Source organism: Bacillus rossius, chromosome 1 (assembly GCF_032445375.1).
Source record: "Bacillus rossius redtenbacheri isolate Brsri chromosome 1, Brsri_v3, whole genome shotgun sequence".
NCBI lineage: Eukaryota > Metazoa > Arthropoda > Insecta > Phasmatodea > Bacillidae > Bacillus > Bacillus rossius.
Genome location: NC_086330.1, coordinates 78,018,529 through 78,140,424, shown reverse-complemented (window position 1 = coordinate 78,140,424; position 121,896 = coordinate 78,018,529). Strand labels below are relative to the sequence as shown.

Genomic DNA, 121,896 nt, shown 5'->3' with positions numbered 1-121,896 from the left:
CGGAGCGTGCGTATACAGTCACTAAGAGAGAGTGTCTGGCCGTGTTGTGGGGTTTGGGAAAGCTGCGTAATCTGTTGTTAGGTAGCTCGGTTGTGGTATTATCAGACCACCATTCGCTTTCGTTCCTTATGTCTTGCAAGTTAATGGGAAGCCGGCTAACACGCTGGTGTTTAGCAATGCAGGAATATCGTCTAGAGATAGTGTATGTGAAGGGAGGGGGGGGGGGGGGGGGGAAACCAAGATGCTGATCTGTTGAGCCGCACCGTGATAGAGGGGGAGGAGATAGTGCTGGAGGAAAAACAACGCACGGGACCAGTGATGGCGGGGATGACCTTGGAGCGAGACGAGATCTTGGTGGCTGAGTTTGGTCAGCTAGGGGAACGGCAGAGAGAGGATCCTGTGTGGGGTGATGTGATCAAGTCATTGGAAACCACCAGTCAGGTGGGAAGTAATGCAAGGGCAGAAAATTTAAAGCAGTGGTATTGTTTATCTGGGGGGTTACTTTTCAGAAAGGAAAAGGCAGGCACAGTGGACTGGAAGTTGTTTTTTCCTGATTGCTGGGTGAAAAGGCTTGTTTGGCATTTGCATCGCAGCAATGGTCATTTTGGGGCCAAGAAAGTTCTGTGGTTAGCAACAAATAGCTACTACTGGGTGAGCATGGAGAAGAGTATTAAGAAGATATTACGGAGTTGTGACATATGCCAGAAGGCCAAGTATCCGAATAGGAGCTGGGAGGGCAGTTGGGTGCCGATTATTCCTGAGGGGCCCGGGGAGCTGATCGCAGTTGATTTGTATGGACCATTACCAAAGGGTCGGGGCGGTGTTCAGTATCTGTTCGTAGTGTTGGATGTGTTCTCAAAGCTGGTCTGTTATCCATTAAAGAAAGCTACCGCAGCTGCGTGTGTTAGCAAGCTGATCAATCAGTATTTCAGTGAGTATGGGGTACCTAAGAGGGTGCTTAGCGATCATGGGACGCAATTTACATCAGACATGTGGAGATGGGAGTGTGCCTGGGCAGGAACAGAAGTAGTTTACAGTTCTGTCCGACATCCCCAAAGCAATCCTAGTGAGAGAGTCATGCGGGAAATAGGGAGATTGCTGCGTACCTACTGCCATGATAGCCATAGTAAGTGGGCTGATGCAGTTCCGCTCATCAACAATCAACAGAGTGCTTAATGAGCAGGTACACAGTGGGACCGGGTTCTCTCCTCGAGAGATTGTGACAGATGAAAGACAACGGGATGAGCTAGCAAGACAATGTGTGTTTCCTGCAGGCGATGAATTGAGTAGAGAAGATAGGGTGAAAGAAGTACGCCTTCGCTTGAAGCATGCAGCGTTAAAGAGGGGTCAGCAGCAAAGTAAACCGTTTCAGAGATTCCAGGTAGGGGACCTAGTACTACTCAGAGTTAGTGAGAAAAGTAACTATTTGCAGAAGGAAACCAAGAAACTTCACCTACTCTATGAGGGACCTTTCAGGCTAAGCAAGGCAGTGGGCCCGAATACTTGGGAACTGGTGGGGGTCAAAAATAATGAAGTGCTGGGTATCTTTAATCAAGGGTTACTGAAGCCTTACTTTTGTGACATGTGATTTGAGGGTGTTAAAGAAAGGGGCCATGACTGGATCTCATGTGGTAGGGGCAACATGGTTGGGTTACAACTAAGAGCCTGTGTAGATAAGTGGTGTTATTATATAGAGGAGAATGAGGAATGTTATTTGTGTTGATCATGCAACTAGTGCAGTGACTGACATGAGCCTGCTGAGAGAGAAAGCCATCTGAATGTTGTGAGAGTCACCCATTAGGATGACTTTATCTGGGGGGTTGTGAGGTGGACTGCAGCTTACCCCCATGCCCTGATAAAATGGCAGTTAAGCCACTTCTTCCAACTTTGATAGCAGTATTGTCTACAGCCAGGGGGCTGTTATTGGCTAGGAACTACTTTCTTGCGCCCTGATCCACCTATTTATTAGTTTGAAACTTTTGCGTGTGAACTAACTTGTAGGACGTCAATAATAGTGGTTGAACATTTTCTGAAATTAGAATTCGTTAGAATAAGTGAGCTTGGTAAACAGTGGTGAAGTCAAATTCCCTCATTTGGAGTGTGGCGGAGGGATACGGAGTGCCGGCGGAAGAGGGGACAGAGGAGGAAGAAGGTCAAGATGGAGGAGGGGCCGCTGTGAGAAAACGTGGGTGTAAGGTGCATAGGGGAGGAGTAAGGAAGCAAGACTGCAAAAGGACTGGATCAACGTGTTGCGAGTTGGTTGAGTGGAAGTGATGCGACAAACTCTTGTGTAGCCATTTTTCGGTAACCACTGAACCGCTGGAAAATCCCTTTGGTTGGGGAGTTGTGCAACAACCAATGGTGCCCGAACAAAGGTGAGTCGGGGGTGGAAAACGTTACACCGGGAGGGGGGGGAGTACAGTGCGCAGCAGATGTGGAACTGGTGAGTCACTGCGCTGTTGCCAGCTCGCTGGTTCCCTACGCGCCGCACGTAAGGATATGGTACGGCTAAAATATTGCAGCCGTGCCGTTAATAGCCGTTTTAATCCATCACATATATTAATCACATTAATAAGGCACACGTAACCACACTCATTTCAGTGTAGCGCGTAATTTTTTTTTAATGTTCTGGCGGGTGCGAGACAGTTACCGGTGGCAATTACAGAAAAGTAAACATGGTCTAAGCCGGGTTGTTTGCAAGCGATCCCGCAGCAATATTCTTTTAAAATAGCTAGTGAAATCCAAATTGATTTTAGATACGTTTTGTGCCTTTTTAGTAATAATTAAGACACAAAATTTGTATTTTTCCTCGCATAATGTCCGCACCCCATTTTTTTGGCCAAAAATGTGGTCAAATTACTGCGGATATTACGCGAGTGATTACGGTATGTGTCCATTGCAGTAGGTAAACATCTTAGACACTGATGTAATTTGGTCTTGGAATGGTCGTTGAAGATTAGCTTTTGATGTCAGTCGCTTAACAGTTCCCCCAATTCCATCACAAGATGATTTGCCATGGCTTGTGGCAAAGAATGACCAAGAAGCTGTGAGCTGAAAATCTTGTGTGTGGTGGCACAAATTGAGCATATTCTTGCAGTTCTTGTACTGAGCAGCACAACCATCACTGAAATAATGTATGTGTTTTACATGAGGCAGGTGTCTTAACATATGTGACTATTTCTGACTGTGTTTTATACACCATGGAAACATCATGATCCAAATCATTTGACAAAAAACAATGACTGCTTGTTTTCAAATTAGCATTGTCTGAATTTTTGTAGTAAATAACTACTGGATGAACTGTACATTGACTATTGGTCCAATGGTATCCTTGTGCTTCATTTTGGATAACGAAGGAAAAATTTTCACTGAAATCTAATAAAGCTATAACTTCTCTTTCACTTATTTTCTCTTTCAGCTGCTTGAGGTAGTCCGATTGTTTCTTTGTGGTATAGGAATGGGGTATGAGGAGTTCAATTTTTTTGTACTAAAATTTCCATAAAGTCTTCTATACTTGTAACGTTGCAAGACCCCTGCCCTCCTAGCTAAATATTTTTCTTATAAACTTCTTTTTTTGTATTATGTAAGTATTAATAAGTCAATGTTATTTGAGTGGTTTTTATGTTATGAAACAGTATTATCAGACATAGATATTAATATATCTTATTTGCACTTGCTGTATGTTTTAAGAATGTGCTTTGTATTTTAAAAGACATTTTTAATCATTACTATTTTTTATGTAATTATACTAATAAGTCGCTGTACTAGATTTTTGCTTGTTTTGGCCTACTTTTTCAAGTTTTTCTAAATAAGTTTAATTTTGTAAAGTAATTTGTATTGTGATTGCTAGTACATAAGTTTCTAGAACAATGGATTTGGTGTGATGGTTAGAAAGAGAGGCATGAGAGGCCTGTAAGTGCGAGGGAGAACGAAACAGTGATTCCCCGCCAACAGAGATAAAAGCTGGGATTCACCACTGGTTGTGGGAACTGTGTGATAACTGCTGTCTCACGGTGTGGGAGGGAGAACGAGAATGGGAAGTCGCTGGTTCTGTGTGTAGAAAACTGTTTTCAATGTGTGTTCTGTTTTCCTATTGGTTTGTGATGTGTAGTGTGATTGTAATGCGATTGGTCGGTGAGGTCATGTGACTTCTCCTCCCTGCGTGGAGGAAACGGTGGCATGACTTCACCAGTCGTCCGTCGATCGCTGCACCAGTAGGTCGCGTTCGGTGGCTTCTCGCCAAAAATGAAGTAAATTGCGGGATAGATAATTAAAGGTTGGGGGTCAGAGCCATGCAGAGTATTAAGCTAACCTATTTTGTTTTTATTTCATTCTGACATTAATTAGAAATTGTGATTACCGTCGGCGTCTGGCTCGTGGCGAATTTCGGTTTCACTGGGTGCGGCACTGTTCGAGGTCGCACTATTTTCGTATACTTACAGTAAGATTTTACTGAAGGACTTAAACTAGGTTTGTTTTTTTTTTCGTTAATTCTCATCACCCGGGCGGCGAGCATTTCTCGACAGACGAATGTATGTGTGGATGTGTGAGCAACCTATTTGGAAAGTGATTGGACTCGTCTGTGCATTCTATTTGAAAAACAAAACAAATATAAAATTGGCGCAACATCTTTTTATTTTTGTATACATATAACGAACAGTTATATACTTGAGGTAAGGGTTTGTAATTGTGTTCCGTCTGTACTGACCCACTGTTGATATTCAATCACATCATCTGGATCACAGTCTAAAGTATGATATAGATGCTGCTTTAGAGTATCTGGCGAAGGACATTGCATTGCTCACATTGTCTTAGCATACAGGCAGGATTTAAAATGTCACATACAAGATACAAAATAAGTGAACTATACTTTTCACCTACACCAAGACAGTGAAGAAGTAATTCAACATTTTGGTGTATAGTGCACACACAGACGGAATGGGTTCCAGAACTTCCAGCTAAAACGCACCATTTAGGACGCAACGTACAAAACTTTGAAAACCCTACCTTGAGAGATGGATATTTTGCCTTAAAAGAACAATACAGCTCATGCAAGTTGCATAGCAAAAGTTTTTTCTGATTGTAAACATTTTTGGATATACTAACTTTATCTTTCATTCCTGGCATTTCCCTGGAAAACTCATCATCTTGATAGAATTCTTGAATGACCTGCAGTTTCTTCAGGTAACTTCTTCCCACCTGTGGGATGAACTAATGCGCAGATTCCTTTTTCCAGTGTAAGTTGTCTTATCATGTGGTACAGCATGCAGTTTTATTGATGACTGTTGCAAATATTCCAAACTTTTGTCAATTGTTTTTTTAAAGTTGGTGAGCAAGTTTTCTCGAAAACGGCTAAACCGATCAGTATCAAATTTTTACACAAGCTTTATAAATATATTTTTGTAATTAATGAAAGGTTTATTTCTCACAGATAAATATTTTTGATTTTATAAAAAATTAAAGGCCTATATTTTTTATCTAAAATCTTAATTTTTATTTAAAAATTCAATTCCTTCCATTAAACACTAGATAATACCTTATATATATATATATATTTATTTATATATTTATATTTTAGATGATCCAATCCAGATATTTCGTGTTCACCGTAAAAAAATTTTTTTAGCACAAAGATTTGTTTGGTAAAAAAATTTTTTTTAGCACACACAGATTTATTACAGCTGCTTTAAAAATCATTGTTATAAAAAATCTCATAAATGTTGAAAGTTATCACTGTATGTATATGATTTTTACACTTATAAATTAAAATATCTTTCAATGAAAAATTATTTTAAAATAACTTATTTTCGGCTTCCTGACTGTGTATAACCCTAAAGGGTTGTATTCATCTACTTCCATAATTAGTCCCGTTTTAACGAGTAGTAAGATTAGGTGTATTAAGTATATTATGGAATAGGAATAATGTTTTTTTATGCTGAGTTATTTTAATTAGGTAATTCCTTACTTACTATTCAAATATTTTTAACAGTTTTTTAATGTAGCTTACCAAACTTAACCATCTACACTATATACTAACCTAATCAGTAATTAAAATAGAAAACAACTGTAAGTATCACAATGCTCTCTTACAGATTGATTTGAAAACATGCCAGGAAGTGAGAATTTTACCTTTTTTTAATTTTAATTTTTTTTTATTCACAAAAGTCCTAACTTAGAAAACTACCATGAAATCACCTCATTATAAAGAAATATATCTATAAAAAAAAACACACCCAAAATAAGCCCATTCAAGTTTGTTATACTGAGGTTTTACAGTATAAACAAAATGTATTTTAAGAGTAAACATAAAGAACAATGTAAAGAAATTTAAGTATTTTTATTTGAACAGTTTGAAAATATTTCAAAGCCTAAATTTTGGTCCCAAGACTCAATATAAATTTTTGTATTATACAGAGCAGATTAGATTCTGCAATTCAACGAACAGTGTGTACCAGCACTACTTTTTAAATGAACATTTTGAGTAACACTGACTAAAATAATTTTAAAAAGACAAACAAAAAAAAAATTATAAAAAGAATTCTACATTTAAATATTTACAGCATCTATAATGCTCAAGGTAAAATGCATTTGGTGACGTCACAGAGGGAACTTGTTACATTATTATTCTTACGGAGAGAAAATTCTGCTAACAAAATTGTGCTGTCATATTCATTACAGCAGAGTTCTACTAAAATGGAACTGCATTCAATTTTTATTCCAATACTACGGCATATCCACATAATTTAAGGAAACACTGCAAGAGTAACCAATGCCAAGTCAAAATTTCATAACACATGCAAAAAAAAATGCAGAATGCAGCAAAAATTTGTACCACCGTTAAGTTTTATTTACAAAGAACAAAATTTTTTTCATGTTAACTAAATCTAAACATAGTAAAGTACAAAAAAAAATTAAAAACATAAAACGATTTATATTATTTTATTTTTAAAAAAAAGTTGTGCAACTCATAGTAAGAATATGAATCAGGAGTTGAAAACTGGAATGTGAATGATGAAGACTGTAGAGATGAGTCGTGAAACAAAAGGGTGAAATGAACTGGTCCAGACACAGTGTCGGGCGGGGAGCCGACATCAGTGTGGAAGCACGTCCCCGCCAACCACAGAAGCACAACCTTGCACGCCGCCTGTCCCCCGCGCACTCGAGCACTCGTGCACTCACAGCTCGTCCTTGCGTGGCAGGTCATCATCTTCGTCCTCCTCCTCCGCCTGCACACACGCAAGCCATCGCTCAGTTGCCTTGCCTTGATGCTTGTACGTCTGTTCATATTTTAAATGAGCCTGCTACACCTTTAATTTAGAGTAACAAATGGACATTTACTAGGCCTGTGTCAATATTTTAATTGTTGACTATGAATAAATAAACTATTCGTATTCGTAATTGTCATATTTTCGACGGCTCATAAATCAATAATCAAAATCTATCTAACACCATGTGATACAGAGCACTTTAATTGCTGTGTACATATAGACCAAACAGATGTTGCAACTCAAAAATATATATAAAAATCGTAAATAATGGTTAAAGATTCCAGATGAAATTAGCATAATTATATTTACCTGGCTGCCATTAACAACAAAAAGTTATGAATAACTAGGGTTTAAATATGTAAATATGAGCTCATTCAATCACTAATTTGGGAATACAGCATTTAAAAAAAAAGGTTCAAAATTTTCATTAAATAGTTTGCAATGGATTTCACAGAATTTTGCAGTTCGTGAAAAGTTTTTGGATCAATATGTAGAGTAGCAGGTTGTGAAAAATAAGACAAATAGGAACTGAAATGAAAGGTCGGTTGGTAAGGTTAAGTTGGTTATGTTAACAGCATAATTAAAAAAACGGTCCATAATTTAAATATTTTAACAAACATTTTCTGTATAATTATTGTCAGTTTAAAAATATTTGTCTAATTTTCCGAAGTTGTTACGTGACGTGAAATTTTTTTTGTGGAATTTTAATTCTCATTCTTACTGTTCAAATTTGATATTTGTATTTGCAAATACCCTGTTTTATCGCATAATCGTTGCACCGATATTTTAGGGCGTCAAAATTTGGATAAAATAACCTCTCACATAAACGTTGCATGATGTTGATAGGCCTGTGCAAATACCAGTTTTTTCATGCGAAGCGAATTGCGAAGCCAAATCGAATAGTAAATAATTTTTTCTGCTGTAATTTTAAATATTGAACTTTGTTACTCTAAAAATTTTTTTAACTACACATATGTAGTTAAACAAGTGAAAACAAAATGCAAGTTACATATTGGTAGGTAATTTTATTAAAATTAGTAATCGATTCAATATACTGACTATTCACAAAACCACATATTGCTACTGAAAGTAAAGTTACAGTAAAACCTTTTTGTTGCGACCCCATTATTGCGACCACCTCTCTATTACAACCCGATTTCAAGGAACCGTGAAATATTGCCGAAAATCCGAAGAAAATCTGACAGAAAATAAGTTTCTTGTGGTGAGTAGCGTGTTACTGCGTTTCTCTTGCCGAGTGCTTTCTGTCGACCGCTTTCAGCGCTTAACAACCCCAATTCCACGTCCCTTTGCCGGCAGGGTGCAGATAAAGGTTTTTGTGGCAACGTGTTTACGTTTAGCTTTTTGCGAGTGTCTAGTGTGGTAGTTAAGGCAAAGCTACCTGCTGGATTTCTCTTGATTTTGATTATTATCGGTTGACAATACACAGCGACCGACTGGATGCACACCCGCCTCGACTTGTTTTAACTGCCGCAGCGATGTTTATTTTGACAGCTCAAGCAATTATCTTTTCCCGTGGGTTGATAGAAAAAGGTCGCTTCACCCAGCATAAAAAAAAAAGGCTACGCCACTTATTCCCCGCGCAGGAAACACACTGGCTGCCGTCTGTCTTCCCCGCATTTATCTTTCTTCTAACATTCCACGTCTCGCCTCTCGCGCGAGTAATAACTAGGGCCACGATTATATGGTGAATCGCAAAATCGCGAAATTTTCCGCGAATTTATATGAAAAATGCGAAAAAAGCAATTTTTAAGAAAAACCGCTAAATAACACCGAAATTACACAATACAAGTCTCTTATATTTTAATGTGAAAAGCTTGATAGTCAAGACTTGCCCGGGTCCTGGTTGATAAGCTGGAAAAATTTCCTGCCTTGCATTTCTACATGCTTCCTCTAATCAGCTTTAGGGTGCCGTCTGGTCAGCATGTGTTAGTGAAGCGGGATGATAAGAGCGACGCTCAATGGTAGTTTTAGCGCGGTAAAACCTCTAAGTGCAAGGCTCTGAACTGGCGCGCAGTCATCTCGTTCCCGTCAGATAACTGTGAAATTTGAGCGGTGACCGTAAAATTATATGGCGGAAAAATAAAGATAAAGGTGTAATGCATTTCCCTCTGATACTTTCAAGAAATTTGTAACGGGTTTTTTACACCTAAAACTTCGAAAACATGCCTTTTAGCCATTTTATCTTAATAGAACCAGTTGGGCATTAACAAATTCTTAAATGCTTTTCGTAAACAGACTCCAGTCGGATATATAGTATAGTTTGGAAATCGCGTAGGTTTTTCGTAGCTGTGCGCAGCACACGACTGTAGTTGCCATGCGTCACGCGCCGAGAATGTTGTCTGGCAGGAAGGGCAAGTATAGTTCATTTGCGGCAAAAATGAATACTTTTACGGCCCTGCTAAATTTTTCCATTAAAGAAATTTTGAAGTTTCAGTGATTTTCCAGCAGAAATAATGTTGTGTAACTAACAAACAAATTGTATCCAAACAATTAACGGTAAATGGCTGTCGCGGGGGCTCTTAAAAATTTTTCATTTTACCAGAAATGGACTATAACAAACCTTGCTTTCGTTGCACGCAGTTTGGGGAAGGGGAGGAAGGATGTTGACAGTTTCACATGCCAAAGGACGTTGAGTGAGGAGGGGGAGAGAGACACGATGGTTTGCATGCCTGGGAGGGATGAACCTTGAAGTCTGGCCAAGGGAAGGAGAGGTAAGCCGTATGACGTCATGCATCCGCCGCCTGTGCTGCCGCCAGCCTGTCTAGACGATATTCCAGCGCTCCCATTTACGTTGCACAAGCTACTGGTGCCGTATTTTTAAAGGAAATATCCCATTAATTTTTTGTTATTCTTACATGAACATTATTGGAAGTATTAAAGCCAACACAAAAATACGCTGTGTGTTAAAATGAACAGATTTTAATGATCTTTCATTTCGTTTTTTTTTTATTTTTTTTTCTTCTGATTTTCACATTTTGGTCAAAATGTCCAATTTTTTGACGATTCTCGAGAATGTATTCGTAAAATCACTGCTTCGTTAAATCCAGGGTTCGTGAAATCGGGGTTCTAGTGTATTTAACTACGGCAAGCAGAAAACGTACATGTAAACTAACCAGTAAAAATAAACTGTCTATTGACATATTTTCTTTAGAGGTGGCCTGTAGGGCGACGGACTTGTCATGAAGGTTGAAGTGGGTTTAAAGCAAAGCCGTCTAGAATTGTGAGTGACACAGCATCCTGCCATTGTACGGCTGGTTTCTTAGCGAGTAGCGGTTTGGGTCTTAGCGAGTAGCGAGTAGCGGTTTGGGAGGGGGGGGGGGGGGGGGTGTTGAAATCAAATTAAAATTTCGGAAAACATCTATTACGACCGTATTCCTGGGAACCGAGAGGGGTTTTTCAGAGAGGTTTGACTGTAGGTTGGAGTAACTAAAACGGGACATTTAGGTTACAGTAATTAAAACTGTATATTTCCGTCAAGTTTGAATTAATAAACTTTTGGTTTGCACAGTAAATGGGCATACATAGATGGCACCATTTTTATTTCAAACAAATTTAGCGTCGCAAAGTAATTTACCTCATAGCGTTTTTAGTTTCACATTACTGGAGTTGCATTTCACAACGTCGTCATTCCCTTTTGTGAAATAATGCCATACTTCACTCTTTCTTCTTTTGGGCGTATTTTCTGAGTTTAAATCAGTCACAATCTCCGGTCCGCTAATTACCAGTATCTTTTCGTGGTTTTTAAAAACTTAACAAGCGCAGACCATTGTGTCAAGAGGCAATATCGATTGTTCCAAAGTAAGGATCGATTGTCTACTCGCGCACGCTATTAGTCGGTAGTGGAATTATTCTAAACCTGCGAAACTTTAAAATGTATTTGAATCGATTCACATTTGCGAAGCTTCGCACAGGCCTAGTTGTTGGTCCCGCTATTAGATTCAGAACGCTTTGTGTAGGTATTTTTTCCGCATAAAACGATGTATTTGAAAGTAGAAATCTAATATTTATTTGGATTTACCACTTACTTATTTAATTAATGGAAATACAAAATTATCTGATGTATAAACTTTCTTTTAAAGACATTTTTTAACGTTGTTCGTCTGCGTCGCTGCGATGTACCGCTTATAAAAATGTAGCCAGCGCTAGTAGGCATCATTCATGTTTGGTTATGTTGCTCCCCGTATAGAGTGTGCACAAGTAGTTAAATATCAATATCTCACTGATTGCATGCAACGCGCGCTCTCTGTCGAGTGCCGAGTTAACTACAATCGATGGCCCGCGCTCTTTCGTGGTGTGTACTACAACAATAGTTTGCATTTGTTCTGGCTTGCATTTTGTTTTAGTGTTGCAATCTATTTTACGAAAAATGTGAATATTTTTTTTAAATTTCGTATTTCCAAATTAGTGATTGATTGAGTTTATATTTACATATTTAAACTCTAGTTATTCACGAGTAGGGATGGGGCGACCGAATCCAATATCCGCCGAATCCGCCGAATCCTAGGGATTCGAAGATTCGGCGGGTCTGATATAGGATTCGTCAAAGGATTCGGTTTTTTACTATTTACGGAAAAAAAATACAGTAAAACTTGCTTACGAGGTCCCGCATAGTAGGTTTTTCCTTATAAAGCGTTTAAATTGCTGAGGTCTCATCATTTACGCCATTAAATGTGTGTGATAAAGATCGTTAAAATTTTTTCTGAAACTTCCTGTCTCAAGTAATGGCGCACGTAAATATGAAGAAAAGACAAATGAACAACAACATACGAAGAAATATGGATGATGTACCATAACTACAGTACAAACCCAATATATATTTTAAGATAATTACCATAATAAGAACAATATTCTTTGTAGAATACCATAATTACTACAGAAGCATGATAGCTACCATATTTGCACAATAGTTACCGTAACAACCGAGATGTATATTTACCGTGATAGTAATGTATTATTTATTTATGACATATTAAATTAAAGAACATTGTTGAAAAAAAAAAAAGGATGTTAAACTTTGATATGTATGGTTGGCACATTTTGCTAAGAAATAATGTGATGTGAAAGAATGCAGTATTACTACGAAAAGTGAAAATGGTACTCGTGGATTTTTAGGTTATGGCAGTCTCTTTCGTTTTTCAGTAATATTTGCCGAAAATTAACAAGCGTACTGTATCGGAAGTCGGCAGAAATGCCGATTCAACTAAATATTGGCAAAATCGGCTTCTTCAATACAGCTCTACATTTAATGACATGAGTAAACATATTTCAGACTTCAGGATATTGAAAAAGACTTTAATTTCCATGTAGGTTAATGTGTGTGTGTTTTTTTTGCAAGTGTAAATTGAATGAAGTAAAATGCTTTTATTTTTATTACTTTCAATTGATTAAACTTTAATGACCAGTTACAGATATTTATGACACTAATTTTGAGGTTAAGCAATTTTACTAAAGCATTCCAGCCAAGCAGGTTGCCAGCGAGAGAAGCTTCTCTTCTGCTGGAAACACTATCTTCAATCGTAGAGCTAATTTAACTCCTGAACGTGCAGAACAAATTATTGTTCTGCATGATAGATTAAAGAACATAATTTAATACTCTGTGACAATCTCTCAGAATTATTGTGCTGAAAAGTGGAAATGTTGAAACAATGTGAATGTACTTCTCAATCAACATGATTTTTGGTGCTAAGTTTGTTGAAGCTCAGTAAGGACTCCAGAAAAATTGACAAGGATGAAATTATTCCAAAGATGTGTTACATTTACACAAACATATACTTGGTTATGTTAGTTGGATGATATCAGTTACTAATGAACCAATGGAAACAGGTAAGATTCAATGGAAAAAAATATTTTTTTTCTAGCAGTGCAAAATGTAAACACACACTGTAAATAGTTACCCAAAATTAATAAGCCCACTTCATTTTAATACTTTATTCAAACATTATACTAAGTTTAAGATAAAAATAATTTACCAAAAGTGTAACTGTACCACAAATGCTCGAGCTCGGCTCGAAGTAAAATTCTTAGGCTCGCAGACCTCTAGCTTATTTATAGAAAAAATCCTAACCGCTAATCTGTACTAAAACGGAAATTTCTCAAGAAAAAATGTTTGTCTTTATATACACTTATACCAGAAATGTACCAAACTACATGTGATAAAGTCAAGGGACTTTTAGTGCAAGCAGAATACATCTCACTTACATTAGATATGTGAACATCATCTGTTAAAAGATTCGGGTTTGGGTTCGAGATTCGGCAATTCCAGTCGAGGATTTGAGTTAGGATTCGGATTCGAGGAAATCAGGATTCGCCCCATCCCTATTCACGAGTTTTTGTTGTTAATGGCAGCTAGGTAAATTGAATTTTAATTCAGCAATATTATAACCACAATTTTTGCTAATTTTATCTTGCATCTTAAACCATTATTTACGTTTATTTATATACTTTTAGAGTCACAACGTCTGTTTCGTAATAGATACGTACAGCAGGTAAGCTACTTCTGAATCACATGATGCTAGATTGATTGTGACTATCAATTTATACGCTGTTGAAACTATGATGATTACTTATTTTCATTCCCATATCAATGAAGTGTCCGTGTTTTGTGGTGTTTTAGTCCACAGTTGTTAATTTTTTATTTTGATTTTTTCCCACTTTGGTACGTGTGACAAAAAAGATACAAATAAGAATTAGTTTTTAAGTTTGAAATAACAAATTTTGATGTTTTGAGTAGTTTGATTTATTTCATTACTGTTTAGTGACATTAGCAGAAAAAAAAAACCTTAATACTTCTTGCATGTTTAAAACATCGCTTACTGTCCATGTTTTTGATTATGAAGTCCCATTAAACATAAAAACGGGTATTTATATACCGCACAAATGACAATCTCACCAGTGAACGTTGGTATATGACAAACTCATGAGGTATACTATGCCAAGTATTCATAAGCAAACGAATATTCGTTATTTCAAACTATTGTTATTCGAGGTCAAATTGAATACAAATAGTTTATTCTTTGTATTTGTATTCGTTAATTTGAATATTTGTACAAGGCTACTTTTCAAGCATTTCAAATACTTTCCCAAACAACTCAAACTTCTCTGACTTCCCAGAATGTGGACACCCTGCTCACAATGGATATGTGTACCAGTAAGTGTGAGCCAGCACAGCACAGCACAGCACAGAACTCACCTCCTCTGGGGGCGCCTGACCGTACTCTCCTCCTGTCTCCAGGAACTTGGACAGCCCCTCGAGCGTGCGCTCCCCGCTGTACTCTATCACCTGTTGCACACCACACACACTGGTCAAGGAGTACAGTACACACAAGCACCAAACAACTGTTTCTCCTCTGCCTTTTTTTTTTGTACTTTGCTACCAAATTTGTTCAAGTCTTTCAAGAACTATTCAGGGACACAGACAAGACATTCCAGGATTCAAGTTTTTACTTTTATATCAATAATTATTACATTAACAATGATATCTTCTCAGTGTTATGTGGATATGAACAGGTCATATGAAAAAAGGATGGTCCTGAATTTAAGTGATAAAAAAATGTACACTTGACTTACAGGGTTTGTCCGGAAAGTAATAGGACTGATTTTCTTCCACCGCGACTGTACTTCGGAGCGTGCGCGCACCGACTGGATTCGGTAGAGGGGGTTTCTAGCTAACGAACAAGCGGCTGGTCAGTTGTCTCCGAGCAGCTGGAGAGTCAGGACAGGCTTTTTCGCGCAACGTGTTTCTGTGAGTGGTGCAAGCCGAAAATGCAGCATTCGTTAGAGCAGAGGTACGCGATTAAATTCTGTGTGAAACTCGGTAAATCTGCGACAGAGACGTTTGATATGATCAAGCAGGCTTACCCAGATGATGCTTTAGCAAGAAGTGGTGTGTTTCGGTGGCACAAGGCTTTTTCGGAGGGCCGGGAAGAGGTCGCAGATGAAGACTGTGCTAGAAGACCTTCGACTTTGACAAACCCCGACAATGTGACTCATGTGCGCAAAGTTTTGAACTCAGACCGTCGACTGAGTATTCATTTAATTGCCCAGATGTTAAATTTACCAAAATCTGTGGTTCATGACATTGTGACGGAGCATTTGAACATGCGCAAGGTGTGCGCGAAGATGGTCCCAAAAGTGCTCACTGACGACCAGAAATTGCGGCAAGCGGAAGTGTGCCAAAAAATTTGAACATGTGTGAAAGTGACCCCCAATTTTTGAATAACGTAATCACAGGTGACGGGTCATGGATCTTTGAGTATGATCCCGAGACAAAGAGGCAATCTTCCGAGTGGCACACGCCGGCGTCTCCTCGCCCAAAAAAGGGAAGAATGAGCAAATCCAAAGTGAAAACGATGCTCATTGTCTTTTTTGACATCAAAGGCATTGTCTACCATGAATGGACAAACCGTCAACGCCAAGTTTTACGTGGAAGTGCTCAAGAGACTCAAACGAAGGGTCAATCGGGTCCGACAAGACATCGCAGCCGACTGGAAGTAGCACCACGACAACGCCCCGGCTCACACCGCCTTTCTTGTGAACAGCTACCTGACCAAGGCCGGCATCCCAACGCTTCCGCAGCCGGCCTACAGCCCAGATGTGTGCCGCCCCCCCCACCCCCCGGACTTCTTTTTGTTTCCTCGCTTGAAAAGGCCGATGAAAGGCGAGCATTTTGAGACGACAGAGGGGATCCAAGCAGCTTGCACCGCGGCTCTCAAGGCTATTCCGGAGAATGCCTTACGTGACGCCTTCAATGCTTGGAAATTGCGGTGGTAGAAGGAGCCTACTTTGAATGTTTTTAAAGAATTGTAACGATTGGCTCAATAAATTTTTTTAAATGACTCAGTCCTATTACTTTCCAAACAAATCCTGTATATGCAGACATTTCACAAATATATCAAAGAAACAAAATGTATACCAAACAAACCCAAATAGAGGTAGTCATTTTTACTAAAAAATAAATAAATAAACTCGCTTACGAAAACAGGGGTTGGCCTGAAATTGCGCTCTAAGAAAAATTATAAAGAACAAAAGCGTGATATGGTATATATACTTGACCATCCATAAAACAGCGTTAAAATAACTTTTTACATTGCCTTACCATATGTCTTGATGACCTTTATTTAATGTATTGCATTAAAATCAATTTACGTACGTGCATATTTTTTCTTCATCAACAAATGGGAGAAAAATGTAAACAGAATATTGGTGAAATTGGTACAGGATATGTTGCATTGTTTATAACTGTTTGCAAGTCTGAAAAAAAAACAAGTACCTACATGGGTTTGTCTGTGTTTGTTTAAGGGACGCACCCTATGAAATATTATTTCTCATGTTGGTGTACTTATTTATACTTCATAATATTATTGTTATAACGTTAACCTCAATTGTATGTTAGACACGTTGTGAAAAACAGAATTTTATGTTTCAGTTTATTGTAGGATTTACAATTATCTATCTGTTCTTTGTGATAGTGTCAAAAAGCATGTCATATCCTGATCTTAGGTTCCAAAACAAGGAATACACCCCTGATAGTAATTACAACCTCTAAGTTGTACACTATGTCAAACAGACCAACAACTTTGCAGTAGCATGCCAATACAGGTTCTGTGAGAATAATATGCCATGCAAAGGATGTAGAAAAACTAGTTGGTGTAAGTGATTCTAATGTAGAAGAAAAATTAATTAATAATTATTTGGGTAGAGGGGACATCTAAAAGTAGGGGCAGTCTCAATTCAGGGTTATATGATATATACCTTAAAAAACATGTATATTTTATCTTAAATTTTACAAAGTTGCAAAGTTATATTCATACATGACACATTTGTAATGTCCAAACTGAGGAGTTGCAAGTTTTGTTAGTTGGTAATATGTAGCCTTATTTTGTTTACATTTTCTTGATGTAGGCAATCGTAGAAGATTGTATTGGTAAAACACGATATTTTTATATAAATAATTTTTTTTTTTTGGAATGAACAAGATAGTCATCATAAAATGTAAGTTCTAAAACACGTCAATAGGCGAACGTGTGTACAAACGTGCGAAATGCATATTTATTTCCGATTGTACCATCTCTGTCTCTTGTTCATTATTTACTGTACTTCATACTCAAATTTTAATTCATAAGTTAGAATCGAACTAATATATTACTTGTAGTTATTGAATAATAATATGGACAGCATGGAAGAAAAGTTAATAATTGATGTGGCAGGCACTCAAAGTCAACAAGTAAATAAGGATAAAGGGAGAAGTTTTGGTGCTAATTTAAATACCGTATTTACTCGTGTATAGTGCGCACCACGATTTTTGCAACAAATTCCAAAGAAAAAATTTATTTTTTTCCCATAAATAAATTTTACTAACATTTTGTGGTACCTGTATGTGTGAAACAAATGATAATTTAAATTGATGTGTAGTGATGCGTCAGGAAAATACTTAAACTCTGCTGTGTAGACGGAAGATTATGAAGCGCTGTATCATCACAACTGGTACGTGGGAGGGAGGGAGGGAGACAGGCAGGAACGGGACGCGGAGGACTAGATGACTCACCGGTAGCAGCTGCGACGTGGAAGCGAAGGAAGTGGGAGGGGGAATGGCGACAACATTCTTTCTCTCTCTTTTATTTTACTAGCTGCGCTGGCTTTCTGTAGAGGGGGAGGTCTAAAAATAAACAAGAGACGTGCAAGCTTGCGCGCACGTGTGTGTGTGTGTGTGTGTGTGTTGTGAGTGTGTGTGTGTGTGTGTGTGAGAGAGAGACCAGGTTGCGTGCGTGGGGGGGGGGGGGGGGTTGTGTGTGTGTGTGTGTGTGTGTGAAAGAGAGGCCTTGTTGCTTGTGCGTATGTGTGGGGGCTGGCCAGAAACGTCACCCATCACCCGGCAGTTAACGACTTCCACTCCTCCTCCCCGCCACACCCCCCCCCCCCCCTTTTTTTTTTTTCGTGTATAGCACGCATCCTTATTTTTTTCCTTTACTTGAGGGGAAAAAAGGGCGCGCGATACACGAGTATATACGGTAAATAATTTTTAAATATGCCAAGAAAACAGTTCACTCGCAGTAAAACGAAGGTACAGCGTTTCATAAAATAATGTGTGCGACTGGTAGAAGACGGAAGATAAGAAAAAAAAATCACAGTAGAAAGCTTTCCGGGGACATAAATATGGCAAATACTTGGAAATTGAGAAGTGCGTAGTACACTATGTTAGGGAGGAACAAAACTAAGAATTTCCAATAACAAGAGAAGTGATCCAGTTAAAAGCTTTTGAAGTGGCAAAAAAATTAATGTTCCACTGCGAAAATTCAAAGATAGTATTGTCTAGTGTCAGCGCATGATGATGCATAATGGTTTTGCACTCAAGAGGCAAATTATTACTTGCTCAATGCTTTCCAAATGACTGTGAGGAACTATTGATTGCATACCAGTGTTTCATATTAAAATAGAAAAAAGAACATGACTATCTCTTCAGCCAAATAGGAAATACTGATGAGAGACTTGTCTACATCACATGTCAACCAACTGCACAGTAAATGAGAAGAGTTCAAGTCTGTTGTCAGTAAAACTACAAATGAAAAATTGAGGGCGACTGTATTTTTTAAGTGTTTCAGCTGATGGTATGAAACTGAGATCATTTGCAATTCTGTAAAAAAATTAGTCCACGGATAAACTGCCTCCACCAAGTTTTATTTGTATGTCAAGAAACCGGCTGGATGACAGTTCTCTGGTAGAATGGCTTTAAGGCTGGAATGTGAGACCTGGAGCAATGCTTCGCAAAAGGGGAATGTTAGTATGGGATTTGTTCAAGGGACATCTAACTGAAGCAGTTAAGAATAAGATTAAGTGGCTTTATATTGTTCTGGTTGTTATTCTGGGAGGAGTGACCATCCATTTTCAAGTATTGGATGTTGTAAATAAGCCCTTCCAAGACAATACAGTAGAACCCTGTTATAATGAATCTGAAGGGAGTAGTTTATATGTTCACTATAGAGGGGAAACTTTATATCTGGGAAAACTTTTATATTGGCAATACATACTCAAAAGCAAAATCTTAACTACACATAGGCCTAAGCCAAGAAAAGAACGAATGAAAATACTCAAAGCAACAGTTTTATGAGCAAATGCAGATATATTTTTAAAGCACTATACATGTACAAACTTTCTTTTAATGGTTTTTCAACATCAGTGTATTTTCCTTTTTTTCAGGCGTTTAATAGGTACTCTGTGACGTATTCGCAGCTTGAGAAAGAAGATTGTTAGCTTGTTTTATATTGTAGTTAATGTGGATGTTTTAATTCCCAGTTCCTTTGCTATTAACACGTGCGGGACAGTTGGGTTCAGTCTACCTTTTCAATAATGTCCAGTTTATCTCGCACATATAATGCCTTACGTTTTTTACCGCGTTTTTCACCCTTTTTTATGTACGTATTTCTTATTGAAGCAAATTTGCAGCTTAATAAAACAAAATTCTTTTTACCGTCAAAAGTAAATAAACGAAAAATAACGAGTCTGGCGCATCAAAGATCACTACGTATCATTTAGTATCGCAGTTGCTAAAGCTGGAACAAAATTTTCTCACTTTCTATGGAAAAATTTAGTCCACAGAGTTCTATCTAGTGGTAGTCTTACGAACCTTACTCGATCAAAATGTCCGAAACGTGAACGATAAAAATGAGACGTAAAAATATTGAATTTACTGCTATAATGTACATATGTATGTGTGTGGCGGTAATTTATTTTTAATTTTGATAACATATTAAATGTACAAGCGTTCGCACATTCTTTAACTATGCAGGGAAAACTATTTTTTATTTTCACCAAACTGATCACCATTTCTGGCTACACGTAGCCTACCAAGGCCACTTGAATACGACTTGTTTATGAAATGAACAGTGGACAATCGAGTAGCGTATTGCGGAGAAAAACTTCAATGTGATCCAGAATAGACGTTTTATGAAAACACTTGTAATTATATGAAAATATTTGAGATAAATGTGCATTATGTCGGCAAAATTTGTTCGTGGTACGCGGGAAAACGTATCAACATTGACGAAAAATGTGCGCTATATCCAATAAATTAATACATAACCTCACATCATTTTTCCGGGACCGAGATGGAAATTCACAATAAACGGGAATTCATTATAGGCGGGTTCACTATAAACGGGTTCTACTGTATTCATCAACTATACACTGAGTGGTGCAGTGAGGCTTGCTCACAGATACCTACAGGTACCATCCAGAAGCCATCAGCTAGCAAAATGATGGAGTGGATTTAACAGCTTGGAGATCCATCAGTTCAAAATCCATCGTGAGAGGATTTAAGAAGTGTACGGAAAATATTTTGTGACAAGTTGAAGCCAGCAAAGAAGTTTCAACCAGCAGAAAGAGAAAGAAGCATGAGCTGCAATGATGGAAAAAACTAGTTACTGATAATGTTAAGTTGTTACAAAGTTTTGAGTTTAACAATTGTATTTAAGGAAACACTTTTGTATTCTGAAGTGTGACCAAAAATTTCCCAAGAAGTACATTACATTATTTGTAAGCAAGTAAATTTTTTTTTGTTTTAAAATCTACTATCCCCCCCCCCCCCCCCAAAAAAAATATTAAACTGAAAAGCAATAGGCCGACTTATATGTGAGTCAGCTTATATTCTGGACATTACAGTATATGGTGTTGATCAGAACCTGAAGCAAAATTGGAAAGGTGCAGAAAGCAGTTCCAGATGGCTGCCAATTGCGAAAAATTGACGTATTTCAAAGCTAAGACGACTCCTACATTTTATCTGCAAAGTATTGGATAGCATATCTAGTAAAACGCAGATGTACGCTTTAGTAAATTGCAATGGACACTATACATCTGCGAATTGTGATTTTTCCTTTCGAATCGAATTCGAATCGAATTTCAAAAAAATTCACGAGTTTCGAATTTTTTTCGAATCGAATTTGAGAATATAAAAAGAAAATTTAAAAAAGCGGGAAAGTGAAAATAAAGGAAAGACCATAAAAAGTATCACAGTTTACCTTATTTAGCATGTTTGACTTTCAAGGATAAAAATATTAATAAAAATATTACAGCATAAGGAAGTTGTAAAAAAAACAAACAAATTTACCGTTTTTATCACTTAAGCATCGCACATTTTATTCTAAAATCAGGTTTGAAAATTAGGGTTGAGACCGTGGGTGCTACTATTATGCAAAAAAAAACAAAAACACATGTAAAGTAATCCATAAAAACAAAACCTATTCCTGGAAAGTAAGTTTATTTAAAAAATAAAAAGTAGACTTTGCGAGAGCACGCCAAATAATTTAAATTGATGAGTGATGCAATAAAACCATTTTATTCAACGTAAAAAAAAAGAAACCCGTAACAAGAACGTGATTTGTAACTATACGCATAACGATCGTTCTTGACAGAGCGCGCGCGTGCATGCAGTCTGCGAGCTATGGATATCGATCTTCGACTACGTGCGCACACTCTATACGGGAATACAGGAATCAACACAACCAAACTGGCGCTGCTTACGTTTTATAAGCGGTATAAAGCGACTCCCGAAACGTTAAAGATGAAGTTTATAACTTTTAAAAACGTCTTTAAAACACGATTTACACATCAGATTACTTTGTAATAGGATTAATTAAGTTAGTATGCAGTTTTATCAGAACGAACGGCGTAAACTGCGTAAAGCAATAGGCGCGTTGTAAACAACGGGAATTTATTGCATTAGATCAAAATAATGAGGTCAAAACGGGACAGAAATAAAATGGTTCAAATAACGGGAAAACGTAAATAACGGTAACGTAAATAAGGGGTTTCGCTTAGAGCTGGGCGGGATCCCGATTTTTCGGGAAATTTCGGGAATGAATTTTTCCCGAAATTATTTGGGAAAGTAATATTTCCCGAAAATGTACATTGATAATTTTTCTGATAAAATCACTGCGTAACCTATCTTTAGGTGTATTCGTAACGGAACATAAGTTTTCTGTGATTACAGTAGAACCTCATTTTTACGTACCTGAGATATACGAATTTGCGTATTTAACGTATTTTTTTACTGGCACCGTCATTTTCCCTATAGTTTTAATGCATTATTTTCCAGTTTAATGCAAAGCATTTCCCGCAATTAATGTTGCATTAGCGCTCCATTTTATAGCTAACCGTGACACAAGTTTAGACGGAACAATAAAAGTAAAGCGAATTGTGTAAACTGTATTTAGTTTACTTTAATACGTGCGTTTGTGGCCACGGCAATTTCTCAGCTTCGTTTGCCATTGTAAACATTTTTTTTGTGCCACTTGCCAAGGTGTACCATACGGCCATGAGTAAAACGTTTGGTGATGTGAACGTTCAAAGTCTTGTAAATATGGCGTCTTCGTGCATGTTCGGTGATGTTCGTTTTAACGAATAAGAAATATTGCGGAAAGACATTGGCGACACTGATGTATATTACATCGAAATGTATTTGAACGTTCATAAATTTGGTGTTTAGGACAAACGACGGTGAAAGCAAAGATAGGCGTTGAGAGAAACTGTGGTGAAATGTTATTTCTAAATATTTACTTATCGTAAAGTTTGTCACCGATGCTGTTCCACACACAAAACCGAGCGCCAGAGATTCAGGTTCCTTTCTCTACAGAACAAGATATTCAATGTATTTTACTCCGGTTTTAAACGCATTGTGATATTATCTGTGTTGGCGAGTATTTTAGTGTGAAGTTTTTTACATAAGGTGTGTGTGTTTACGTACGTGAATTTCATCATGGAAAGTCGCCACACCAAATTAAAAACTCCTATCTGGTCTTTTTACCAAAAAATGCCAGATAATGTGTCTGCACAGTGTAAACAATGCAAAAAGGTTTTAAAAACCAATTTTGGTAGCACATCTGGGTTGCTTCGACATCTGATGCAACATCCAAATTTGAAAAAAGAACTTGAACAGATAGAAGCAACACGGAAAGGCAGAAATATTGGGGAAAAAACTTTAGAACCAACAAAGAAGCAACTTCGCTTAGACGAAGCTTACAAATGGCCTTCAACACATGAAAGGGCCATTTCACTGACGAACTGTATTGGGGAATGGATAGCTGATGCTATGTTGCCATACAGTACAGTGGAAAATCATAAATTTCAAAAAGTCCTTAAAATTGCTCAACCACTTTATTCAGTGTCATCTCGTAACACTTTTTCAAGAAGAGTAATACCTGAACTGTACAACAAAACAAAGGCAAAAATGTCTGAACATATTGCCAATGCAATAAGTTTATCCAAAATTGCTTCTTTATCATTCACTTGTGATTTGTGGACATCTGCTAGCAACGAAGCATTCATGTCGCTGACATGTCATTTTATTGAAGATTTCGACATGAAGAAGTACTGTTTAGGGTGTTACAGCTTTCCTGGTGGACACACTGGTGACGCAATTAGTGAGAAACTAGTAGAGTGCTTCAATGAATGGGACTTAGAAAATGCAGGGGACAAAGTGGACATGTACATTGTGAGTGATAATGGACAAAACCTTAAGTTGGGACTTTCACTATGCAAACTTAAGTTTACGCAGCTGCAGTGCTTTGCACATACACTGCAGCTTGTATTGCAAGATGGTGTTAAAGTAACATGTGAGATCAAAGAGGTACTGAAAAAGTCACGTTCGATTGTTGGACGATACAAACACAGTGCGCGAGCAACTGAACAGTTGCATCGAATTCAAGAAGAACTAGATCTGCCGGTACTAAACTTGATTCAAGACTGTCAGACAAGATGGAATTCAGAGTTTTTAATGCTGAAGAGATTGTTTGACAACAAGATACCTCTTTCTCATCACTTACCAACACTGAACATGGACAATCTGCAGTTGAGTGAATGGAACCTTATTGACTCTTACATTAATATATTGCAACCATTGTATGATGCTACAACCCAACTTTGTGGTGAACGTTCACCATCAGCATCAATGGTCATTCCGGTCATTTTTTCTCTAAAAAATTGTCTGAAGGCCTACATCAACACCAATGCAAAACAGGGATGGGAGTTTGCAAATGAGGTACTTCTGGCTCTCCAAGCACGATTTCCATGCTACGATCGAAAAGAGCCATACTATACTGAAATGTTAGTAGACCCGAGGTTTAAGGCTGTTGTAATTCCAACGGAAGAAAAACTTTTGGCACGTAACCACCTGGATAAAAAAGTAAAAGAAATCACACAGGCAACGGCACAACCAGGTATTGTTTAATTTATTTGTAGGCCTAGTTATTTTATTTATACAAAAGCCACTATAGCATTGTGTAAGAATGTGGTGTTTCTTTTTTTTCAGTAACAACTGCAGGTACCAGTGAGTTGGCACAGAGTTCTACTTCTCTCTGGAGTGTTTTTGACGAACTTGCTGAGAGCGAATCAAGTAACCAGATCATGTCATCAGAAACTGATTGCTATTTCAGTATGCCTGTTATACAAAGAAGTGATGATCCCCTAAAGTGGTGGAGAGAAAAAGGAAAAGATGCATTCCCTAACGTGTGTAAAGTTGCATTGCAGTATTTAGGCATCCCTGCAACAGAAACAGCAAGTGAACGTGTGTTTTCTTCTGCTGGGAACATTGTATCCCACAAGCGTATGTCCCTTTCCTCAGAACATACAGAGGAACTGGTGTTCATACACGAAAATGGAGGCATTTCATAGTATTCTTTATTTTCAAAATATTTATTTTAATACTATGGCTTTTAAAAGTTAAAATGATATGGTTTTGATAGCCCATTTTTGAAATAAATAAATTTGCTTGGATACATATTGCACTTTTAAATAATTCCCGTTCCCGTCCCGTTTCCCGAGGGAAATCATAGCTTCCCGCCCGAATTTTTCCCGAACCAAAATTACCTATCCCATACAGCCCTAGTTTCGCTGTATAATTTTTGTAAGTGAAAGATGTAATCGTCCATTTACATTACTTTAAAACATTTTGTGTTGGTCGGGGGGAGGGGGGGGGATGTCTTATATTAGTGTATCCGGGCCAGATTTTGCAAGTCGAATTATTGTAAAATGAATTCGATTCGAATTGACGAATCGAATATCAAAAAATTCGAACTCAAATTCGGAAATTTCGAATATTCGCAGAACCCTAATGGACATGGGCAGTACCTTATTTTCTTTTGTGTACAGCTTGATGGTGGGAAAGCTGGTTATCTTTGTGTGCTCCAGCTCATTGGCTGTAGCGTCCATCTTGGCAACAAGCACACTCTCGTTGTCCTTGTACGCCTCCCCCAGCTGTCGAACAAACAAATGATGGTTAACATTTAAGAATTTGAATAGATAAGGCTATATACCACAAAAGTTTCAGACAAAACTTTGCAAAGTATTAAAAACTTGTTTAATATATTGGAAAAATTATATTTTGTAAGGTAAAATTTTGAACAAAAATTGATGTAATATATTTTACTGGTTTATTTAATAAAAAACATAATCTGATAATTTACATTTTTTATTTCTAAGGCAATGTAATTGAAGGACAGCATTTTGGTTTGAACAGTTTTGTAAACATATTGTTTATAAAATTAAATTTTAAGAAGTTTGGCTCTTTTCAGCATTTGCAAATACTTTCATGAAATGCCTTGTTGTTAATAGTAACTGTTACATACAAATAGTTTCTCCTGAGAAATAATAATTGTTGTTAGCATTTAATTTTTTTTTTCTGTCAGAATACCTTCAAATGTAATAATACTGTAAGTAGACAATATTTTATGACCTTAGAAGTATCAAGAAAATGTATTATTAAAAAAATATAAAAACTTATGTTTAACGATGGTATACAAAATAAAAAAATATAATTTTAAAAACCCGGGTAGTATGAATCTGGCAACAGTGTATGCCATTTACTCTGCACTGCAATCTATCCGTGAAACAGACTATCGTAATAAAGCAATTCATGAGCAGCAATACATGGTCCAACACAGAGTGGCCGTGTCAACATTCAGCGAGTCCTCGCACCTGGTCGTAGATGGGGGCTAGCTGCTTGCAGTGGCCGCACCACGGTGCATAGAATTCCACCAGCACATCCTTCTTCGGGTCGTTCACCACCTGGTCGAAGTTGGTCGACACCAACACTTTCACTGGCTTCGCATCCCAGTCCTGTGGCAAGTCTTGGGACAGCAGGTGTTGCTGCAGGCACAAAACACCCGGCCTAGCTCTATATTCTGTCATCAACGCTAACTGCCGACATTGAGCACATAACAAGGCTCATAACAAGGTTTATTTAAAAGTAGAATCAGAAGTTAATTTTGAAATGAATTTTCAACAGGAATATGTCTTTAATCTCAGGTTGGGTGTCACTTCGGCTGAGGATTCAACACTGCTTAAATAAAAATCATAAACTATTCAAGCTACAGAAGTAGAGCAAACTTTGCTCATGGTCGTTACGCATGACTCACCAGGTTAACATTTGCAGTAATAACGTAATGAGCATTGGTGGGGAGTGTCAAATTGAAGTTGGTGAGAACTAACTCTGAAAGTATTAGACAGATTTGCTGGATTTAAACTTTTAAGTTGCTCGTGAGTGAGCACTGAGTTGTGCTAGTTGAGTGGAATAACTATAAAGTTACTAACTTTGGTTTTGGAACCATTAATCACAAAATGCCTACGCAAAAACAGGTTATGTTGGAGAAAAGATAGAAAACAAGCAAAATCACACGAGCAAAAACAATTAATGCAGATAAGTGTTGTAGGTGTCAAATTAGGTAAAAAGTAGCCGAGAGAAATGAGCCAATGGCGAAAAATGAGTCCCCGAATGAGGCGCTAAATTTGCGCTCGAGCAAGCCTCAGTCGTTTATCTACCTTGTGAGAAGCGAAGGGAATTACAGAAAATTATTTGGTAATGGACATGAATATATGCTCTCTGATGATTCTGATGTTGATATGGTCAGTTGAGCCAGTGGTTGTGAATGATGGCCCAAGTTTGAAGTGGTCTGGTATCGCAATTTTTCTGGCGTAACCACCTGACCGTCAAAAAGGCAAGACATTTATTGAATTCATGTCAAAAAGTAAAGCCCCATCAATTATGTTAAATTATTTTATTTATTTCATACAAAAAATTCCTGTTCAGCACAATGGAAATTCATGAAACACACCCTTGGTAGATGAAGTCCAAAATACAGCCTACCCAAATTTTTTTTAACCACCTTTACTCTCACTGACAAAGTTTAACATTACATCCAACTTGAGTATTTTTAGTCCTGCCTTTTTTTTTAATGTACAAGTGTGAACCTATTTACCTTTTATTTGCATTCTTCAGAATAGTAAATATAATGTTTAGGTACCAGCTTACCTGCTGGCAATAAAATATCAGTAATGCCTCTACATTAATAACAAAATAATTGTTTTAAATAAGATTTCTTAAAATAATGAGTCAGTACCTGAATTTTCAAGGTTATGTTACTACATGGAAAATAAATGGCGGAGGTGCAAATCTTTGTTTTAAAGAATCGTCTACTGTCCAAGTACGGGTTAAATTCACCATAATCTATAATAAGGCTGTGCAGACTGGTTTTACATCATGAACCTCGTTTCAGGTTTCAATTCTCATAAAAAATGAGGGAATTGGAATCTTAGCGCTAAAATAAATATGAATGAAATTCAAGTGTGTCACACAGTGTTTTATTGCATAATCGTTACCATTAGTTTAGGGCATCAAAATTATGAGCAAAAATTCTCACATAAATGTTGCATGATATTTTTGTTTCCTGCTGTTAAGATTCTGAGCGCTTTGTATAGGTAAGTAAATATAATAGGATAAAGCAACGTACAATAGCAATCAGTATTCAAGTTGCTGTCAGACAATTTAGCAGTTATAATGGGAAAATGCTCGTTTAAGATATACCTGCACAATATGATTTCCTGTTTAATGTGGTCAAATGTTTCGGTCGCACCATTTTCTGAATAAGATATACATTATTTTTTTACATGCAAGATGTTCCTCAAACTTTTTCCTATATAAAACTTAATTTGTATTAAGTATTTTAAAACTAACCTTAAACCTTGGATAGGTATGCAATTCGTTACAGGCATCAAAATCCTGATGGCAAAATTACATTCTAATTTTCTAATTCAGCATTTTTGGCATTTTTATATATTTTTTCTTACAATTCAAATATAATTGTTTTATAACGCCACATGTTTTGCTTGCATTGGTTGGTTTATATTTTAATTGGCCTTAAACGTACGAACGGCCATAAATCGTAATATTCTCACTGGCAAAAAAAAAAGTACCACCAATGCATGAAAAGAACCTATTTTTTTTGCAGTAAAAGTTTGTTTTGTTATTATTTGAAATTTCTTCTTTGTTAGAGCAGAGATCAGTTGGTTAAATGTATGTTACCATGTACTTCAGGAATTCTATTTGAATTAGTGATGTGCGAGATCTCGAACCTCTAGAAAAATTTTGAGAAATACAGTAGAACCCCGATTTAACGAAGTGCTACGGTTACCGAAAATGTTTACTCTAAATCGATGTTTCGTTAAATCCGATTTACCGATTTTCAATTACCCCCGCACTCATAATCGCGTACCTACGTTTCCATATCGTAGACAGGGTCGACGCTGATATCTTGTGCTGCCGTGCTATCTCAGACTTCGTCAACTTTCCATCTTCAACGTTTTTGATCTCGCTCGTACGGCCCCCGGTTCGTACGTACACGTCGGTCGTACATACAGAATTTTAGAATTCGTGAAAAATGAGGCATAAAAAAAAGTTTAAAAATATGTAAAGTGTAAGAAATACGTTAAAGTTTATTAAAATACAGTCGCAACCTGCAGCGTTTTTAACAAAAACGAGCTACATACACATTGTGTCACAGTAAAAAATTAAAAAAAAAAAAAGGCCGCAAAATGATGGAAATTTACCGTCCATAGCGCGCCGCACGAGGAGAAAGGTCATTGTACTCGGTCAGCTGCTGTTACGGTGCGGCGTGGCCGCCGGCTGATTCTCTTTGTTCGCTCAGCTGCGCAGCACTTATAAAAAACGTATTCCAAAAACTAAACACCGCGCACAAAGCTCTTACTGAGAATATAGAGCTGTAGCAAACCGTATGTATTCGGTACTGAGTAACGGGTGCGCCATCTAGTAACGAGTAACGAAACGTTACACACGGCTGCATCTCGTTACTCACATTTTTCGTATGTTTTACGCATGCGCGCGCATATTCGATGAATTTGCGTTACAAAGAACGATGTTTGTTTATTAAGTAAAGTATAATTTGGAAATTCGTCGTCATTTTTTTTTACTGCTTATTAAAGGTATTGTGTGTGTAGATAAAGTTTGAGATTGGAACAGAAACAACGCAAGAAAGTATTGTTTACAAATTAGAAATATGTATGTTTTTGTTTTTTATTATCGCGTATTTTCACGTTTTTTTTGTTATTATCTTAAAAGAGATAATATAAAAAAACCGCATTAATGAGATTTAATTGTTTCTTGGTTAACAAAAACTGTTAATTATCAAATATTGTTAATTGTTTATATTCTACTTATTATTATTTACGCGACGTCATAATGTACGCGTACGCAATACCACTCGATTCATTGGTGCAACATAAAATAGCTTTTTAATGCGGTTTCAGAAGTAACGAGTAACGTAACGATACGATAGTAACGAGTACTAATTGTTATAGTAACGAATACATACGGGTATGCTTTTTTTCGTTACTTTTACACATCTAGAGAATAATGATAATGGCGTATTGGTGTGACGTGGTCACAAGTTGAAAAAACCTGGAGGATGGGAAAGGGAATATTTGGAAACGTGTGATTATTGGCTAGCACTGTTACTATGCGGGCGTATTTGGAAGATAACCATAACATGGAGTCAAGCCAGGAATTGAAGAGGGGGAGGGGGATGCGGACAAAGAAACCCTTCATGACGTCATGTGTCGCGGACAGTCTATCTATCCAGGCGCGCACAATGGCACGCACCTACGCAATTCAGTTACAGCGCCCGGAGTTTTTAAGCAATTTGAACAATTTTTTTAATTTTAGTATTTGGACAGATGATGCAAAGGCACATATTAATGTATAGTACCTCCATTCTATTACTGACACCACAGAGTGTATTTTTTAATAAGATTCCATTACTATTTACTTGCATTTTTTGGAAATCTATATTATTATTTTAATAAATTGGTGATTTTTGTTGGTTCCTGAAAACCTTTACGTTAAATCGCTGTTTTCGTTAAATTCGTGTTCGCAAAATCGGGGTTCTACTGTATTGCATTCTCGAACAGCGAACGAGAAAAATAATTTCTCGAAAAAAAACATGAATTTTTTTTGGTACCGGTAACAACTCAATTTGGTATGGAAACTAAATTTGATATTGATTGTTGTATTCTAATATGTTGAACATTACACACACACTGACATTATTTTAGTTTAAATGTTTTAAAAATACCAAACGCATCTGCCTGTTTGGACGAAAAATGATTTGGCAGAACACAAAGCAAACATGATGCAATCATTAAGAGATATTAAGACTAGCCGATAGTCAACCATACAAAACCATATCAATAATCGAAACTGTGAATAAAAACTGTCATATAAAATTCCAATTTATCCTGAAAGAAAAACTGCCGTATTTAATTTTTAAATTACGTAAGCGTAATACATAATAAAATACGTTCGAACCTATCCTACAAAATTGGTTTTGTTTACATACATGTTATTACGGTCAAGTTATTAAAGTATTACCTTTAATTTAGTCATAATATTTTGTTCGGTAATGTTTAATAGCATACTGAAATGTTGATTACAGCAAAATACAAAATTTACTTTTTAACGAACAAAAGGGAATGGTGGTCATGCTGACCGTGTGCCAGGCCGAGTCTGCTTCGCTGTTCCATTTCTTATTTCATTTCCGATAAAAGACTGGTCAAGTGATTGTTAAATGGACTAGAATGGAAAGGAATGGATTGAACACGCAGAACAATTCATGCCCTTGTATTACGTAAAATTACATGAATGTGTGTGTTCAATCCCGTTGATAAGGCAGAATAAATAGTATGTTCATCCCATTTCCTTTTCCACCTTTGTTTCACTCAGTCTCAGTCGTAAGACGTAACGAGTAATGAATCCCGCCAAAGCCTCCCTCGTATAATTACTTTGTTTTCATTACAGTACCAGAGTTTCCCATTTACGCGAGCTACTCTGCGGGTATGAATAAATAATGTGACGCCTGTAAATGTTATTAGGAATATAAGAATAATTTCCTAATATTGCTTTATGTTCAACTGCGGCATAACCAAGTGGAAAAAAAAGTGTTGCGGAAATATAACAGTTTAACAGAAGTAAACTTTGTTGTCAAATTAAACTTTGATTTTACGGTAAAATGGAAGATGTGGACATATCTGTGTGGCGATAAGTCAATGGGTACGTGTAACATTTGTAGAAAAGTTATCAAAATGAAGTCCGGAAATATATCAGGTCTACTGAGACATCTTTCACAGCACTCTGCCATAAAAAATAAATTTGATGACCTTCAGAAACAAAAATTATCACTGCCTAGATTTTCTAGTGTATCTGGAGAACCTGTGCCCAAACAGCTTAAAATAGAGGAAACATTTAAATGCTCTCCAACTCATGTGAAAGCTACAGCCATCACAAATTCAATTGGGGAATGGCTGGCTGATACCATGTTACCTTATAACACAGTGGAGAACATGTCTTTCATAAAAGTTCTTGGTACTGCACAGCCTCTATACAGAGTACCTAGCAGAACTACGTTTTCACGCAGTGTAGTCCCCGGCTTGTATCTTAAAGTTAAAGAAAATGTGAGCAAACAAGTGGAAGATGCATTGGCAAGTGTAGCTTCCATGTCTTTCACATGTGACTTGTGGACTTCCCTTGCCAATGATGTGTTCATGGCAGTGACATGCCACTTTCCAAAGATTTTACCCTCAAGACTTTTTGACTTGGTTGTTATCACTTTCCGGGAGGTCACACTCTTGCTGCCATTCCAAAGCAAAATATATTCTCTCTGATTCAGAAAAACCTGAAGCTCAAGAAAAGAAATCATCTCTCTGGAATGTGTTCGATGAACTGGCACAACAGGCTGAAAATAATGACAACATGGAAGTGACAGCCTATCTTTCTTTGCCCACTATTCCAAGAGCGGATGACCCCTTAAAGTGGTGGAAAGAGAAGGGCAGTAGTCTTTACCCCGAATTGAGCAAAATTGCAATGCAGTTTCTCGGGATTCCTGCGACTGAGGCAGCCAGTGAACGAGTGTTCTCAGGAGCTGGGAACATTGTGAGCTAGCTGCAGGAGACAACTTCTTGCTATAGAACATGTGCAAGAACTTGTTTTTAATTTTCTCCATGAAAATTAGAAAAGGATGTAAAAATAGTGTGTTTAATAGTGTGTTTAATAATTCAAGGTGTTTTCATCATAATTTGTTATTTTTATTGATACGATTATTGTTATTATTAGTACAGGTTATTTTTATTTCTTCTTAGATGATTTCTTGTTGATACTTATCATCACAATTAACATGTTAGCTACTAGACTTTTACCTAAGTGAGTGAATGTTTATTTATAATTCAGTGTAGGCCTACATAACGTGTGGTGCATGTCAGTTGTGCACAGGCAACTAAATTGTCATTCTATATTTTAAACAACAGTTTTATGTACAGAACAATATATTTTGAAAGTGATATCTACAGTAAACCTTGATTATTTAAAAACTTCTCATTCTCGTCTCGTTTCTTGCGAGAAAAATATTTTCTTCTCGAAAATTTCTCGAGGTCTAAATCTCATTCTCGTACAACCCTAATTCAAATATACAGTAGAATCTTGTTATAAAGTACATCAATAAAGCCTCAACTTTTATACTTAGTAATGAAAGTACTTTATTCTGAAAGTCTATATATTTACCTTTAAAACGTAGTATTTTTTAATTTTTAAAAATAAAGTATTAGGGGATCAAATTTTACATTAGCTTGGAAGCAAATATTTGTAAAACAAGAATAAAAAAAAAATTACTGAACTTAATACAGTAACCTAAATTCTAGATCTTCACATATAAAATTTATATCTGTTGAACACAAAATGACAAATGGGTTCAACTATTTTCCAGATGTGTACATTTATTGGGATAGAATTTCCTTGTTATCTCCTAGACGAAGTCTCTTGCGACCAGCAGCTAAAGATGACTGTTTGTACAGTTTAATTATTTTTTCGCGATCTTTTATTATTTTTGACAGTGTAGTGGGCACCAAACCAAACGACCGTGCCACATTTGCATTTTTCCTGCCTTTGTCAACTTCTTTTAAAATTTCCACTTTTTCCTTCAAAGCGAACTGCTTGCGTTTCTTTTTATCTTTTTGGCCATCCATCCTGATTAAAGTATTCAATCAAAAATATTGTTTGCCTCGTGCCACGTCAAACGTAAACAAACCTCGCATCCATAGATAACCACAGCGCGCGTCATAGAATGGCTGTACCAGGCGATATTCCGACCTTCATGGCAACACAATTAACGTGTGTCGGCCATGTTGTGACACCAAACAGTTCAAAACTTAACCTGCATAAATTAACATTATTGGATTTTCTATTTCGTATATAAGTTAAAATATAATTTTTATTTAATGTTTGTATCTGCTGTACTGCAACTGGGTACATTTCCAGCCCAGATTATGTTAATAATTTATTTTAATTTATATTTCTTCGTCCTGTATATATTTTTATCATTTGAAAACTCTTTGGATTTGTTAATGTATATCTATGTAATTGAAGCTCTATGACTGAAACAAACGTTTTGAGAACTAGCAATTGCAAGGACCCCTATTAGAACAATTGAACTTGTAACAGTAAATTGCTAATTTGACACCTTGTTTATTAATCTAAAATTTTATAACTAAATGTCTTTATTTTAAATGTAACGTAAGATTTTGTATTCCGCGCTATTGTTGCGCACGGGATTGATGTATTTCATTTAAAAGATTTGTAACTATCATTAGTTCTCGGCCAATCAGGAGCCGTATTTTAAATGTGGCACGCATTGTTAAACTACTTAAATTAAGAAGGTTTTAAAAAGGTAATGTAATGGCCTATCAATGAATAGACACGTATCTGACTTCGTCGAAAACTATCTTGAAGGATAGCTATTTAGAAATAGGCATCCGCACAAACGGATGAAAGGAACGGATTGTTTAAGTGTCATTGTACATTAATAGGGCTTTATCCAAAAGTTTAACGATTCTAGGAGTACATAAATACGTGAGTAATATATGACTGTTTGTTACTCCATCTCGTTAATACGAAACACGTATCACGCCCATAACAAATTAATTTTGTCAAGAAAGACATTGAGAAACTTAAATATTGTAATATTAATTACGCGAATTTAATTTGACACTTGTATAACACCCAACCCAACTTTAATTACCCAGTGGTCTGGGAGAGAGAGCATCAAAGCTCTACCGAGACTGAATCTGTGTATACGATATTGGACCCGAACAAAAGAGACATTTGATTGCTAAGTAAATGTGCACATCGTCACTCCAGACATTTTTCCATATATATATATATATATGTTCTGCAGTGACAACAATTATTAAAATTTTGAAAGCAGTAATATTTTTCCTTTTGCTAAAAACCTGAGATAATTCTGACTTTCATTAATAAATTATTAAAATCACCATTGTGTTTTGTAATATTATAATATACCTATTATCAACTGTATCCCTATACACAAGCATATGTGCATGTATATAAATCTGTGTGTCAATACAAGTAGCTGCACATATTAATCTGGCGCCACAAGCACTGAGGCCTTTAGTAGTTGTACACTGTGTTAATTAAAACTTTTAAAACGTGCTCTACAAATAACCAAAAGATGGCGCAGCTAAAAAAGAATTGTCTGAAGAAGGGCGAGACAGTAATTGTTTAGATCGTCTCGTGCACTTAAGTGTTTGATCTATGGAGAAAGAAGAATGGCGTGTTATACTGTACTATGATTCTATGAATCGTTGAGACAGTGTTTGTTTATGTTTAATACTTGTTAACGATTATTGAAAGTGATAAAAATTAATCATAATGTACATTTATATTAAAGAACCCCTGCGCAAACACAGTAACAATTATGTAAAATTTTCCTGATAACTGGAAAAGAATGGTCGTTGTATTGAAAGGTAGGATAGTTTTTAATGTTAAAGTGAAATATTTTTACATTGTTTACATTGGTGTTTTGAGCGGGAATTTAAAATCATACGTTGAAATGAAAGATACTTTACTCTGAAGTACGTTGTAACGGAATTTCACTGTATTATGCTTTAATGAAGACAAAAATTTACAAATTATGGCCAAAAAATATAGAAACTAAGATGGCTTTCCTATCTCTCCACAAATTCATTGTAGACTATACTCTAGAACATACATTTTCCGTGAATTATTACATCGTGAAATGTTCATAACATTGAAAGAATGGGATTTGTTTATCGTTTTCATATGATAAACTTATCGTTAAGAGAGGTAACAAACATTAAAAAAATACCCGTAACCGTAACCATAGTTATCAAAAGTCAGTTCTGGGGCTGATATTTTAAAGGAACAGTAACCAGAACCAAAAAATTGGGGAACTGCACCAGCCTAATCTATAAATAGTTACACAAACAAATCTAATTTGATAATAATACCAGATCACTAATAAGAATTAAACTCTAAAGAGTGCAACATCCAGTTGCTGACAAGTTCCCAATCATGTGGGACTATGCATGTTTAAGTACACATTCATTAAAATGGAAGTCCATTACCCAACTGACACCACTCAAACCCACAGACTAGTCTTGCAACAGTAACTAAAGCTGATGCTATTTTCCCCGCCTATCTACTGCAATTCGCCGGTCTGGCCGAACGAGAAGTCTGCCCTTCCGTTACAATGTAAGTCAGATGATCCAGCCACGAATGAGGAGCAGAGGAATTTTTAGTTATTGATTTACTATTTTGGTTTTGGACTCTTCACAAGATGCACCAGATACAGAGCCCACTTCATGTAGAGTCTTTTTAATTTTTGTTTGCCCTATCAGCTTTATATTTTGTCTATAGTGTACCTGTATTTGTCTCATGCCTATCGCAAAAGTAAACCAGCTTTAATTCTTGAAAGGCATGTTACAAATGAAAAATTAATTAATTTATCATTAGATGGACATACACCATGAAAGTCACGGATATTTCAGATGTGGTCAGCCATGGCTTGCTGTAAGGAGCCTGGAGGGGTTAACACAGAAAACCAAAATCAGGATGGGAGAAGTGGGACTATACTGGATCCTCTTGAATGCTGGTCCAACACGGGACTACTGCACCACCTCGCTGGATTTTATTATTCAGTAATGCAAGTGTTTTAAAGTGGAGGGTCGCACCTTGAGCTTGCCCTTGAGGAAGGTGTGCACGAAGGAGCGGACATTGTCGGCCGAGATCTCGGCGTCATCAGGCTTGTACTTGGCCATGTCCTCCTCGAGCCGGATCAGCCGCATGGCCGGCACCTCCTCCTTCTTCATGCCGAAGAACTCGAGGATGCGCTGGTGGTCCTCTTCGTCCGTGTTGATGGACACAAACAGCACCTGTCACATACACCACGTGCTGCTTTATCACACTGGACAGCTACTTTACATCGCAGGGGAGACCCATCGTTATCAACCGTTCCAATAACAATTTAACTATAAAAAAAGTGTAGTACATAAGTTGAGACTGGAGAATTTTATTAACATGTCTAACTAGTACAGGTAAAAATTTGCTAAACATATGCATGTTTTGGCAACAAAAACAAAATTATATTTCTGCTATTTTTCATATATAATGACACACTTTTATTAGGTGAAGCAGCCACTGTTTTTTGTTATTATTAATATAATTAATATATGTATTAGAATTCTGTGCTGTAAAATCAAGTGGACAAATAAGTCGTCCATTTCCAAAACTCGTTAAGTCCACAATTTTCCGAAATTGAGATTAGTGCGCCATTTTGTAGAGCATAGCAATATGCATCGCTCGAAGAAACAAAACTGCTACAAAAGCCTTTTTTCCCCCCTGAAAAAATTAATTGAAAACTGGATACAGTTCCAAATCCATCAAGTCCATGGCCAAAACAGTATCAAAACTCGTTATGTCCACCAGCACAACAAGCTACAAAACCTGTTAAGTCCAGCTAGTTTTCTGTTCACTTTTCCTACTACAGATTCAAAATATGTTATGTCCAAAATGTATTTACTAGTGATGGGTCGATTCCGATTCCGGAATCGGTCGGTTCCACCGATTCCACTGGAATCGTGGGATTCAGAATACAATGGTTTTGGAATCGACCATGACCGATTCCTGCATTGTTTTTAAGTTTGCAAAATACATAATCTACGCAACGTAAGAAAATATTAAAATGCATGCAAATATAATTTTTAAAACTACATAATACAATCTTTTTTTACGGAACTGATTTACGAATTACGGTGATTAACGTATTTATTTACTTGCACCGCCATTTTCCCTACTGTACAAATGCAGTATCTACTTTCCCACTTTAAGCGAAAGCATTTTTAGGAAATTACGTTGCAGCAGCACTGCATTTAATAGCAAACCTTCAAAAATAATTAGACAAAACCATAAATGTTTAAAGAAAATAATGTAAATGTAAACGGCAAATAATGTAAACGTTAACTATTTGATCATGGCAGCTACATTTGCCATTGTAAACAATCTAATTTTTTTTGGTGCTACCTGCCATGGTAAACCATACGGCCATGAACAAAATCTTTGGTGACGTGAACGTGAACATCTCTACACATTAAACTTTAAAGAATTAAAATGAAATAATTTTTGAATGAAATTTTACCCAAATTCACAGTGGATTATTGCAACCATATTAAAATAAGTTAAAAAGCAACATAACCAAATTGCTTTAAATCGGCGTTCTTGTGCGTGTTAAGCGATGCTCGTTTTACGTTAGATATATTTTGGAAAGGCAGTTGGCAAGTCTGAATTTCCAAACATTGCTGCGGAAACGTTCATAAATTTTTATTACCAAATGGCAAACATAAACAATCTTTTGAAAGTAGTAGTGTTAGTTTAACAGAATTGTTTCCGATAAATTTCTGAAATGAATTAAATGTTAACACGCGATTATTTGAAGAGTTTAAATATTTTGTGTAAGAAAATCTCACCATAAAATGTGAAAATTGCACAGAACTTTCTTACTCAAGAACCGAAAATTTATTTTCTCTTTACGATTGTGAGGAACTGCAAGACTGGATGGATTTATTCTTTTCACCAAGTGAGATAATTAAGTTCTAGATAATATATTAAAACGTAAGCATCTCTGACATTTTATTTTAGTGTGGTGCATATTTGTTTGTCATTTCCATCATAATGAGATAATAAAGTATTATTTTTACATTTCCCTTTTTTATTTTTTTTCCGCCATGGTCCCTTGAAATATGTATAAACGAGGTTATATTGACATTTTATTTGGATCATTATTTAGTTGTGCTTGAAAATAAAATTCTTAACCTAACCGTACAAACCTCTTTTTTTACAATTAATTAATTGAGTTGATAATGTAAGGTATCTAAAGTTTGTTAAGTTATAACATTATTTACAATTTAAGTCATTAGACATCTTTGATTATTGGCAGTGTTTGAACACGTGTTTCGTCTAACTATATGCAAGGTTAAAAGGCCAAATTGTGCTAGAAATACAAGGTAGCGTAACTTGATGGTAATGAACATACTTTTTAACATTATATAAGCTGTATATAATGTTAATTTCTGCACAGAAAATGAAACACAACATAATTACATTTTTAAAATCATAAACAACCTTTTTTTTCTTAGTATATTACTCTGTTGAACATTGTCAGATAAAAATTAAGGAATCGGAATCGGATTCAAAGAATCAACCCTTTAATTTAAGAATCGAAAATGGAATCGGAATCGGTATATTTTAGGAATCGGCCCAACACTAGTATTTACCCACCGAATGTTGGCAGAGATCATCCAGGTTCATTTTTTTGTTGATCGTATAGTAACTGGGTCTTAAAAATTGTTTGTGTTAGTTGGTAAACATGTAAAAATAATTATTGTAGGACATGTAAACAACCTACATAATATTGTTTTTGTTTTGCTCTCTTCTTGGTTATTTTTATGGTGGAATTGGTAGAGTATTGTATTCGTAAATAACAATGCAAAGTGATGAAACACTACGTCCAGCTTTACCTGGGAATGCAAGAAAAAAAGACAAGGAATAAGGAGACATGGAAGAAATCTACAGCACAGAGGATGAGGTTAGAATAAACTCTTCCCCTTCATGGCCTATATTACTGCATTGTTGTTTTTAACTTAACTCGTTCAACAGTTTAATGAAAGTTTTGTTATTATTTTAAGTACACCTGCAAGGTCTTGACGAGGATGCCTACATGCTATCACCAGAGAGGCTCATACAAGTGCAGTGAATTGAGCATGCAAGACGTTCGACGCATGAACCAAAACTTTTATGTACATCCAGACCGTCAACTTCAAAATGAATTCATCTTGAAAAATACTACGTGTGAAACACCACATCGTAAGAGACCCCGTAACAACGTTAAAGGGAAAGAGGTTACAGTTAGAAATTAATGTAACAAACAGCGTGCAGGAGTTGAGCAAAGAGTACAGGTATGTAAAAAGACATTTACAAACATTCTAGGAGTTAGAAGAGACATGGTGCAGAATGTTTGCAAACAATATTTTCATTCAGGCTGTACACCTGTAGAAAAAAGGGGAGGTGACAGAAAAACAGCTAAATTTCAGAACAAGCTAGATGCTTTGAAGGGTTTCATTGAATCTAGTGATAGGTCGATTCCGATTCCGGAATCGATCGGTTCCACCGATTCCAGTATAATCGTGGGATTCAGAATTCAATGGTTTTGGAATCGACCATGACCGATTCCTGCATTGTTTTTAAGTTTGCAAAATACATCTCCTACGCAACGTAAGAAAATATTAAAATGCATGCAAATTTTTAAACTACATAAAACATAATACAATATTTTTTTTACGGAACTGATTTACGAATTACGGTGATTAACGTATTTATTTACTTGCACCGCCATTTTCCCTACAGTACAAATGCAGTATCTACTTTCCCGCTTTAAGCAAAAGCATTTTTCTGAAATTACGTTGCAGCAGCACTGCATTTAATAGTAAACCTTCAAAAATAATTAAGATAATTAGATAGACAAAACCATAAATGTTTAAAGAAAATTATGTAAATGTAAATGGCAAGTAAAATAATGTAAACGTTAACTATTTGATCATGGCAGCTACATTTACCATTGTAAACAACCTAATTTTTTTTGTGCTACCTGCCATGGTAAACCATACGGCCATGAACAAAATCTTTGGTGACGTGAACGTGAAAATTAAGATGTTTCACATCTCTGCACTTTAAACTTTAAAGAATTAAAATGAAATCATTTTTGAATGAGATTTTACCCAAATTCACAGTGGATTACTGCGACCATCTTAAAATAAGTTTAAAAGCAACATAACCAAATTGCTGTAAATCGGAGTTCTTGTGCGTGTTCGGCGATGCTCGTTTTACATTAGATATATTTTGGAAAGGCAGTTGGCTAACCTGAATTTCCAAACATTGCTGCTGAAACGGTTGTAAATTTTTATTACCAAACATAAACAATATTTTGAAAGTACAGCAAAACCCCTTATTTGCACTTTTCATGGGGACAAAGTAAAAAAGTGTAAAAAGCGGGAAAGTGTAAATAAAGGGAAAAGTATAAAAAGGAGTACAGTTTACCTTATTTAGAATTTTTTTCCTTTTGTTTAATAGCACATACTACAATGCAGGTACAAACACACTAACAACAAATTTTACTTTAGTATTTCATCCATTATTAATTTACCACATTTGACAAAAATAAAAAAAAGAATGAAAGCCAAAATGTTTTTCTGATTACTTCCTAAAAATAAATTTGAAATTTTCTTCTGCTTGCTTTTTTGGCTGTTCAAGATTATTTGCCTCTCCAAATTATAAATACAGTTGCAACCGGCAGGGTTTATAACAAATACGGGCTACATACACATTGCTCACAGTAAAAATTTTTTTAAGAAAAGGCCGCAAATTGTTGAATATTTACCGTCAATAGCGCGCCAAACGCGGAGAAAGGTCATTGTACTCGGTCAGCTGCTGTAACGACGCGGCGGCGCATGCGCACTCTATGCTCCGCCCAGACTCATGACTCATGACGCCATCAGCCGCCAACCAATAGATGCGAGCTTAGCGGAAAAAAATATAAGCTCCACCTCCCGTGTACCAATTTTATCCAGTTCTAATACCAGTTTATTGGTATACGCACCAGTTTTCTCGCTGCCGTGACATGTTCAAGTTTACGTTTATCATGATGTCTTGATACCAATAATTAATTATTTACGATCCCCAGAAATAAATGGTTAGTTTAAAAAATATGGCGTCAACTGTACAACACTTCCCAAATTATAAAAGACGTATAAAACAGTTACCAAGACACCGCTCATTTTATCTTGTGAAGTTTATGTCTCGTACCAGTATTTCGGCTAAGTTGTGACATAAATACAGTATCAGAACTTACAAGCAGCCATGTTTGTACATTCATGAGTTTACGTTTTTCCCTCGTGCATTTTAGATTGTCTCCTGCTATAATTACTCGTACTTTTACACGCCTAGGCTTAAATTATTACATGTTTAGAAATAAAAGCAACTTTTCATGTTATAAAATATGTATATTTTGCTATTTAAAATGTTCATTGCCTACTAGCTCCACGGTATTTTCTGGTTGTTTATGGTTGTTACGTGACGTAAATAGCGGGATTGATTCGATTTTTGAGACGTAATTCGCGGGAAAGTATTGTATTGGACTATATGGGAACCAAACGGGACCTGAAGAATATAGTGCAAATAACGGGAAAACGTAAATAACGGTAACGTAAATAAGGGGTTTCGCTGTAGTTGTGTTAGTTTAACAGAATTGTTTCCGATAAATTTCTGAAATGAATTAAATGTTAACACGCAATTATTTGAAGAGTTTAAATATTTTGTGTAAGAAAATCTCACCATAAAATGTGGAAATTTTGAGATGCTAAAACATGCACAGAACTTTCTTACTCAAGAACCGAAAATTTATTTTCTCTTTACGGTTGTGAAGAACTACAAGACTGGATAGATTTATTCTTTTCACCAAGTGAGATAATTAAGTTCTAGGTAATATATTAAAACGTAAGCATCTCTGACATTTTATTTTAGTGTGGTGCATATTTGTTTTGTGTCATTTCCATCATAATGAGATAATAAAGTTTTATTTTTAAATTTCCCTCTTTTTATTTTTTCACCCTGGTCTCTTGAAATATGTATAAACGAGGTTATATTGTCATTTTATTTGTATCGTTATTTAGTTGTGCTTGAAAATAAAATTATTAACCTAACCATACAAACCTCTTTTTTTACAATTAATTAATTGAGTTGATAATGTAAGGTATCTAAAGTTGGTTAAGTTATAACATTATTTACAATTTACGTCATAAGACATCTTTGATTATTGGCAGTGTTTGAACACGTGTTTTGTCTAACTACATGCAAGGTTAAAAGGCCAAATTGTGCTAGAAATTCAAGGTAGCGTAACTTGATGGTAATGAACATACTTTTTAATAGTGGTGCACCGATATGACTTTACCGATTACCGATTCGATTACCGATTATGAGAGCAATAATCGGCAGATACCGATTCAGTTACCGATTATAATGAAGAAATTTTTTTAAGTGTAATAATGCACACAAAAATTTTTATTCCCATGTGAATTTAATAACAAGATTAGGTAAAATTGAGAATACGGTTATAATAACAGTATAAAAATATATAAAATACACTATTAAGTCATTGCAAAGTGTAAATTAAATTAAATTTACTTCTATTTGTACATATTTGTTATTGTAAACAACTTGAACTACAGTCTAATAATTGTAATTTACAATGGGTAAGTTTTTGTTGCGGAAAACTAGCATTATTATCGACTATCACATAAGGTTGCATCAAGAAATTACCGTTTAACAATGTAAACATGCTGCTTTATTTTGTTCACTTGAGTTTATAGAAACAGGTTTCCACACTTCACTTTTTTTTCTCCCTACTCGCCATCTCACTATAATTATATAAAAATGACCAAAAACCAATTCTAGCACATGTGATTTTATATATGTTGACTGAATATATAAAATTATAAATACTTTTTCACTTTTCACGTCACATACAAATAACAAACGGATAATGTTACCAAAGACGCCCATAACGAGTTTGTAAAACGCAGTGATAAAAACTAGAAGGTATCGGGACCACGATTTTTAACCGCTACTACGACTCGAAAACATCAATTGTCATAGAATCCACTGCAACTGTTTGTGGTATTTTGATTGCGTGCCATCTATTTTACGTCTCAGGCTATAGGTAGTGTACAAGGCCACTAAACAAAAGACAGAACAAAAGACGAAACGTAAATAAACGTGTAGGAAAAATTTATTTTTTATTGTTAGAGGCAATGAGATTTATTAAACTTAACGAAATATCTTTAATTATGATATGACGGAGTTAGATGAATTTTGTAATATATACAAATATTACCGTATTTCGTCCTAAAATGTGTAACAAAATAGTACACGGTAAAAACCTACTTTACGCCAGGACGTAAATAATCGGCAAAGTAATCGTTAAGATAATCGCCGATTACGATTAATTGGTAAGTACCCATAATCTCCGATTACGATTCATCGGTATCCGCATCGGTGCACCACTACTTTTTAACATTATATAAGCTGTATATAATGTTAATTTCTGCACAGAAAATGAAAAACAACGCAATTACATTTTTAAAATCATAATCGGAATCGGATTCGAAGAATTGACCCTTCAATTTAAGAATCGAAAATGGAATCGGAATCGGTATATTTTAGGAATCGGCCCAACACTAATTGAATCATTATGTCCAGTTCAGAAACATTACTGCAGATCGAAAAATGTGTATCGCTACTACCTCCCTAGTGATATGTCAATAGCCAAACTTAATGCTATGTACAATGATAAAGTGGTTTAGGACTTACAAGTTAATTACGAGTACTTTCGTACCTTTTTTGAGAACTACAACATTGGGTTCGGTTCCCCATTAACTGATGTGTGTTCATTTTGTTTAATGCACACTGAAACCATAAAAGACACTCACAATTAAGAGGAAAAAGTACAGCTGCAAACAGAATTGAATGTTCACAAAGCTAAAGCGAAGGCCTTGTTTGATATTCTTTGTACTGACGTGGAGGGAACAAAAACCAAATCTTTTGACTGCCAGAAAAACTTGGTTTTACCCAAACTTCCAGATCAGTCGTCATATTATTTGAGGCAGTTGTATTACTACAATTTCAAGGTTTGTGAAGGTTCGTCCATAGATCATCAAACGCAAGAGAACAAATTTTGCTACAAATAGTTGGAAAACGATTTCAATAAAGGTTCTGATCAAATTGCTTCTGCCATATACCATAGGTAGGGCCCCCTGAAAGTGGTAAATAAAATTTTCAGATTTTGTCATTAAAAATTACCAAAAGCGGTGTTAAAATTCACTTTAAAACACAAAAGCGGTGCTAAAATTCACTTAAAAACACAAAAGCGGTGCTAAAAACTAAAAAAAAAAAAAAAGTGCGTGTTTCCGTAAATATATCTAAAATTATTTAAGTTAAATAATTTTACTTGAACCTACTCATTACTGAATACCCTAAACAAATAAGTTACATATATTTATATGACAATACTTTTGATTTAGACACTGATTATTAGTTCATTCCCATAAACTAATCTGGAAAACTATTAATCCCTTTAACAAAATCGAGGACGCACCACAACGCCGAAATTCCAAATTGATCACGACGACAGCTAGAAAACTGCTGTGTACCACAACGCCAAAAGATGTCATTACAGGGCTGCCACAAAGGTTGGGTTAGGTTAGACTAGGTTAGGTTAGGTTAGGCTAGGCTAGGCTAGGCTAGGCTAGGCTAGACTAGGCTAGGTTAGGTAAGGTAATTAAGGTAAGTAAGGTAAGTAAGGTAAGGTTAGGTTTGATTGTGGTATTTCGGCGTTAAGGTACATTTAAGAAACACACACAAATTCATTCAGTTGTTATTTCGGCTTTGTGGTCAATTTTGACATTCGGCGTTATGGTATTTCCGCGTTGTTGTAAGGACCCAACAAAATCTATAAAAACTGTTGGCCAACTAATCATCATCGTCACACCATTCGAAAATTAATGTTTGTTTACATTTTCCCGCTTTTTGGCGCGATTTAAACTGCTTGATACTACGACGCTGTTCCAACTATATGGCAGCGCCCCCGGCTGACGTGATATGGCCACTCACGTAAGGCTGTTACAAACACTGTTTGCCCAATCATCTGCTTGCTTTTGTATTTATCCGGTGTCGTTGTTCCAAGCTGACGTCAGTGCCCCGAGCGGTGTGCGTACGCTTTAAAACTTCGCCTGTTTGTCTTATCTATCCAAACATTATGCCGGAAAGGAAAATAAACGCCGTAGTTTTGCGTATTTTTACAGTATATTTTTGGGTTTAACATTATAACGTGAGCGTGTGTAAGCTTTTGTTTGCTTTAGTGCATTTATGTTTGTTTGGCGGCCATGTTGTGGTGTTTGTTTACCATTGACGAGACAAGTCTTTTAACCAGTATTTAAATTTTGCGTAAAAACACTGCGATTTCGCGTTTTAATACAAAATTTCGTGTAAAAACGCTGTGTTATGGCGATTTTGCGTAAAAACTGTATTTAACTGTGATTTTGCGTTTATCGTCGTTTAATCGCGATCGCGAAAAGAACAGGCCCCTAACCATAGGTTATGCAATGCTGACTTGGAAGGTATCAAAACGGTAAACCTAGTAAGTGACGGTTGCGGGGGACAAAATAAGAACTGCATAATGGTTTTAATGGTATGTACCTGGATGGCAAAATGTGCCCCCCAGAGTGTTAAAAGTGTGAACCTTGTGGGTGGTCACTAATACATTCCTCCCGACAGAATTTTTGGTAGGACTGAAAAACAGGTCAAAGCTAAAGAGAACATTGTCAGTCCACAGGAGTATGTCAAAATTTTTGAGTGTGTTGGGACTGTCTATCACATGGGTACTGATGTAGAAGTATACGACTAGAAAACTTCTGTAATGGGCAAACTCAAGATGGCAACTACTCCTACTGTATCAGGTACAGCCAAGTTGCCTGCAAACTGGCATTTTAAATTTCAACCATGCAAACAGATTATCATTCAGAATTCCAGCACTGGTATCAAAGTCAGAGGAGAAACCACCTACAATGTAAGTATTGGGACTGCAAGAAGCATCTGCACAAAAGGGAATTCATGGAATGAAACCACACCAAGTACAATTGCCAAAGGAGAGGTTATCAAAGCTGCCAAGCTGGAAGATGTCAAAAAACTTCTCCAGGAAGACTATGGGGAGAACTCGGTGATGGATGAAAGGTTATCTTTTTACAAACAGCTTTGTATTAACCAAGAACATTTAATGCAAAAGAGTCATGAAGAAGAGGAGGTTGACAATATTGGGGATCTCCCCAAAGAAGATGATGTTTTGGGCATTTAAGTTGCACATAAATGCAGACACATTTTATTTTGCAGTTATAAATTGAGTGGTTCTGTTGGGTTTGCAAATTGCATGAATATAAAAATAAACACTGTTCTTTGAAACACTGTTTTAATGCTATCCCTGATTTACCAAATTCCGCCATTTTGTTAGACAAAACAGTTACAAAACTCGTTAAGTTCACATTACAGTTCCAAAAGTCGTTAAGTCCAACACATTATATTTATTTGTTAAAAATCTGCTGTTGTGCGATTTTATACAGTAATACCAATACAAAGTACTCAAATAAACAAACGTGTACTAATTTTCCCATTATTTTATCTCTTTTAGGAGAGAAATAAAACGTTTTTTCTAGAGCTGGGCGGGATCCCGATTTTTCGGGAAATTTCGGGAATGAATTTTTCTCGAAATTATTCGGGAAAGTAATATTTCCCGAAAATGTATATTGATAATTTTTCTGATCAAATCACTGCGTAACCTATCTTTAGGTGTCTTCGTAACGGAACATAAGTTTTCTGTGATTACAGTAGAACCTCATTTTTACGTACCTGAGATATACGAATTTGCGTAATTAACGTATTTTTTTACTGGCACCGTCATTTTCCCTATAGTTTTAATGCATTATTTTCCCGTTTAATGCAAAGCATTTCCCGCAATTAATGTTGCATTAGCGCTCCATTTTATAGCTAACCGTGACACAAGTTTAGACGGAACAATAAAAGTAAAGCGAATTGTGTAAACTGTATTTAGTTTACTTTACTACGTGCGTTTGTGGCCACGGCAATCTCTCAGCTTCGTTTGCCATTGTAAACATTTTTTTTGTGCCACTTGCCAAGGTGTACCATACGGCCATGAGTAAAACGTTTGGTGATGTGAACGTTCAAAGTCTTGTAAATATGGCGTCTTCGTGCATGTTCGGTGATGTTCGTTTTAACGAATAAGAAATATTGCGGAAAGACGTTTGCGACACTGATGTATATTACATCGAAATGTATTTGAACGATCATAATTTGGGTGTTTAGGACAAACGACGGTGAAAGCAAAGATAGGCGTTGAGAAAAACTGTGGTGAAATGTTATTTCTAAATATTGACATATCGTAAAGTTTGTCACCGATGCTGTTCCACACACAAAGCCGAGCGCCAGAGATTCAGGTTCCTTTCTCTACAGAACAAGATATTCAATGTATTTTACTCCGGTTTTAAACGCATTGTGATATTATCTGTGTTGGCGAGTATTTTAGTGTGAAGTTTTTTACATAAGGTGTGTGTGTTTACGTACGTGAATTTCATCATGGAAAGTCGCCACACCAAATTAAAAACTCCTATCTGGTCTTTTTACCAAAAAATGCCAGATAATGTGTCTGCACAGGGTAAACAATGCAAAAAGGTTTTAAAAACCAATTTTGGTAGCACATCTGGGTTGCTTTGACATCTGATGCAACATCCAAATTTGAAAAAAGAACTTGAACAGATAGAAGCAACACGGAAAGGCGGAAATATTGGGGAAAAAACTTTAGAACCAACTAAGAAGCAACTTCGCTTAGACGAAGCTTACAAATGGCCTTCAACACATGAAAGGGCCATTTCACTGACGAACTGTATTGGGGAATGGATAGCTGATGCTATGTTGCCATACAGTACAGTGGAAAATCATAAATTTCAAAAAGTCCTTAAAATAGCTCAACCACTTTATTCAGTGCCATCTCGTAACACTTTTTCAAGAAGAGTAATACCTGAACTGTACAACAAAACAAAGGCAAAAATGTCTGAACATATTGCCAATGCAATAAGTTTATCCAAAATTGCTTCTTTATCATTCACTTGTGATTTGTGGACATCTGCTAGCAACGAAGCATTCATGTCGCTGACATGTCATTTTATTGAAGATTTCGACATGAAGAAGTACTGTTTAGGGTGTTACAGCTTTCCTGGTGGACACACTGGTGACGCAATTAGTGAGAAACTAGTAGAGTGCTTCAATGAATGGGACTTAGAAAATGCAGGGGACAAAGTGGACATGTACATTGTGAGTGATAATGGACAAAACCTTAAGTTGGGACTTTCACTATGCAAACTTAAGTTTACGCAGCTGCAGTGCTTTGCACATACACTGCAGCTTGTATTGCAAGATGGTGTTAAAGTAACATGTGAGATCAAAGAGGTACTGAAAAAGTCACGTTCGATTGTTGGACGATACAAACACAGTGCGCGAGCAACTGAACAGTTGCATCGAATTCAAGAAGAACTAGATCTGCCGGTACTAAACTTGATTCAAGACTGTCAGACAAGATGGAATTCAGAGTTTTTAATGCTGAAGAGATTGTTTGACAACAAGATACCTCTTTCTCATCACTTACCAACACTGAACATGGACAATCTGCAGTTGAGTGAATGGAACCTTAGCAAGTGAACGTGTGTTTTCTTCTGCTGGGAACATTGTATCCCACAAGCGTATGTCCCTTTCCTCAGAACATACAGAGGAACTGGTGTTCATACACGAAAATGGAGGCATTTCATAGTATTGTTTATTTTTCAAAATATTTATTTTAATACTATGGCTTTTAAAAGTTAAAATGATATGGTTTTGATAGCCCATTTTTGAAATAAATAAATTTGCTTGGATACATATTGCACTTTTAAATAATTCCCGTTCCCGTCCCGTTTCATGAGGGAAATCATAGCTTCCCGCCTGAATTTTTCCCGAACCAAAATTACCTATCCCGTACAGCCCTAGTTTTTCCTCTTTCCTGAAAAATTTTACTTTATGGACTTAACATGTTTTGGAAATGGACGACTCGAATATTCTTCTTAACTTGACTTCTCATTGCTGCCATGAAACATTACCTGCTCGCGGAACTCCTTGGCGACGCTTCGCGCGTTCTCGAGCAGTGTGTCGAAGTGCCCCTCCTTCTGAGAGAGGAAGAGCAGCAGGTGGCTCTTGATCTCGCCACCGAATATCTTCTGAGCCGTCTCGTGGTTGAACTCCACGACCAGGGGCAGAGATTGCGACAGCACAAATGCCTTGATGTCCTTCTCCGACTGCTCCTTCTCCAAGTCCGCGCGCTTGTCGTCAAACTGCAACATACGTGTGACTCTCAGGTACACGTGAACACCACCAGTTTTCCTAAAGGGAAGATGAGAGTTGCAGGCATGAAGTGTATCAATAGTGACACGGTGAGAACAGATGTGCAAAACTTGAACAAACAGAGAAAGAAAATTACAGATTGTACACCATGTTTGGTTACTAGGGAAAGAAAAACTGTCCTAGAGAGTGAAGAACTAGAGCATACATATAACAGGCCCCAAGGAAAGACTACAATGGAGCAGTCGAGATTATACTATAAAGGAAATTGGAGGCATATTATCGATATAACCAGAAAAAGATAGCAATGGTGAGTTATAACTTTTTATAAATACTGAAACTGGAAATAGTTATTAATATAATCTAATATAGATTTATGTTTTTTTTGTGAAATTAAATTTTTAGAAATACATATGAATATTTAATTAACTAAAACTTAGTTTTTACCATGTATTTGTGTATTAAGTGAACATATTAATTATTTTTAATGTTTTTTTTTTATGTTTAACACTTTTAATTTTATGTATCAAAAGAAAGTACAGTAGAATCTCGTTATAGCGAGCACGGTAATAGCGAGAACACGGCTATAACGAGGTATTTTTGAGGAATTTACGGCGTGAGAGCTTGAAGCGTGCTTTTGTTATTTGTCTGCTTTATCTCCACCCCTCTCGCTCGCCACTAGACATCTTGCCGTTGACGCCTGTCACATTCTTCAGCCGTGCAGTCGCCACCTAAGTGTGTGGCTTTAAAAATAGAATCCCGTCCTTTCTTTATTTTATCAAACTTCCGTTAGTTACAGTAAAACCTTTTTATAACAAAATTGAAGGGATTAAATTTTGGCATGTTTGTTATAAAGGAGTTCTTTATAAAGGGGTCATTTTTTTTATCCAAAATCTCGAAAAAGTTTGTTTTTTGACAAATTTAATAAGGTATCGATAATAGGAATTTTGAAATACAGTAAACGATCCAAGACAAACACAATAGCCTACATACTGTACACATCAATCATAAAAAATAATAACATGGCACAATTGCAAGAGAATAACTTACAATTAGGCCCTAGCAAATAATATCAACATTTCACAATAAAAACAGAAAATTAATTGATTTGATTAATAAGGACAATCGGCACTGACCCATTAATATGTAATTCTGTACAGGTTACTGTACAATGCAGAAAATATACATCTACTTTTCTGAAAAGTAGTCCCGAATTGAAGTTTGCTTACAGCTGCTGATTTTCATTTCTTGTACAACTGCACACTCTACCTGGCGTAGTGATTTCAAGCTTGACTGATTGTTCGAACAATCTGACGTCAAAAGGAATATTTCGAGTACGTCAAGAGCAGAATACACATCTTTTCTTGATGGTCTGGTCACTTCAGCTTCAATCTCTTCACCTTCTTCATCTTGTTCATTATCCTTGCATGTTGGTTGAGTTTCATCTGTGGAAGATGAGCTTGTGATGACTGCACTGTCAACCTCAACAAAATCTTCAAATGTAGCACCTGCTGCATTGTTGGTAACATGCTTCCACTCATCCTCATCAACATGTTCAAGTGTTTCATCATCTATTTCGTTAGGGCTAACTTGAAAGCCTGCTCTCTGGAAGCATTTGGCAATGGAAGTTGCTTCAATGCTGCTCCATGCCATACATATGCGTTGCATTGCCTGTAGTATGTTCCACTTCATGTTTTCTGTATCTTGACATTCCATTTTTCTGATGAGGTACTGCACAAGTTGGCGACGGAAAATCCTCTTTACCTGCGATATCACACCTTGATCCATTGGCTGGAGCTTGCTAGTGGTATTTGGTGGGAAGTAAACCACTTTTACATTTCTCAGTTGTATTCCTTCCACTCTGTGTGCAGAGCAGTTGTCAAGAAACATTAATATTTTCCTGTTCTTACAACCCATTCGTGCATCTACGCTTCCAAGCCACTCACAAAATATAGATGAGGTCATCCATGATTTCTTGTTGAATTTGTAAGGACATGGCAGGTTCTTCACATTTTTAAAGCAGCGGGGTCTTGCAAATTTACCAATGACAAGTGGTGCCAACTTTTCTGTTCCATCTGAATTTGAACACAAAAGAACTGTAAACCTGTCCTTGCTTTTCTTTCCCCCGTGACATGTTTCCCCTTTCAGTGCCAAGGTTTTATCTGGAAGGAGGTTAAAGAACACACCAGCCTCATCTGCATTAAAGATGTTGTTTGGTGCATAACCGGCTGTAATTCCATTGAGTTTTGAAGTCCATGCTTCTTCTACTGCAGGGTCAACAGAGCCTTCTTCGCCAGAAACCTTTAAAGTTGTCAGGCTCCATCGACTTTTAAATCGGTGCAACCATCCATTAGATGCCTGAAAGCCTTCTATCCCCATTCTCAGTGCTTCATACCGTGCCTTCTCCTGCAGAATCGGCCCTGAAATAGGTATGTTTGCTGATCGTGACTCCATCAAAAAATCGAACATTTTCGTATCTAACGCTTCATCTTGGCATGGTCGATATTTCTTTTTATCTGTCCCAAGAAGAACTGCACTGTCTATTTTACTTCTGTTCGAAAGTATAGTCGAGAGAGTTGATGATGGTATTCCATACTTCTTAGCGACGTCAGATTCTTTTTCACCACTATCCACAGCATGCAGAATTTCCATTTTTGTGGCTAGCGAAATTGCATTGCGTTTTCTTTTACCCTCCATCGATCAAAACAAATTAATATTTCACTTCGTTAATTTCGTTGCAGTGTATCGCGCACACAAACATCACACGAATGTAACTAGCGGGCGGTAAAAAAAACTCATAACAGTCAGAGATGTCATACTTAAATGCAGTAATCGTCACCTGGCAAAACAGAGATGAGACTGCAACTGTGGCTATAATCGCTAGTTACTGTCGAGGTTTTTCTAAAATGTATTGTCGCAGCTATGGAATAGGTTTTCATAGATGTTTACTTTTTTCAATAGATGTGGTATGTAGCCTGTACTATGGTTATCTATGAAGCTAAGCCAATATTTACGTTGTGAAGTCGAATGTATACATATTACGCGAAAGCATAATACATACAAGGAAATATGTAGCTTGCAAACACTATATCGTGTTTAAAGTTATTTTAGTTCTCGTCCTATGGTAAAAGTAATTCGTAATAACGGAGTTACGTCATGTGGCGAAGAAAAAATGCTCGTTAATTAGAGGTTAATATACGTAAAAAATAATACAGTTTTGGCGGGACCATATTGCGTGTTCGTAATAAAGAGTTTGTCGTTATAACGGTGTTCGTTAGGTCGGGGTTATACTGTATCTGTACCGTGTAGACAAAGTTTGATATTGGAACAGAAACAACGTAAGAAAGTATTTTTTACAAATTAGAAATATGTATGTTTTTGTTTTTATAATCGCGTATATTTTCACGTTTTTTTTGTTGTTATCTTAAAAGAGATAATATTAAAAAGCCGCTCTAATGAGATTTAATTGTTTCTTGGTTAACAAAAACTATAATTGTTTATATTCTATTTACTATTATTTACGCGACGTCATACTGTACGCGTACGCAATACGACTGGATTCGTTGCTGCAACATAACATAGCAAATTATGCGGTATCAGAAGTAACGAGTAACGTAACGATAGTAACGAGTACAAATTGTTATAGTAACGAATACATACGGGTACGCATTTTTTCGTTACTTTTACACCTCTAGTAGGCACTACCGTATTTATTTCCGAATTGCTAGGACAGTTTTCTTGTAACTTTTGTTTCGGTCAGTTGTTGGGGTATTTGTCCGGGAAAGGGGTGGTGATGGTTTGAGTTTAATCCCAAATTTATTTTCTAAAAAAGTTGACAGGTTTCTTTAAATGAAAAAGTATAGTTTTCCAGCGACTATTTCGTTTGAGGCGTACGTGCGTTGCCGCAGCCGCACTCCTGCTATTTTGTAAGGAATTAAATCGTCGCGCTACACTAGCACCACCTGTTAGCAACATCCCGAACCAACATGGCCGCCAGCAGACAGCCCGCGTCGGCAATAGATAGCAGGTCAATGCTGCGTCGGCCGCGGGCTGAGATGCTATACTTACGTGGCGTGGTAGGGTATTCTGGTTATTTTGACGCAATCGGTGATCGCATCCGTACTTATGGGGTATCGTTTTAAAGAGAATTCACACATCTGCTCACAGAAATTAAGATTTCGTTAATATAACTTGTTATTTTCCAATTATACAGGTTTAAACACAATTTTTATGCTATTTTCGGTTAATTTTTATTTTTTGGGGGCCAAAATTTGTCCAATTCGGTTATAGCGAGGACACGGTTATAGCGAGGATCAAACCCGGAACCGTGACACCTCGCTATAACGGGACTCTAGTGTATGTAAAGTCCAATTAAGAAGAATTTTAATGAGAGAAGGTTTTGAGGTGATTATCTAGGATAAAACCAACATTCAAATGATGAATTTATTTCATCAGTGAGTTCAGAAAAAAAAAACCAAACAATTAACTTCTTTTGTCAAGTTAACACTTCTTGTTGTAATATTGTCAGTCAGAACAGTTGCAAAATAAGCTCTGTTCGAGTTGACTTCTGTGCAGAAGCTCTGTTCGAGTTAATTTCTGTGCAGTGGTGGATGAGAATACTGACAGCAATGCAAAATTGTTCACTTAAACAGTAATAAACTATGGATTAATATACTATCGATATACACACAACACCCAAAACAATTAATTTAACAAGTTCAGAATGTTGGTAGTGTCACATTTTACAAATTGCTTGATTCTGAAACCTGGGTTGTGTTCCCACCCACCTCCTTGAAGAGCACGACCCGCTCCCCCTCCACACCGTGCTCCTTGAAGACCGCGTCCGAGGAAGTGATGGCGAACGGGTAGTCGTCCACCGATCCCGCCACCGCCAGGAAGCTCTTGGCAAAGTCCGAGGCTGGGTCCTGCAACACGTAGGGTCACGCACACCGCTCGGATCATCTCAGAGGCACTGCTTGCTTATCTCCACCCGCACGCCTGGCACATATTTTGGGGTTCCTAAATATTGCAACCATACATTTACATATGTTTCAAGGAACTAACTTTTCCAAATCGGTGCATGTTATGTATTGCAATTTTATTTACTTAATACACACATATTAAAAGTACAAAATTTTGAGGAACTGTGATTGAATAAGTACAAAGATAAACATAAATAAGCCTAGCAAATGTTGCCAGTGTTGAATTTTTTTAATTTACTACTTTTCCTCCAATATTTTTTAATCTTTTTCTTTGAATACTGAATCTTTTGAATACTATAAATTCTGTGGGATTCCAGGATTCTACTGGCCCAGTCCTACTTAAAAATGTGGACACATCATTTTATGATTTTTTACAGATGGGAAGTGACTACAATTTACTTCTGTAGTCCAATTTCCGTAATACAGTAGAACCCCTGTCATACACTTTTCAACGGAGGGCACAAAAATGGTGTATGATGCGGGAAAGTGTATGAAAAGGGAATCTAAATAATACATTTAATTTTCGATCTAGCATACCAGCACAATGTCAGATTAAACTTAAATACATAATGTGTAACCACCAGAAATGTAAAATACAGTCCATAATCAAGTAAAGCTGACATGAGAAACAGTGGCCTTACAAAATGTTATGAAGTCCTTTCTTGGAAGGGGGGAAAAGTCACCAAGCCTAAACTAGAAATAAAAAAATTAGGCTATTGTAAAAAAGAAAATCAGAAATTTTTGCTTGTTTGTTTCATTTTACAAACAACTTTATCCAACAGAACAATTTTCAATAAAATTTTATCTTGAGAAACGTAAAATCCAAAACAATCCGATCGTAAGAAAACAATAACAAACGGGTATATTCAGTTCAAAGATTAATGAACGCACAAAATATGAGATCCGTGCCTTGGTAAAGCGCATGCACCATTTTCATTATCATTGCTAGTTTGCGCCACTAGTCTCACTAGGTGCTGGCCATAGATGTTACTAGCGAAGTGCACAGTCTTCCTGATACTATCCATATCTATGGTGCGATAAAGTTATTTTCTTACGTTCGCAAAGGTAAACAATGAACGTTTTTCAAAATAAAAGCATTAAAATATAGTTTATCCGGAGGAATATAACAAAATTTTGTGAATTTTAGGACTTTTCCGCTTCGTATAAACGTATGAAACGGGAAATTAATGATTTTATAAGTGTATGTTCCGGGAAAGTAAACCATTGTAAATATAGTACTTTAGGCGGGACCAAAATTAATCGGCGTATGACACGGGAAAATGTATGAAACGGGAAAGTATCATCGAGGTTCTACTGTATTTCATGATAACAAAATTAAATTAGAAAAAAAACTAAGAATTCAACATGTTGGGTGAAGATTGGCCATAACCTTTTGACATGGAATGATCCCACCATTTGTTTGGAGTTATTTTTTTAGCATCAAAATCGCTTGGCTGGGATACACATCCAGATCTTACAATGTGAGTTGTGCAAGATGTTTGCAGACACCTTGTGACCAATTTCAGGACATTTTCAAAACCTTTAAACAAAATATTTCAGAATTTCCTTTTATCAATGGGTGATTTTTTAATCTACATACAAATGTACAGATTTATAAGTTAAAAAACTAAACCTTTTCAGAGGTAATTTCCTCAAGTGATCAACTAAAATGACGCGCCAAACCACAAAATGCCAGTTAGCAAAAAGCAGCTGGAAATTAGTTTCTTCAATAATGAGGCTAGTACAATTGCATGATATCCATCTTCCCCGTTCTCTGCCCAAAAAAGTTCTAGTTATAAAATATGTAATTACTCACTCATCATGCATGTTCACATACATTCAGACGACTAGGCAACGCACGACGTGCTCTGTACAACTGTATGAACAACCAACCTTGAAGAAGCCCACAACGACCACCTTCGACGACTTTATGAACTCCTTGGACTCGTCAGCGGAGTTGAGCTCCTTCGCCGGGGGCCCGGTCTTCTTCACCAACCAGTTGACGATCTCATCAGCCGTGCGACCGCCTGTAAGAGAGTCACACACACCCTCACAAGTATTCCCCACAAGCAGCGGGCATTCTCAAACTATGTGCTTTGCAGTCCACTTAACCATAACTTTTGAGAAGAATGCATTTCATCGGAGATTGGAGAACTTCTGATCGCTATAGCAGGCACATAAAAGCTGGTTTACTATACAAAGTTCATTTGATAAGAACCAGCACAACAACCAGTTTATAAGAAGTAAAATCCATTATTGCTTTTAGAATATGTATCACTAAATTAACACAAAAATAGAGGGCTCTGACCATTTCATTAAGTGGATGTGTTAATTTGTAAAATAAAATATTATTTTATAATAAGCCATAAGTTGAAAAAAAAAATTAAGAGCTGATATTTAATTAGAACTGATATCTTCAATATGTTGCACACTAAGTGATTTTTTTGCAGCCCGTGGGCAGTACTTTAGAAATTTTTTTGCCCTAAACCTCCATCTACAGTGGACTGCATATCATCTCTTTATGAGGGCAAATTGTTTAATGAATCAGTAACAAGCACAAGATTACAAAAAATTTTTGTACAGTGATACTCATATTTGCTAGTCATGCATATCAAAATATTAAAAATTTTCAAGATAAGGTTCTTTTTCAAAGGCTTGTTTCATACATGTTTACATTACTATTCTTTACTATTAGGTACAGCAAAATTACTCTAATAAAACCAGCTAGAAAAGCTAATTATCATTAAGAGTGTTAAGAAATTATACATACAAAACATTTGCAACTACGTATATAAATTTTGCTAAATTTAGAGCCTAATATATTAATTTTTATTAAATTTGTGACATGCCTTTCAACAGCTGAGAAGCCTGTAGAACTGTTGTTGGTTTCTATTCAAAGTGCTTATCACAATTATGACCAGAACACAGTAATAGCTAGAATTACTCATACAGTCTTTGTCTGGTAATCAGAGACAGATTGTACTTCCTGGTTCTAATGTTAGTACAAATCAAAACCTTCTATGTGCTCCATATTACACAAACAATAGTAAAAATACATAAATGTTAAGCAATAAAGAATATTGGCCATTATCAGCCTAGTATAGGTAGTATCAGTTTAATGTTTTAAAAAAGATAGGGTTTCACAAACGTTACACAATATTTTAATGCCTCAGATTGTAATGTCAGGGCAGCAAGCATTATAATAAAAATTTCTCAGAACAGTAATGTTTCACTTTAAGTTGTGACCATATTTTGATATTATATTGCTCATTACAAGTTAGTTTATGGACGTATCCGTTTCTTGGACAGACTATAAATGAGGTACAGAAAGTAGTTTCATAGTTTAGAAACTTTTTTTTTTTTCCAATTCAAGACTTCAATATCTTGCATATAATTTCCACACCATACCGTTTTCAAATGAAAATTTTTAGATTATTTTTATAATCTTACACAAAATTTCTCCTTTGCTTATGAAAACTGTTTAACAAAATGATGACAATGACTTAAAAAAATATTAATTTTCATGTTTAATTTTATTTAAGGTATATAACTGATTATTAGAAACAATATTTCGACATGGTTCTAATGTGATAGTACAGATTGCAAATATTTTCAAATGCCATAGTTTGCATCCAGACAGAACTATGCACTAGCTGGCTGTATACAACTAACTATGCCATGGGGCTCCATCTAGTGTGAGTGTTGCCAGACAGTCTCACTGATTTAGTAAATTACAATTGGAGTTGAGGACTTTTCTCCACAGTCTAAACAGGAAACAGCTTGTAATAAGATATTATGCAAGTTCCAACAAGCTAGGCTAGTGTTGAGTTCCCTGATGTATGTATTTATTCATCTGGCCATTAGTGCCGTTTTGTGGGTAGCCCTTTAAAATGGTTTTAAGATTAGATGTTATTTAAACCATCAACCCTTTCAGTCACAGTCATTTTCTAAGATATATTTTTAATTATTGGTTAGTTTCCCATATGTTTGCGGCTCAGAGTAAGCAGAGGAAGCAGTAACACGGGGACGAGGGGCTCACCGCTGTAGTCGATGGGCTGGCCGCCGCGGAAGAACTTGAGGGTGGGGTAGCCCCGGACGGCGTGCTCCTCCGCCAGATCCGTCTCCTCCGTGGCATCCACCTTGGCCAGCTTGATGGCGGAGCCGGCGTCCACCAGGCTCTGGGCCGCCTTGGCGAACTGCGGCTCTAGCGCCTTGCAGTGCCCGCACCACGGCGCATCTGCAACCACCGTGTTGGCCCTCCTGACACCTGCCTTCCTCTGCGTCTAGCTGCAGCTTCACCTTCATTTACCACAAGCCAAGTTGCTCCTGGGAACAATGTTCCTCAAAGCTTTCAAAATAAAATATATTTTGGTAGTTCTACAGCTTCACATCACAAACACAAACAATTCCTTTTTTTTAATTTTAATATTTTATTTTAAAATACAACTGGATATGCAATCTAACGAACAATTACCTAATACCTCAGGTCTCCAGATCTCTTAAAAGCATTCACTTTTCATTGCAAATGTCTAGATTAAGAGAGATGGTAACCTAACTCATTTTTTTTCTCATAAAAATGCAAAGCACAATGCTTCAGTTTTCACCTGAATCTGGTTATGACAGAGGTAGTGAGGACAGCTATAATGCATCAAGAGCATCCACTTAAAAATTGTTGCTTAAGTCCAAATGAAAAATTTGAAAATTAGTAAAAATAATAACCAAAATGTACAGTTTAAAAATAGCCCACAAATCTAACCTTTTTAAAGTTAATAGTGTTTAATATACTTCATCCAAGATTTCAAGATTATTTTAAAAAACCAAAATTTTCTTCTTTACAGTTATTGCAACATATGCCCAAATACTACACTAATTATAATTTATGTACATAATATAATCAACAATACATTAATAAATAGTTCAAATATTATTAAATGAAAACTATCTGGGAAACTTCTAATGGCTTATCCAAAATACAAGCAGGTTAAGACAAGATGAAAGATGATGAAAATAACTGGGCTTAATCTTCCTTACTCTATAGGTAAAGTAACGCTGGAGAGTTGCATAGAAAACCTTAAGAAGACTCGTCGAGATCACTGTGGGTACTGAACGCCACAATTCACAAACTGGTGTGTGCACTGCAGTCTTGCAACATGAGCCTGGGCCCCAGGGTGGGTCCCACAGAGAACATTTTACATTTACAGCTTACAGCAAACACTGTAAAATCAGTACAAAAAATATTCATGATCATGAAAAATACCCCATTTACAAAACAAAAAAAAGGTGTATATATATAGCATTATTAACATAGCCATACACACGACTTATGAAAGAATATAAAATCTAGGCATATACGGCGGTTTAATAAAAATATCCCATATAAATTGCAGTATACCATTATATAGTAGTAAAAATTCAAAATGCTGAGAAGGGCTAACAAATCATAAAAATCAACCAAAAAAAAAAACAACTAAAAACACTACTTTTAAGATTTTTTGAAATCTTTTATTATAAATGTGTTACGGCCTCTGGTAAATAATCAAATAATAACTAAACACTGGTAATGTTAAATCAGCTACACTAATATTACTGTTTGTTTAATTTAAACTTAAATACGAGTTTTATTAATTTAACAGACCAAATCAACTTTTCACTTTAATTACTCTTATTTCCCAGAAGTCACTACTCTACACATTTTCCTTTCCTAATTATGACATTTTCGATTTCTGTAATTCGTCAAAAGTTTTTCCAAAGGGGAAAAAATTACAAAAATGGAATTTTTTAAACTAATGTTCTTTAATCGTCCTGCTAAAGTATTTTATAACTATTAAATGTTGCTAACCTTACTTTAAACAACCTTTTACACCATTAAAAAGTATTTTTAATGTCCAAAAGTTAACATTATTTTAAATATAGTTAAACCAACCAACTGTTCCAACAGTAAACATTTAGCAAACTATCTGAATATCACAATGCAGTTTTACAGACTCATTAATCTGAGAGAAATTTAAAAATAACATTCTCATATTTTTTTTTATAATTTTTTTCTTTTTGCAGAAGCCACACTTATGCAGAAATACCAATGAATTAATTGGTTATCATGTGGTACATGATACTTGTTTTAATTTAGTACGTCAAAATATCCTGGACTTCGAACTTTTAATAAACCTAACAATGAATTATGATCACAAATTGAATACAAAGGAAAAAATTTCCACAAGACCTGACATTATTTGTTTGTATTGTGATATTTTGCATTTTTCTTTGGCCATGATCATTGGATGCACTAAATTAAAACATCAAACATCATGTACCACAGGATTAATGTATACATGATCACTCCATCAGGAGTAAGGAATAAATATGAATACATGATAGGGAACAGTTACCATTTGTTTAATTAAATGAGTTCTGGAATGATATATTTACAATGATAATCTTCTACCATTATAAAACCACTTCAGCCAATCTTAATAGTACCTTACAGAGAAACCACATTCTAAAAATTGATAGACATAAAGAGCCAGTTCAGCATTCACATCTTGTTTACCAATAAATCTCTTGATAACCTTGAAGTTGCATAACTCCCGAACCAACACATGTGTCTGTAATCATCTTTGACGTGTTTCAAAACCAACTCATAATAATTTAGTTCAGAAGCTGTCCTGGAAAAAAAAAATTAATCGAAATTCTGAGCATTGTTGGGAATGCTTCAAATGAAGGGTGTATACTGCTCAAAATGGAAAGGAGGTGCATTATTAGGAATATGACCTTTGTCATGGAGCAGAGGGTACATGGTGCTATACAATAACAATCGCAAAAGAAAAAACTAAATCTATCAAAAAAAATTTTTACAACAAAGTTTGTGAAAACCAGTTTCAAATTTCCAAACTATAGCCAAATACTGTCAAAGGGACAATATGGGAAATTGGCAACCAATACGCGATACAAGTGATGCCAGCGAACCTGGTGGTGTGGAATGTACCTTCATTTTTAAGTGTGTGAAACTAGTTACAGTAGTGGCATCTAGCAGCGTGGATTGTTAAATAGCTTGAAAGCAATGCAATAAGTGTCTCATGCTTCACCACTGCTAATTGGCTAGAGTTTCCCGTATTGTCCTATTATGATATTTGCTACAACAGCTTGCTCCTCGTCAATGAAAATCCACTGATGGCGAATGCTAAGCATGACTCCTTGAGCTAACCTGTTTTCACCAATAATGCTTCTTAGCCAGGTTTTATTATGCAATAACAAAAGGAAAGACATTGTTTATTTAAAAAATAAAAAAAATCCTTAATTTTTGGACATGGTAAAATTACACACCCTTGTTTCTAATGTTTCGTAAGTTTACAAAAAGTACGTAATTCCATTCAATCATCCATCCCTGTCCCTTTTAATTTTTTTTGTGAAAGAAAAACTTTTCTATGAAACATATGACATCAAGAAAGGTGGCCAATAAAAATTAAATGGTTGGAATTAAGTATTTATACGTTCTTTGAATGATTTTTGCAATAGGGAAACTGATTTAAAAGATTTTCTTAGACATGCAACATTTCTTGTTTTAAATATCTGTTATTTGAGTAACCACAAGCATAAACAAGAAATATGAATACACAAACTTTCAGCAAAACAGCTAAAATCAGCAGATTTCAAATGTCAAACACATAGCACAGAAAATTCAGTGGAAACAAAACCAGAAAATAAACACTAACAACAATCTTGTTTTATTTATTTTATTTTAAATATTGTTCAACCCTATTTTGAGGGGGAATGATACAAGTCAAATATAATACATAAAAAATATCATAAGAAACACAAAATATAATATTACATTATACTTAAAATGAAATCATACCATTGATTAGCTGAAACTATAAGAAATAATAATAATAATAATAATAATAATAATAATGTGCACCATATTCTATACAACCACAATAATGTAGCATAAATTTACATTTTGGTTTAAGTCATCCTACAATCTTTAATATACCTATTTGTTTTTATTTTCACAAAATTTTCAATATATTTAAAAGAATAGAAAAACAATTCTTGTGCTAGTCTTTGCAACTCTTTTGCAAAAAATATTTTTTGTTTATATTTTTAACATGTTGTGGTAAACTATTGTACAGACAGATGTCCACGTTACAGATTTTGACATACTGGCTAGTTTTTAACAATATGTATTGTGAATGTGCATTTGTGCCATTTTAAGTGGCTGTCAATTTTAATACCTAAAAATTTTGTGGAATTTTTATTCCTGTATTAGTTGACCTTTCTATGTATTAACAATGGGTCCAGGATACTGATTTTCTGGTTTTCAGTGTGTTCGTGTACTCATCTGTCTTTTTCAATCTTGTGGTTTCTCTATGGCATAAAGTTAATCCAGCAATGGCACATGTCCAAGAATATCTTTTAAATATAGTATTTGTTTTAATATTGATACCAATTAAACAGAAAATGTACTTGTTAGGGTAGTATTGGATTGATTGATATCTTTTACTTGCAATTGGGCTTTCGCTCTGTGGCAAGGGGTCCTGCCCTTTCTCTAACTCCCACTCCCCCCCACCATTCTTACCCCCAGCCAATTCCACTCCCTTCCAGGCCTCATCAGGGAGGCTTGCCTGCCTCTTTCCAATAGCCTCCACTACTTCTGGAATTTCCAGCCGTGATCTCTCCACCCTCCAGCAACTCTCTCCCTTTATCACATTATACTGTCTGGCTAACCTTCCTTTCCATCCTTCTCCTCCCTTTAATGCTTCCCACCCCAAACTCAATCATTTCCATCGGACTATCCATTTCCTGCTCTTGCCCTTTCCTTCTCCACATTCCCAACACCCACCTTGCTGCTCTACGATGCATCTTCACCAGCTCCCTTACCCGTCACTAGGTAGGGGTCCTAGATTTGTTGTGGAAGTTAAGGTGTGGTTGTTTGACAAGTTGTAGTGAACTAAGACATTACATTACAAAAATAAATAAGTGAAATAAATTAGTTTGTATGTGAGTTTGGTGATTGAATACTGAAGAATATAGTAAGATAATGCAAATGGCATGCTATAGAGGGACAAAATGTGAAAGGAATGCTTTCAGAACAGTAAAACTAAAGGAATTAATTTTATTTAAGGTTAAGTAGTAAATGTCACCTTTAAATTTTTATTGGCAATAGCGGTAAAATAGATACTTCGAATGGATAAAAATGTTGGTGGGAGAGGGAAAATTAGACTCAAAAATACTATTTAGTTATTATAAAGACTGATACTATGGAATCTGATACAGTGTTACAGTATGAATGTTTCCCTCCAGTTGGCGCGGTGTGCAGAACATGACGAACTGCATCCCTATGTGGGTAACCCATCAAAGACACAGCCGAACCCTATGAGATGAGCAACCCACATAAAAAGAATGTTTGCATTGTGGATATTTTTCAATCCAGCCATCTGATTGGCCTGCCTTCATACCATCATAACCACCTACAGCAAGCAGGTATAAATATGCCCATACCGGGGCCTCAAAGAGAACAGTGTGCAATAAGACCACAATGAGTGACAAAGGGTCATTCCACCAGATTGCGTGTTGCACATTCCGACTCGCTCCACTGCCGCGAGGCTGTCCAACCCCATGAAGAAAAGTAGGCTACGATATGTAAACAACTGAAAATCAATGAACAGCAGCTTTCTATGAAGTGTCAGCTTGTTCCAGAGTCTGGAGCAGGACCAGTGGCCAAGGTCTTCTACTGAAGCAGAGCAGCACTGCCAGCTTCGGGGACAATTTGCCGAAATTCACAAGTCATCTTGTACATGGGAGAACTGAAGTCAGGACCATAGCCATCCACAAGAGGGCATTACAAGTCCGCCATCACCTCGCCTAGGGAGCTGCAGGGTGGGGTCCAAGGTGGTGACCAAATGCCTGGAAGACAACTCCAGCTGAGAGGTCCTCACCAACTTCCACTGGATGCTGAGACCAAGTTATGTCCTTATTATAGCCATACTTACCTGCTGTGTTACTCCCGGGCACGCTCAAGTGTTGGTTATGGATTTTAAGTCTCAGGAGCTTAATTCCTTCAGTCAGCAAACTTTGAAGCTATGACTGACATAGGATTGTTGGTGAGCCAAGAACATGACCACCATCAAGCCCTTACGTACTAAGAGTTGTAAATAGCATATTATATACATAAGTACGTATATTTTGTGTTTCGACTTGCACGTTTTACATTGTAAAACTACAAAACAATATTTTATTGCAGCAGGCAAAGTCTTATAATATTTGTGTCATACTTATTTAAAATATTTTCTTTCGCTATTGTACATGTGAAAGCAGTTAAAATTGTAATTATAGATGTATGGCTGGAATATCCCGTAACTTTTAAACTCAATATTAGTTTAGGCAGAGATAGTCAATTCAAGCTATAGCCAAAATGAATTGTAAAGCCATTTGTTTACATGGCAATTATGCTTCAGTATTTTATATGTAACTTCATTTACAGAAATAGTTTGGTTCAACATACTGTATCTGTTTACAGACACTCCTGTGAAAGAGGCTACACGCTCACTCGCCAGGCAGTCATTTAGCTTAAAGAGCCGCTGCTTGCTGGGTCGCGGAGCAAATGTCTTAAGCAGGGTTTAGGTGTTACTGTAACCCAATTCGGGATCCATAGGCTTGTTAATAAATGCAGTGTCCATATCCATCTTGCTTTTATCTTGTAATTAATTTTAAGAAAAAAACAACCCACCAACAGTTACCCCAACTGTTACAACTGAAATAGCCTACATTTAATTTGGTAATGTAAAGTAAACTATAATTCCAACAATCCAACTCATATATTTAATTTGGTAATGTGAAGTAAACTATAATTCCAACCATCCAACTCATATTATTTTATTATACCAGAATGAAATATTTTACAATAGTAGAGTAAACTAAAAATACAATAAAATGTATAATGTTATGGCATTAAACTTTTGATTTGTTTTCTTATGGTTTCAACGTTTCCCACCCAAAATACCCATTTTCCCGTGCTTGGCTTGACTTGGAGGGTAGGCATCGATGTACAGGAACGGTGGAGGAATTTTAAAAATGTGGTGGGAGATGCTCAAGAGCAGTATGTACCTAAAAAAAAAAATGATAAATGTGGGAGGGGACCCACCCTATTATGGAAGGGAAATTCGGAAACTAAAGAGGAAGGGTAGAATTTTATATGCGTTGGGGAAAAAGGAGGGAAAGAAGACAGCAACAGAGGAGCTGAAAGAAATAGGAAAGCAACTGAATAGAGAGATAAAGAATGCGAAGGAGGCCTATCTCGGGGACCTGATGGTACAGGGGACCAAAGGCAACTGGCATAAGCTATATGGGTTTGTTAGGAACACGAAGGGCACAGGGACAGGGGTTCCAATTCTGAGGAATCAGGAAGGTGAAATTGCAGCGGGATCCAAGGAAAAGGCAAACATGTTGGCCACGCAGTACATGTCAGTGTTTGAGAAGGGAAAACAGTGGGAAAGGAAACATGCTGAGCCAAGTACAGGGCGACACGAGAAACGGCTGGAGATCAGGAAGCAGGAAGAAATTGAGAAAGTAGTGAAAAGGTTAGACAGCAGGAAAGCCATAGGCAAGGAAAGGCATAGGGAATGAGATGGTAAAGCTGGGGGGGGGGGAGGGGGGGCAAGCCATGGTGAAGTACCTGGAGTTGTTTTTCAGTAGATCGCTGCAGGAGGGCAAATTGCCACAAGAATGGAAGGAGGCGGTGGTGGTACCTATACTAGTGTTGTAAAAAAACAGTTTTTTTTCAAAGCATGTTTTTTTTTAAAAAAAAACCTATTTTATTTCACCAAAATAAATGTTTTTTTTTTTCATAGATACAATAAAGATTAACTATAAAGTATGAGCTACAGTTAAAGTAAGAAATAACAATAAAAACTAATGTTTGTTGAAAATACCTACCATAGTTTACAGTAGCGGATCCAGAGGGGGGGCTAAGGGGCTCAAGCCCCCTCCAAAAGCATCTGGGTCCACTATTGTTTTAGTGTTTGCCTTGATAAAGCCTAGCCTCAGTTGGGTCAAGCCCCTCCCAAACCAAAATCCTGGATCCACCACTGATAGTTTATTATAATTTAATAATATATTTTTTTTAAACTGCCAACTACCCATCTTACAGGTTTAACAGCACTTAACCTCACTTTTTGGCAAAATACCGTGCAAAAAGTGAATTTTTCAGCAAAACTTTCCTTTGGGAATCAGTTTCCAAAATAACGCCAATAGCTTGGTGGAAAGGATTTTGCAACAGCAGAGAAGTTTCAAAGTTGGCAGTAAGGTTTTTGGAACTTCCTGCAACTTCAGCTGCCTGTGAAAGGAGCTTCAGTACGTATGGTGGAATTCACACAAAAAAAAAAGAAATAGGCTCACCAATGAAAGGGCAGCAAAAATTGTGTTTATAGCACACAACTTAAAACTTCGGAAAGAAGATGTAGACACAAGCGTGGCACTGGCAGCTCATGAAGCCAGCCCCAGTCCTCGACCTCAAGCGCTATCCGTCCCGAATGTAGCCAACATGGATGAAGATGAATCGGATGATTATTCGGTTTGGTCGGTTCCGGTTGACAGTGAATCTGATACTCGGGAGGATGCGTCTGAATCAGAAGAGATGGACTTTTAAATGTGTGTTGCAGACGGAGTGGACTTGTATGTCTTATTGTCTTGTGTTGTGGACTGTGGTTTTTTTATTAGCAGTTTTGGAAAAATTATTTTGCGTATGTTTTCTGACCTTTGGCTATGAAGACTATTGGCGGATATATTTTTTTTTGTCAATTATATAACATTTAATTATAGTGTTAGAACTTACTCTTATTCTTTTTGCTTTGTATTGTTTTCTGTGCTGTGAAACAGTGAAACTATACTAAACAATGCATTAGTGTATTTCTCGAGAATTACACTTTTATTTTTTTTTTAGTATTTTTTTAAAAATAAAACAAACAAGTGCCTACTTAGTCTAAACTTTATATCACACATAAACTTATGTTTAAATATTTAATTAATGTCTCGTTGACTTTTAGAAAGGATGCAAAGGAACTTATTTTTAAAATAAAAAAAAACCTGAAAAGTGAAAAAAAACTAGGGCCAAAGTATTTTTCCTAAAAAAAACCATGGATTTTTGAAGGAAAAAAAAAACTTGCTGTTTTTTTTTTCATTTGCAACACTAACCTATACACAAGAAGGGGGGTAGCAAAGAGGACCCAGCCAGCTATAGAACAGTTAGCATCACGTCGGCAGTAGGTAAGGTAATGGAGAGGTTAGTGCACAGGCATCTAGTAGGGGAACTGAACAAAAGGCAGTGGATTGACAGGAGACAGCATGGATTTCGGAGGGGAAAGTCATGTGAAACTCAGCTGGCGGGCCTGTTGGAGGAGCTGGTGGAGGGGGTAGATAAAGGTCTGCAAATTGATTACAAAAAGGCATTTTATAAAGTTCCTCATAAGAAAATGATGAAGAAAGTGGAGGGGGCTATAAGTGACAGGAGGGTGGTGGGTTGGATTGGGGACTTCATAAGCAAGGACACAGAGGGTACGTGTGGAGGAGATGTCGGAGGAAGGAAGGGTTACGTCAGGGGTGCCGCAGGGCATTGTGCTCGGCCCACTGCTCTTCACTATAATGATGAACGATATAGGTGAGGAGATAAAAGGGCATATCAGGCTATTTGCAGACGACTGCGTAGTATACATGGATGCTGAGACTATTGGCTACAGGATGATCTGAAAAGGCTAGAAAAGTGTGTGGAAAATAATGGCATGAAAATAAATGTGGGTAAGACAAAAGTGGTCAGGTTTACCAGGAAAAGGAAGATTGTCAGGAATGTATATCGCTGGAGGGGAGACGTGATAAGTGAGGCCACAAGTTATAAATATCTAGGGGTGGTGCTGCAAGGTAACCTGGGGTGGGGGTAGCAGGTAGACAAGGTAGTCAAGAAGAGCAGACAGGCCCTGGGCATGCTGGGACGAGTGCTCAGGGGTAGAAGCAGCATCTTGCGTGATAGGCCTATAAAACTATGGTCTGCCCCATGCTGGAGTATGCCGCAGCAGTGTGGGACCCATACACGGCAGTACTTGAGAGGGAGCTGGAGGGGGTGCAGAGGAGAGCAGCTAGATGGGTGAAGGGCAAGTGGAGGAGAATGGACAAAGAAGGGAAGGGGGAGTGCAGTACCACAGAGATGATGATAGGATTGAGATGGGAGAGCTTAAAGGATAGAAGACAGGAGAGACTGGTCAAGATATACCAAGTGCTGAGTGGAGTGGGAGGATGGGGAGAGCTGGGGAAACAAGTCAAAATGGGAATGCCTAGAAGTAGGAAGGAAAATACTAGGAAGGTTTTCAAACAGAGTAGGAGAACAGAAAGGGGAAAAAATGTGATGGTCATGAGGACGGTAGGGGAATGGAATAGGCTGGAGGAGGAGTGTGTGTCGGCTGGGAGTGTGGATCAGTTAAGAAGAAGAGTGCAGGAAAGTAGGGCGAATGCTTGCCACCGGACACTTCTGTACCCAATTGCCGCTATAATAAAAAAATTAAAAGTAGGTATATTAGGGGTGATAATGAGGTCAGAACCATCATTTACAAAATTAACTAATTTTTTTTAAGCCCCTGAAAAGGTAAAAAGACAACTATCTCACAACTGATTCCCAGTAATTTGACTACCTTAAAGGCTCGGGGAAAATGAGGAAAACCAGTCAGGACAGGGGGGGGGGGGGGGGCCACACTTCCAATACATTTCACGAACAGCTGTTGCAAACCCACACATCATACCTAGGCCTAGACCAAAATATTAAATAAATAAGCCGGCCACGTGAAAGTTTTCCCGACATTCTACCAGATATACAGCTAACGTCACCCGGCACATAGCACTAATGGACCAATAAACGCAAAATGCTGGCCTTATCAATGACGTCAGATCTTGTATCTAACATTAGAGGTTAATGAAAATGACAGTAAAGTATACTTCTGATTTGAACCAATGTTTCAATTACTATCATCTTAAAAGCAAACAAATTTGGCATTCACTCTGAGAAATCCCTGTAATACGTAATCTACGTTAAATATTTAATTTTAAAAATTTGATACTTACAGAATTCTACGAGGACATGTTCATTATTCGAAATGGCAGTCTTGAAATTTTTACTTGTCAACACTAACACACCTTGATCACTTTTAATTTCTTCATCGCTTATAACAGCACCTAATAATGTAAAAAATATATATAATACATACTTCATGTTTACAAAAAAATGAGTACAGTCTGACAACCAGGAGATGTACTACTAGCAAGTGAGGAGTGAGAACTGCTGCTAACAAAAACACAAAAATTTCAATGATCTGAAACGTGGCTACGTCGACTCGTGTTGAACCCCCATTGGCCACTTTTCTAAACACGTGATAAGCTTTATGACAGTTCATTTTCATAGAGTAAAATTGGTGAGAGAGATAATTACGCGCATGTATTCTAATTTAAAGGTGAAATAAATTTACTAAAATATCAAATCGATTTTAAATGGTTAGATGAATTGTACCAAGGATAAATAAAAATTGAAACAACCTTGATTTAAAAATGCCAATGTTGTCAATTTGCTTAATCGTTTTGTTCGTGTCTTCCATCAGCATCATCATCATCATCATAATCATCAAAATTATTATTATTATTATATTTATTATTTAAAATCAAAGTAAATAAACATTATGGTAAAATTTGACCTAACAAATTCTGTAAACATGAGTGTTCAACTCTGTGTTCAACAAGCAAGCCAGCTACTGGGTGTACACTGGACTCACTTTACAAAGTAGATACCAAAGATTATCCACGTAGATACGAAGACAACATATAAAGTATAAAGGAGAAGTTAGCTCCCACTTTAAAACTGGCCAGGGCACCAATAGTAGTATAACAACGAAGTTTAAAGTATTTTTATGGCAATTAAAATCAGTTAATACAACCTCCCACTGAATTGTGTCTGTTTAATCAATGCGAGAGTGCTCAAAAACATTTAATTTAAAATTTAAAAGTGGAATACTCATGTGTGATTTTATAAACAAATCTTGAACATTTCATTAAACAATCTTGGCAAAGATAGTCTTGTTTCACATTAGTCCATTTCCGTGTTTCATAGTCCATCAACAAGACAAAATTCATTAAGAAGTGAGGTTTGAAAGCATCTTCACATACTTTAATAGTTACAATAGGTATATTTTTACCCCAGCTAGAGTAATTGTTAATAAGCGAATTTCTTTCAACACCAGAAAGAGAAGAAAAATAAAATTGTAAAATTTATGTAGGTACCAGTGTATCATCATTTATTTAGTCCCTATGTAGGTACCAGGACTGTTATATGAACAATAGTTATGCATAAATACACTTATTTTAATCTCTTTCAAAATTACTCTGAACATTAACCCATACAGCACACAATGTTTCAGTAACATGTCTGTGATATTGCAGTAACATTACTATGTTTCGAATAGATTACATTTCATCTGTCATGTTTCTGGAATATTTCATAAACATTTCATTGGACACATAGTACTCATGTCTATAAATGAAGTTTCAGATACATTTCAGCAAGATTCGTTTGGCAATATTACATTGTGGTTGATTCTGAAATGTATCTGAGACATTATATTGAAACTTCCCATCATGCTTGTTGGCACTGAAGTTTAGAAATCTTTGTCTTTGTGTATTATTTCTTGTTTTGGCGCAGTATTTTGGTACTTGGATTTTTATATGTGGTGAATAAATTGTAAGTTTTAACATTATTTATTTCATGTTAGTTTACTTTTTTTTTTGTTTTTACTTTCGCACTTAAGCAAGTACCGGTATAGAAACATTCTTTTATGCGTCTTCGAAATGTGTAAAGCTGTAGGTTAAGGAATGTCTTTTTTTGTCGGTATGCTTAACATTCCCGTGCCATATTTATATGTGTGCTGTTTTCAGTCTGATTTTTTAATTTATGCGATGCATTAACAGGATATTCGCGATTTAATAAAATTGCGAAAGCATCTAATGAGTTTTCTACTTACTGTAGCTATATATGGTCGTTGACTGTAGAACACGAATGCTAATGTATGGGTTATTTATTATCTTTAGTTAAAAATCACACAAATATAGGCTTATAGGTTCCTAAATATTTTGGTTTTAATAGCATTTGATTAAACCAATTTATTTTATTCAGTTATCACCTTCGGGCTTTTATAATATACTTAAGTAAATATATTTCATAACCTATAATATGTAGTTAAGGGTAATTAATGTTTATTTACTGTGCACAACACATAAATTAATTATGTTGTGTTTATTTTAATATAAATATTGAAGTGTTTTATTTGAAATAATTTACAATTCTACTGGTTAAGTAATTATTTTTATTATGTTATGTTCTGCACTCTGTAGTACTTACATCGTATGTTGTAGGCCTACGTATTACTATTAACGGAAATTTAATAAAGCCTACTATTATATCTGGCTTGTCATAAATGCAATTTATTGTAAGTGAATGCACTAGGCCTACACATATAATTAGACAGCGGTTTCATTAATTGCCATTTCGCTTAACAAAGTTATTTCTGCAATCTGGCCTTCATTTTATTGGTGGGCTGGAATTGCAGCGCAAAATAATTGAAATAAATCTTGTCCTTTACCGCAGAGAAGATACAAGTCTTCGAGTTGTGTTGTACTAAGCATAAGCATCATTGGTTTTTCTATTTAAATTAGTTTTTCTTATGCTAAATTATGGTAGTAACCAAGTATGTTTGATTTGGAGAGTTTGACAAAACCTAATTCCATCCATTATATGACAATAAAGGAAACACATTAAATGATGATTTATTAGATTACATGTGTATAGTTATGTAGTGGTAGCAATTTAAATAATGAAAATAAACATTAAATGTGCACTACAAAGGATAATATTGAGAATCTGCTCAAAAAATTACTAGAAATTTTAGAGTATTACTGCACAAAAACATGGGCTGAATTGTAATGATGTAACATCACAGGCACTGTTCACACAGACACTTATTAGGAAATCATTAGGATTTAAATTTAAGTTTTCTTTTAAAACTTTGCTTAAAATGTGTTATTATACAATGTCATGGGCCTCTTTGCATTAACCAGACACCATTAAATTGATTATTAGGAATGTAAATAGCATGTTAAGAAATTCCCAGTGAAGAAGTATTCCTGCTTAATAAGTTTGAAAAAAAAATGCATAGGTTGCAATACCAATTTGTCCATTTTAAGATGCTTTTAGTTTTGAAATTTATCATTGGCATCAGAAACTTTTTTTTTCTGTTTGCATGGTAATTTAAAAATAAATAATGTAACAACTTAGTGTCTACATGTTTAAAAATCTCACATACATGTCATAATTGACCTGAAACAAGTTAAAAATAATTGTTTTTTCTTCTTTTTTTTCCAGCAAAAATCTCCAAAAACATCTGCATAGAGAGTCAGTTAAAAGTTTAATGTATTGTATATATTATTTATATATATATATATATATATATATATATATATATAGTTTTTTTTATTAAAGTCTACTTCTCAGACTATGTTGTTATTTGTTATTGAAAATACCCCTTTGCATCTTTGCCTCTATTGTTAAGTTTTCAAATGGAAAGAACCTGGTTTGACCTGGTGTGGCTTTCTGATTATGGTTATACATGGTTCTTAACTTACTTCAGGTGCATTCTTGGCTGGTTTCATAACATAGATCATAGAAGTTACAATCCAAAACCCTATTGTCTGTTTGAATAAGTTTCTCTATCTCTAATGACTTCATTATTGACGAGTTAGGCCAAACTAGCTACCTTCTATTTTGTACAAAGTATAACTCGCCATTCATATTATTTTAAAATTTTGTACTGCATATTACAAAATTATTTATATTATTTGTTTACAATAAATTTGTGATCTCATTTGAATATAGTTTGTGTGGAAGTACTGTTGTGTTAATATTATTTTGTGTATTTACTTTGAAAATTTGGATTTTAGAGACCCTATATACTATTGCCATATTGTATTTGTTGTTTTATCCTTAGGCTATTTAGTCAATTTGGTAGTATTAAAATACAAATATAAAACCTAGCTTAATCCACGAACTTTAGGTAGATTAACATGCTATCTATAGAAAAAATTAAGGAAACCAGATTTTTTATGGACTGCCACTATTGTATCTTCAGCAAGTCACTGGCCACTCAATGTTAGGGAAGCTGGATCAATTTGAGCTCTTGTCTGATACAATAAGTCTTTCAATTAGGGAAAGTGACATTGCAATGTTAAAGAGTATTTCTCATTGCACATTTGTTTCATTCCCATTTATATTCCACTACTACACCACCATCTCACTTCATTTAGGCTGGTCAGACAAGTTTTTTGTTTAGTGAGGACAGCCGATTCTAGTCCAGTCTCATTTATGTTGAGCTTGTGTGAAATGGAAAACAATATGTCGATTATAAAGCTATATGATGAAATTGTATTAAGACTGCATTGTTTCATATTTAGACCCTCTGTAAATTAGTATATGTGTGTTTAAGAAGAAAAAGACATTAATTATAACATAAAATTGTTACATGTCTTTTGAGGGTTTTCAAGCGCACATTTTTTTCTTGCAAATGTCCAAAAAACAAGCACCAGCCATATATACTTACTATAGCATTAAATAAGGATAAAAGTACATCACAATACGAGCACAGGTCAAGTCTCATGGCTTTTCATTATGTTAATACCGGTTTCCTGTGCAACATACAAGTAGGAATTTTCTATTATAATATGTTAGTGTATTGTATATAGGTATATTATTTTTTTATTTCTATAACATTTGTTTGAGGTTGAATGCGATTTTTTTTCTTGTGTGTATCAAGTATTTTAAGTTAATGTAATACCACATGATTATCTAGACCACTGATACCGTACACAATAACAGTGCCGTGAATTTTGAGAATGTTAACATCTGGAATGCAATAGAAAACCACACCCAAATTCTCAAGATATTGTTCAAATACAGATAAAGACATCGATGGACAAGTGCTCATTTATGATACTCAAAAACAAACTTGAAGTGGCCATAACACATTGGGTTGTGAAAATTATATTTTAAAATGCTCAGTAATCATGTCTCCTATGCAAGTGGGGTTTGGTTGTTATGGATTAAGTAAATATTAGCATACTTTCTGTGCTGAGCATAAGGAGATCACATCCAGATAGCTTGGGGAGCCTCAATTTAATTTATTCATTACAAGATTACATTGTCATTGTATTTAATAATGGAACCTTTGTGCATTAGCTTGTCCCTTTTTCCCCATGTACTGATGTAGATGCATGCCTGCCTGCCACTATATCACATTCAAATTCCCCATTAAAATAAAATGCAATGGACAGGACACATGGACACCAATGCTGGGCTACCTATTACATTCATGTAAGTTTCATTCACTTTGCAAGCATACTGAAGACTTATTTAAATTTTACTTTTATAACCATAATTTGTTTTTAGAATAATAAAATAGTTTGTAAAATTAATGTTAGGCAAGTCTGGTACGCTGACCTGGGAAAACATCTGATGTCTTTATTAATTAAATTATTTCTTTAACTTGGTTCATATATATATATATATATATATATATATATATATATATATATATATATATATATAAATTATAAATTAAGCTCAGTAGGGTGGAGAATATGGTTTCATTAATTTACCTGAATTGTTGGATTTTGTCGGCAGGCCTTTTTAATCTTACATTAGAAATTATAAGTAAATTTTTAATTATTGTACAAGCCAAATTATTAAGTAATATAATCAATTATCATTACATTAAAAACGACAAAAATTTACATTCTATGCCCTACCAGAGCACATCTTTAAAATAATTTCAAACAAAATAATATTACAATATCTATTTTTTTATATAATCGAAAAATGACACATTACTATGGACAAGCAAAACTTGACGAAAACAAGAAGATACGAACAAGATCATATCAATCCACCGATTAACACTTTCTAAGGGTGTGGTCAAGGGGCATTATGCAAAAAGTGATCAAGAGGAAGTGTACGAGGGAATGCTGTGATGAATTGGAACACAGTCACTGCACTTCACTGCAACTAGCTGACCAATGCAGCTGTAACATTATGGTATCTGTTAAAGTGCAATACTCTTTTAAATTATAAATATACCCTCAGTCATCCTAATTTCCAGAGGTATTTTGGGTCACATGATACATTTTACATGTATTTCAGAACATTTATGGAAATATTTCGGTTAAATGTTTCAGAAATATTGATGGGACATTAGTGGAAACATTTCAGAAACATTACCATTTGATGTTGCAGGGAGGTTTCATTGAAACATTTCAGAAACATTACCATTTGATGTTGCAGGGAGGTTTCATTGAAATATTTCACAGGGCGGACATTTTGACGTTTCTGAAATATATCCGAGATGTTTCAGGTAGGTTGCGAAATGTTTCAAACATGTTACAATGTTTCAAAAGTTATATTTCTGAAACATATCTGTAACATTTTGTGCTGTATGGGTTACTATAGGTATCAATACTGTTTTTTTCAATGGTTAGATTACAAATTATTGACGCCGCCGTCAGTGCTCCCTCTGAGAGCACAGGCCGTTATGTGTCCTCAACACCTGATCAGTGCCGTGCCTCGAATGCGCCCGTGCGTGCAACGTAGTGCAGTGCCTCGAACGGCGTGACGTCAGTCACGGCCTCCTACTTGTGCAAAGCGCCCGGCCGGGTGTGGCACTGCGCAACTAAATAATTTGTTCATGCATTCGATAAAACAAACAAAAACAAATACTTGTAAAATAACTTGCCGTCCGCCGCGGTCTCGTGTTCGAGGTCGGGCGCAGGTCCTAGCGGGGTGGCTGGCTTTCTTAGAGTTTTCTGTTCCGGGAGGGCGCCAGGCTAGCTCGGTGTCTAACCGTGTGATGGTCGTGGGTTCGTTGCCCCAGCGTGGTCTGCTAGAACCGTCGGCGGTGATGGAATTTGTTTCCTGAATAAGTTGGGTTGTTTAGGTTAATTTACATACACTGTTCTGGTTGTTCTACGGGTCGCACATCGCGCACGGGAGGTGCGGGGTGGACGTTTTATTGTTCACGATTGACACTGGTTCATTACATTGGGCGCGAGGTCTACTTGGCGGTACATGACTGCCAATGAGGCGTAGGAACACGTAGAAGTTTTGATTACACTATGATTACCATTACACTTGACAAAACGGCACTCTGTGGTGCATTTACGTACACGATTACACTGCACACGTTATCTGAGAGGGACACCGGCGTGCCTCTATGTGTGTTTACTTATTAAGACCTCACGCCAGTCGCAGTCGAGGGAGAGCGTTTGATTAGCATCGGCTAATCTCGTAATCGGTAACTAGCGACGTGCGGGCCAACCTGTGTGGACCGCGGCTTGCTACTAAATTAAAAACACGTTTAAGCTTGGATGTAGTCTGTGCCTGTGCACTGGGCGATTAACTTAAGTTCTGGGGTGGCGGGAGACGGCTCGTACCGTATACTGCACGGCCCCACGTAATGCTTTGTGTGGGGCGTGTTAAATTGATGCGGCTGGGTTAGGCCCTACACCGGAAAAGGACCGGGCGCACACGGGGAGTATTTAAAAAAAAAAGTTTTGGATGTGACTATAATTACCAGATGGACATTCGGTAAATCAAAGATATGCTGGCTCCCCGTGGGACGTGCGTCCGTCCCGGTCCGCGAGTCGCGCTGTACTGGCGTCTGGCCCTGGCGCGAGGGGAGGGGTGAGCTCCCTGTCGTGCCAGAGTTTCTTAAGTTCCATTATTCGTAAAATCTATATAATTAACTAAATTTAAGTGGCTCTAAATTCACATAATAAAACTTAATAATTAACTTAATATCTATATATGTTTTAGAATTGACATTTAATAAGTTTTTCTAAAATAAGTTTGAATATTAGAGTCAAGCTGGAGACTGTCTGTTTCTTGATAACTACTCCAGTGGCGAATGATAATGCTAATTTGGGGTGGTTTGCGTTACGTCACACGTTTCACTACTGAATTTAGGCTGAAGGTCGTAAGGGTTGCACTTACAACTGTTTTAGTAGAAAACTACACGTGAGTGACCCGGGCACTCCTACGTCGCACTCTATACATTAGGGGCTTTTGTTTATTTTTGATTACTTTATTATTGTGTGGGGAATTTTGTAGTCACGGGGAGTGCGTTGCATGCGTAATTAAAATGGTTCGCTATTTTCTACCTTGGGCTGCGGTCCGCTCACTTGATTTAGGTAGGCCATGGCTAGGGGTGCTTTCCGTTAGCGGAGCCGAGTACTGGCGGGTGCAGGTCGGGCTTTGGGGTGGCCTTCGGCCGTACGATGTAAAACTAATAATTAATGTTAATTCAATAATCATTTTGTAAAATAGTATCATTCACAAAACTGGCCGAAATCATCTTCCCGCGCTCCGCTGTTTCCCGCGGAATTTCCCCCCTCCGTGGCCCCGGTGGCCAGGGAGGCTAGTCAGTCGTCATCGGTGACTTGCCAGGGCCGGCAGCCCCGCGCACGGAAAGCACTCACCTTTCGCGCCAATTCATCATTAACTACAATAGGTAATTATAGTCAAACCGTTTCAACAGCTTCCCGGTCGGCCCTAACCGGCCGTATGAGATTTCGTACGGTCTTAAAATATAATGTGTGGCTCGCCATCGAGCCTTTCTTGTGATATGTAAGTTAAATAGGCGACCCGCTGTGGCGCCTGCGCCTCACGCTATCAAAATCCACACGGGGAATTAGTTCATCGCCCATGCGGGGCGGCACTGCGCCAAACGCGAGAATAAGTTTACGGACGATTCATCAACTGGGACGTGCGACGGTCACGGAAGTGATATCCCGCCGGATTCCGCCGTGCCCGTGCCCAGCATAACGTGGCCCTCGCCACCACGCGGTGTAGCCGCCATTGTGTAACCACCTGTGTGGGAGACCCGGATCTGGTCCGAACCCGGGACTAGCCCTAGTGACTTTAGTGTATTGTTTCAGTGTTTAGTAACTTTGTGTAACCCGCCAAAAGCGTACTTCATATCATGCCCCGCCCAGACCCTCTCGGGCGCAGAACCAGGCTTGCTGCTCACCTGAGCATTCATTTCGCCACTCGCCGGGTAACTACCCCTCTTAATGTACTAGCCGCAGGGCTACTGGACGATCGTAACGAGTACCACCAAGAGAGGGTGGTGTAGGTTGGGCATATGTCGACGATGAAGCGGCCAGTCGCGTGAGCGTGTCAAGTGTAACGTGTGCGGCATAATAAACCAGTTAAAAGAATGTGTGTGTTTTCTTAATACATCGTCCTGGGAGGCCATAACAGCCCGGGGAGCCCTTTGCCGACGCGTCCCTGTCTGCAGCCACGAGGCCAGGAACCCTGCCCTTGAGATCAAAATTAATCAAAACATTTCTAATTCACATAAATTCAAAACAGGCAGCGGGGATGGCGTCAAATTGTCGCCCAACTTGTGTGGCTATAACATCAGCAAACTCTTTCGACAAACAAGACAAGAAAGCGAGATGGAAAAATTAGCAGACAAAGGGCTCAAGTAGGAATAGGGCAACAGCGCGCAGCGTGGCAACACCGCGCGACGGAGCGGCGTCGCGCCAGCCAGACAATCTCCCCTCATCCTCTATCCACCCCGCATAAAACCCCTCCTCTCCTCCGCTCGGTACCACCCCTCAACCCGCACGCCACTCCGCTCACCACCCCTCCCCATCACGCGCCATCCCTAGGCCAGCTGTGAGGGGTGACATCACAAGGCCGCGCCACCACGGAATCGGGACAGCGACGTCACGACCCGTCGCCCGGGCCGTCCTTCCGCAGTGCGATGCAGACTGACAACACGATTAACATGGGGGAGTGGTGGAATACGAACTTCTTGACAGGCGGGGCGGAAGGAACCACAAGGACAGAAGCGCAGACCACACGGGAAGGCGGCGCGTGGGAAGCAATGGCCCAGGTCAAAAGGGAGGTCAGGGTCGCGTCGGCGCCGTGGGGTGCCACCGCCAGCTCGACGAGATAGCCTACTGCAACCAGTGCGGCACCACTAGACACCGCACGTGTACGGAAGCTAGGGAATTCCTGAACTTTCGCGATGGCCTATTCATGTGCACGACTTGCAAGGGCAAAGTGAACTCGCCCGCACCCGTGACCGTCGTGAGCGAAACCCGACGGGACAACATCCGGGTCAAGCTGCCAGAATTCTCCGGGCACCCATATGAAGACCCGGAGAAATTCACACAGGCATGCCAGGACCGCCTGGTCAAGTACGGCGTCTCTAAGGAAGAGTGGACAGAACGCGTCACGGAGCAGCTTAAAGGGCCAGCAATGGACTGGTGGTCCATGATAGGCGAATACGTCGTGGAGTGGGAGGACTTTGCGCCACGCCTGGAAGCCCGGTTCAATGCCGCCCGCGCACGCAACAGTGCCAGCGCGCCCTGTTCTGTGAACTGCAAAGAGCAGACGAGGACGTGGAAACCTTCATCCGGTCAAAGGTGAGGCTACACCGACGTCTAGACGCTGGAGGGCCGGTTAACGCGGCGCTTGACGTGACGGTAGAGCTGATGAAGAGGGAGCTGCGCCCGCACCTGCGGGGGGCCGTGGACAGGGAACTCGAGGACTTCATCCAGCTGGCGAAAGAAATCGAGCGGAACCTACGCCTGTCACCGCGCCCGCGGGACACCGCAACTCGCCGCCGAGGGGCGCCCCGTCACCCACGATGGCCCCGGAAGATGCTTGGGCGGTAGTACCGTACGCCAACCCCCCTTCCCCTTCTGGCACCACCCGCCGGGGGGGCAAGGCGAGGGAGAGAGGGGCCACGACGCAACCCGCCACGCTCTCGGCCAACACCACCCCACCGCGGGCCGCGCGCGCTAACCCGCGGGCCAATGAACAGCGAGACAGGCCCCCACGGTGCCGCTTCTGCAGGGAGGAGGCCTACCACTGGCACGAGGTGTGCCCCACCCGGGCCGCGCTATGGCAGGACCGCCGGCCCGGCGCAACGCAGTCGGGAAACACCCGCTAGGGAACAGGATACCAGTGGGCTACTGTTCCTGGATCACGGCCAGCACGTCAACAACGAGGCCAGCCCGCACAGCAACATCGCCGCCCATCAGAACAGGCAATAGTGTCCCCCAGCACCCGTCAGTGCCCCGCACCGGGTCGCAGCGAGCGGTGCCGCGTCACTGGCGCCCCCTACGCACCCAGCACCACCTGCGGGACCTGACCGGGCACCATCGCCGCCTGTCAGACCAGGCGATGGTGTCCCCCAGCCCCCGACAGCGCCCCGCACCGGATCGTCGGCGAGCGGCGCCGCATCACTGTCGCCCCCGACGCACCCAGCACCACCTGCGGGGCCTGACCGGGCACCATCGCCGCCCGTCAGACCAGGCGGTGGTGTCCCCCAGCACCCGTTAACGTCCCGCACGGGGTCATCGAGATCGGCGCCGTGTCACTGGCGCCCCCGACGCACACAGCACCACCTGCGGGGCCTGACCGGGCACCATCGCCGCCCGTCAGACCAGGCGGTGGTGTCCCCCAGCACCCATCAACTCCCCGCACCGGGTCGTCGGCGAGCGGCGCCGCGTCACTGGCGCCCCCGACGCACCCAGCACCACCTGCGGGGCCTGACCGGGCACCATCGCCGCGGCTGGGGCGAGCAGGAAACACGACGGACAAGCTGATGCGGGTGCCCGTCCTGCTGAATGGCCAGCCCGTCCACGCCCTGGTAGACACCGCGGCGAGCCACACCTACGTCGCGGCCCACCTGGTGCCCGAGGCGGACCTGGAGCAGCAGGAGGGAGGCGTCCAGCTGGCCACCTGGGGAGCTAGCATGCTCACGACGGGGCGCGCCCAGGTAATGATCGCCGTCAGGGATATGTGTAGTCGGACAACAGCCCTGGTGGTGCCGGAGCTGAGGGACGACCTGATCCTGGGACTACCGTGGCTCGTACAGGAAGACTTCACCATCGACATAGGTGAGGGTAGAATACACGTCGGGTGTCAGGGGTGGAGGACCCTCTGCAGCGCCAACCAGAGGGGGACAGCCCCGACAACCCCCGCCATCACCCTAGCAGACCTGCAGAATGAGGTGCCCCCTGAGTACAGGAACATGTTCAATGAGGTACTGGCCCAACAAGCGCAGGTGTTCGCCGCAGCGGACATGCTGCGACGGACCACAGTCACCCAACACACCATCCCGACACGACCCCACGAGCCCCGCTTTGTCAAGCCCTTCGGTTTTGGACCAAGGGAGCGAGAGGCAATTCAAACCCAGATCGCGGAGATGTTGCGGGATGGGGTAATCGAACCGAGTGAGTCGCCGTACAATTGCTTGGTACTGATGGCCAAGAAGAAGATGGCTCACTCCGGTTCTGCGTAAACTTCAAGCCCATTATCGCAGTCACCATCCCCGCCCCACCACCGATCATCAAGATCACAGATGCCCTAGCCGAGTTGGGGGAGGCAGGCATATTCACCTCACTGGATCTCAAGTCAGGGTACTGGCAGGTACCCATCTGCCCCGAGGATCGGCCGAAGACGGCCTTCACCGCGCCCGACGGCCGCAGGTTCCAGTTCTGCGCCATGCCGTTCGGGCTGTTGGATGCCCCCGCGACCTTTCAGACCATGATGGTGCGCGTCCTGGACGGGTTCGTGGGCAAGTTTGCCACAGCCTACCTGGATGACGTCATCATCTGGTCGCGAACGTGGGAGGACCATGCGCACCACCTCGCCATGGTCCTCGAACGGCTGGCCCGCCACAGCCTGACCTGCGTGCCCCACAAGTACCATGTCGGTGTGGTGGGGCTGGCCTACCTGGGGCACATGGTAAGCGCGGACGGGTGCCGGCCTCTGCCAGCCCAGCTCGATCTGATTGAGTCCAAGCCTCCCCCACGTACCTGGAAGCAGTTGCAACAGCTGGTGGGGCTGCTCAACTTGCTGAGGAGCTTCATACCCGATTTCGCCATGGTCACTGCCCCCCTGACCGACCTTCTGTCACCAAAGTACCAGTTTCGGTGGACCCTGGAGGCCGACCACGCCCTGAATGCCGTCAAACGCCTATTCCGGGAGTGTCACACCCTTGCTCATCTATAGCCCGCAGAGCACATATACCTAGAGACCGACGCCAGCCAGAAGGGCATGGGCGCGGTCCTGTATCAGCTGGGTCCCGACGGGGAGCAGCGTGTCGTAGAATACGCCAGTGCCAAGTTTGGGCCGGCGGCACGCCGCTACCACGTGAACGAGCAGGAGTGTCTGGCGGTCGTGTGGGCCGTGGGATGCTACCGTAAACACCTCGAGGATCGACTCTTCATGCTCTGGACTGACAGCCAGTGCCTGAAGTGGCTGGATTCGGTACAGGGGCGGAAATCATAATTCACATGGTGGGCGCTCACCTTACAAACCTTTGATTTCCACAAAGAGCACGTGCCGGGTCGGGAGAATCAGCTGGCCGACGAGTTGTCACGCCACCCCGACCCGGGCACCGAGTTCAAGGATGAGGGGACGTGGGATGAGTTGTTGCCGCCACCAGGAACTTCCCATGACCAGCCCGAGGAGGAGGAAACAGCCACCCTGTATGCCACCCAAAACCCCGCAACCCCGGAAGCACCCCGGCCCGACAATATGGCCAGCCTCGTCCAGGTCGTGTGTCACGCACAACAGACGGACGATACGGCGCTCGCTGATGTGGCCGCGTGCGCGGCCGGGCACCGCTCCTTCCAGCGGTGTCTGGACGGCGAGCTACAGACACGCGCCCCTGGCGATATGGAGAGCTGGCGCACACACTAGCCCATCGCGGCTGGTCCGGCGGTAATGCACTTCTATCACGACCACGACTTGGTGGGGCACCCAGGGGCAGAACAAACACAGGAGGTGCTGCGGCACACCTTTCACTGGCCCGGGGTAGCGCGGGACTTACGGGAGTACGTCAGAGGCTTTCAGCTGTGCCAACAACGCAAGGCCCGGAGGGCCGATGGGGTCGAACAGCAACAGCCCCGCAGGCCGCACGCACCCTTCCACACTCTGGCGCTAGACGTCATGGGCCCGTGCCCGAGGACACCTAGGGGGAACGCTTCCTCGTGGTCGTCACCGATCTCTTCACGTGCTGGGTGGAGGCGTTTCCGGTGTCTTACGTCCGGGCTCGGACGATCACCAACCTGTTGGAGGGAGAGGTCTACTCCCGTTACGGCTTCCCGAAGGTCCTCCTGACGGACAATGGAAGTTAGTTCATGGGCAAACAATGGCGGGCGGACTGCCGCCGTTGGGGCATCGCCCACCACACTACACCTACGTACCATCCCCGCGCCAACCCTACAGAGAGGAGGAATCAGGACATCAAGGCCCAGCTTTGGCTACGCCTGGGGGATGACCACACAAAATGGGACTTTTACTTACCAAAGATTTTGTATTGCCTGAGGCGGCGCGTCAACCTTGTTACCGGCCACTCTCCCGCGGAGCTCGTGCAGGGGCAAAACCTGGCACTCCCGGGGGAGTGCCACGTAGCCTACACAGCCACCGAGGACTGGTGAGGGGAGGAGTTGCGGCCCCAAATCGAGGTCATGCGGGAGCAGGCGAGGGAGAGACAGGCCCAGTTCTTCGCCCACAAAACGCCCACCACTACACATGCCCCTGTCCCCCTCACACCCGGACAGTGGGTCTATGTCCACCAACACCACCTCTCGGCAGGGGCAAAGATCTTCTGCGCTGGGCTGGCCCTTAAGTGGTCCCTGTCGCGGCAGATACTGTGGAAGACGGGCTGTCCACCTACGCAGTGCGCACCCCGAGCGGGCGCCCGGCCAAGGTACACTGGGACGATTTATGGCTAGTAACTACACCCCCAAACGCATCAAACCCCCACGACTCCGGACTCAGCGGGGGCACAACCTGGGGCACGGGAAACTCGTCGTGAGGCGACGACGCAACACCAGGACCGGGGAAAACCCCCGACACACCGATCGGCGAGGCAAGGGAAAGACGTACGAGGGACTCCGACTCTCCTGAACCCACTGACGTCAACCTCCTGACGAGTCCAGACACCGCCCCCATTGACGACGAACCTGATGAGGCAGGGGAAACGACGCCCTCCAGTAGCCATCCCGCTACTATCCCTCCCGACACGGGCGAGACCACACCCATCATTAGTCACCCGGACGACGAGATGCACGTGCTGGAGGCGGACGAGGAGGACGAGCCGTGGTGGCAACTAGACCTGAATCTGAGCACGTCAACGTTCTGAGTAGTCATTGAGAAGCCGGCGGCCGAATCGGAGAACGAGAAGATAGCCGATAGGAGGTATCCACGCTGGAGGCAGCGTCTAGTACGACCCACATGCTGTACGGGAGAGCCATCGGCAGCGGGAAGAAGAGACGGGGCAGTTGACCCGCAGGCTAGGACAGTCAGGAGCACGGGGGACTTAGACGAACAGGCCGACACAGGGATGGTCCGACCCCGTAGGGACCGGCGGACCCCTTCGCACCTGGACGACTACATCACTAGCAACCATGTCGACAGGGAGACAAGTAGCAATAGGGCGGCCGGGGTTCCCACTCGTTCCCACCTGCCCGAAACTGAGCCCCCAGGTCCCCACGGCCGACTAGGCCGCACTCGCCATGCCCCAACTCACCTCCGGGACTACTTTTTGGGGACAATCATGTCACTCACCGGGGGCACACCGCCAGGAGCTTCCAGCATCCACATGGGGGGGACTGTCCTAGGGACCCAACACCGCCCAGGACACGGTACAACCCCCTAATCACCTGGAGGGAACACACCTCGCCCCAGTGCACTACTCACAACTTAATCATACCTGTGTGCGAACCAGTGCAACGTCAGAGAGCTGCGATCCACCGTGTGTAGAGGTGTTGAGGCACAGAATGGCCTTGTTGAGGGGGGGGGGGCATTTGACGCCGCCGTCAGTGCTCCCTCTGAGAGCACAGGCCGTTATGTGTCCTCAACACCTGATCAGTGCCGTGCCTCAAACACGCCCGTGCGTGCAACGTAGTGCAGTGCCCCGAACGGCGTGACGTCAGTCATGGCCTCCTAAGTGTGCAAAGCGCCCGGCCGGGTGTGGCACTGTGCAACTAAATAATCTGTTCATGCATTCGATAAAACAAGCAAAAACTAATACTTGTAAAATAACTAATAATTAATGTTAATTAAATAATCATTTTGTAAACTAATATCGTTCACAAAACTGGCCGAAATCATCTTCCCGCGCTCCGCAGTTTTCCCGCGGAATTTTCCCCCTCCCTGGCCACGGTGGCCAGGGAGGTTGGTCAGTCGCCATCCAGCACTCACCAGGGCCGGCAGCCCCGCGCACGGGGAGCATTAATCTTTCGCGCCAATCTCACCATTAACAGCAATAGGTAATTATAGTTAAACAGTTTCAACAGCTACCCGGTCGGCTCTAACTGGCCGTACGATATTTCGTGCGGTCTTTCGATATAATGTGTGACCCGCCACTGGGTCTTTCTTGTGCTACGTAAATTATTTAGGTGACCTGCCGTGGCACCTGCGCCTCACGCTATTGAAACTCCCCACGGGGAATTAGTTCATCGCCCACGCGGGGCGGCACTGGTCCAAACGCGAGACTAAGTTTACGGACGATTCATCAACTGGGACGTGCAACGGTCACGGACGCGATATCCCGCCGTATTCCGCCGTGCCCATACCCAGCATAACGTGGCCCTTGCCACCACGCGGAGTAGCCGCCATTGTGTGACCACCTGAGTGGGACACTTGAACTTGGCCCGAACCCGGGGCTAGCCCTAGTGACTATAGTGTATTGTTTTGTATTAATTAACTTCGTATGACCATTCGTAAACGTATTTCACGTTACGTCCCGCACAAACTTTCACGTGTGCAGCACCAGGCTTGCTGCTCACCCAAGCATTCATCTCGCAACTCGCCGGGTAACCACCCCTCTTAACGTACTAGCCGCCGGACTACCGAGTAACCGTAACGAGTACCGCCAATTGAGGGTGGTGTAGGCTGAGTGGAGGTCGACGATGATGCGGCCAGTCGCGTGAGAATGCCATATGTGACGTAGCGAAGTTAACGTGTGCGACGTAATAAATCAGTTAAAATTACGTGTGTGTTTTTTCTAATACGGCATCCTGGGAGGCCATAACAGCCTGGGGAGCCCTTTGCCGACGCATCCCTGCCTGCAGCCACGAGGCCAGGAACCCCGCCTTTGAGACTAAAATTCAGCAAAACCTAGTAATTTAACGTAATTTCAAAACAGGCAGCGGGGACGGCATAACATTTACTTTATTTACTATAACACAGCATAAAATTTGTCAATATCAAATTCTAGCACTGATATTATGATATAAAATATTAAATAATTTGTACACATTAACTGTGCATGTGGACATAAGAAAGAAAGGTCCAGGACTATTCATGACTTACAAACAGTTCATTGATATACTAAATAGATGGTGTATAGAAGACTCTTGATCGATGGTAGAGCAGTAACATGACTCCTTTCTACGTCTACTGGGTGGAAATCACAGTCGACAGGCGGCTGAAAGAACGAATGCTAAAATACTACAGCCGAAGATGTCGTAGTTCGAAGCTCTCCAACATATACGTAGGCCTCAGGTGCTTCAGGCAGCCAATAAGTGGAGTGGTCTCACTAAGGACGAGAAAATTAAACTCCAACCGCAGCGATGAATCGGCAAGGCATCCAATTCGGGATTCAACAAAAACGAAAATGGTGCGATGCTGAATTTTAAGTTCAGTTCATCGCTTCATCCTATGTCTGGTGTATAACATTGCAAACTTATTAATTTGGTTTTTTTTGAGATAGATGGAACTAAAATCGTGCCAGTCGTGGACGTATTCTTGTCCTCCATCCCGCCAGTACCGGACCCCGCTGCGAGACCGCACCCCTAGCCTAGCCTATGCAGGCTGACGCTGCCCCCCTCCTCGGCCGGCCGCAGTCAATGGCAGTCGACAACGGGTCATCAACTAGGACGGACATGCCGTTCCCCGCGATTCCCATACATTCAAGTAACAACCTTCAGGTAATTATGTGCGTGTGTTTATTGTGTTCAGCCACCATTCCGTAATCAATAGCCTAGGAGCTTAGTAGTGCAGGCTGGGGTCGACGACCCACCACAGCAATGGCTAGATGCTTTAAGACTAGCCTGGCGCCCTCCTGGAGAACTAACACCTCAACAGAGACACCAGCAACTACTAGGCTCACCCTGGGTATCGAACTCAAGACCCGGGTGATGGCACCCATGAGTGTGACAAAAATTAATAATTTCAGTGTTTTTCCGCGATCTGCCAACACCAAGGAAACCAGTGCGTGTGAAACAGCCATCTTGTGCGCTTGAAGGAATTGGGGTTAGACAGGCAGGCGCGACCAGGACAGCGGACAAAGGGTCCCCTCCCTTTCACTTCTGGACATTCCAACAGAGCAAGACCGACCTCCTCCTTCCACCCACCGGAGCTAACGCTCTTCTCTTTGTGCGACCATCTGGGCAGCGGCCCACACCTCTTCCCCCTTTTACCTACCCGAGCTAATGCTCTTCTCTTCGTGCGACCATCCGCTCACACCCCTCCCCCGACACCCCACACTGAAAACTCCTTTACTGCCCAACCTGCTTCTCCCACCAGCCTGAGCTATCGCTCTACTATTTGTGTAGTCGTCCGGGTAGCAGCCTTATGCCACCCCTCCCTCCTGTGCGCGCGCACGAGTCCTCACCCTGACTACATCAAACATCACCGGACATTATGTGTGGATTTCTTCTAAATTATATTAGCTACACCACATCAACTGACACCTACCAGTGACGTCAACAACACAATTGCTCAAAATGTAAAATGTTACCACACATTTCAACCACAGTCTGTGCAAACTGTTACCTACCTAAGGGCATAGACCTATTAACAGGGACACTACCGTGGCACAACACATGCCGATGCGCACCCGACACCTTAAAATTCCTGATCAAACGGAATACAGTAAAGCCCACATGGAAAATGCAATGGAATCCTGTGTGGCAAGCAAAGAACGACGCAGGGCTACCACCAACTGCACCGCCTGCCCTAGTGACCACAGCACCAATCATGCAAACCACCACAGGAAACCCAACAGATAAGATAAAAACAACAGCGTGTGCAAACTGCGCACAGCGCGAGCAGAAGCAAAGGCAGGCACGGGAACACACATCGCTGACCGACCTGAGCGCCACATAGGGGGCACCGCGAATAGTGACGAACATGGGTAGAGCAACACTACCGGAGTTCAATGGACTGCCGCAGGAGAACCCGGGCGAGTTTCTATGGCAATGCGAGGTGCGCCTAGCGAGAGCGGGAATACCACCTGACGAATGGGCAGAACGTGCGAGTAAGCAGCTGCGGAGCGTGGCACGTCACTGGTGGAGACTCTGGGGCCAGTTCGGAATGCTGTGGCCGGAGTTAACCACCAAGTTCATGCAGCATTTTGACACCAGAGAGGCGGTGGTACAGTGTACCACCTAATTCTATGGGAGACAGCAGTGAGACGGGGAACCAGTGGAGCAGTTTGTCGCCCACAAGCTGCAGCTGTTTCGGTGGATCATGCCAAACACAGAACCAATGGCAGTGCTGCCACTGTCACTACCCTGCTTCGTGATGAGCTTCAGCCCTTCCTCCGCTGCTACCAACACACCTCAATAGAAGACAATGTGCAACAGGCAGTGGCCACTGAAAGAAACCTCCAGATGATGTGGTGCCGAAACCCATCAATGACAGACCAGGGGTACCACAGCTTAGTGTTACCAGGCGCACCAGCGACCAACCACCAAGCCAGGCCGAGTGAGTTTCAACCATCACCCAGGTGGCAGCGGGCCATCGAGGATTCACTGGCATCACGCCAGAGCACCACGCAACCAGGCTGCCGGGAAAACCAGTCGCCACGCAACCATGAGCGGCCACCTCAGTGCCAACAGGGTTGCGCCACTGGGGCATATCACTGGCACAGTGAATGCCCACTTCCCCCACCACCCGTCAGCAGCAGACAGTGTCGCAGTCGGGAAATGGACCACCGGAGGTGCGGGACTGAGGGGCCCACCCCCGCGAGAATGGCGCCATCTGCCACAACCTTCTCGACACCACCTTCCGCAACTCCCTACTTTGCACCACCTGCCACAGCCTTCTCAGCACCACATGCCGCAACTCCCTTCTCTGCACCACCTGCCGCAACTCCCTTCTCTGCACCACCTGCCGCAACTCCCTTCTCGGCACCACCTGTCACAGCCTTCTCGGCACCACCTGCTGCAACTTCCTTTAAGGCACCACCTGCTGCAAACTCACTCTTGGCACCACCAGCCACACCACCAGCAGTGCCACTGGTGCCATTCTTACCAACAGAATCACCGGCCACAGTACCAATGCCCTCGATGCAGCCTGCACCACCACCCATCGGGATGATACCAGGTACCACACCGATGCTAGGCCAACTGTTCTGGCCACACGACCACCTGCTGCGCATCCTGTTGGAGGTGAATGGCCAGCCGATGGTGGCACTGGTCGAGACAGGTGCGAGCCACATGTTTGTCGCTCCAAGCCTGGTACCCCCGGGAGTACTCCAACCCCACCGTGCCGAACTGCGCCTCGCGACCACTACACAACCAGGGGTGACAGTGGGCCAAGCCGAACTCCAGGTAAGCCTTCGGGAAATTTCGACCACAGTTCTTACCCTTGTTGTGGAGGACCAGCATGAGGACCTCGTATTAGGACAGCCTTGGCTAGCAGAACATGATGCTGTGGTGGAGCTGAAGGCTGCGCGAGTCCATGTGGGAACCCAGGAGCGATACACGGTGTATGCCACGGGCCTCGCACCCATACCAACTGGCGAACCGCTTACACTGGTGCAGCTGCGTCACGATGTATCCCCGCAGCATCAGGCAGCTGTGGAAAAGGTGCTGCAAGAGAGACAGGATGTTTTTGCAGTCGCAGACTCCCTGCAACGCACTGCAGTGGCAGAGCGTCGGATCCTAACCAAGCATGATGGACCTATTCATGAACCACCCAGGGGATATGGATTCCTAGAGCAGAGCGCCATCAGAGAGCAGGTATCGGAAATGTTACGGGATGGCGTCATCGAGCCCTCCAATATCCATTATAATTCATGTGTGGTGTTGGCCCCGAAGAAGGACGGCTCATTGTGTTTTTGTGTGGACTTCCGGCCCTTGAACGCCATCACCATCAGCTCACCTCCGCCCCCAGATCAGTGTCGAGGCTGCCATCGCAGGCTTAGGACGAGCCAAAGTGTTCAGCATGCTTGACCTCAAGGCTGGATATTGACAGGTGCCCATACAGCCTGGGGACCGAGGTAAAACTGCTTTTACAACACCAGATGGGTGGCGCTTACAATTCAGGGCCATGCCATTCATTTTAAAGTGCATGCCAGCCACCTTCCAGGAGATGATGACGCGGGTTCTAGAGGGGAATGTGGGACAGATAGCCTACCTCGATGATGTCATCGGGTTTTCCGAGAATTGGGAGGACCACATCTGCCACCTTGCCCTTGTCCTAGAGCGGCTCGCGACGGCAGGCAACAGCCCACAACCAGTCTACCTGTGGAAAATCGCGGAGGCTGAGGTGCTGAGTACCTGCAAACAGCTACAACGTTTCGTGGTACTCGTTAACTGGTTAAATAGCTATATACCAAACTTTTCAAATATCATTGTTCCACTCACAGACCTTTTATCACCACAGTTGTGCTAGAGGTGGGATGCGATCTCACAAAATGCCTTTGACCACATAAAGGCTGCATTCATGAGCTGCCACACATTGGCACGGGTGGACCCAGAACACCGCCTGTACCTTCAAACCTATGCCAGTGCTCTAGGGGTGGGAGCTGTGCTGTTCCATCTGGACCAGAATGGAGACCGCCAAGTCATCGACTATGCGAGTGCGAAGTTCGGCTCGGCAGAGTGTCGTTACCACAGAAACGAGCAGCAGTACCTGGCTGTCGTGTGGGCCATTAAGAAATACCGCCCTCACCTGGAAGGAAAACCATTCACGTTCCGCACCGACAACAGGTGCCTGACCTGGCTGCACACCGTGCAGGGGAGGAAGGGCAAGCTGATCCGGTGGGCATTGTTCCTGCAATCTTTTGACTTTGAAGTCGAACACATCCCCGGAACAGACAACCAGCTGCCCGACCTTGTGTCTCGCGAGCCAGACGAGAACAGCGAGCTAGCCGACCATGAAGACTGGGAGGATATGCTGCCACCCAGATACCAAAACAGGTAAGCCAAACCAGATGCAACATGCACGCGGATTACAGCCGATGTCCAGGGAGACGACGTACCACCGAGTACATCAGCCGACGTCCACCACCAAGTTTTGGAAGCCCAAGGGACGTCACCAGAAGCCGATCGACGGCGCCAACAGGCAGCGATAGGGGAATATGACACCTGGTGTGTACGAGACAAGACCATTTGGTGCTGTACACCTGGACACCAAGTGAGCTGGAAAACGTACGTACCACCTGAAGCCCGGGAAGCTGTACTACAGTTCTACCATGACCACGACCTAGCCGGCCATCCCGGCACCGACCAGACGAAGCGGGCTGTTTGCCAATATTATCACTGGCCCGTAGTCGCCAGCAATGTACGCGAGTACGTGCGCGAATGTCAAGTCTGTGAATCATGGAAGGCATGACAGCGAGATGGGGAGCAGCAGCAGCGGCCACAGGAACCCACCACAGCCTTCCAGACAATAGCGCTGGATGTGATGGGCCCATACCCACGAACACAGAGGGAGAACAGGTTCTTGCTTTTAGTATCTGACCTGTTCACCCGGTGGACGGAGGCCTATCCCTGTCGAAGAGTGCGAGCCGCCACCATCACCAAGATACTGGCACAAAAGTTCTTGCCACGCTGGGGCTACCCCCAGTCGGCCCTCTCCGACAATGGCAGCCAGTTCTTTGGCCGTCAGTGGAGGACCTGGTGCGACAACCAACAAATACAGCACCACACCACACCTGCATACCACCCGCGGGCGAACCCCACCAAATACCACAACCAGGATCTGAAGGTGCAGATGCGCATACGCCTCAGCTCGGACCATGCACAGTGCGACAGGCATATTTCATATCCCCTGTTCTGCACGCGCTGTCGGGTGAATGCGGCAACTGGTAGGACACCTGCCGAGATGGTCCAGGGATACAATCTACCCTTGCCCGGCGAATGGGCCACACATGGAGTACCACACCCGACAGAAGGACTGGAAGCACATGACCGCCGCCGCACAGCCACACACTTAGAAGCACGTCAATGGCAAAAAGTCTACGCGATGGAAATACCACGAACAACGAACCACATGCCACCCACCAAACAAGCAGGAGACCAAGTGTTTGTGACCATCCCCTGTCGGCCACACCACGTAATTGCTGCGAAGGATTGGCCCCCCACTGGGGAGGCCCCTACACGGTACAGAGACTCCTGAGACAGACCACATACCTCGTGCACCTAGGTGGATGGCGGGTGAAGATATTCATCATGATGACCTACGCCTTGCCACACTCCCGGGAGACAGGCTCCCAGAATCGCTTGTAACACTGACTCCACCAGAACACCCAGCACCCAGGAGAGAACTGGATGAGGGTGAGGGGGACGAGGACCAGAATGGTGGGCAAGCCTCACACCAATGACGGCCCAGATGCAAACGTTTACCACGAGTAACTATCACTGATGTCTCGGTAGATGAACCGAAATCCGATGCAGACGAGGCACCAAGTACATCACCGGTCGTGACCGAACTGTACGAGACTGACCCCGACATACTTGTGTCACTGACCTGGGGTGCCTGGGGCCACCTGGCATCCCTGGAGGACGCCCACTTCACTGTCCATGTGAGCGAGCCGAATGACAAGGCTAATGAACAACCCCGCCGGCCAACCCAGCACCCGTGTCACCTGGATGATAATGGCCTCCATGAGCCAAATGACAATTCCTGCATGACATCACTCGAGAAGGGGTAGACAAATTCCTATCTACCGCGCGTGAAATGGAATAAGATCTGTAGGCCGCATGACTGGCATGCGGGCAGACCAGTTCATGAAGAGACACACCACCGCCAGGGGCCATACCACTGGATGATGCCACAGTAGTGGTGCCCTATGGGGGCCCACCACCACTCCAAGAACTTGCAGCCTTGGCCAACGATCCACCAGGAAGTAATGCAGCACAGCAGAGTACACCTAACCAGTCCAGGAGACAACCATGATGGGAGGAGCGACATGGTGGGAGGCAAGATTCATAGAATGAGAGGCCACCCCATTGTCAGTACTGTCAGACGATAAAGAACCATTGGCATGCCACCTGCCCCACCCAAGCTTCTGTGTGGGGGATGTCGGATAGAGGACCTGCGATGGCGGGAATTGCCAATTAGAAATTGGCAATGCAGCTGGACACCACTCCCCTAAGTCTAGCCCAGCATCGACATGTAGGAGCCGCCCAGCTTCGACACGTAGGAGCCGCCCAGCATCGACATGTAGGAGATGCCCCACCCGCCTGATGCCGACGGGACTGGCCTACGTCAACACAAGCTGCTGAGCCTTAAGTCATTGGTGAATGCTGGCACACACCTGATGTCATCGGCGAACTCCACAGCAGCTGAGGGTGTGTCACTACTACTCGGGCAGATGGGACAGGCTTCTACAAATCCCTGTCCAGGTGAATGGGCGAGACCATGGCATCTCACACCTACGTCGCGGCCCACCTCGTTCCAATGGCCGAGATGACAGCTTGTACCCAGATGGTACAGTTGGCCACCAGGAAGCCAATGCGCCAGCGACTGGATGTGTTAAGGTACCTAAATATAAATATAAGGGATCATGTGAGCCAAGCAGATGCGCTAGTTATGCACGACATGCGGGAGGAGATCATCCTGGATGCTCCTTGGCTTGTGCAGGTGGATGCCACGATCGAGGTCCATGCAGGGAAGATGCACCTGGGATATTCTACCGACTCGCCCGTCTAACATGTTAGTTCTCCTGCCATGTTACCCACCTGGCTGACCTCCAACACAATGTTCCTGTTGAGTATGTCCCCCTAATGAATAAAACTCTGACCAACCATCCCCAAGTGTTTGCATCTACCGACCAGCTCCGGAGGACCACCATCACTGGGAATTGCATTCCCCTGACACATCAACCCTCGTTTGAAAAGGTGCATGGCTTTGGGCCCCAAGAACAGGCAGTAATCGAGAAGTATATCGGAGAGATGCTGGTAAGTGGAGTGATCTAGCCCAATACTTACTCCACAACTGCCATATTGGCCTAGCCAGTATAAAAATGGGACCCTTAGATTCTGTGTGAATTTTAAGCGAATTAACAATCTCACCATCCACGCCCCTCCTCCTATAAAAAACATCGCCGAGACCATAGCAGGGCCAGGGGAGGCCACGATTTTCACATCACTTGGTCTCTAGTCTGGGAACTGGCAGTTGCCAGTACACCCAGCTTACCATCCCAAGACTGCCTTCACCTCTCCAGATGGTAGATGCTTCCAGTTTTGTGCGATGCCATTTGGGTTGATGGATGCCCTGTGACCTTCCAGACCATAATGGTCTGCATCCAGGATGGCTACATTGGCAAGTTCACCATTGCCTACCCGGACAACGTGATCGTCTGGTCACAGTAGTAGGAGGATCATGCTAATCACCTCGCACTGGTTCCCGAACAACTCACCCGACAGAGCCTGACCTGCGCCCCACAGAAGTGCCACAGTGGGGTGAAAGAGATCAAGTTCTTGGGCCATATATTCAACGCCAATGGCTACTGTCCCGTGCTTGACCAATTACCCCTGATTGAGAACAAACAAGCACCCAGGACATGAAAGCAGTTGCAGAAGCTTATGTGACTGTTTAACTAGCTACGGTCATTCATTCTGAACTTCGCAACGATCACTGCACCCTTTACCACCCTTCTGTCCCCCAATTCGAAGTTACAGTGGACGGAGTCTGCAGAGCGAGCACTCAGCCTGGTCAAACAGCAGTTCGGGGAGTGCAATACCCTGTCAGGCCTAGATCCGAACGAACCCATCTTCTTTCAGACGGATACCAGTCAGGAGGGCATGGGTGCGGTACTTTACCAGGCGGGAAGCGATGGTGAGAGGCAGGAGGCACAGTATGCCAGTGCCAAGTTCAGCCCTGCAGAGCGACACTACTATGTGAAAGAGGAGTGCCTCACGGTGGTGTTGGCCATCAAGTGCTTCCGTCACCACCTCGAGGGGAGGTTAGTCACCTTATTGATGGATGTCCAGTGCCTACGGTGGCTGTACTATTCCCAGGGGCGAAAGTCTAAATTCACCAGGTGTGCACTCACGCTGCAAAGCTTCTTTTTCAGTGTTGAGCATGTCCCTAAGGGAGAACCAGCTGGCGGACGATATGTCCCTCAACCGACCGGGCCGTCATCTTCCAGGACTACCAGGGATGAGAGTATCTCCTGCCCTCGGCTCGTGAACCGACCAGGAATACCATTACATCACCTCCTCCAGCCTCTATACCACCCAGCAGGGATACCATTACATCAACTCCTCCAGCCCTCTATGGCACCCAGCAGGCAGGGACAATGGCCCCGGTAGAGACCCGCTCAATTTCGCTGCCGTGGTACAACAGGTGCAATTAAACTAGCAAGATGATCTTGACACACAGAGGGACCTTGCAGCATGTGACGAGCGCACCTTGCTGCACCAATGCAGCATGGACGGAGTGTTCCAGGCATCCAAATGCCTGGTGACATGGAGATGTGGCATATTCACTTTTCCCCCAGAGCACGACCAGCAATAATTTGGTACTTCCACGATCATGAACTAGCGGGTCACCCAGGAACGGATCAGACACAGAGGAGTATTTGGAAGCAGTTATACTGTCTCGGCATGGCGTGGGATGTTGATGATTACATATGTGATTGTCAACAACATACCACACATCGACCGGACGGGGTCGAGCAGTTGTGCCCCAGGCGGCCGAATGAGCCGTTCCACAGTGTGGCCCTGGACATCATGCATCCCTACCCCCACATGTCTCATGGCAAGTGGTTCTTTGTCATAATAACCGATGTGTTCACGAGGTGGTCGGAGGCCTTCGCTGTCTCCAACCTACGAGCAGGCACAGTGGTAGCTCTCCCCGACAAAGAGGTCTTCCCTTGGTATGGGTACCCGAGAATGCTGCTACCGGATAATGGGACGCAGTTCACTGGACAGCATTGGAAGCCGAATGCAGCAGGTGGGACCACACCACCCCACTGCACCGCAACCAGGACATAAAGATCCAGTTGCACCTCTGTCTGGGGGACGATCCCTCAAAGTGGGACCTCCACCTCCCCAAACTGCTGTACTGCCTACGGCAGTGGACCAACACCAACATGTTCATGGAGCATACCTCTGCTGAGTTGCTCTATGGTCACAACCTCGCCCTGTCTGGGGTGCTCCTAGTCGCAGGGGTAACAGGAGCCATTACTAGGCCCCTATCATTGACCTTAGTGAGGAGGCACTGCAACACCAGGCCAAATTTCTGCCATAATTCCAAGTCACCATATCGCCAGGCACCACTGGAACCCGGACAAAGGGTGTATGCCCAATACCACCATATATTATCCGGCAACAAGATCAAGAGATACTGCGCGGGCCTGAGCTCCAAGTCAGCAGCTCCCTTGGAGTTACTTCATCGGCCGAGACCTACATCACACTTGATCAGTCTCCCGAATGGTAGGCCGACGAAAATCCACTGGAACAACCTGCATCTTGTCTCACCCCCAGGCACCTGTGCCGCCCCAGCAGAAGGCAGTGGAAACACAGATCAATTCACCACCACTCGCCCCAAACCCCAAGCCAACCAGCATCTAGTCAGTGATCATCCCACACCTCACTCAGATCATCCACCCCCTAATAATCGTCCTATGTCCCCATTTTACCGTCACACACCTACCAGTCATCCCACATCCCACTACGCCCGGTTACAATGAGCAGGAGTGTTTGGCGGTGATCTGGGCAGTAAAAAAGTACCGGCCGCACCTCGAGGGCCGGACCTTTACTCTCCGGACCGACAACCGCTGCCTCACCTGGCTCCAGACAATGCAGGGCAGAAAAGGGAAACTCATACGGTGGGCATTACTCCTCAAGTCCTTCGACTTCGTGGTGGAGCACGTGCCAGGGCGAGAAAACCAGCTGCCAGACGCCCTGTCGCGGCAACCGAGCGACCAACACGAGGTCATCGATGTGGAGGAGTGGGAGGACATGCTGCTGCCCGGTCCCAACACCGAACACCTCTCGCCACTAAACACCTGTTAATGTATCACGACCGACACCAACCAAACCGACCCACCACCTGACACCGCAACTGACGTCGACCAATGGGTCATGACCGCTCAACGTCAATCAACCGAAATGATCCGACGACGACAAGCCGGAGACGAACTACACCCGACGTGGAGAGACCAGGATGGCCGGATCATGCACCGAGCGCTTGGAGCGGCTGGGTCGTGGAAGACCTATGTGCCTCCCGAGGCGCGCGAGGCCGTCTTGAGGTTCTACCACGACCACGACCTGGCAGGACACCCTGGTATGGACCAGACACGACAAACGGTCTCCCAACACTACCATTGGCCCGGCGTGGCGCGGGATGTGAGGGAGTACGTCCGGGAGTGCGAGGTCTGCCAGGTCCGCAAGGCACGCCGATGCGATGGGGAGCAGCAACAGCACCCACGACAACCGACCCACGCCTTCCAGACCATCGCACTCGACCTGATGGGGCCCTACCCCAGGTCGCTCAGTGGGAAGAGATTCATACTCGTCGTGACGGATATGTTCACAAGATGGACAGAGGCATATCCGTGCAGCAATGCCAGGGCGTCCACCATCATCCACCTCATGACGCAGGAATTCCTGCCTCGGTGGGGCTACCCACAGTCGGCCTTGAGCGATAATGGCAGCCAGTTCATCGGCAAGCAATGGCAGGACTGGTGCGCGCGGGTGCATATCCAGCACTACACCACCCCAGCTTACCATCCCAGAGCCAACCCCACCGAGCGCAGGAACCAGGACTTGAAGATCCAACTCCGACTCCGACTGACTATTGACCACTCGAAGTGGGACCAACATCTCGCCGACGCCCTGTTCTGCATCCGCCGTCGTGTGAACGCAGCTACCAGCCACACGCTCGCCGAGATGGTGCAAGGGAGTAACCTGCACCTCCCAGGCGAATGTGCCACCCACGGGATGCTGCATGATGGAAAAGGGATGGAGGAACGCGACCAGCGCAGGACAGATATGTATGAAGACACACGACGACGACAAACGACCTTCTCGCAGAATATCACCCCCATGACCACGCTGGAGCCACCTCTAGTCCGAGCGGGAAACCAAGTCTACGCCCGGGTCCACCCGCTGTCTGCAGCCCCTTGCAACTACTGCGCCGGATTGGCAACGCGCTGGAGCTGGCCTTACAAACTCCAGAGACGCGTGGGCAGGACCGCATATCTGGTTAGACTCGGGGGGCGGCGCATCCAGAAGATCCACCGCGACGATCTACGACTGGCCACGACACCGGGTGAGCTGATTCCGGAAGAACCCGACCACGACGAGACAAACGACGACATGCACGACGATGAACAACTGGTAGCAGACGAGCCCGAACTGGCTACCGAAGAGCATGACCACGACATCCGAACCAGGACACCAGAAGAGGCCCTCGACGACCTGGAAACACCAAGTGATGCACAAGATCCCACGCACGAGATGACGTCACGCCAACCAGGACAGATGACCCGCCACGGACAGGTGACCATCACCGACGTCTCACTGAGCGATCCGGAGGGCCTATTGAGAGACACCGCCACCATCATCAACGAACCCGACGACGTGGTACTCGACGCCACCAGACAACAACTACATCTCTGTGCGGCTGGGCCAGTGATCGCCCACGCATCAGAGGAGGAGGCGGCAACCCTACCTAAGGGCACAACACCCGTCGTGGAGGAACCCGACGACGAGGCAGGAGAAATCCCGGGTATACCCGAACGAAGGAGGCAACCTTACTTTAGCGGGCCATCCAACAATCACGACGCAAGCAATCGCCGTATAACACCGACGGAAGACCACAACAACACCATTACAACCACCACTAGGACGCCTCACGACCCACCAGAATCGCCCGAGGAACCGTCCACACATCAAGTGATGAGACCCGCCAGGGACAAGCGACCCCCGGGGTATCTGGCCGAGTATTATCTCGGGAGGGCCCAGAGGAGCCACCGCGGCCCCCGCATTCCTGAGGGCACGACGGAGGAAACTCGACCACCGATGGACACGCACTACCACCTGCGACCGCCCAGAGCCCCAACCGCCTGGACATGCTGTGTAAACTAGGCCACCACACCACACCACCACAACACTGCACACCACCACCTACCTCATCACGCCTCCACGTGGCCCCACCAGCCGCAGCCACCAGGTCCAGAGCGCCGGCCCCACCAGCCGCAGTCATCCCAGGTGCCAGGATTGGGAGTCAACGACATGCTAGGGGTGCATACCGCCACAGAGCCTGATCGCTTGCATGGCCGGGCTTCTTCAAGGGGGGAAGGGGGCGTTTGACGTCGTACCGACCGCAGGCCATTAGCCCGGCCTCAGCTCGCAGTACTGGCTCCTGCTGGTGGAACGCACCCCTCACCAAGTCTCCACCCAAATGAGACGAGTGGCTTAACCTTGGGCATGGAGGGAGTGTCCCACCCCCCTCCGCACACCAACCCCTGAGGCAGTTCTGATCAGCTCGCAGCCCGGAGCGGACGTGCGCGTACCGTGGGGAGCCTTCAAGTTTTGTCTCTGATTCCTCACGACTGGTAACTATAGTCATCACCAAATACCTTTTTCAACGCAACTCCCCATGTGACTCCGGGTCGTTTTTTTTCTACGGTGCAGGGATTAACCCGGCCGTCGCTACTTTCCAAGTCAAGCCACCGAGTCTAGGGGACTCGCTGGGGCCGATCGACCCACTCACGGTTAGACGACAGAGCTAGCCTGGCGCCCTCCCGGGAAACACCCCAATTTTCACGTACAGCTCCTTAGACTCGCCACGGGAATCGCACCCGAAACCCCGGCTGATGGCATTATATGATAGAAAACAGTTAAAAATCAAGTTACATGCTAGTTCCTCCGTGGCCCGCTAGGGAGCGTCCTTGTCTGTGCTTGCACGTATTTTATTACAAAAACATAATTATTTAATTAAACAAAAGACACTCCCATACATAGCCGTCGTGACACTATTTTAGGGCGAAAGAAAAGGATTACAATAATTATTAATATATATAGGGGTGTGGCGCACTGCAGCTAAGCGCCCTCTTGCTGTAGTTCGTGGCGCGCAGTTTGAATCTCACACGGCTACGTAGGTCACGATACAAATGCCGGGTAGGAAAGGTGGTGGGAAAGGGAACGGAGGATGATCAGGCTCGTGGGGCGAAGCCCTGGCTGACGTCAATACTGTTGCATGGAATAGATTGCAAGAAAACTTGAATTTTGCTTGCAGCTTCTGTTGTAGGAGTTGACTGTGTGGGAATGTTGGTAGTGACGGTTGGCGGACCTGAGAGGCTAGCCAATTGGTGTTGTATTTGAGAATGTGAAATAACGATGAGAGTTGTGTAAACACTGTAATGTAATAAATATATCAGAGTAATACCAATGTTCACTTAATACCTGTTAAGATCTTCGACATGGCGCAGTCGGTAGCTCGGTGTCGGGAATTTCAGGTACAAATACGAAATGCGGTGACTCGGTTCGCGGGCATTGTGTACTGAGGAAGCAGTGTGGAGTTCTCCAGAGATCGTGGAACCGCGTGTCGTTACTGACGAAACTAACCAACAAACCAGAACAAACCAGATGGAGCATGCAGAAACGACCCTTAACCTCCCTCCGAAATTAAAGTTGGAAGGAAACGTTCACGAAAACTGGCTGCGGTTTAAATGCCATTTTATTGTGTACCTTGGAGCCAGCGGTAACGATCCCGACTTGCCAGAAGATTCAACGGCCGAAGAAAGGAAGAAGATATCAAGGACTAAAGCAAGGATATTGTTAAATGTGGCGGGGGAAGACGCCATTGACTTGGCTGAGACGTTTGGTCTTAGTGACAATGCCTTTGATGATTTTGATGTGTTAATAGCGGCATTTGACAACTATGCGGCGCCGAAACGGAACGAAACTTATGAACGGTATGTATTTAATCAGTGTTGCCAGAGGGAAGGAGAAACGTTTGACCATTTTCTAACAGAGGCAAAGAAGTTAATTGGGAGTTGTGGGTATGGAGACCAAGAAAATAGTATATTAAGAGACCGAATAGTAATAGGAATTCGAGATAAGTGCCTTAGGGAAGCCCTTCTGCGTGTGGACGAGCTTAAGCTGGAGCAAGCCATTCGTGACTGTCGGGTATCAGAGCAAAGCAAGACGTACAGTAAGAAGCTATCCGAGAAAGAGGACAAGAGACACCAGTGGATGCAGTGCAAGCAGGGAGCTGGAGACATCAAGCAAAAATGCATCGTGCGTACAGTGGAAATGACACTAGTCGCAGATACCAAGATTCTAGTTATCAGAGCATCCAAAACAAGAAATGCGGCAGATGTGGGTCGTCAAATAATGTGGGACAGTACCCCGCGTATGGGAAAACATGTGCATATTGTCAGGGGAAGGGACACTTTGCAAAGCAGTGCTTCAGGGCGAAACAGAATAAAAGTCAGAGACTGGCTGAAGTAAGTGTCGAATGTGATGTCGGAGAGCCATTTTACTGTGATCATATAAGGGTGGAAACCATGAACGATAGTGGACGAGACCGAAAGGAATGGCAACAGTGCATATTGGTAGATAATCATGAAGAGGTTTTCAAGCTCGATACGGGGTCTGAAGTCAATATATTACCCCTAAAGACACTCAAGCAGATGGAGATGGAGTGTAACATGAGTAAAACTAGGGCTACAATTGTGGCATATGGAGGGGCAACGATAACCCCAGTGGGGAAAGTGTCATTTAGATGTAGGCAAACTAGTGGAAAAACATCTGGCCAACTTGAATTCCTGGTAATTGAAACCAATGCGGTACCTATCCTAGGAATTGAAGCGTGTGTAGAGCTAGGACTAATTCGGCGCCTAGATAGTGTCAGTGAAAGTGTGCCAGATACTAAATATGAGTTTGTGGCCAAATATCGAGATGTATTTCAGGGTCTAGGAAAGTATCCTGGACAATACAGGATAATTACAGAGCCAAATGCTGAACAGGGGAGGAGACCAGTCATGCGCAAACCACGAGTGATCAAGGAACGCCTGCAAAGAGTACTGGAGCAGCTGGAGGAGAAGGGAGTGATAACACGAGTAGATGAGGTAACACCAGACTGCTTTATTAGTAACTTGGTGGTGGTGGAAAAGCCAAATGGGCAGTTACGTTTGTGTTTGGATCCGTCAGATCTGAACAAAGTGATAATAAGGAAACCTTACCCCATCCCAACTCTGAGTGACATTAGTGACAAATTAGGTGGAAAAAATACTATACTGTGTTTGATATTAAGGATGGCTACTATCATTTTGAGCTGGATGAAAAGTCGAGTCTGAAATGTTGTGTGGCGACATCATACAGGGTGTACAGGTTTTTGCGGCTGCCTTTTGGAGTGAGCAGTGCTCCTGAAAATTTCCAGGAGAAGAATGAACACATTTTTGGTAAATTACCCAATGTAGTGGTATACTTTGATGACATAGTGGCATTTGGCAATACAGAGCAAGAACACAATGATGCAGTAGCGGCAGTAATCCAGCAGGCTCGGATAAACAATATTAAATTCAACGAGCATAAACTGCAGTACAAGCAAACTAGTGTAAGATACAAAGGCCAGATATTTTCAAGTAAAGGAAAACAGGCAGACCCGGAGAGAGTTAAAGCACTCTTAGAAGTAGAGATCCCAAAGGATAAACAAGAACTCGTGAGGGCAATGGGGATGTTCATTTATGTTAGAGAGTACATCCCAAACTTTGCAAAAGTGGCAGCGCCACTTAGAGATCTTCAGAAGTCAAACACATGTTGGCAGTGGTTGAATACCCATACAGAAGCCTTTGAAAACATTAAAAGGAAAATTGCGCCATCAACCACACTTGTACACTTTGACCCCAATAGCCCCATAACAATTCAAACGGATGCATCAAAATCAGGGCTCGGATGCTGCCTCATGCAGAACAGTAAACCGATTGCATTTGCCTCACGGTGCTTAACAAACAGTGAGTGCAACTATGCCCAGGTGGAAAAGGAAATGCTAGCGATACAATCGTCATTACAAAAGTTTCACCACATTGTCTATGGATATCCAGTCACCGTCTTATCAGATCACAAGCCCCTGGAGGCACTAATGCAAAAGTAACTTCATACAATTGGGTCAACTAAACTCAAAAGGATGAGGCTGAAATTGTATAAGTACGATATCTGTGTGGTATACACACCTGGGAAGGAAATGCATGTAGCAGATATGTTGTCAAGGGCTTACATAACAGACCCTGTTAGTGATGATCCCAGTATGGCAGAAGTGGTTCATTCGTTACAGTCATTGCCGTTCAGTGACAAAGCAAGAGACGAGTTGATCAGAGCATCACAAGAAGACCCCGTCTTGTGCGATGTAGTTAAATATTATAATAAGGGATGGCCAAAACACATTGCCCAGGTGTCTGAAATAGCGCACGGATACTGGAAACACAGACACAACTTGTTTGTAGAGGAAGGAATTGTGTTCCTAAATGATGTTGAGAAGTATTGTGTAAGAGTTGTCATCCCCGTTGCAATGAGGGGCAAATTACTGCAATTGTTACATGCCGGGCATGGGGGAAGAGACAAATGTCAAGCAAAGGCCAGTCAAGCAGTGTACTGGCTGGCCATGAATGAGCACATCAAGGAATACGTCAGACTGTGTAGGGTTTGTGAAGCAGAACAACCAGCTAAGCAGAAAGAAACACTCTGTAGTAGACCCGGTGCCCACTTGCCATGGGAGCAAGTGTCCACAGACGTATTCGATCATGGGAGGAGAAACTTTCTTGTCATGGTAGACCGCTATTCTCACTGGTTGGAGATTATCCCGCTTCAAGATAAGACAGCTCCCTCTATTATTGAGGCCTTTAAAACAGTAACTAGCACTCATGGTCACCCCAAAATAATTTATTCTGATAATGTACCTTTAATTCGTTTCTGTTCCACCAATATGTGACTGAAATGCACAGAAAACTAGTGACCTCAAGTCTTATGTACCCACAGAGCAACGGGCACGCAGAAAAGGCAGTGGGTATTGCTAAAGCAATCGTAAGGAAAGCAAATCCACAGGTACAGATTGGAGGGATCTGTTGAGAGAATATATGAACACGCCCATAGTGCCACTAAAAGCATCACCAGCGCAACTTCTCATGCGTAGGGCACTGAGGTCAGGATTGCCAATGACCACACAGAATCTTACACCTAGGGTGCAGACAAATGTAAATGCTAAGGCCAAAGACCACCAAATGAAAACAGAAACCTGGTACAACAGAACTGCTAAACAGGGCGTGGAAAACTTCAAACCTGGTGAGACGGTGCTAATCAGCACAGTAAGAGGGGATCCTTGGAGGAGAGGCAGCATAGTGACGAAACACGAGGCACCAAGGTCATATTGGGCGAGAACAGACGGCGGGACGGTTCTGCGGCGTACAACAAGACACATTTGAAAGTGCCACACTGTACCTCACACCAGACCACCAAGTCAGGACTGGAACAAAATGAACAGGGGGAATGAAGACCAGACGGAGGCTGCACGAACGACAAGTAAGAGCCCAGCAAGAGATGACGAGCATCGGGACGATGGTGAAGAAGAGGACTTCAGGGGATTTACAGAGGTCCAGACAGGGGGTGATGAGGGCAAGAGGAGGCAGGAGACAGTGCAAGTGACGCACAGTGGGAGAGTAAGCAGACAACCAACACGCTTCATTGAAACAATGTGAAAAAGGGAAGGTGTTGTAGGAGTTGGTAATGACTGTGTGGGAATGTTGGTAGTGACGGTTGGCGGACCTGAGAGGCTAGCCAGTTGGTGTTGTATTTGAGAATGTGAAATAACGATGAGAGTTGTGTAAACAATGTAATGTAATAAATATATCAGAGTAATACCAATGTTCACTTAATACCTGTTAAAATCTTCAACAGCTTCTAGGCTTATGTGGCAGTTGATGATAATCTTTTGCCATGTGACGAGCAGACTGTTGAAGAGCTATGTGATGGACAGAAGAACCAAAGTGAACCAGAAGAGGAAGAGGATGAAAAAGAGCAAGAAACACCACGACCAATAAGTTGACGTCGTCCGGGCCTGCGGCCCCTTTGAGCCCGATATGACACCGCCCAACCACCATCTCAGTTCAAACCTCCCGCTCTTGCGTGTGTGTGTGTGTTTCTAGCCCGGCAAGAGGGCGCTTAGATGGAGTGCGCTGCACCCCTAAATATGTTAATTAATATTGTAACCCTTTTTCTTTCCGCCCCAAACAGTGTAACGATGGCTATGCATGTATGTGTTTTTTTTAATAACTTCATGTCTGTTGTTATTTTTATAAGTCCAAGCACGAACACAGACGCTCCCTAGCGGGCGACGGAGGAACTAGCATGAAACTCATTTGAACCCTGTTTTATGTTTATGTTTTTTTTTTTTTTTACATGTCTTACATGTTGTGCCCACCGTTGGAGCCTTAAGCTGTTGGTGTGGCATGTAACAAATCAAATAAATAAATAAGTTATTATTACAGACGGTCTGAACATGGAAGTAATCTAATAATTATTGTAAAATTAGTTATGTATTTTCTAAGAGTAACCCGAGGCATGCTACAGCAAAGTTGTAACGGTAATTGTGTTCGGCGCGAAGGGCGCCATGTTGCCTACCCACAAGCCATGAGCTCATCCCAGTCTCTCTTCCCCGCCGGCCGAGGGCGGTCGTGTCTCTGCCTTGAGGCGACCACATGCATGGTTCGCCTCCTCACCTAATCTGATTCGTGCCTCGGGCGTTTTGCAGTTGTATCAGTGGAGGAATGTGTAAGGACGTATACCGTGAGTAGAATAAAAACCAATTAACTGTGTTACGGGTTTTTGTGTTCGGGGGGGCCACGTGGGTTCCTAACCTGGCCAGCGGCGATGGGACGCCCTGAGAGCCCACTGAGGATTAGAAGCGTGCCCGACGCTGAGAGCGGGCTTAGGTAGGGACATGAGCTGCGTGTAACATCTGGAGGGCTAATATCTCGCCGCACACGGGCCACGTAACGCCCTGGGTTAGAGTCTTCAGCCGGGTCCACGTGCCCACTCACGTGGTGGTGCCCATTAATTCCTTCCGATATTCACACCTCAACACCGGAATGCCCTCAAATGGCGCCCAAGAGCGTGTGGCGAGATATTCAACGTGTCGTGAATACCAGACCCACACGAGTAATCGCGTGTTAGGCGGTTGTACATCGGAGCGCGAGAGATAACGGGACCGAGCGGCCACATGACCAGCCGAGCGCGCGCGCTTCCAAGAATTCGCAGCAAGCAGCCAGGTGGCTGCATTCCTGACAACAACAACACACTCCGAGCGCAGTAAGTTACCACAGTACCGATGTGGATTCGTGAGTATTCCGTGAGAACGTGGACATGAGGACTGTTCGTGTAAAGAGTACCACGTGTGTAAATATGTATGCAGACGAGTGCATCGGGTGTTACTTCCCCTGCCCGAGTTGGGATTTGCATGGCAGGACCGCCGCCGGATACGAGTGTGGCTACTGTACGGAATACCGCATACACGGCGTGACGAAATGCGGAGCTAAGTTTTGTCCCGGAGGTAGTAGCGAGGGATACCGCTGCCAGGAATGTGCCGGCCTGTGGCATCGTGGCTGTATCGGCGAACGTGAATGGACAATACTGCGCAAGTTTTTTACCTTTAAGTGCGCACGATGCACCGCCTACCTAGCCACGCAGGCGGAGTACGAGGCTGAGACGCCGGAAAGTTCTCCACGACACGCCTCGACACTTCCCGTAACGCCGACGCCGCTCACGCCGACGCCAACAACGCCGAAGAGGCTCACGCCGACGCCAACCACGCAGTAGGCCGCTCACGCCGACGCCAACCACGCCGACACCGCTCACGCCGATGCCAACGATGCCCGCTCACGCCGACGCCAACCACGCCGAAAAAAACGCTGCTCGACTCGCCGACGCATCATGTGTCAAGGACACCGCCCGTTGCCGGAACGTCATCGCAACACCAAGCCGAATCCTCAAGCACGACGCCGACACCAGCACCACGAAGGTACGTCCTGATGTCACTCGCACCGTCACGTGTTACGTTACCGACGCCTACCGCCCTGACAAAGATGCCCGTCGTCCTGATGCACACGCCCGTCGTCCTGACGCCCACGCCCGTCCTCCCGATGCCGACGCCCGCCGTGCCGACGCCGAAGCTCATCGACTTGACGTCTCCCGACACAAGTCTGACGACGCAATCACCTGCAAGACTACGTTTCGTCAACCCGACGCTACTTATCCCGACGGTAACACTCGCCGTCCCGACGCCGACAATTCCGCTCCCGCCACCTCCTGTCCTGGAGCTGCCAACCCCGGCAACTCTCGTGGACCTGATGTCTCCCGACACTGGTCCAAATGCCTAATGGCCAGCAAGACCTCGTTTCGCCGACCTGACACCACTCATCCCGACTGTGATGATGCTTGACTCGCCGAAGCCAACCGAGCGACGAACGAGGACGACCGTTCCGCCGTAATCTGCCACGCCGTCCAACACCCGCCTCGTGTCGGAGACTCCTTCCGACACCTGAATGACCTCGCCACCGCACCGAACCGCCGTCCCGTGGCCACCAAGGTCCATTCCGGCGAAACCCGCATCGTCTCCGCCACACGACTCGCCACGGACGCCACCAGACTCGACGCCGATGCTTCGTGTCACCTTGTCGCCACCACCTGGCTTAGACGTCATCATGCCATCGTCACCGCCACCCGAGTGCGCAGTCGCAAACGGGACGCTTTGGGACACGATGTCCAGGGCCATGACGCCGAGACGCCTGAGCGCTGTCCCGCCGCCTGGGTTCGCTCGTCTGTGCCCGCCTGGTTTTACCCCTCTGTGCCCGCCTGGCTTCGAAGCACAGCCAGTTGAACATGCCCGAGTGAGACAGACGCGCGCGACGCCGATGCCGACGCCGCCTACATGCCCATAGGACGCGATGCCCGGAACAACCGAGATGCCACGCGCCCGATTCCGACGCCGATCGCCGCAATACCGGAACACCGGACAAGTGCCCTGCCGTCCGAGACGCCACCAAAATGTCGCAAGATGGCAACATTGGGACGCCGCACCGTGAAGAGTCGCCTGAGCTCCCTGCACCCGCCTGTCGCGATGCAGGTCGACACCACGATGCCTGGAAGCCCGACCGCCCCACCGCCGAACATGACCACCACCCGGACTTCGATACCTGTCACCCGTCTGTCACGTTGGGCCGCGAAGCGCCCGCCTGTCAGCGAGGCTGATCCGGGCCGTGCCGAGCGCCGCCCGCGCTTGCTGCCCGCCTGCCACGAGCCGCCTGACCTTGGACGCCGCCGCCCCTGCCGGCCTGCGCCCTGGTCACCGCCGCGCTGTCACACGCAGCAGCCGCAGCAGCCGCCGCAGCAGCAGCTGACGCAGATTTGGGGCTCGGGACAACTGGTGGGTCACCACCCACAAGGTTAGTCAGCCAGCGCCCATTCTGCCCGTGTGTATCGTCCTCCATAGTGTAAATATTGCTCGCCCGCCATCATGTAAACATTGTTTGTCCGCCATCATGTGACATCGTATGGCCGAAGGCCAACCCAAAGCACAACCTGTACCCGCCAGTACTCGGCTCCGCTAACGGAAAGCACCCCTAGCCATGGCCCACCTGAGTCAAGTGAGCGGACCGCAGCCCAAGGTAGATAATAGCGAACCATTTTTAATTACGCATACAATGCACTCCCTGTGACTACAAAATTTCCCACACAATAATTACGTAATCAAAAACAAACAAAAGCCCTTAATTAATAAAGTGCGACATAGGAGTGCCCGGGTCACTCACGTGTAGTTTCCTACTAAAACAGCTGTGAGTGCAACTCTTGCGGCCTTCAGCCTAATTTCAGTAGTGAAACGTGTGACGTAATTTAAACCACCCCAAATTAGCATTATCGTTCGCCACTGGAGTAGTTTTCAAGAAACGGACAGTCTCCAGCTTGGCTCTAATATTCAAACTTATTTTAGACAAACTTATTAAATGTCAATTCTATAACATATATAGATATTAAATTAATAATTATGTTTTATTATATGAATTTAGAGCCACTTAAATTTAGTTGATTGTATAGATTTTTACGAATAACAGAACTTTAGAAACTCTGGCGCGACAGGGAGCTCACCCCTCCCATCGCGCCAGAGCTGCACGCCGGTACAGCGCGACTCGCGGACCGGGACGGACGCACGTCCCACGGGGAGCCAGCATCTCTTTGTTTCACCGACGTCCATCTGGTAATTATAGTCACAACCAAAACCTTTTTTTAATACTCCCCGTGTGCGCCCGGTCCTTTTCCGGTGTAGGGCCTAACCCAGCCGCATCAATTTAACACGCCCCACACAAAGCATTACGTGGGGCCATGCAGTATACGGTACAGGCCGTCTCCCGCCACCCCAGAACTTTATTTAATCGCCTAGTGCACAGGCACAGGCTACATTCAAGATAAAACGTGTGTAATTTAGTAGCGAGCTGCGGTCCGCACAGGTGGGCCCGCGCGTCGCCAGTTACAGATTACGAAATTAGCCGATGCTAATTAAACGCTCTCCCTCGACTGCGACTGGCGTGAGGATTTAATAAGTAAACACACGTAGAGGCACACAGGTGTCCCTCTCAGATAACGTGTGCAGTGTAGTCGTGTACTTAAAAGCACCACAGAGTGCCGTTTTATCAAGTGTAATTGTAATCATAGTGTAATCAAAACTTCTACGTGTTCCGATGCCCCATTGGCAGTCATGTACCGCCGAGTAAACCTCGCGCCCAATGTAATGAACCAGTGTCAATCGTGAACAATAAAAAGTCCACCCCGCACCCCCCGTGCGCGACGTGCGACCCGTAGAACAACCAGAACAGTGTATGTAAATTAACCTAAACAACCCAACCCAATCAGGAAGCAAATTTCACCACCGCCGACGGTTCTAGCGGACCACGCTGGGGCAACGAACCCACGACCATCACACGGTTACACACTCAGCTAGCCTGGCGCCCTCCCGGAACAGAAAACTCTAAGAAAGCCAGCCACCCCACTAGGATCTGCGCCCGATCTCGAACACGAGACCGCGGCTGATGGCAAATGGCGCCCCTGTGTGTGGCTAAATTTTGAAAAAAATCCGTGAAAACCGAACAAACTGTAAGAAAACGGCCATTTTGGACGCGCGAGAGTCAGACAGGCTGACGCGCCAGGAGCAGCGGACAAAGGATCCCTCTCCCCCTCCCTCAGCGCACGAAATTCCAGCAGAACGCGCGACGCAGGCGAGCGACGTCACAGCCCAGCGGCCACCCCCAACCCCTCTTCACTTCCGCACCACCCCGCTTTTTCTTTCGCGTGAAGGGCCGAACACCCTTCCCCCCTTCAATCCTCCACCCGTCCGCTTTGTGCGGCTGTCCGGGCGCTCTCGGCTGTTGCCTCACACGCCCATCCGCACCCCCTCCTCCGCCGTGGACAGTTTCGACCTCCGCTTTGTGCGGCTGTCCGGGCGCTGTCGGCCGTCGCCTCACACGCCCAGCCGCACCCCCGCCCGCGCCGCGGCCATTCTCGGCCTCCGTTTTGTGCGGTTGTCCGGGCACCTGCCAGCCGGCGAGCGCGACCCTGTGCGCAGACTTGCACGGTGCGCACAGAGCCACGAGTGAAAAACACGAATCGACACAGCTGAACACGCACGATAACACGAGATGTATGCAGACGAATGCATCTGGTGTTACCATCCCTGCTCGAGTTGGTACCCATATGGCAGGACCGTCGCGGGGTACGAGTGTGGCTATTGTCAAGAGTACCGCCTATATGGGGTGACGATGTGTGGAAACCTGTCGTGATCTGGAGGAAGTAGCATGGGCTACCCCTGCGACGAGTGTGCTGGCCTATGGCATCGTAGATGCACCAACGAGCGTGAAAGGACTTTGAGGCGCGAGTCCTTCACATTCACGTGCGCGCGATGTACCGCAGAACGAGCCACCCAAGTGCAGTATTCGGAAGCAATGCTAATAATTCCTCCCCTACGATACGCCGCGACAATTCACGACATCGAGACACCACTCACGCAGATGCATGACGTATCACGAACGCACGCCCCGACGACATCCGCACCGTCACGTACAACCGTCCCAATGCCGACGACCGTCATCCTGCCGCCAACAATCCCGCTATCGTCGCCTCCTGTCCCAGAGCCACCAACCTCGGCGTCCCTCGTAGACCTGACGCCTCCCGACCCAAGTCCGGAAACACCGTCACCAGCGAGACCACGCTTCATCAACCTGATGCCACTCACGCCGATGCACTACGCTTTACCAAGGACGCCTTCCGTCCCGACGCCGACGCTCGTCACCCTCTCGCCACCAATCCCGCTCCCTCCGCCTCCGGGCCCAAAGCCACCAGCCTCAACCACCCTCGCAGACCTGACGCCACTCAACATGACTGTGACGATGCTTGACCCGCCGAAGCCGACCGAACGACGCACGACGCCGACCATCCCACCGCAGTCTGTCACGACGTCCCGAACCCGCCTCGTGTCGGAGACACCTCACGACACCGGGATGGCCTCGCCACCGCACCTGACCACCGTCACAGTGCTGCGAAGGACCATTCCGACACAACCCGCATCGTCTCCGACACACGCCTCATATGGGACGCCACCAGACTCGACACCGACATGTCGCGCCATACCGTCGCCACCGCCTAGCTTCAACGTCATGCAGCTGTCCTCACTGCCACATGAGTACGCGGTCTCAAAAGGACGCTGGACAACGCAACGCCCAGGGCCACGACGACAAGACGCCTGTGCGAGGCCCCGCCGCCTGGATTCGCCCCGCGGTGCCCGCCTGGCTTCGAGCCTCAGTCGATAAAACCCGCCAGAACGAAACAGATGCGCACGACGCTGACGCCGTCTTCGTCACCACCTGAGGCGACATCAGGAACGCCACAGGCGCCACGACGCCACCCCTCGGCCAGCCTGCCACAGCAGCCGCCGAGGCGACGCGCACTCAAGCCGCCACAGGCGCCACGACCGCCGCCCCTCGGCCGGCCTTCCACAGCAGCCGCCGAGGCGACGCGCACTCAAGCCGCCACAGGCGCCACAATGCCGCCCCTCGGCCAGCCTGCCACAGCAGCCACCGAGGCGACACGCACTCAAGCAGCCACAGGCGCCACGACGCCACCCCTCGGCCGGCCTGCCACAGCAGCCTCAGAGGCGACGCGCACTCAAGCCGCCACAGGCGCAGCGCCACCACACCGTGACGTCACCGCGGCTACCGGGTCATCTGCCCGACGCAATGCAGGACGACGCCACGGCAACTGGACGCCCGACTTCCCCACCACCGCACGTGACCGTCACTCGGTCGATGACACCTGTCATCCGTCTGGCACGACGGGCCGCGAAACGCCCGCATGACGACAAGGCTGAGCCGGGCTGTGCCGAGCGCCGCCCGCGCTTGCTGCCCGCCTGCCGAGAGCCACCTGACCTTGGATGCCGCCACACCTACCGGCCGGCACCCTGGCCACCACCGCACCACCGCACGCTGCGAGACACTGCAGCCACACTCGGAACCACTGTCACCCCCCGAGAACAAGTCCGGGGAGGTGCTTAGGGCACAACCGCAGAACGACCACACTGACACCACCCCATGGTGACGGAACTGGACGACGAGGACGAGGAGGCCTCTACTCCAAACCTGCCCGGTACACCGGAATGGGAGAGGAGGCTGTACCCATCCACGCCGTACCAGACGCTGAGGGACGACGTCAACAGGCCAGCACCTGGGTGTTCGACGTGGGACGACCTGGGCTCAGGACGCAGAGCCTACCAGCTGCGGCCATCACGGAACCCGCTGAAGCGGTGCTGCTGCTGAAGCTAGGGGCGCCCTCACGTGGCAGAGCCACTCGCGGCGCAAGGTCGGGCTTCTCGAGGGGGGGGGGGGCGTTTGACATCGTACGGCCGAAGGCCACCCCAAAGCCCGACCTGCACCCGCCAGTACTTGGCTCCGCTAACGGAAAGCACCCCTTCCCATGGCCCACCTGAGTCAAGTGAGCGGACCGCAGCCCAAGGTAGAGAATAGCGAACCATTTTTAATTACGCATGCAATGCACTCCCCGTGAATACAAAAAATTCCCCACACAATAATAACGTAATAAAAAACAAACAAAAGCCCCTAATTAATAAAGTGCGACGTAGGAGTGCCCGGGTCACTCACGAGTAGTTTCCTACTAAAACAGCTGTGAGTGCAACCCTTGCGGCCTTCAGCCTAATTTCAGTAGTTAAACGTGTGATGTAATATAAACCACCCCAAATTAGCATTATCGTTCGCCACTGGAGTAGTTTTCAAGAAACGGACAGTCTCCAGCTTGACTCTAATATTCAAACTTATTTTAGACAAACTTATTAAATGTCAATTCTATAACATATATAGATATTAAATTAATAATTATGTTTTATTATGTGAATTTAGAGCCACTTAAATTTAGTAAATTGTATAGATTTTTACGAATAACGGAACTTTAGAAACTCTGGCGCGACAGTGAGCTCACCCCTCCCCTCGCGCCAGGGCTGCACGACAGTACAGCGCGACTCGCGGACCGGGACGGACGCACGTCCCACGGGGAGCCAGCATCTCTTTGTTTCACCGACGTCCATCTGGTAATTAAAGTCACAACAAAAACCTTTTTTTTAATACTCCCCGTGTGCGCCCGGTCCTTTTCCGGTGTAGGGCCTAACCCAGCCGCATCAATTTAACACGCCCCACACAAAGCATTACATGGGGCCGTGCAGTATACGGTACGGGCCGTCTCCCGCCACCCCAGAACTTTATTTAATCGCCTAGTGCACAGGCACAGGCTACATTCAAGATAAAACGTGTGTAATTTAGTAGCGAGCTGCGGTCCGCACAGGTGGGCCCGCGCGTCGCCAGTTACAGATTACGAAATTAGCCGATGCTAATTAAACGCTCTCCCTCGACTGCGACTGGCGTGAGGATTTAATAAGTAAACACACGTAGAGGCACGCAGGTGTCCCTCTCAGATAACGTGTGCAGTGTAGTCGTGTACTTAAAAGCACCACAGAGTGCCGTTTTATCAAGTGTAATTGTAATCATAGTGTAATCAAAACTTCTACGTGTTCCGACGCCCCATTGGCAGTCATGTACCGCCGAGTAAACCTCGCGCCCAATGTAATGAACCAGTGTAAATCGTGAACAATAAAAAGTCCAATCCCGCACCCCCCGTGCGCGACGTGCGACCCGTAGAACAACCAGAACAGAGTATGTAAATTAACCTAAACAACCCAAACCAATCAGGAAGCAAATTTCACCACCGCCGACGGTTCTAGCGGACCACGCTGGGGCAACGAACCCACGACCATCACACGGTTAGATACCGAGCTAGCCTGGCGCCCTCCCGGAACAGAAAACTCTAAGAAAGCCAGCCACCCCGCTAGGACCTGCGCCCGATCTCGAACACGAGATAGCGGCTGACGGCACATGTAAACATTGCTCGCCCTTCCATCATATCAACATTGTCCGCCCATCATGTCAACATGCCACCTGCCCGCACAAACGTAAATATCAACATTGCCACGTGGGAGTGCGCGAAGTAAACAGTACAGGCAACGCCCCCCAACCATCTGTCAAACGGCGCTGTCATATCGGCCTACTTTCGGAGGGGGCAATTGACGTCGTCCGGGCCTGCGGCCCCTTTGAGCCTGATATGACACCGCCCAACACCATCTCAGTTCAAACCTCCCGCTTATGCGTGCATGTGTGCGTGTGTTTCTAGCCCGGCAAGAGGGCGGTTAGATGCAGTGCGCCGCACCCCTAAATATGTTAATTAATATTGTAACCCTTTTTCTTTCCGCCCCAAACAGTGTAATAATGGCTATGCATGTATATGTTTTTTATTAATAACTTCATGTCTGTTGTTATTTTTATAAGTCCAAGCACGAACACGGACGCTCCCTAGCGGGCGATGGAGGAACTAGCATGAAACTCATTTGAACCCTGTTTTATGATTATAAGTAATTATTACAGACTGTCTGGACATGGAAGTAATCTAATAATTATAGTAAAATTAGTTATGTATTTTCTAAGAGTAACCCGAGGCACGCTACAGCAAAGTTGTAACGGTAATTGTGTTCGGCGCGAAGGGCGCCATGTTGCCACCCGCAAGCCATGAGCTCATCCCAGTCTCTCTTCCCCGCCGGGCGAGGGCGGTCGTGTCTCTGCCTTGAGGCGACCACGTGCGTAATTCGCCTCCTCACCTAATATGATTCGTGCCTCGGGCATTTTGCAGTTGTATCAGTGGAGGAACGTGTAAGGACGTATACCATGAGTAGAATAAAAACCAATTAACTGTGTTACGGGTTTTTGTGTTCGGGGGGGCCACGTGGGTTCCTAACCTGGCCAGCGGCATGTGGGACACCCTGAGAGCCCACTGAGGATTAGAAGCATGCCCGACGCTGAGAGCGGGCTTAGGTAGGGACATGAGCTGCGTGTAACATCTGGAGGGCTAATATCTCGCCGCACACGGGCCACGTAACGCCCTGGGTTAGAGTCTTCAGCCGGGTCCACGCGCCCACTCATGTGGTGGCGCCCATTAATTCCTTCCGATATTCACACCTCAACACCGGAACGCCCTCAAATGGCGCCCAAGAGCGTGTGGCGAGATATTCAATGTGTCGTGAATACCAGGCCCACACGAGTAAGTGCGTTTTAGGCGGTTGTACACCGGAGCGCGAGAGATAATGAGACCGAGCGGCCTCATAACCAGCCGAGCGCGCGCGCTTCCAAGAATTCGCAGCGAGCAGCCAGGTGGCTGCCTTCCTGACAACAACAACACACTCCGAGCGCAGTAAGTTACCGCAGTACCGATGTGGATTCGTGAGTATTTCGTGAGAACGTTGACATGAGGACTGTTCGTGTAAAGAGTACCACGTGTGTAAATATGTATGCAGACGAGTGCATCGGATGTTACTTCCCCTGCCCGAGTTGGGATTTGCATGGCAGGACCGCCGCCGGATACGAGTGTGGCTACTGTACGGAATACCGCATACACGGCGTGACGAAGTGCGGAGCTAAGTCGTGTCCCGGAGGTAGTAGCGAGGGATACCGCTGCCAGGAATGTGCCGGCCTGTGGCATCGTGGCTGTATCGGCGAACGTGAATGGACAATACTGCGCAAGTTTTTTACCTTTACGTGCGCACGATGCACCGCCTACCTAGCCACGCAGGCGCAGTACGAGGCAGAGACGCCGGAAAGTTCTCCACGACACGCCTCGACACTTCCCGAAACGCCAACGCCGCTCACGCCGACGCCAACAACACCGATGCCGCTCACGCCGACACCGCTCAAGCCGACGCCGCTCACGCCGACGCCAACCACGCCGACGACGCTCACGCCGACGCCAACGCCGCCGCTCACGTTGACGCCAACCACGCCGATGCCAACGACGCCGCTCACGCCGACGCCAACCACGCCGAAAAAGATGCTGCTAGACTCGCCGACACATCACGTGTCAAGGACGCCGCCCATTGCCGGAACGTCACCGCAACACCAAGCTGAATCCTCACGCACGACGCCGACACCAGCACCACGAAGGTACTTCCTGACGTCACTCGCACCGTCACGTGTTATGTTACCGACGCCTACCGCCCTGACAAATACGCCCGTCGTCCTGACACCCACGCCCGTCGTCCCGACACCGACGCCTGTCGTCCCGATGCCGACGCCCGCTGTGCCGACGCCGAAGCTCATCGACTTGACGTCTCCCGACACAAGTCCGATGACGCAATCACCAGCAAGAGCACGTTTCGTCGACCTTACGCTACATATCCCGACGCCAATGCTCGCCGTCCCGACGCCGACAATTCCGCTCCCGCCACCTCCTGTCCTGGAGCCGCCAACCCCGGCAACTCTCGTCGACCTGACGTCTCCCGACACTGGTCCAAACGCCTCATCGCCAGCAAGACCTCGTTTCGCCGACCTGATGCCACTCATCCCGACTGTGATGACGCTTGACTCGCTGAAGCCAACCGAGCGACGCACGAGGACGACCATCCTGCCGCAGTCTGCCATGCCGTCCAGCACCCGCCTCGTGTTGGAGACACCTCCCGACGCCTTAATGACCTCGCCACCGCACCGAACCGCCGTCCCGATGCCACCAAGGTCCATTCCGGCGAAACCCACATCGTCTCCGCCACACCACTCGCCACGGACGCCACCAGACTCGACGCCGACGCTTCGTGTCACCTTGTCGCCACCACCTGGCTTCGACGTCATCATGCCATCGTCACCGCCACCCGAGTGCGCAGTCGCAAACGGGACCCTTTGCGACAAGATGTCCAGGGCCATGACGCCGAGACGCCTGAGAGCTGCCCCGCCGCCTGGGTTCATACATCTGTGCCCGCTCGGATTTACCCCTCTGTGCCCGCCTGGCTTCGAAGCACAGCCAGTAGAACGTGCCCGACTGAGACAGACGCGAGCGACGCCGACGATGACGCCGCCTACATGCCCACCGGACGCGATGCCCGGAACGACCGAGACGCCCGATTCCGACGCCGATCGCCGCAATACCGGAACACCGGACAAGTGCCCTGCCGCCCGAGACGCCACCAAAATGTCGCAAGTTGGTGACGCCAGCCGATAGTGCGCCTCTTAGTCGCACAGGCCGCGATACCTCTCCGACGCCTCTCAAAGCCGTGTGCCACGAACACGCCCGCGCGTGCAACATGGTGCAACGAGTGTGAGTGCACCGAACGACCCGCAGCTAGCACCACTACCGGCCACCTCGGCGGAAGCACTCCGCCGGGTGTGGCAATGTGCTTCCGCCGGACTATAGCATCAAGGGCACATGTTTTCTCTCACAGACATAAACTATGTAATGTATATTTCATCAAATGTTTTTATTTGTTAATTCCATTGTTCAACGTGCGAATAGGTCCTAAACTTGGCCGCGTCTGTTTCCCGCGCGCTGCGCTTCTGGCACGCAATTGGCAGGCCTGCTGTAGCGCTGTGCTACACGAGTGAGTCAGTACCCACCGGGAGCTCGAAGAGGCTGGTCGTCTTCGCGCAACGTTGAGAGGCCACCTTCGCGCCAATTCCGCAACCGCATCTAGATCGTGAGTTACAACACCACTGGCCGTGCATCACCGCGCAGGTCTTAGCAGCAACGTCCGCCACGTACTGTTCGCTCAAAACTCCCCCCTCTCCATAGTAAGCGGGGTCATCGCCGAACAGCCGTACACGCGCAGAGCTCTCTAACCCCGAACAGTCGCGGCCAGGGGATGGATAGCACCATGTAGAGGTTGGTGTGTAATAAAAACCACACTTCACGTAGCGGAGTGCATCATTTGTAGTATAAGGCATCTTGGGTGGCCTAAACAGCCCAAGGATCACCTCTACGGACACGTCCCTGCCTCCCGCCACTTGGCCGAACCCAAACCCCGAGACCCATCCCGCAAAACTTGATAGCTTTGACGGGGAGGCAGCCGGAACGGTGTCAAAATGGCGCCCACCTAGTGTGTCAACATAACAACGCCGCAAACGCCATCCGAATCGCTGAAAATCCGGCAGAGTTACGCGTAGGGACAGCACAAAGGGGAGAGAAAGCGCGCGCAGACGTGCAGGCGCCGCGGAACGGGACGCGCCGGGGTAATCAGGCCACACCACCCCCCTCCAGCACTAAGATCGTTCGCTCACTCCCTCCCGCATTCCACGGTTATACCCCCCCCCTTACACGCGTACAGATCGTTCGCTCACCCCCTCCCGCCTAACCCCTCGCGCGCCGAGGACAAACGAGCGCGCCCGAAGATCACCGAGCCGCCACCAGCCGCGGCCGCGTAAACAACCGCGAGGTGCGTGCGTGCGGGCAAGACCGCTCGGTCGTAAGCGCAAGGGGGCGCACCCCCGGATCTGCCCGCGCCCGCCACCGACGCTTCATCCCGACGCTCGGGTCGGACAGCCGCGGATCGCGCATGGACAAGAGGCCGGACGTAGCCATCACCATGGAGAGCTATTGCGCCGGGTGCGGCAAGCCGCACACCACCAGCCACAGCACCGGTGAGTACCCCCACCTGTACTGCACATGCGAAACGGTACGCATCAAGACGGAGGGGCAGCCCAGAACCCAAGCGGGTCCCCAGTGCGCCGCTGTCCACTGTCCCGGTTACCGAGGTGAGATAGCGAGATGCCAGCAGTGCGGAACAATTAATCACCGCGCATGCGCAGACGCGCTGGAATTCGTAAATTTCCGGGACGGACTTTTTCTGTGTGGGGGGTGCGAGCGACGCGCACGAGGGCACCCAGGGGGTCAGCTAGCTACCACGTCCCGCCCCCTCACCGGGCCTATTACCCTCCCGGAGTTCGCGGGCCGCAACCACGAGGATCTGCGCTTGTTTTTGCGAGCATGCGAGGCGAGGCTCGTGCGGCACCAGATACCGCGGGAAGAGTGGGCGGAACGCGTGAGTGCGCAAATGCGCGGGGAGGCGCGCGAGTGGTGGGCCCAGGCGGGCAGCTACGACGCAGACTGGGAAGACTTCGCCCGCCAGCTGGAGGCGCGCTTCAATGACACCCGAGCCCTGAACACATGTCGGAGTGAGATGTTCAGCCGTTGCCAAGGGGACGGGGAGGCGGTGGAGACGTTTGTTTATAACAAGCTCAGACTATACCGCCGCCTAACACCCGGGGGTCAAACTAGCGACATACTGCCTTTCATAGTGGAGCTAGTGTCCCCCGAACTTCGCCCATTCTTGCGCGAAGCAGTGACTCGCGGGCTGGATGTTTTTCTCGCACGAGCACGAGCCGTAGAGCATGACCTCCAATCAGCTCGCAGCGCCAAGGGCGTCGCGACGCCCCGGTCAGCCCCGTCCACCAAGGGGGCGGCGCGCGCAGAGGTCGAACGTGCTGTAGTGCCGTACACGGGCCCGCCGCCGCCGAGGGGCAACTACCGGCCCACCGACCCGTCCCCGATGGGGGAGGTGATGCCCCTACCGGGCCCTCCTCACCGTGGCGCTGTACAGACGCGTCGCGACGACCACCGCGGGGGAACACAAGGCGCCCAGGACAGCCGGCCACCCCGCTGCCGCTTCTGCGCGACAAAGCAGTACCACTGGCACACGGTGTGCCCGACCCGCGAGGCAGTCTGGCGAACGCGAGGGGGCGAGGTGAAGCTCCCGGGAAACTACGTCTAGGGGGCGGTGACGCAGCTGGCCACCACCCCCCAATTAACAGCCCAGCTCCGCGGAGAGACGCACCCCGGCGCCGCGGTACCACCCAGCCGCCACCCCGCCCACCTATCACAGCTGGAGAGCGTCCGCCTCACCTGGTCGCGGTGTCCGCGTCCCGCCCCAGGTCGCCGGCGAGCGACGCCGTCCACCTGGCGTCGGCGCCGCCCCCGCACGCTGCTGCGGGGGCCACTCAGCTGCCGTCCCATCCACCTGGCGCGGGTGGCGGCGGCCCGCCTCACCTGGTCGCGATGTTCGCGTCCCGCCCTAGGTCGCCAGCGAGCGACGCCGTCCACCTGGCGTCGGCGCCGCCCCTGAACGCTGCTGCGGGGGCCA

The 121,896-nt window shown here is 43.5% G+C and overlaps 1 protein-coding gene across 2 annotated transcripts; it reads right to left on the bottom strand.

The window, feature by feature from the left end:
• Nucleotides 1-6,825: 6,825 nt before the first annotated feature.
• On the bottom strand, nt 6,826-70,410 carry LOC134538158 (protein disulfide-isomerase). 2 transcript variants are annotated; one of them, XM_063379223.1, is made up of 10 exons: nt 70,107-70,410; nt 59,047-59,244; nt 56,901-57,034; nt 54,813-54,950; nt 49,788-50,018; nt 36,660-36,860; nt 26,250-26,420; nt 25,404-25,529; nt 14,479-14,568; nt 6,826-7,226 (listed from the first exon to the last, which is right to left on the bottom strand). In XM_063379223.1, exons 1-10 carry the CDS (start codon nt 70,252-70,254, stop codon nt 7,176-7,178), a joined length of 1,488 nt encoding a protein of 495 aa, XP_063235293.1. In that variant the 5' UTR covers nt 70,255-70,410; the 3' UTR covers nt 6,826-7,175. The 2 variants fall into 2 exon arrangements, with proteins under 2 accessions (XP_063235293.1, XP_063235283.1); XM_063379213.1 differs by lacking the exon at nt 6,826-7,226 and having other exon boundaries at nt 7,986-14,568; nt 70,107-70,399.
• Nucleotides 70,411-121,896: the final 51,486 nt, after the last annotated feature.

Coding starts and splice junctions, on each gene's coding strand:
- LOC134538158 (XM_063379213.1), bottom strand. CDS start 70,254: ATGAAGTATGTATTATATATATTTTTTACATTATTAGGTGCTGTTATA. Junction 59,245..70,106: donor ACATGTCCTCGTAGAATTCT/GTAAGTATCAAA, acceptor CGGTGGTTGCAG/ATGCGCCGTGGTGCGGGCAC. Junction 50,019..54,812: donor GGGTCGTGCTCTTCAAGGAG/GTGGGTGGGAAC, acceptor CGTATGTTGCAG/TTTGACGACAAGCGCGCGGA.